The sequence below is a fragment of the Achroia grisella genome, unplaced genomic scaffold, assembly GCF_030625045.1.
Source record: "Achroia grisella isolate CSIRO2021 unplaced genomic scaffold, CSIRO_AGI_Agris_v1 utg241, whole genome shotgun sequence".
NCBI lineage: Eukaryota > Metazoa > Arthropoda > Insecta > Lepidoptera > Pyralidae > Achroia > Achroia grisella.
The window spans coordinates 1,428,264-1,534,055 of NW_026712734.1; the positions used below are offsets into that span (position 1 = coordinate 1,428,264).

At 31.6% G+C, this 105,792-nt stretch overlaps 7 protein-coding genes across 7 annotated transcripts; 3 read left to right on the forward strand and 4 right to left on the reverse strand.

Annotated features, from left to right (window-relative positions):
• Nucleotides 1-421: 421 nt before the first annotated feature.
• On the reverse strand, nucleotides 422-7,694 carry LOC131842598 (uncharacterized). The gene is made up of 7 exons (XM_059191175.1): nucleotides 7,469-7,694; nucleotides 7,232-7,380; nucleotides 6,423-6,576; nucleotides 3,633-4,199; nucleotides 2,182-2,472; nucleotides 1,353-1,458; nucleotides 422-1,045 (listed from the first exon to the last, which is right to left on the reverse strand). The coding sequence occupies exons 1-7, from the start codon at nucleotides 7,515-7,517 to the stop codon at nucleotides 883-885; spliced, it is 1,479 nt and encodes a 492-aa protein (XP_059047158.1). The 5' UTR covers nucleotides 7,518-7,694; the 3' UTR covers nucleotides 422-882.
• Nucleotides 7,695-10,607: 2,913 nt separating this feature from the next.
• Nucleotides 10,608-12,735, forward strand: LOC131842585 (uncharacterized). Its single transcript, XM_059191163.1, has 2 exons — nucleotides 10,608-11,152; nucleotides 12,124-12,735. Exons 1-2 carry the CDS (start codon nucleotides 10,817-10,819, stop codon nucleotides 12,397-12,399), a joined length of 612 nt encoding a protein of 203 aa, XP_059047146.1. The 5' UTR covers nucleotides 10,608-10,816; the 3' UTR covers nucleotides 12,400-12,735.
• A 3,041-nt stretch (nucleotides 12,736-15,776) lies between these two features.
• LOC131842565 (UDP-N-acetylglucosamine transferase subunit ALG14 homolog) lies at nucleotides 15,777-16,511 on the reverse strand. The gene has a single exon (XM_059191137.1). The coding sequence runs from the start codon at nucleotides 16,474-16,476 to the stop codon at nucleotides 15,838-15,840; it is 639 nt and encodes a 212-aa protein (XP_059047120.1). The 5' UTR covers nucleotides 16,477-16,511; the 3' UTR covers nucleotides 15,777-15,837.
• Nucleotides 16,512-17,903: 1,392 nt separating this feature from the next.
• LOC131842486 (GPI inositol-deacylase) lies at nucleotides 17,904-30,817 on the forward strand. Its single transcript, XM_059191024.1, has 17 exons — nucleotides 17,904-18,142; nucleotides 18,215-18,306; nucleotides 18,805-18,935; nucleotides 19,470-19,627; nucleotides 19,817-20,095; nucleotides 20,361-20,531; nucleotides 21,030-21,151; nucleotides 22,392-22,526; nucleotides 23,223-23,379; nucleotides 24,211-24,482; nucleotides 25,469-25,597; nucleotides 25,810-26,031; nucleotides 26,794-26,982; nucleotides 27,569-27,722; nucleotides 28,129-28,589; nucleotides 28,846-28,947; nucleotides 29,351-30,817. Exons 1-17 carry the CDS (start codon nucleotides 17,990-17,992, stop codon nucleotides 29,730-29,732), a joined length of 3,309 nt encoding a protein of 1,102 aa, XP_059047007.1. The 5' UTR covers nucleotides 17,904-17,989; the 3' UTR covers nucleotides 29,733-30,817.
• Nucleotides 30,818-32,114: 1,297 nt separating this feature from the next.
• On the reverse strand, nucleotides 32,115-32,546 carry LOC131842603 (signal peptidase complex subunit 1). The gene has a single exon (XM_059191179.1). It carries the CDS (start codon nucleotides 32,434-32,436, stop codon nucleotides 32,155-32,157), a length of 282 nt encoding a protein of 93 aa, XP_059047162.1. The 5' UTR covers nucleotides 32,437-32,546; the 3' UTR covers nucleotides 32,115-32,154.
• Nucleotides 32,547-33,214: 668 nt separating this feature from the next.
• Nucleotides 33,215-40,003, forward strand: LOC131842520 (serine-threonine kinase receptor-associated protein). Its single transcript, XM_059191079.1, has 8 exons — nucleotides 33,215-33,426; nucleotides 34,945-35,079; nucleotides 35,598-35,756; nucleotides 36,853-36,974; nucleotides 37,358-37,439; nucleotides 37,927-38,094; nucleotides 39,204-39,418; nucleotides 39,718-40,003. Exons 1-7 carry the CDS (start codon nucleotides 33,312-33,314, stop codon nucleotides 39,395-39,397), a joined length of 975 nt encoding a protein of 324 aa, XP_059047062.1. The 5' UTR covers nucleotides 33,215-33,311; the 3' UTR covers nucleotides 39,398-39,418; nucleotides 39,718-40,003.
• A 2,239-nt stretch (nucleotides 40,004-42,242) lies between these two features.
• Nucleotides 42,243-90,178, reverse strand: LOC131842545 (peroxidasin homolog pxn-2). The gene is made up of 24 exons (XM_059191115.1): nucleotides 90,023-90,178; nucleotides 67,002-67,169; nucleotides 66,296-66,453; nucleotides 61,259-61,425; nucleotides 57,913-57,988; nucleotides 56,656-56,785; nucleotides 53,473-53,665; nucleotides 52,604-52,741; nucleotides 51,710-51,945; nucleotides 51,058-51,183; nucleotides 50,762-50,914; nucleotides 50,342-50,517; nucleotides 49,876-50,014; nucleotides 49,389-49,663; nucleotides 48,733-48,906; nucleotides 48,061-48,237; nucleotides 47,578-47,778; nucleotides 46,798-47,040; nucleotides 46,024-46,208; nucleotides 45,274-45,542; nucleotides 44,438-44,587; nucleotides 43,925-44,068; nucleotides 43,150-43,306; nucleotides 42,243-42,740 (listed from the first exon to the last, which is right to left on the reverse strand). Exons 1-24 carry the CDS (start codon nucleotides 90,037-90,039, stop codon nucleotides 42,510-42,512), a joined length of 4,083 nt encoding a protein of 1,360 aa, XP_059047098.1. The 5' UTR covers nucleotides 90,040-90,178; the 3' UTR covers nucleotides 42,243-42,509.
• Nucleotides 90,179-105,792: the final 15,614 nt, after the last annotated feature.

Consider the following 105,792-nt stretch of genomic DNA (forward strand, 5'->3'; position numbering starts at 1 on the left):
CCTAACACTTTTTAACAGCCCCAGTTAGGTGATTCAGGCAGGTCTCTAGTATTTGTATATTTCAATCAACAGAAATTAAGTCGGATGTACCAGCACTAATCATTACAAAACATCCCAACAAATTCAGTATTGGCATATTATTTAATTCCAATTTTGTAACTTCAGAAATTGTATATCAAAAAGTAACTTTAATAATCATATACACAAAGTTAATACAAATAAAAAATACCATAAACAAGTCGATAATGCAAATATTCTTCAGTCTATTGAATAAAACAAAAGCATATACAATATTAAATAAAATCCCTAACATTAAAGCTAAATTAATAACAATGTCACAATCGTCTTCTGATTTGTAATTCTTGTAAAGATTTTATATCAATAGGAAATATATTACAATATCTTACATCTTATTATTTTTGCACGCCTTTTGACAAGGATAATTTTCTCCCTATATATATAAAAAAGTATATGCTATATAATAAACAATAATTGTAATTTTCATTCAGTCATTCATCTCATTCAATAACATTTATATGATTTGGCTTTTGAATAATAAAATAAATATTTAACATATATTTATCATATTAATAATTTCTCGATCGTTTCAATCCTTACATCTAACACGCGTAAATGCTCTAGTGATAAATTGGAATGGCCGTTACAATTTTTAAAGTACTTTATCCACGAACATGATTTTCTTAGTCACAAATATCTAAAAAAATATTAGAAATGGACTACAGTACATGCACGTCTCAACAATTATTATTTGATCAGCATTCTTATTTGATGGCACGATATCACACATATCCAACCGTTCGCGTCTCTATATGACAATGATAAATTTCATTCCCTTCCATTTTTTTACGTTAAATACTGCCTCTACGTCATAGAATCGTACCTAGTATTGGCGGTGAGAGGGTCAGTATCGTCATGCTGTCTGAAGTGGAATGCGTTTCTAAAACTGTCCCTCAGTCTCTCCATAAAAGTCTTGTAATCTAAATGAGCTTGGCCGAAATCAAAGTCTGCCACCTCTACCGTATATCTGAGAACAAACAACATTGTTCAAATGCAAAATAAAAATATTGGTTTTATTACAAAACACACACACATGTGTATATAAATACATATACACATAGTACACTAGTACATTTCACCAGGAATAAATCTTTGACTAAAATATTAGTAGTTATATATTATTATAATTTAATATTTCGATTGAATACCTCGAAGGTATCTATTTCTACCTTCTAGGTATTTCTAAATTCGAAATATTAAATTTAATTTCTAAATAATAGCTAATTAAAGATATAACTTACTTAATTAACTTACTAATTAAAGATATAACTTACCTGGATTTATGTTGATAATATGCTATGCCAAACACCACCAAAATAACAGCAACCAAACAGAACACCACTGGCACCACAATAACTGACAACTGTGCATGAACCACAGCTAGAAAAATAAAAGAAAATCATTATTTATCTGACTTTTTTAAATGTCTAACATGAGTAAGATTGCGTTGTTTCTAGCACTGTTTTATGTACAAATTAGAATTAATCAAATACTAAATATTACAGGAAGCAGTAAAAACTGCATTCAAAATTGCAAAAATTACAGATTCTTTATTAGCGCGCTGTAGTGTTAAACTTAACACTTTGTATAAACAAAGTATACAAATTGTTTTTAGGAATATTAACATGATTTTATTATAAGTATGTTAGATGATGCAACAACTATAGTATTATTTTTCAGCCTATTTATTTAGTCTTTATGCAAAATGACATGTTTACAACTTTTGTCTCAAAGGTTCTACCGCTTCTATCATCTTAAGATTGTGGAAATTCGACATATTTGTGCAATGCCATAGGTATAAAGATCAAAAATATTCCGAGACAATAATAACTTTGACCAAGACAGTACTTATGTATACTGCATGTCTTTTTGTCTTTGACACAAGTACATATATGACACAATAAGTTTATTGTGCCAAGGAGATTAAAATGGGACAGTTGAGAGATTCCATCATAATACCAATTCCCATTTTATATGTATATCTGAAATAATTTATAAACTAATACCATGAAATATAAGAGCACCTGATGGAAAGTGATTACCATCACCTACATAAATTATTTACAATTTTATTTTACAAATAATAATATAAACTACCCATACCTTTATAGATGTTAATTGTTGCTCTAGAAGCAGTCTTTCCAATGTCATTTTCAATCACCACTACAACTGTATGTTGATCACTATCTGAGAAATAATGGACCAAAGGGAAAGTGTTTGATAGTGTCCTAGTTTTCGACATGCAAGTCTCATTGCCTGTAATGTTGTATTGCCCCAATTTGTACAACACACAGTAATCGAAGGGTGGCGACCCCGTGTACATAACCTGCAAATTGAGCAAATCTCCATGTTGGAGCCAATTTTTGCCAGTGATATTGATGACCGATATTGGTGCTGAAAGTAAAAAAAAATACTGTAAATAATCGTTGTAATTTTATGTTCTTGATAGCCTTGATCATTGTAAAGGCCAGGTTATACAATTATAATCTCAAAATTAATATTGGAAGGGTACAAATATCACTTATAATATACGTAAGAATTACAGTTTAGAGAATTATAATTCAGTTGAGATTTATACATATTCTGTTCAACAAAAATAATGACAATTATGGAATCAACATTTGAAGGACTGATAACACAAAAAGTTTTAAGCTAATATTACACATGTTATGTTAACATTAATTATAATATGAATCACAAGGAAAATATTATTTTCAAAAGATTTAATATAATTATTATTATGATATGTTCGTATAAATGGGGTAAATTTACATATGTTACATAAATGAATACTTTTAGGGCATGTCTTAATACTATTGTTAAGGGATGAAGGGGATTAGTGGTATTGTGAACTGTACACCTCATTGCTAGCAATGCACCATGTCAGGTTAGCCACCATGCGGATCCCGCTGGAAACCACCATGTTAAATTTCTGGGAAATTTGTCACGATGGGCTAACTGACCTAACCTGAGATGATCATGAGCATCTTTATCATGGTGTCCCGCCAGCGTAACCCGTTAGCGCAAACGACCACCATGGATGCACCATTCCATTATCATTCAATAGAAATAATACTATTGTGTTTTGTTTTAAATGCTTCTTTACCATGTCGGTAAGATATATTCTAATATTTATGTAAGCTGAGCCCGCTACATCATACCCGTAAAACTATTTTGTTTGTAAACACACCCAATAAAACAAATGACAATTTTTTAAAATGAAATATACCACAACTTATTAATAAAAAAAAAAGATATAAACGTAGAAACGCCAAAATTGACCATGACAAAGTCCCTCAGATATTACTGAGGAATATTTTCTCATACATCAGTCATGTACAGACAGTGTTGTAAAATAATGAATGTCAAATATGTACTTATATAGAAACATACATTATAATTAAATGTACCAGTAATATACTATAATATACAAAACAAAGTAAAGATGGGTAGCAATTTCAGTTGTTCATTAATCATAATAGGTAAATTCATTGATAATCCTCTCCAGTGTTCCAACCTACTTATATATTAAGAAAAAAATTACATTCACTCACCTCTGACACTAATCGTCTCTTGATAATATCCATATGTATAATTTTTACCTATAGGCACTATACTGGTATTATGACAAATGTAATCTTTATATGAATTATTCTTTTTCACTGTCTTATTGGACACTGCTCGTCTTACCAACTTATGAGTAGGCAGTGTTTCATTAGTATTTGATGTGATTATTTCTGTAATTGATTGGGGTGGTATTGTGGGCGTTGGTTTTGGTGTAGTTGTTGTAGTAGTTGTAGTTGTAGTGGTAGTAGTAGTTGTAGTAGTTGTTGTAGTTGTTATAGGTTGAAGAGGCTCATTGTTAGCGACCACCATAGCTTCAATATAATGATCATTCATTAAATCTGTATATGTATAATTCAGGGTAAAATCTGTAGTTTGGTCTACATAGGTACAATCTTTAAACCAATAAGTAACAATAGTTGAAGAATTCTTCTTTAAAAACTCCAATTCCTTTTTCGGTAACTCAATGCGATGGGTAACTGTGCGATTGACCATGACGAAATTGTTTGGTCTATCTTCCTGATTTTGACTCAAAACTAAATTGCCATTAAGAGCATCTGGAAAATAATAATAGTAAACTTATAATAATCCAAAAGCTGTATACATATACATCTCTATATATTAGGGGGACCGGAAAGTAATGTCGTTTTCTTACGCTATATACAACCACATACAGTTTTAATAAGTCTTTATTTTTAATCAAGAATGTACTCTCCATCGTTTTCAATAACCTTTTGCCATATACTAATTATATTTTCAATCCCTGACCGATAAAAATTAATCGGTTTTTCGGCAAAATACGTACATATGGCATTTTAATTATCATTCAAATTTGTAAAGGTTTTGGTACTTAAAAAGTGTTGCAGCGATCGGAATAAATGATAATCCGATGGTGCAATATTGGGCGAATATGGTGGATGAGGCAGCAACTCCCACCCTAATACATAATAAATTTTTTTAGTGTTCGCCTCGCGCATTGCGGTCTTACGTTGTCATGTTGGAGAATGACGCCTTTTCGGTTGACAATCGCTGGCCACTTTTCAATTAAACATTGGCTAACTCGCTGCAACTTCGCTGTAGAGGTCTGCATTAACAGTCTGTCCAGGTTGCAGTAATTCAAAATGAATAATACTGCAGATACTCTGCCAAATACACAAAAGCGCTTTTTTGGGATGTAAACCTGACTTAGCAGTACTCTGGCAGGCGATTCATTTGGAGAGAGCCACTGTCTTTTGCGTTTTGGGTTATCATACAGGACCCATTTCTCATCTCCTGTGATCAAGCGATCAAAAAACGGTTGGGAGTTGTGTCTTTGGAGCAGAAAGTTGCATGTGATTGATCGGTTAGCTTTGTTCTGTTCGGACAGATTATGCGGGACCCAAACACCTGCTCTGTTCACTTTCCCAATCTGCTTCAAATGTTCCTGGATGGTTGACCAAGGTTGGTTTAGACTTATTGACAATTCCTAGATCGTCTAACACGGATTTGCTTCCACTTCCGCCCTTAACACGTCGTTGTCAAACGTTGATGGTCTTCCTGATCATTACGAGACGCAAAGATCAAAATTACCCGAATTGAACTTGGAAAACCACCTTTGGCATTTACGAAAGTCTAATGTATTCGGATAAATATCACAAATGTTTTTGGTAGCAACTGTTTCGTTACTTTCCTTGCGAAACTCAAAAAGCATGCAATTCCGGATGTGTACCTCTTCTGGTATTTGGCTGGCCATTTTACCAAAAATTGCAAAAAAAAAAATTTTATTAAATTTTCCATAAGTCAAGATCTCATTATAACCTCACAATGTCTTTGCACCCCTCTAAACAAAACAATGAGCTGATAAATGACAGTCAAATATTGACATGCGCAGAAACGACATTACTTTCCGGTACCCCTAATATATTTGATTAGCATCTACTATTGCTGCACCACTTTACTTTCAATGGTCAAGGGTTCAATGCTCACATGGAGCAAACATTTGTATTCATGAGTATTATTGTTTGAATCAATCAGATTGTTCTCTATGTTTATTATGTGTGTATTTCAAACAAATATTTCTATCAATTAGAGATAAGCTTGGGCTGTATGAATTATCCTGGGTTATTATTATTAATTCCTTTTAAAAGTACTCAAGTGCTGCAAATCTGATATGACAGTACAAAAGAACTCATCTATAATTTCATTCTACTGTAGGGATGTAAATTTTGTATTAAAAATAGGGTATAACATAATAAAGGTAGTCCATCATAGGTTTAAGTCATTCAATAACAATTTCTTTATTATACCTAAATAACAGATATACACTTAGAATTATCAAATATAATTATCTTACTTAGTGTCAACCAAGTTACTTTGCCATTCCACAGATACTGACAATCATAGAAAATATAATATTAATTAAATTGAAATAAAAATAATTACTCTAATCACCAATAAAATACTGTATTCTATATCTATACATATAAATAAAATTGGAGTGTCTGTTTGTAATACTGAAATAACCATTTTTTACTACATGCATATAAATATAAATATGGTACATACACCAAAATAACATTTTTTACAATTTTTTGTCTGTCTGTTTGTTCCAGCTAATCTCTGAAATGGCTGGACTTAATTTACAGGACTTTTATTGGCAGGTAACTGATGTAATGATGAGTAACTTAGGCTACTTTTATTTTAGAAAAATCAAATTAAATTACATGTGGATGCAGATGAAGTAGACAGCTAGTTATTAATATATATAGATATATATTATTATATATAGTAAAGTTACTTACCGGTTAATTTAAATTCAGTAACAGCACTGGCAGCTGGATACCAAATTCCTACAAAGTTCTTCATCAGCATTACCTTGGTGCTGTATTCCCCAGCTTCATATACAAATCGAGGATATTCTACACTCCAATTTGAAACAGGGGATGACTGTATAAACTAAAAAAAATGTTCAGTATACAAATTCTATTGAAAAAAAATGGTAAGTAAGTCAAAATCAAAACCTTAAACTTTAGAGAAACTATATTCTAGTTTAATGACAAAACATGCTAAATTAATAACACATCCTAATATATATAAATCACTAGTTCCGGTAGCTAGTCCCGTTTTCACACAAATGAAAATTTCTTTTTATAGCCTATAAAAACACACAGCTTATACCTTGTGAGCGCAATTCGAGTCAGAGAAAGCATATATAAGCAAGCATTATAACTAAAAGAAATAACTAATTTGAACATAAGAGCTACAAAGTAAATTGAGTTATCCTAATAGCAAAGTATTATGGGCAAAAATACTGATTAAAATGGTTTAAATCTGTTTCAGTACTTTTTGTGTTTATAAGTTACAAACATACAAATCTTAACTCTTTATAATATTAGCATAATATAGAAACTAGAGTACTACAGGCATCTGTACATACATCAGAGACATACTCAAACAAGTCTGCACCCATCAGGCCTTCTTAGATGCCAGAACAAATCTGATATTCCAAAGAACAACAATAGAAAAACTAGATATAAACATAAATGCTCAAACAATCATAAACCTTAACAATACTGCACATTATGGTAAAAAAGGCATAATATTCACTTACTTCTGCAGAATGCTGTGGTTGGGCATTATCCCAAAAAGAAAATTTAAGACTTTCTCCATCGTAGTTTGCCACAGTTGCAGTAAAAGTTATGTAAGAACCACGAACTCCTGGTCCATCATTAGAAATAGAGACCTCAATCCCCCTTACACCTAAAAGTTATAAGTTATTTAACAAAAGAACCAACAACATGAACGAATAATTTGGCTGAATCAATTGTTTAACAATGTAAAACCATACCTTTCTCAAAAGCCAAAATACAAGAGAATAGTAATATAAAACGGGACATAACGAAGTACAGCCAGGAGCTCAGTTCTCTATATGTATTAATCGAAAAGTAGCATAAAACGACAAGCACTATTGAGTAAATACATTAAATTTTTCAGGATAAGAATGATTTACAAATTGTTATATTGTATTTTTTATGATAACTTTGACGAAATACAAAATGAATGTTTTTATTTTTAATTCGTTCGATTATCCGAATAACAATAGGGACGTGCAATAATGGAATTAACCGTAAAATAACTATAATTTATGTGTAGAGGGCGCCATTGTATAAGAAACCAAATTTGTTTAGTACAGAGGGCTGTAAAAGTTACGACAAACAGACAGAGTAATCGTACGTACTAATTAGCTGTCATTTGCATCACTTTTTCTTACCTTTCTTAAAGTTTTAAGCCGAACTCTATATATTATTGTTTTTAGACCTTAAATATTAGAATTTCTTTTTAGGACGCAACAGTACCTATCTACACTCGCGAGCAACCAAATCGACTCAAGCGCTACCTCTACATTCAAACGTTGTTCTAAATAAAAGGATACAACATTTAAATAAAAATAATATGTTATTAGAAAGCTTGAAACCAAAGTTTTAAAAAAACATCAACACCATAAAATAAAACAAGTACCAACATGTTCATTTGCGTAATAAGGGCGTATGGTACAAATTACTCACTGTGCTACCTGCGAGTTGCGTTACCTTTATAAAAACCCCCGTGACCCTTCAACCCTTATCAGTAGCTTATCAACAGTTGACCGATTCATAGCTCCGCAACCTGCATTCATTGTTTTCAAGAAACCATGGATACCGCACCCCAAGGAGCGGCTCAAGTTATTGCCTTATTGCAATAAAGATTCAGTCAGCGAGTAGTCACTTCCCAGCTTCACTTGAGTCAACAAGTTTTTTTGAGTGACAGAATAAGGAAGAATAGTCCTAGTAACCACTATAACTCTAGTTACTTTATAGTAGTCCTATTTAACTTTAACACTTTCTCTCACTAGTTGTGAAAATGTCTTGCAGTCCCAAGCTAGCTCAGGTCTTCTCGATTCTGGGTCTAGGAACTGCCTTAGTCGAAAGATCAACTAGCTGTTCATCAGTAGAACTCGTCTTCAATATATACTAGACCTTTTTGCATTGTCTCACGAACAAATAAGTGTTTGGTTCGGATATGTTTCGTCCACTTCTGAAACTCGGGATTATTTGCAAGGCTAGTCAGCTATAGCTACAATAGTCAAGCTATAGTCACTTCATAATTGACTTATAGTGTCGTAGTGGTATTCCTTCCAGACTATAAAGAGGCTAGTAAGATGGTCAAATATTCTTCGTAGCCACACTATCTCGCATGCGCCTTTGCTCGCTGCAACAATCTCTGCCTCAGTAGTAGACACGTAACTGATGCGTGTCTTTGACTAAGCCACGAAATAGCATCTCTGGCAAATAAACAGGCGACTCCTGTGGTAGAGCGCCCTGTGAGGTCATCACCTTCATAATCTGCATCACTTTACCTTTGTACTACAACTTTAGCATTTACATGATTTAATGTTGTAGGATGTTCCTTTTAAATACCTAAATATCCGTTTCATTCTTTCCCAATCAGCTTCAGTTGGATTCTTACTTTTCTTGAAACTAGCCTAACTGCATACACTATATCAGGGCGTATGCCTGTGATCAGATATGCATGTACCTACACCTACTGCTTTTCGATATGGGAACTTCAGGGTCTCCAACTTTCCCTGTTTCATAAGTCCTATCGATAGGTGTTGAGATTGGGTGGTATTCAGATATCCGTATCTATCTAAAACTCTTTTTAGCCTAATATTCCTGATTGCTGAATATTGAACTATCTTTTAATCATGCAATTCCAAAGCCAGATAACAGCGTGCTGTTTAGTTTGTTATTTCTAGCGTCTCCATCACTGTTCTAACTCCCTCTAGAACATGTTCGAAATTATCATCTCATTTCCGGGTTCTTGCTCGATAATGTGACTGTTATCTCTTAATAATCCTTCTGAAGAATTAGAGATGAGGTGGATATCCTGAATTCTACATCGGTCTCCAAAGAAATGTCTTTCGACCTTATTGTCTTCTTTGTCAACATATGTACGTCATAGGCATAATGTCCGTCATCATTCTTGTAGCCTATAAAAATGCCCGTAGTAGCTTTTTTATCCTTTCGTTTGCGATCTTTTTTTAGGTCATTTAGTGGACTAGTGGTGTCTATTAACTCAGCCCCCAAATACCGCAGATATTATTATTTACGGCATTTGTTTTCTAGCATACATCAATCTAACTCCAACCAACAGAGGTTAATATCCCCACAGACACATCAATTGAAAGAAATTGACAGATTCAGGTCCCTGGACTCTATAATCTCCAACGATGACACTATAGACCCTGATATTTCTCACCGCATCAACACCGAATGGATGAAATGGCGGCAACTATGAGCGTGTTGTGTGATAAGCGAAAGCCTGTACGCATAAAATGCAAAGTAAAGTCCATTCTACCATTAAACACAGAATCTGAATGTTAGCCTTTGAAAATATACCAGGTCAACAAGATGCACACGACCGAGATGATAATGTTAAAATGGGCAGGCGGAGTCTTCCTGTTAGACAGAGTGAGGAATAACCACATTTTTAGCAGCTCTAAAAACCGCCCTATCAAAGACAAACTCACCAATACAAGGTTAAGGTGGTATGGCCACGTAATGAATGAGAAAGAGACTAGGAAGGCCCCTACTAACATGGCAGTCCGTTATCAATAACGACATAAAGTAAAATGGTAATAAAAGACTCAACGAACCAGGACAGCTGTGCCTGGCAAAGAAGGACTAGAAATAAGTAGACTACAAATAGGTAATATAGAAAGAAAGAAAGAAAATAATAATAATAATAATAATATGGGACAAAACTTGGCAGAGAGAGAGAAAGAGTTCAATACTTTTGCAAAAAACACCTGTATTGATTTTCTTTTTTTTAATCTAATCCAAGGTTTAACTTCCCTGCCCTTACTTCTCTCTGATATTTCTCTTTCGGCTAACCTAATTGAAAAGTATCCATCTCGTCAAAAAATAGAAACCGATTTTCAGCGGTTTTACTATACTCCGGTTTCTTATAACCGGAGCAAAACAGGACACCAACTAAACTTGTTTAAGAATAATTAATCTGTGAAATAATATTTATTTATTTTATTCAATTATTTTTTTCTTTTCAATTTGTAATCAGAGTCCATAATTTGTACCTACTAATGAAGATATTTAACTAAATCATGTTTTCGATGTGATGATTTGTATTGATATTAAACATGGCTACCGTTTTCGACAGTCCTTTCATAAGACAAAGATTACATCGACTCAGGCACCGTGACTACGACTTTGATGAGGATCAACGATTTGGAAGATGTGACTGCACAAGTTATTCATACTTTGTGCTCTCAATGGTTCTATTTTCTGTGGGTACTGTCATTACAGTGCTTGCATTAGGAGATGCAGACGGCTATATTCTTAGCAATTTAGGACACATGTGGCTAGTGGGACCGATATTTATATGTTCTGGAATGATGGTTGCTGTGAAAAGTATGCTGTACCTACGTAGAAAAAGCGTAATACAGATGTTACTTCACCGCCGTGCATTGATTGGGGTAAGCATATTTTCATTCATTTAAATATAGCTGAATGACTTTTACAAAACCACAAGCATTGTAGTATTTTTCAAATAAAAATAGATCAAGTAAGGTAAAATAAATAAATAAACTTGTGCCTCAGTTCTTAGGGATAGTAAAGGAAGAGAACTGTTAATGAATTATGTGATATAGATGATGTTGTTTGTATATGTTATCATCTGCATCACATTTCTCTTTTAATAATGAGTGAATATGGGATGTTGTATATTATAAAACATAAAAATATTCACATCTCATAATAGCTATCGTTTTTTAAATAATCTATTTAACCAAGTCTTCAGTTAGTGTTTCCTGCTATAATACAAAAGAAATTAAAATATATATATTTTGTATGCATTATTAACTGACATTCAAGTATAACAGATAATTAGGATTGAATTTTATCTATACAGCTATACATATAAATAAAATTCGAGTGTCTGTTTGTAATATTGGAATAACCATTTTTTTACTACATGCATATGAATGTAAATACATACACCAAAATAACATTTTTTACAATTTTTGTCTGTCTGTCTGTTTGTTCTGGCTAATCTCTGAAATAGCTGGACCTATTTTGGCAGGTAGCTGATATAATAATGAATGCTACTTTTATTTTAGAAAAATAAAGTTAAATTCCACAGATATGAAATCGTGGGAAGAGCTAGTACAAAATAAAAATTCTTTGTCCTTACATGGATTATGTTGTGATATTAAGAAATAATTACCTATCCTTAAAACATATATCATTTGATTTAAAAATAAATAAACATATTTATAACCAATAATTCTTTTATAGGGAAGGTGAATCTTGTGAAAATTAAATATTGTTATAACTACCACAACTGTGATAATAAACAGAGACTGTAAATAATAAATCATTTAAATATTCAAAATAATTATTTGCTTCATACCAGTTATCTTTGCTATTAACTATACATTATTTTTAGGATATGGTAGCCATTCCAGCAGAACAAGCATATGGTGGGCAAGTACCAAGGACAGCTTCCAGTGCAACTTTGCCTCCCTCTTATGATGTCTTAATATCAAATGCTGCGACCAGCAAACCTCAGCCTTCTAGTTCAGAGCCTCCACCACCTACATATGACGAAGCTATGTATCTAATTAGTGATGAGAAATTGCAATTGGAAAACAAAACTGATGATAGTGTCAAACAAGAAACAAGTTCACAAACACCTGATGTTTCTGATAATAGTAAACCCTAAAAAGCTTTACTATATTACTTGTTTTTGCTAGCTATGTAAGTATAATACTTAAATTCTTCCGTTCGTACTTATAATTCCTACATTATAGTCATTACTGATATTGTATTCTTATGATGTGCCTAAAATAATTGTTAACAATTTTTATATGAGGATTTTTTGATGAATGAGAGTACCATAAAAATAGGTATATTGTTCTTGGATAGAATGAAATATTATAATTTTTCACAATGCTATTTAATTAATCTGTAATGAATATGATATGTAATCCTAAATATTTGGATATACTATTGAAATCTTAACAATAATAATACACATGAAGAATAAAGTTAGAAGTTTTAAGTTTCTATGGAAGAAAAATTCGATAAGTGCCTTTGCTTCTCTAATGGTATTCCTACTATATAGGATGTTGACATCACTTTCTCCATGGTTGTATATATTGAGTCTGGTTCATACTTCTTAACATGAGTTTTATTGCAACTGATCTGATCTACCCCTGCCCCATTTCAGCGGGTATCGATTTTACGACAGCCTGAGCTGAGGTTCAATCCTCTAGTGGCCTTCAATGTAAAGTCGTATCTATCAGGCAGACATAGGACTTCAATCATAACACATGTCCTTGCTTTGGTTAAAATGGTCAATCAAGTTTTGTACAAACAATATCGCCTAAGCAACATATTCTAGGATAGGCACTTACTAAGTCAGAAGTAAACAAGAAAATAACAAACGGCCAAATGTGACAAACATTCTTTACCCCAACGAAACTTGATGTGGGTACTTATTTACCCAAAGCAATGTTCTTTACAACTGCACCAGGGAGGTATAATGTTGTGAATGAAATATATATTTTTCTACTCTGGGTATTATTTACTGTCATGGTTAGAAATGGTTTAGAAAACTATTTCTGAGTTATAGAACTAGAAGACTAGACAATGCCAGTGTTAAACAGAGCTAATACATATCTCAGGGATAAAATTTATTGTGGTAAATTGAGAATATTAATCTAGAACAGAATTGTCCCAAACATAACGTCTGATATTAATGCGGGCTACGGCACGAATTTATGTATTGACGAATTCAGGATTTTTAAAAAAAAAAATTACGGCCAAATAAATTAATCACATCTTTCTTCCTATGTCAATAACTTTTTATGCACTTTTATTTGAAGAATTCCCAACAAGGTTTAGGCCTACAGGTGAAACAACAAAAGTTTCACCTGAAACTGAAAGGTTATTTTGTGGTACTTGTTATGTACAATTTTTAATTTTATATAGTTACAAATGTATGATTTTATTAATATTAACTGTTATTATATATAAGGCTTCATTGGTATACTCTACATATTTATATCAATCAGAAAAATAAACACTTCAAGCACAGGAGCCTTAAATATGCAATAAATAATAAACAATATGTTATACAATACTAATATAGCCTATACCTACTTGTAACCACATGTTTGTGTTGAAAATAAATACTATGAGCTACATAAAAGATATTGTATACATAATGCAATTTTTGTAATAAAATTGTAGTTGGTACTAAGAATTTTATTTAATTATTAATATTAATATTTAGTTTGAAACTTGAAAAAAACTTTTATAAGCATGTAGGACATTAGAAGCAGTTACTTAATTATATATAATATTTGGGATTTATAAGAACATATGTAATGTCAATATCAAACCCATTAAACATTTTACAAAGTTTTTTACTACAATGGTTCTATGTGTGTGAATACTGATGTTTGTGTGAGCCAACATTTTATTTTGTGCTAAATACTGGCATGTTTATATTATAGCATAATGTCTATTGTTATTTTGAGGGAGTAAAAATATGTGTTGAATAGCCTTTAATGTATCTTACATATGCCAAGTTTTCTCCACTGTAGTGATCTTTTATAATGATAAAAGAATTATTCATAAATATTATATAGGTCCCTAGTTATATATTTACGCGTGCCTCCTATAGTCCTTTAAAAAATATATATGGCATGATTTGCAATTAACTGTTGCAAAGACTGATGCATTTACTTTTAAATTATATGTATATAAATTGTTATCCATTACACTGAAATAATAAATTGTTATACTCTGATGATTATTTACATATACATTAATATTGATCTGAGAATCTTAAGTAAGTAATAATAGTTACTAAGAAGTAGAAAGCAGTATATGTGTATCATACTGGTTTCTCTTTTGTAGTAATAAGATTATGGGAAGTAAATAGGTAGATGTCTACATATTTGCCATAAATACTTAAACATAGGAATCTTTATCACAGGAATAATGTTATTATTATAAGAAAGAAGTCTCACTAAATTATTATCACACAACTATAATTATTTTAACAATTATTAATATATACTGTGTCCCTATTACAGGAAAAAGACACACTACATAATATTGTTTAATTATGGATGGTATAAAAACATTGAAAGAATGATTAATTCTATTTTTGACCTAGAATTGATAATGAATAAAGGACAAGTACATATATTTTACTTGCATATATTATAGACTTATAAGTATATTTTATAGTAAATATTGTGGAATAATTGCATTTTGTGGCCTACATTTTCTAATATTATATACTTTTATAAATTGTAAATGCCATAGAACAATTGTAAATAACTAATAGGATTGGAATGTTTCTAGGGAGATAACTAGATGAGTCAGATTTTAAACAAACGATCTGTATTTATTGTATTTATTTTTGTAGCTCACCTCCTTTCTTTAGGTAAAGTTATTGAAAGTCTATATAATATGCCTTTGATAAATCAATAATGTGCCTTTAATTTAAAGTTGCAATTCATATATTTATAGATCTAATCAACACATAATAAATAGGTAAATAAGACAGTACTTAGCAATAAAAGATTTTGCTGATTGTGTAAATACTTAATTTTATTCAAAATAATTTGTTCTTTGCAAGTAGCAATAATTTAGCTATTCTTGAAAAGGAAGATATAGAGACAGTCTTAGTTATGTACTTATATTTTTGTTGTTTTCTAATTTGATGTTATTACAAACATTATTACAAACTCCTATATGTATACCTAGCAAAAAGTGTCTTGATATACTGGAATTCTGTAATTATTAGTACCAAAATGCATTCAGAATCAATGTTATAAAAGTGTGCTTAATTAAGCATTTAAATTTTAATATTGAAAGTTAATATACTACTTACGAAAAAATTGTCAGAACTTAAAGTTCATCAGTAATAAGAGCATTAGTTACTTGATCTCCCGGGCACTCTTACTTTAATTATACAATTTCCTGAATTATTCCATTGTTTTATTTAGAAAGTTTGACAATATACAGTATTTTTTATTTAAATTGAATTACCTTCATGTAAGGTAAACTGAACAAAACACAACAAACAAGAGTAGTGTAAATACAAACAAATCAAAACATATTTTGGTAAATTGTCATGCATTTATGTTAATCTACCAAAATATTTGGCTCTAAAACAAACATCTCTCAGTTGTGGCCATTGAACAACAACAATATCTGCAAAATATTGTAATATTTTACCAGTTAGAGACAGTGTTCTTACTCTGCATATACTTTCAACAAAAACTATTTTACAATCTAAAATGAATACACAACGTAATAAAAAAGCAACAACACAAACTGGCACACAAGTGCCTGGTCCATTACAAAATATTACATTTGGTTTAAAATTATAAACCACAGGTACAGTTAAAAATGTTGAATACAATGTACTTACAACTGATGAATAATAAGATTGGTTTACATTTCTACTTCTAGGTATTCTACTAACAGAGAAGTTAGTGCTTTCAATGTTAAGTATTTTCACTTCACTACTCACATCATTATCAGCAACAATATACAGACGAGGTTGGTATTTCTGAGTACTCAGGTTTTTTACAAGCCGCAATAGTTCAGTAGTGTGGCCTCCAGATCCAATGCAGAATATAGTTCTTAGTTTAGACTCTTGGCTTAGTAATTTGCAGTCACATGTGCAGATTTGAAAAATTAAGTATACAGCTCGAACTAAAAATGCGGTTGGTGCCAATAATGTTAAAAATAATACTATACTGAATCCTTCCATCCTGCTAATTTCTTCTTAATGGTAATCCAACTTCTATAAAAATAAAAGATAATTTAAATAGGTACTTAGTTAATGTAATATATATATATATAATAAAATCGTGATAAAAAGGTGAAAGTTATCTGTTTGTTTCCATTAAATGGCTAGAGGAGTTACGATGAAACTTTCGATGAATTTGTTGAATATGGCAGAGAAGAAGTAGTAGACACAGAATTTGTCTCCTGGTATTTTATTACATTTTCATTGTGTTGACGAAATATTTAGATGATTCTGTAGCTATTAAACATTTTTATTTAATAAAAGTTAATGTTTGGCCATATTCATTACCAGACTTTGAGTGCGTTGTCTTAATGACAAATGTTGATCATTATCACGAGGATTGGTGTAATAAAAACTTTCGGAGGTTTTCATTTTATAAAACGATGCTTACCTAAACAATACTGCAACTGTATCTACACAACATACTGTAGTAACAATAAAAACAAATTCCCGACAGTTTTGAACAACCGGTATAAATTCAAAGAGAAAAAAAGTAAAGCAATCAAATAAATATGTTTGACAAATTGAAAACTTAAATCAAATCATTAATTACAGAATCAAACAATAAATTTAAAACGCTTAGATGAAGAATATAAGTCAATTCTTCAGCCAAGGAAAACGGTAAACAAAGTTTTTTCATAGGTTGTGTTTTTTCATACATTGACGGCTTCGACGTCGGATTTTTTTTTATTAATATGTTTTACGGCTCTAGATACAAGTCGTTTTTAGCCCAATCGGACTTACATTGGTGTTTCCATTACTGTCGTATTATGCAAACGAATATTTTTTTTTGTGGTTTCCGTATATATAGTATTAAGCTACAAACCATCACTTTTTTCATTAAATGATCTAAATATTTTAAATAGGTGCTTGTTTTATGAAATATGACACTATGCTAAGGTCATTTCTTATAAAAAAGGCAAATAGTCTTTGTTTCAGTGAAATATAAAATTTATTTTGATGAAACAATCTTATAGTTATGGAAACCTGTACGTATAAGAGAAATCAAATCAAAGAAACCGAATAAGTATAAAATTTAAAAATATAACAAAAACCGTTACTATTAGTCCCGAGTATAACACAATAATGTATATATACTTCTTAAGTTAAATTGTATTTTATGTCCCTGGGGTTACTTTATTCTTTAAGTAATCTATAAGATGTAATTAAGAGGCTTATCCAGCTACACAGGGATTGTTATCCCCAGAGATTGATGCAAATAAAGAGATTCGCCCCGAGGCCCCAACCTTCACCCCTCTAGATGGGTGCGCATTACTATCATTGTTGTTATCTGTCCATCGCATTTATTTTTCTTGTGTCACTGTCACTGTCACAGACATCGTTCTACTTTCTGATCGGTACAGACGTTTAGACGGTTTAGATTTTATTTCATAATATAAATTCAAGAAAAATATTTGCTTTTCTTATTTATGAATAATTTTTAATGTAAACTATATTATTAATGTGATTGAAAATGAAGTTAATAAAAGTATTTGGTTCTAGTATTTTTCAAATTATCTCAATAGTATTTGTTATTGGATACCTTCTGGGTGCATTAAATTTACATTTCACCGACAAAAGTAATTATTGTCTAATGACTTATATGTTTGAATTTCCTCAATTTGTGGTGAGTTTATAAATTAAATATTTATTCGTTAAAATATTTTAATCTATTCTTATAGAATTTATTTGTCTTCAGGCAATATCTGTGCCTGAAAATAGGATATTCCCACAATATGGACTGTACGCCTACAGCGAGGGGAGGCTTACTGAGAGAGCTAGAAAAATGTGGTATGTATTATTGAAAAGGTACTTTTAATCAATATTGATGTTACATATAAAATAATTTAATATATTCCCTTGCTTTTGTTACATTATTTGGCATATGTTTATGTCCACTTTTTTCTCAGTCCCTATTTGTATATTATTTTTAGAGTTATAAACTAAAAAGGTTATTATAATTGTTATAAAGGTGGTTATTATATTATGATGAGATTTTATTATAATAATTATCCATTATCTAAAATGGTACTATATCACATAATGCCATTTTAGATAGATAGATAATTAAAATCTCGTTAAAAGTGGCATTGGAAATAATTTCTTTTAAAAATAAATTAGGAACTAATGTCTAGCAACTAATTTAATATTATGTTACTTCTTAGTTAAAAAATCTTGTAGCTAAACATATTTAATATATGTGTCTTCATTCTACAGTGAATGTGTGACTGTATTCAATAAACATTACAATATTAATGAATAACTTTAAAACAATCTGTTATGTTTAAGGTTTGATGGTGTTCCAGTTTTATATCTACCTGGTAACTCAGGGAGTCATATGCAAGCTCGCTCATTGGCATCTGTTGCTCTGAGGAAAGCCTTGGATAGTGGAAATGAATATCATTTTGATTATTTTACAAGTAAGTAGGCCTTCAATATTTTTTTCTGTGTCCTTCCTGCAATCACTTGAAGACTATGAATAGATGTAGTAAAAGTTATGTGCGGGTGCAGTGGGTACTAAATTTAAAGCAATTTTAGTTTCTACTATCTTAAAATGTTTGTTTCCTAAATCCACCTGTTACTAATTACATTTAATTGTCAACCTGATATGACAAGAAGTGAATTGTATTTAAATTAAGCAAATTTTTAAGTTTATTGATGCACATTGCTTAAGCACTGTGCATCAAATAAACCTACCATCTTCTACCTAGCAGAAAATCCCGACTAAAAAATAAAAATCATGCTTATGGATGATCTAATAAAAGCTAATTGGCTGATCGCAGATAGATAAAAGAGAAAAAAAAAAAAAATATAGGACATTTGAGTAACTTTTGCATTATCAAGTTTTTAGATTAAATTGAGAAGAATTTATTTCTTAATTTAATAATAGATGTTTACATTGCATTAAATTTTGTTTAACTGTGATACTTATATATTTTTATATTTTCTTTCAGTTAGTTACAATGAAGAACTGTCGGCATTATATGGAGGAGTGTTGCAGGATCAGACAGAGTTTGCATCAGCATGTATATCGAGAATACTCAGCCTCTATAAAAGCAATAGATATACAAAGAATGTACCAACATCTGTTATTTTAATTGGTCATTCCATGGTAAATGTTTACAAATGTATATATTGACATTCATCTTCAGTAGTGTTGTATGAATTGCTTAACAAGAAATAGTGTGGATAGATTGAGCATCTGCACTTTTTTCAATTTTTTTTTAACATTCATGGGTACAAAGTAGTGGGTAGGGGTCTTTATGAAATAATGTAGACTTACAGTTAAATATTTCTATAGGGAGGTCTGATCGTCAAGCGTCTTTTAGCATATCCAAGTACATTAAATACAACATCAATAGGAATAACACTGGCTGCTCCATTGCAAGCACCTGTCATCAACTTTGATATGGCTATGAATGATTATTACAAACTGATTGATATTGAATGGGAGCAAAATGTAAATAGAGAACCTGAAGTTAAACAAAAGAAATTCTTGCTAAGCTTTGGTAGTGGCCCAAAGGACATTTTAGTGCCATCTTGGTTGACATCTTCTAATGAAAGTTTTATATCTGCATTGGTAAGTTATAACATTTTGATTTAATTTGTTGGTATTAATTATATGTATTCTGTGTGGTATTTTTTTACTCTAATGTGTTGAATAAAATTATCAATTGTAAATTTTTATAGCACAAACTGTCCTTGTGTAATATGAATTCAAATCAGCAAATTAAATAAATTTTGCTTTTATCACAACATTAATGGGAATGCTCTAACTACCCCAAATATGATTGCAGCTGTGATGGTGATATATTTATTAATTAAAGATTGCTCATTTGTTTTAGACTTCAGCTGTCCCAGGGGTGTGGGTCACTACTGATCATTTGAGTATAGTGTGGTGTAAGCAGCTTGTTATGGCAATTAATAAATTTCTGTTCTCTATTATTGACCCTTGGACTGCACAGATCAAGGAAGACAACCAAATATTAAGTTCCAAAGCCAAGGAATACTTCCAGGTATAGTAAAATAAGAACTATAATGGCTTATAATATTTGTAATTGTTTTAAGTCTTATAGTGTGTATTAAGTATTCACTGAATTTTTTTATTATCCAAGTTATTGGTATAAATAAATCGAGAATTAAATTAAAAAGTAGTTGTAATAAATATAGAATTTTATTTTTAAAAATATGTACTTGTTTTTATAATGTTGTAGACAGCCTCCGTGGTTTAGCGGTATAGCACACTGCCTTAATTCCGATGGTCGCGCGTTCGATTCCTCGCACAGCACAAACATTTGTATTTCTGAGTATGATTATTTGTATTGGTCTGGGTGTTGTCAATGTTTAATATTTATATATTTACGAAAAAAATATCTGTGATCATAGATAGAGATAGATCATATAATATTGTTTTTAACACATGCTCTTGCTGGCTTAACTTGGGTCTAGATGGCGCTGTGTAACTTGTCCTGGGATTATTATTACTATTAATATATATTTAACACTGTTTTTAGGCCAATCGTTCAATGTTTCTGAGTCCAGATATAAATCGCCCAAATGTAACCATGATAATGGACGCATTTTGGTATGAGGATAACAGACGAATCTATCAAATATCAAGACCAGAAATAAATAAGTAAGTTGTGACTAGGATGACTAATTTGAACTAAATTGTTTTGGAAATTATTGTTTAATATCTATTTAATCAGGAAAAGCTACATATCAATATAGAATATCTTAAGTTTCTGATTCTAAGCACAGACATTTTCATATATGACTATTATGTGAGCATCCACAAAACCTTTAAAAACGCGAGATACAGTACAAGTATATACTTATACCATTCCACGCAATTAGAGTGACGAAATTATCTTCTAAATAGCAGATATGTCAGAAATCATAAATCTTTGCCAACACACTGGCATATTTCCAAACGTGGAAACAGTGATTTTATTTTAAGATTACACCGTTGCGTCATCATTATTTCCTGTTTGTATATTCTGTTCATTGCGAAGGCAAAAGATAAGATTAATTTGGTAGACATACTTAGATCGTTCTTTTTTCAGTACTTGTAGAAGTATAGAATGTAATTAACTTGTCTAAAATATTAAAAGATTGGATTATTTGTAATGCATGTAAGCTAAAAGAATACATGTTGGATATATTTTTTTAATTCCTTCACCTATAAAACCTACATGATGACCAAGTAATATGTGCCAGCATATAGCTGGAATAGCTTGTCTAGTTCTACATATCTATCTTCCGGATATTTAAAAGTACTTTCACAAAGTTTTGAGATTTTGTTAAAAAATATTACAATAAACCGACAGAGAAGCTTATATTTGCTTTAAAAACTTAGTTTCATTATGATGTCTTGTCCTATTATTGATAGTAATGCAATATAGAATGTAGGTTATCAATTAAATCCATTTGACTAACATGATGGTTTTTTTGTTGCCTGATTAGATTAGTTGCTATGAAAATGAATAGTCATGAAGATGATAACATCAATCAATAAAATTAGAGAATGATGGTATTCAAGTCCAAAATGCCAAATGTTATTGTCCTAGTAATAAGTTTATAGTATTCATTGATGTCGGTTCCTATTTTTAGGACATGTAAAATATCCATATTAAGTACAAAAGAGTTTACGCCTCATTTACTAAAAACATTAAATAATTTAGCTTTAGAAACTAAGTTCGCACAAATAATGTTGTTCCAGTAAATAAAAGTATAAGCATTATAATACAAACAAATATGTATTAAGATTATGAATTTTTAACTCTATTCCAGTGTTATAGTTAAAGTAATTTCTATTACATTTATTACTTATTTTTTATGTTCTTCTTAGTTTATTGTTATGTTGTTTTTTTCAGAGCTACATATTTAATGATCAGATTAATAAATTTCCCCCAAAATCGATTTGTGGCTATAGAATCGATTAACATGACTAATAAAGATTGGATATTTGGTTGTAACGCTAAATATACAGCCTCCAATTATAGATATTGGTAAGTGGTTTTTGATTTTATCGTTTAAACTGGCACACATACTATCACGTATATGATTAATATGTAAATCCTTCAGTCTTCATCTTTATCTCATTGATAACTTTATTTGCTCTTGTACAAAATCTTTAAAGTTATCTGTTTTATTATCATTTTACATATTCCATTATTCAAGTAAAATATATCCGGGATGTGTCCAATATTACAAATGAAATATTTTATTATGACTCATTTATTGTTATATTCCGTTATTTTTATTATTATTATATATTTCAATTGTTTAATGCCACTGGATTAAATCCTTACTCTTTTGATGCGGATTAGTTGTCAACACTCAAAAACCGTAGGTTCGAATACTGTCATATTAAACTTTGGAACTTAAATATTTTTAGCATTCCATTACATTACTCATTGGATATATTAGAAAAAATACGAGTTTTATGAGAATAGCGATAATTAAAAAAGAACCGTTAATTGACAATTCAATTCATTACTAGATAAATATATTACAACAGTTTTGTTTCATTTAGTCGACAATACTGACATTATGTTTACTTAATAACATAGTTGTTAGATACAGTAAGTACCGAAGTAAAATTTATGAGAAGCTACATTTGTTAAGATATGCAAGGTCTTGCATCAAAATAAAATTTTGAATGCTCTCGTGCTGTTTTATTATATTGTTATGAAACATTCCAGCAAATATGGTACATCTTTAACCGAATTAAGCCGTTGGACTGGTGCTGCAAATGGCTTTGGTAAACGTAAATTGGCAACTGTGCATCTTCATACTATAAAAAAACAACATCCCGATTGGAGTCACGTGGTAGTCAAAGTATCACCGACCAGGAGACCGGTAAATGTTTACTTTTTTGTTAAGAGGTAGGATTTGTAAGTTTCATTGTCGAGTTTAGTTCCAGAATACGCTAAAGTTATCAATTTAATATCTACTCCTTACATTTCAATAGTCTGTATTATGAGTACGTTGAACTTACTACTTTCACTCACTTATGTATACTTGTATACATCAGTCAGTCAAAGTAGTAAATTTCGCAACTGTGCGTCTAGAGTACTAGTCAATTTATTTTAAACTGATATAGATAATTGAATATCACAAAATTTACTGAATAAAATCTATACTTTCGTATATAGGTGGTTTAGAGTATTGAAAACAGCGTTACAAATTTTATTTTAAGGTGTTATTATATTTATATATTTTACGCAGTTTGATGTTAATAAATAGGTTTTGTACCAACAAAGCATAGAATCTGGATCATAAAAGGCATACAGACAGGGACATACCCCTGTCTGTATGCCTTTTATGATCCAGACATCGAACATTTGCCAATGCCTTTAATTAATGAAACTGGAATTTCAGTCCTGAATGTTTTATCTTCTTGGTACTTCCCTTTATTATAAAAATTATAGTGAAAAGTAAGGAAATGAGCAAAAAATAATTAACTGTATTTATTAAGAATGCAATGTTTTTTTTTATTTTCGAATAATTGTTAGAGACCTTCAATACATTTTATTATATCTTATGTAAATAATACCACTTAATCTTTCTCTATGTCCATTTTGGTATCTCACCAAATATATAGGATGCTGATTATTCCTATCCCATCCCAAATTATGTATTCACTATTGCATGCACAAAGTGTCTGCTAATAATATTTCTATTTTATAGGTAACTTTAAATGTTGATATAAACGACCACGCATCAAGAGAAATTACAGTATCATTGCCTTCCATTTTTTCATTTGGAAAGTCAGTAGTTAAGGCGGAAACTGAACAAGATAGTCTGTATTACGAACTTTTGTTGCCTGATTTCAATACGTTAGATCAAGCGTATTTGCTGTATGTGGAACCTACGCCGAGTTGTAAGGCAATACAATATCACGTGTCTGCTGAGATGCATGTTCCATGGGCGAAGAATCATGAATACTATCACTACTTTACGTACGTATTTTAGATTTACTATTATGTCTTCTTTTTTATTTCGTATAAGTCCCTCTATCGGCTCATTTAAGAAAGGATTAAAATCGCACTACCTCTCTTCCATTGAATATTAAGTTTCATCGTTGTCGTATGTATTCATGTTTATATATGTTTATAATGTATTTCTATAACTTTTAGGTATATATTGTATTAAATATACATATACATATTGTATTGGACTTTAATTAGTTATGTTCTCTTTTCAAACAATTATTATTTGCGCTTTTGTGACCCCCACACTACTTTCTGTGTCACTCTGTTTTAGGTAGACTGGAAGTGATCTCTTTTAGAGATAAGACCTTTGCTAACGAAATTCCTAACATGCACTTTAAAATATTGTCTTCAAATGTGCAATATATAATATATACTCGTAGGTGTAGGTGACCAGATTTAAACTTTATACAAATTCGTTTGCGATTGGCTGAAATGGATGATACAGAGGGATCACGTCTATCTTATCCATTAAGCCCACTACGGTTGGAGCATGATACATGGTAGTGAAATTACAGTGTCTGGAGGCATATATTTAGGTCCTCCGAAATGGCGATGTGCATGGTGTCTTATAATGACGTGACTATGTAACTAAACCAGTTACATATTATTTCTACCTAACACGTATGTAAGTGACCTGATCTTGAGGGAAATAATAGGCATAAAGATATATACAGATAATAACTATGTTATTACTATATTCACTTAATGCAAATGACTTCAACAACACAAGTATTTTATTCTTATTTAAAATTTCAACACTTTATTACTTATTTCACAGCCTCGGTGGTCTAGCGGTTTAGCACGCCGTCATACTGTTTATACATACGGGTTCCATTCATCACACGGTACAAACATTGTATTCATGACAATGATTGTTTGTATCGTTATATCGATTGTTTATATTGTTAGTTCGGGACTAGATGTTATTTATGTAAGTGTTAATTATTTTGCAGACAGTTGAAGCAGACGCCAATGAAATTACGACTCTTCCAAAGTAACCCTAATGTCACAGTTGGATCAGAATCCACACAACACGTTAAAATAACATTGTTGTTGGACCCTCAATGTACTTATACTATAAGGTAAAATGCCTGGAATATATTTTTTTAGTTATATACTCGTTTCTACAGGTATTTTAAAAGTTTAATAACCGTGTTTTTTATTTTAGTCAATCATTATTATTATAGAGCATTACCTTTAGAATAATTACATACCCGTTAAGTACATCACCATAAAAAAAGACATTTTCACTATATTACATAAAAAGTATTATATATATATATTTTTTTTTCAGTATATCATCTTCATGGTACCATCGCCTAGCACAGTTGGCGCGAAATTACACACCTGTGTTGGTGCCATACATTGCTGCTATAGTCTTGTTAGCAGCCAGAAGCAGCATTCTGCATTTACGCGAGCACGGCACGTGCCTGTCAATACACGGAGCGCTTATGAGCGAAGGTGTTAAGCCATATTACGCTTTAGTGTTTGCTAGATTCGGTGCTGTTGCATTGATGTAAGTGATTTTGTTAAAAAAGTAATAGGTTATAGTACAACGGCACAATTGTCTTATACAATTATTTAGTACTATTGTAATTTCGAAGAAGGTTATAATGAATCTAATGGAGAGTAATCACTGCATCATAACAAATATTTACATTCCAGAATAGTCAATAACCTATGTTAGTAGCAAAATATCGAATGTACAGGTATCAAATTATTATATTCAATAATGAAGTCATAGTTATATTTCTTTGAAGTTACTATTTAAAGTAAATAAAGAATAGAAAGTTTTATATGAATGTGGATGGTTATAAGGGCAGAGAAAGGCCGAAAAGAGATGGATGGGCGTGTAAAAGATGATGTGGTAAGAAAAGGAGTAAATAACGGGATGACTGCGAACAGGGATGAATGGAATAGAAAACATATTAAGCGGACCCGAAATAAATGGGGTAAAGAAGAAGCAGATGATGATGATAATAGAAGTAAAACTTTTTTTAACCGAGATGTACCTTTTGAGTAATTAACGAACGGTCAATAATATTAATAATTACTGGTACTCTATTCTATAATAGTATACAGAATATTTTTTATATATTGACCGTTCTTGACACTAATCGATATTATGCTACAATGGTAGCATAAGTATTTCTGATGACTGTGAGGTGTATTCTTTGATTTAAAATATTTATAGCTTGGACCTATCGATTCAATTTAATTAAAATTAAATTTGTGTGAATTGTCTAAGCCTACCATTTTAATTGCTTGCTGTTTGCAGGTCAGTACCATTTCTATCATTTATACTCGAGAATGCAAGTTGGAACAATCAAGAGTTGCAGTACTTCACCCGTTCGCTTATAGTATTACCAGCGTACATGACCGCTTTGGGCGTTCTAAATATAGCGGTGGCGGCAATGATATTGATCATGGTGTTTTCATCTCAATTGGCTCATCGATTGCTATTTAGGTACTTTGTTAAAGTTATGTAATTAAGATTCCAGGTGTAATATTTATGTCCATCAGAGGGCTGCAGTGGGCTGATGGTGATGATGTAATACTCAATCATCATTTTGCGACTATGTGTCCATTCTTCCTGTTCTCACAGCACTATACTTAAATAATATTAATGGAATATTATTTAAGTATAGTGCTGCTGTGAGAACAGGAGGAATGGATTATTTGTCCAGTCTTCATAGTGTGCTTATATATAAATTTAAAATTTTTGATAGTTTTACGAATTGAGTTAGAAGATTTTTTTATTGTCCTGGTGGCTCGAAATTTAAAGCGGAATGTGTTATTATATATTTATTCTTTCTATATTCTACCTCGACAGACAACAACTTAGTCGTTAGTAATGACATTCAATGATATACCACACATATTACAATATATTCTGTATGCTTGTATGTATACAAATAAAGGTCACCGCAGTCTATCAGGTGGACAATTACTAGTTTGTTATTTCAATTACATAAAGTTTTTGCCTAACATTTATTCAGAAGTCGGCAGATATATGTACATATGGAGGCGTCACAGATGTATTTTTAATACAGGATAGTATGGCGGGGCAGTAGTGGGTTTGCAGAACGGGTGGCGTCCGGCCTACAGAAGATACCCATACTGGTAACAGTGACATTGGTAGCAGCGGTGCCCCTCTCATGCGGAGCAGCCGCTCTTGTTGCTGGCGCAGCCTTCTATGCCTTTATGGTAAGAAGTTAATAAGTTAAAGTATTAAGTAAGTTTTTTTACTATTTTAAGGATATAGATTTGAATACGGTATATGCTGTCAATACGTTTAATAATAGACATAAAAATATTTTAAATTCTATTACAAATGTCATAATGTGCTGTTGGTGCTACAAAGAAATAAAAAAATATCGTGTAGTAGATTGGTTATAGAGAATATAAAGATTATTTTTCTACTTATCTGTTAGATAGTTTACGGGAAATAAAAAATAACTTTTGAGTGGTACTTCCGTTCAACAACAAATACAAAAATGATAAGATAACCAATGTTGAATGATCACAATTTTATCCGTGTTTACGTCCCATCTTATTTATTTTATTAAGACTTCTGAAATTGGATTACAAAAAAAATTATGCTTACTTTCAGCTTTCAAAAATGTATGAAGAATATTTGGAAGATTATGTTTACAAATTTATGGCCAAAGTCATGTCCAAGATTTGTCGTATTTTCAAATCAAAAAATAGGGATGATAAAAGCACCTCTAAAATAACAAATTCGACTGAATCTGCCGCACTGTTACCAGCTACGGAGGATGAAAAAGAAAACCCTAATGTAGAAACAGATGGAGAGGAAAATATTAAAAATGAGCCTAAAGAGATTGAGAGTGCAGAACAAAATCATAAAGTTGTCTCAGTACTTGAATCGATAGAAAAGCAAGATGAAGGAAATTCAAGCATCAATACTGATCAAAATATTGATGAAGATGTGATTAACAAAGTTGATGAGGATCTCAATAATATACATTTCCATATGATGCTTTTCTTACTGTGGATATCGGTTACTATGGTCAATGTACCTGCTTTATTGACATGGGCGCGAAATTTCAAGTGAGTTTATTTGCTTCGTTCTGTGCACACTTGTCTCTGTCTTGTCTGTCATCTATTAATAATAATGTTTTATACAGTAAATATTACAATTTTAAATCAATGTATACATACACTATATTATTTATGTTTATGAGTAATGATTCCCTTGTAATTTCAAATGTTTTGCACCAGAAACTGAAGGGACCATGTCTTTTTTTTTCTGACGATCTAACTACTAGATTAGATCTAGCAATTTTATATAATGTTGTTGTTTTAGATACACTATGGTATTGAAACCAGATACTTCATATCATGCGGGCTTAATACTTTCCTTGTGTTCTGGCGTTGTATGGCAGCTAAATGGTCCAAGAAAAAAATTGTGAGTATAAAAGTAGTACTGTTGGATCGTCATAAAATAATTAAAATAACTTGGAAGATTATAGCGTGCCGTGCGGTATTCAACGACCAACTGCCGCCGGCCTCCCGTTGCCCAACCGCTACCAGGGTATCCGTTGCTTAGCAACGAGCCAACAGCGCGAGGCTACCGGCGGGTGCGCCGCTATATATATATCTACTTACGTAGTGTATTACAGTACTTGTTAAAAAATCAGTTACCAAAACTGGGCGCATATCCATTATATTTGGATCCACGAAGATATTTGAATCCAATTTGAAATTAGCAGTTAGGACAAATCTTTTTATACAAAAACTTATGTTTGTCTTCACGGCTATATATTAAGAACTGTATATAATATCCTTATTCAATATTTTTATTTTTTCAGGAAATACTATGATGCTGTTTCTGCATTATTATTCACGATGGCAGTATGTGTATTAGCCTTAGGGCCTTTGTCTTTAATGGTAGTCAACTACGGTGTAACATTTATGTTTGTGGTTATCACAATACAGCAATTATTTGACAAGGAAGAACCAGTAGATAGTGCATCCTTAACAAATGAATTTGAAAAACAAACGAACGAAACTGCCAATGAAATTCCTAGTGAATCCAATACGCAAAGTGATGGTAACGCAGAACATAGTTCCTCAAGTGAGACTCCAAACACCGATACTCCTGGTGAAGATTGTGACATATGCAGTGAAAGTAGAATATACAATGTTTTTAAAAATCTCCGAGAGAAAATAACGTTGAATGAAGATTTATAATATTTATTGAAATGGAAAGATCACCCATAGGTTAAATAAAAATTAATGGTTTTCATAGACCCCTTGTGTCTTCATAAATGTTTGTTGAAAACTGCAGGTGACTGCAACTAGTCTTTAATTTTCTTAGTCTTAATGATTAATTATTTATTGCATATCTTTGTGCAACTCGGGTGTTACTATTACGCTTATATAAGCTGGTGGCCGAAACTGGTGAAAACTAACTAACTGGTAAAAAGCATGAAAGTTATTTAGCGGGACTACTAAATTTAATATTGTACAGTCTTTGGGTCATATAAGACTCTTTACCAGATTAATATTTATTCAAATGTATTTTTATATGTTGAAAGATAGATTAAAATTGTTATAAATCTATTTTAACAACTAGAAGTGTAGAGTGTGAAGGCAAATGTTATTGTTTTTGTTTGTTAACAGCTAAATATTGTATGGATAGTTACTACGATGACCATTTATCATGACATAACAAAATCAATAGAATAGTTTCATAAAGAAATAATTGATAAGGTCTATCATATCTTTTTATTAATTATATATATAGTATGCTAGCTTGAGAAAGAATATCTGAGTAGAAACTTTCTTGTTGAGTGGTGAATGAGAGTTGCACAACTAGAAACATTTTATGTAATTAATGACAAAATAACCCGAATGAATTGTGAAAGTGTGATATCCCACTTTGTCTTGGGGGAAGAGGCTATTATAAAAGTTTGTTGTTGTAGTTAATATGGTCATTAATTAAATTAATATTTATTTATTGATATATAGATAAAATTTGGTGCTAAATATACAACAGAGAAATAAGTTCATTGAATACTTCACAAATTTAGTAAAAAACATATTAAATATAATAAAGATAAAAAAAAACCAAGCCTATAATTATCATGTATGTGACTTTGGTTCTGATTTGACTACTCTTTTGAATGAGTGTAAATAAGAATATTAATGTTTATGTTATGTATCTACTAGTTATGGATAAATTTTGATTGTTTTTTATTTTGAACCTATCTATGGAATGTTTTAAAATGTCTAACCATGTGTCAGTAAGTAATTTAGTGTTTATTACATGTATTATTATTGGTATTATAATTCTCATACAGGGATGCATTTTAAAATATTTCAAAGATGGTTTTCTCCAAAACGTATATTACTACTGAAATGTAAATATAGCAGTAGTATAGCCATGAAAACAGAGTTATAAAGCTGTTGTTACAGTTTTAATGGTGTTCAAATATGTATGAGAACACCATCTAAAAATATTTTTGTAAGATGAAAATAACATGTTTCTAATAAGAATAAATAAAGTGTATTCATTTTATGATGAAATTGGTAATCATTTCTTCTTGGATGACTAGAGAGGTATAGGTTCCACTGAATCTTAATTATATGGTATGATATATTAAATAATTTATAGTCAGACTGGTGCCTTGTTCCAAAATCCTCTCAATTTCTCCACAATTAATTTCTATCATCCATAAAAGAGACATGTTGAAATATCATAAAGAAGATTGATATTTATATGTACAGTAAGTACTAACAGACCATAAACAAATTCAAATCAATAACATCTGAAATAAAATTGTGAATGAACATAAAATATGGAATTCAATCTTATTCCTACTTTTTATTATTTATATTTACTCCTCTTGACCATTTAACAAAGATAAAAATTCTTATTAATCTCAATTTACATATCCAATATTTTGGATCAGTAATATTATATTGTTGCTATACATTTACTGTAGCAGAGCAACCAAGCTTCTCATGATCAACCTCATCATTATTTGGTACTGAACATGCTTGTTCAGAACCACAACAACATATTAATTCTGATAGCTACATATAATTTTTGACAAATTTTACATGAGCTATTTTTAATTTAATTTTATATTATTCTATTATATATATATATATTACAAACACAGATACATTTTGGAATAAAAGTAACTAATAGGCTAATTTAACTGATATTTTTATTTACAAGTAAGATAAAACTGTATACAGTTGGCGTAAATCAGAAATGGGGGCACATAGGAAGAACATGAAAAAAATATTGAAGATTTTCCAGATATAAAATTATTTTATTTTATTATACACACAAGACTGCATGGTAAGACTATTAAACTTACAACTGAGTCACAAGTCTCGGAATGTACTTCAAGTTTCTCTCTCTCTGTAAAACAAAATGTAGCACTGTAACACACAGTCAATTTGTCTGAGATAGAAAAATAGGAGAACAAGGAAGAATAATAGATAGATGTGTGTAGAATATAAAATTTTAATTAAAGAAATGCTTCAGTTTCAACTAAATGAACTCTATTTGTTAGTTAAATTTTTTGGCAATTACCTTAATGAATAAAAACAATGTAGTATAAATTAAATTTTAATTCCAAATAACAACACAAATGTTTTATTTCTTCCCTTTCTTTCCTGTTGGTTTTTCATCAGTATTTCTTGGATTTTGCCAATTTAAAGCATTCCGACGGTACATTGGCCATGGTGGTAGGGTTAAAATTGCTGCTAAAAGAAATCCAGCGCCAAGAATGTAGACAGATTGAGAAAATTGTTGAACAATATAGCCCCAAATGAAGCCGACGATACTAAATAATGTAATGATGGCTCTGTACAATTTTTCCGCCTTAGCTTGACCCACGTAGTCAATGTGAGTTGGAATAGATGTAAAAAAATCCATTATATTAATTGTATTTTACTTATTTAATTAAAAAACAACAAAAGGTGTATATGCAAATAAAGCAGTATGATTATTTATTGAATCTGTCGACGTGACACTGTGACACCGAAGCAGTGTTGCCAGTGTGAAGCAGCATATAAGCTTCTTGCTGGTTTTCGTGAAATTTTGTGGCTGGCTGGCGCCATCACCCAAAATTACTTTTAAAACCCCTCAAAAAAATTTATACCTATTTTAAAGAAAACAACATTGTTCGCCTTTTTTAGGTAGCTTATTTTACAAGTGTTATTGTTTTTATTTCTAATTGTATTTTATCCTGCGTGCTTTTTTTACGTTTTACTTCTTACATCCACGAGTCCTCTCAACAGACTAATATTACAATTTTTTTGTCCTGTTTATGATTTGACAGAAAGGCAAAGCTAAACGTGCCCATGCACATATGTCTGCATGTATTTAATGTTCTTAGTTTATTTTATTTCTTGAATTGTTGAGAAATATGTAGTAGTACAGTGCAAAAAATGTCCTTTAGTTTCTTAACAGCGCATCTAGCAGCCAAAGATACAGACTGAGACAGAAGATATACAAGTGTCTCTTACTTCTATATAGTTTGTGGTTTCTTTCAAAGAAACTGCTTTTTCTTTAAATTTTTGCTTCATGTGGGATGCATAATAAAATGTAGTTGTAAAAGATTTCTAAGCGATTATTTTGTACAATTTGTTATGTAGCAACACTAAATTGTCCTCTTCCGTCAACCATCAGTGTCAGTCAGTCGATTGTCAACATTCAGTACGATCAGACTCATTAGGTTAATTTTAGTTATTTACAAAGGTATTAGTTTTATTTTCTAAAAGTACAATACACAAAATTACGTGAACAAAATGACTACGTTAAAACAAGTTCCTCTCACATGTGGTGGCCATACAAGACCAGTCGTGCATTTGGATTTTAGTGACGTTACAAAAGATGGATTTTATTTGATTTCAGCTTGCAAGGGTGAGTTTTTACGTTTAATATATGACTGGCAGCATCTTTTTGTATTGAATTATAAGGTACAACGAAGCTTGCAAATGGTTTTGGGAGTATTGTGTAAGTTTCTCGTGACAGATGTTAGTCATCGAAATCGTATGTAAGGCCTTCACTTTTCTCATTTGTGTGAACCGAATAACAAACCGGCTTGCATTCTATGCATGTTATGACCTTCTCTTTCCGGACATGCAGGAAGCACCTTGAAAGTCCGCTCGTGAGTTTCCTCGTGGCTGCTGCTTGCCTTGTAGATATATGTCGTGCTTTTAATGCATGTCGCAGCGACATAAGTTCCGTGTCTTTGTGTGTGAACAAAATTGTACTAGACTCAATGATTGTTTCTTTATTACATGTTGACATTTCTCCCATTCTGGGTCACCTTGGCCACCCTCAAGGTTTGACAGAGTACTTGACATTAATGTTAAGTTATGGAGGGTAAAAAATGTACTTAATTGCTTTTGTTGTATTAAGGCTATAAGGAAAATGTATTAGGTATGTACTAATATGATAATGCTATAATTACTATAGTATTGACTATCTATTGTTTATTGGATTAAGGATTTAAATACAAAAGACTGAATTCATATATCCTATTTTGATATAAGTACTATATTACTGTTACTTCTTTATTTATTGTGTATTTTTACTGCCATTGTTTTTCTTCAGTTGTCTTATAGAATACTATATATGTAGTTGTTTGCACACCTAATTGAACAAGATTAAGCAAAGTTTAAGTGAATTTAAGTGGCAATCAATAATACTTTTTAAAATAATATGTGTTCCTATGGTCATAAGATAATTGTGTATATTTTATTATAGTAATAATGTGGTATTATTATTGAAACTACAAAAGAGTAATTTTATACCACCATTTTAAATAATCTTAATAATATTATAAAGTAAGAATGGATGTTTGTTACTCTTTCATGTAAAAACTATTGAACAGATTTTGATGAAACTTTGCAGTAATATAGCTTATGCATCAGAGTAACACAGAGGCTATATTTTATATTGAAATTTAATGCAGGTGATGCCGTTGGCATAGCTAGTATAATGTATTTTGTATGTTAAACTATGAAATGTATAAACTTCTTATTTTTTAAAGAGCTATGTTAATTTTACATCTGTTTATACATAAATTGCATCTACAACTAAACAATAAAATAATTTATTTAGAAAATTTCAACTAACATAAGATTTCAATCTATCTTTAAAAATCCTGATTAGAATCCAGAGGCCAACTATGATATAAGAAAATAAAAGAAAAAACATGCAGGTAGTAATCGTAATGTAGTTTTTTAGTGTACACTGAGTACAAACACTGTAAATATAAAAGAATAATTGTATATAAATGTGTTTAATAAAAAGTGCCCTAGTAATATAAAAATAAACCTATAACATAAGTAAATGTTAAAAAACGAATAAACATAGGTAAAGTTAATCCAGTTTTAAAAAATTATACATTAACATTTATTTATATATTAATAGATGGAAAACCCATGCTGCGACAAGGTGAGACTGGTGACTGGATTGGGACCTTTGAGGGTCATAAAGGAGCAGTATGGGGAGTAGCTTTGACACAGAATGCTAATTTAGCTGCCAGTGGTGCAGCTGATTTTTCCGGTGAGTGTAGCTAATGAACTCAGTAATTTAAAATAGACTTAATTTTTAATTTGCTTATGGTAAGGTTTTTTCTTTCCGAAAACCCCATTATATCAATATTATTATTTATTTTTGTTTATTTTTATCTATATCTAATATCTACTGGGAATGTTTGTTATACACAAACATTACCAGTCCTATTATTTCATTGAACTAACTAAATTGTTCATAGAGTGGTATGCACTCGGCTTATAATACACTTTATTAGTATCACACATAATATAAACTAGTATAGTATCTTTTTATAATTTCTTATAAGATTATAAGAAATTATAATGAATGCCAAAAATGATGCATGAAATGAATGCCATGAATGAATATTCAAACTGCAATCAAAAAGGAACATAATAATGTTATACAAATACTTATTTTAATTATCACTTGGCATTGTTATTTTAATCAAAATTGAGAGTTGTATGTAATTGTTACCACTTATTATTTAAAATGTCAATTTAATGTGTTCACTCTTTTATTTTCAGCAAAACTATGGGATGCGCGCTATGGTGAAGTTGTTCACACGTTTGACCATGAGCACATAGTAAAGAGTGTGAATTTCAATTCTGATGACACATTGTTGCTGACTGCCAGTAATGAAAAGCTGATACGAGTGTATGACCTGAACAAGCCGGAAGCTGGACGTGAGTTGCCATACCTCAATCCCTGTTATTAGTTTGAAACATGGAAAGTTGGTAGGTTTATAGGTGTTTTGTTTATATTAACATATATAAAATTTCTCTTATTTATTATTATATTTTATTTATTATGAGACAATATGTATGACTATTTGCCTGGACTGATAACCCAGTCTAGAGTGTTGCATGTCATAGGTACTGTTATGCAATAAATGTTAATACTAAAAACAACACAAATAAGGAAAAGTTATATACAACAAACTAGTTACGATTGATAGAATAAACTGACAAACAGGGTCCAGTAATTATGATGTCAATAAAAATCTTCATAACAAATAATTGTTTATTAGGTTAGTAAATGACAAATATTCTCCTATACTTATAATTTTAACAAGTTTCATCTTTATAAACATTACTGTGAAATCTTCTATGTTCTGCCATTGAAACAAATATATAATCAGAATCACATATAGTGTAGTGTATACACACAAGCATTTCCCATCCACTTAAAGTTCTATCAGTTAAAAATCAGGCATATAAATTTGTAAATTACATTAATTATTCGTACATACCGTATTACAAGAGAGCATCGTTATCTGGTCATTTTGCTTACAACCAAAACAGTAGTTAGTTCAAATCTACCAGTATAAAAAAATATAATTCTGGATTCCTCTCTGGTGGAGGAAACACCAATAACAAAACTAATATTAATCCAAGACAGCTGTAGGTCCGGCACTAGCCATGTTAGATTTAAAATACCCAGCGAAATGTGAATTGTTGCTTCATCTTGGCTTCCGAAATTGACAATTTCTCTCTGAATTAACAGTATGTTTTTATTGGTATAGTCAAGCGTATAAACAATAATAAAAAAACTTACATGCATGATGTCGTGTCTGATAATGGTATTTTATAATTTTCTCTATGATTTTATTGTGAAGCTTAAAATAACTGATCGAGTTTATTAAGATATCGTCTGGCTGACGAATTTAATAACAAATATAGTAAATACAATCAGAGTACGTTCTAATCTGTTATATATATATATATATATATATATATATATATATATATATATATATAAATGAATATATTTTATTTTCAGCATTGGAAAAAATAAATGCACACTCGGGTAGCATCAGGCACGCTGTATTTTTACACAATTCGCGGATCGTCAGTGTCAGCGATGATCTCACAATGCGTGTTTGGGATAGAACTAGTGGACAGGTAACATAAAATGACAAGTAAAAAGTTAAAATTACACATTAAAGATAGGGTTGTCAGATCACTATTAGTGGTATTAAATTTTAGTGGTACGATATTATATTATTAAATATAATTTACCAAATTTTTGTGAATAATATTACTGGTGTATATAAATTTTCTGAACGTACTTCCTTTATTAAATTGTGTCAGACCTATTACAGATTTATTAAGTGGTACATTTAAAAGGGCCTATACTTCCGTCACGATCTGACCTTCCTTACTGCATACGGATATCAAATTAGTTACTGTGTATAATAATTTCTGCATATATTTCATATTCTTATCTTTTTACTTACAAAGTGATCTTGAATTTACTATAAAGTGTATTATTCATTTGGTTGCAGGAGGTGCATAAAATCGAGTTTGCGAACACTCCGAACAGTTTAGAATTATCGAGAGATGGAGCTATTTTGACAGTGGCACATGGTATGTTCCTTATAGTAATGTTAATCGTAATTGTGACAGTTTACATAAGTCTTTACACACTTGCTCAAGACACTAAAATTTACTCTTTCACTATATTGCACATCAAGACGAAATACTATGTTGACAATTGATAATGCATCATGCTACCTCATTATATGCCAGGAATAGACATATTGTATAAGATTGTATAAGATCATCTTCGTGAGTACCTCTGTCTCGCCTATTTCAGCCTCAATGTAGTTAGCTCTGTAAGCTGTGTTTTGATTGGAGCGTCAGATATGGCAGTGAAATTACAGGGAATGCATAACATCTTAGTCCTGGAGTGGTTCACGGTCGTCATATTATATTCTAATCATTTAAAAAAATGGTTTATGACACATTGCTATACTGTATTGTATTTTATATACAGGAAGTTTTATTTGGTACCTATCGACTTTGTATATGATAATCTAGTAGGTCTGCTAATTACTTACTTTCATAATTCCAGGAACCGACGTATCATTTTATTCGTCTGACACAATGCGTAAGATGCGCGAATTCCCTGTGCCTACCAAGTGTTATTCTGCGTCGCTGTCCCCAAGCCGGGCCTCCTTCGTATGTGGCGGGGAAGATCTCAAAGTCTACAAGTATGACTACAATACAGGAACTGAACTTGGTAAGCTATATTGTATATATTGTAAGCTATTCATATTTTTAACAAAGAGAACCTTGTGATAGTTAATATAGATAGAATTAAATATGAAAAAAACATCAACTCAATTTTTGTACATTTCTATGTTTAAATTGTTTGATTTTGGCCTTTTTTTCTCATATTAATTATTATTTAACGGTTACTTCTAAACTAATATTTTATATTTGATTGACGGAACTAAATGCTTACGCTCATGCTTGCTCAGCTGTACTACGTATAAATAATATTGGAGTGCCTGTACGTAATATTGAAATAACAGTTTTTACTGCATGTATATAAATATGGTACATACACCAAAATAAATATTTGTACAATTTTTGTATTGTTCCTGCTAGTGTCTGAAATGGCTGGATCGATTTTGACGGGAGTTTTATTGGCACGTACTTTTATATTTAAATATATTTATATTTTTTGAAAATTTAACTTTATTCTTCAAAATAAAAAACTTCTATATATTCCACGCGGACGAAGTCGCGGATACAGCTAGTAGCAAAATAAAATTTGTCTCGAGTCAATGATATATGGTATTTATAGTATACCATATATCATTGACTCAGACATCAGACAGTCGTAAATATGTTTAATTTTGTATGTACAAAACTATTACTAAACTCGTGTTAGTTTCAAAAGTTAGTATTGTTAGTATAAAATAAGACGACATTCCAATACTTTTAGATTAGGTGTATTTATTATGTGAAAATGTACCAATTTAAATGATTTTTATATTACCGGATCATGGCAGTACCTGTAACTCAATTAGTACAAGGTAACGTTTATTACACACAGTGCCATGTAGTCCCAAGTTCATCAGAGCTTGTGTCATGTCATTGTGTGTGTACTAGACAATTGATATAAATAGCTTAATATATATACGTACATAATATACTTAGATAATACCTCACCAATACAAATATATCTCAATAATGTTTATAAGGTTGCTATGGACGTCACAGTAAGTGTATCTATAGTAGTTATGGCGTTTTTCCTACTTATCGAACAGGATTACTAATTTCTCTTCAGGCTGTTCTCTTCTTAACTTTACTGTGTCCAGTAATAATTTAATACAATTTTAGAATCGAATAAAGGACACTTCGGTCCAGTACACTGTGTGCGGTGGTCGCCGGACGGCGAGTTGTACGCAACAGGTTCTGAAGATGGTACCGTGCGTCTGTGGCAAGCCGTGCCCGGACGTGTTTACGGACTGTGGCGTCGATCTACTGACCACCCGCCCATTACCAACGGGTTTAAGGAGGTCGCCGCCAACTGACACGCCGCCTTGGACGAAGAGGTACGTACTTTACTGTTTAGGAGCCATTCATAAATTATGTCATACGAATTAAATATATAAAAAATTGTTAATGTGAATACAAATTTTTGCATTGAGCTAGGAATCGAATCCGCAGCCACCGGAAGTAAGGCGATGTATATTTATTATGCCAATAAAAACTATGTGATTTCTAATCTATGTAATAAATAACACACTCGTTTAAATAATGTATTTACAACTAAACGATAGGTCCTTATATCTTAATCTGTTGCAGATGTTGTCGCCTTTTATAACTAACAGTGAATATGTTAATGTTACAGGAAAATGCAGAGCAGTGAGAGTGCAATCAAAATTTAACGCATCGTGGTAAACAACCATTGCTGCGGCTATCGTAACTGTGAAATGTGTCTAAAGAAGTTTTTACAAAGGAGTAACCAAAATCAAGACTAAGTATTCAACATAATAATGTCAAACTGTGTTTGTGTTGTTTTTTTTTGCAACACTAATTTTATACTCAAATGCAATGTATTTATTGTAAAAAGAAACTAAATAGACTTAATATGCAACAAACAAAGTGATTTGTAAATATTATAGTTTACCATTTTATTGCTTGTTTTATTTACTATCTTCATATGTTGGTTTCCTTGTCAGATTAACAGAGAAAACCGTGTTGTAAAAATATTTATTTATTTTCATTTTTAGGTTAAATATTTATTTTCATTTTTAGGTATCTTGTCTACAAGGTAGGTTCATCTTGTCTACAACGGACTCGTACATTCATCATAGTTCCGGAGATTTCCTGTAATAGTCACGATATTCAGTGGCCATTTTCTTCATTAGTTTCGTAGATATAAATCAAACAACATGTCGATAAAAATAGTTTTATACAAATTGTCACTGGGTGAGATACTTCACATATAAAATAATATATATTTGACATATACAGATAATCTGCGAAATATTTTACAGATCGCCGCTATACAAGTCATATTTCCAGATCTTTCCAGATACTTAATATTTATTACCATATTTTTTTATAGATACATGTAATAGTAAACAAAAAGACGGAAATGATCCAACCCTTTGCTAATGCAGTTATATAGCAGGATTATGCAGCTTGTCTGTATATGCCACAATGTCAATTTATGTTAAAATAATTTATACAGCTTTCTAGATACAAAACGAGGCAGTGAGACACAAGTAGTTTTTGCAAAGTAATGAGATAAAAACTTATTTGGATTATTATGATATAATGGTAACATTTTATAATCTACTCACGGTCAATACTTTACATCCATGCCATCAAACGCTCAGTATTGTTTAAACAGCAAATCTATTATTTATTTTGTGATATAAACAATATTTCAATTGTTGTATTCTTATTTTATATACTCGTCAATTAAAGCTAAAGATGGCCATAAATGCTTATATAAAAATTAAATTTAAAGAGTATAAAATTATACATACTAAAACACTATTGTATTCATAGTGAAATAATTATTTAACCTAAATTATAATTTGGGTGTGACGTACAGGAAATCAAGTTTTGTACATACATTGTATCCTTAAAAAACCTTAATGACAAATTTTATGTCCAAAATATTCATTTTCTTCGTTATTAATTCACATTCATAAATTTTTGGAAAACAACATAATGATACGCTAAAAAGCTGATATATAGACGACTAGAAGAACGAAATCATCTATTGTTAAAAAAAACACATTATGTGATGTTATAATTTTTTACGTCTTTAATGTTGTTCTCATTATAGAAAAGTTCTTTTCACAAGTTTTTATTTAACTTGCAATGTATGTATGTAATTTACTATTCCTACGCCTTATATAATTAACTTATGCAAAAGAGTGTCACTCACAAATATTTTTACTATATCATATTTGGACATATTTGTTAATATTCAATATATTAAATAGGTAAGTACTACATTGGAGATTATAGGCAGATCGAATGCAGTTATAATTTTTGGTAACCGGGTCATTTTTATAAATAAAACATTTCTTTTTCACTTACATACAATAATAATCTCTTAATTAACCAACTAAAAATTGTATTAATTGATGACTAAAAAACTATATTTATGACTGTACATTATGATGTTATAATATTAAAAGATCTTAGAAATCAGATGAAAAACAATGACCTTAATTCCGTTGCGATTGGTGTAGTAGGTACCTATATATTTTAGCACCATAACCTAACGCACAATTAGGACTAGTTTTATCTGTTTTAGTGATTTGTACATGATATATTTAGTATATATTCACAATCTCGGTGTTAATCTAAATTCGTTGACGCTCGACCTAATATTAATATAAATAATACTAAGATTTAATTTTGCGTATGAATATTTTTCCATTGTATCTAATGAGTTGCACTCATTAGATACATTGGAAAAATATTCATGAAAATATTCAAGAATGGTACTTTATCACACGATTCTTTTGCAGTTGACAGGGTGTATACGATATAATAATTTAATTGTTATTGGATTCACACAAGATACAGGTCAATTTTAATTATTTTTGAAAATTAGAAATTAAAAAAAAAAAATTTAAGTGACTATACCTATACTATTTGTATTTTTACGAAAATATTTGTATTTAAAATTAGGTATATCGGTCACTTGTCAACGATCATCTATTAGGTACTATAGTGTTACCATATACAATAATTGCCTATATGTTTATTTGAACACTATTTTACATTAATACAGTACAATTTGTATATGATGCTATATGAAAGTGGTACATACGAAACTGATATTAATTATCTAATAACGTTTCACTAGTTTTGCCATTTTATGATTATGTGTATTATATTTGTTGCTTGGATTAACACATTCATTTAAATAAAAAAAATCGTTTCTTACTAACAATTACAATATGAGTAAAATATACAATTTTGTAATTATAATATAATAATAATAATAATAATCACCTTCCTACTGCAACTCGGAGATTGTTCATATAAAATGTTATACCTCGATTTTAGTCTTACAATTGAGAATTGTCACTACGTAATTAAGCCTCGGCTTATATTATAATCCGGTAACCGTAACTTCACAAGGGTTCACCAAGTGCTGGCGGTCGGGGTTCACTTGGCGACGAAGGGGGTGAGGTCGGGGAACTTGAAGTTGAGTGAGGGGCGGCGGGGGGCGCGCGCGTGGGCGGGCGGCGGGGGCGGGGGCGGCGCGTGCAGGTGCGGGGCGCGCGCGGCCGCCGCGCCGCACTGCGCCGCGCACACGTCGTCGCGCACCACCGCTTCTCGCGGCCACTCACGCAGCAGCTGCGCGCAGTCCGTTATACGCAGAGACGCGCACTGCGCCTAATGGACATTTACAGGTTTTTCATCAGTTTGTAGGCAACATTGTCAGACTCTTATAAATATATTGTACGGTATATTTGATTTAGGTATGTACTTTATGCATATTTATATCTATAGCTTTATATATATTGTATGTATTTGTATATGTATGTTTACATGTACTTACTTTTAATAAATATATATATTATTTATGACATAGGTATTATTTTTCTTATTGATTACATTTGCACCGCCTACAGTTTCTCTGCTCAACCTGGGGTTGAGTGGTAGAAAATGCCGTAAGGCATTAAGTCCGCCATATGTACTTTTACCTTGGTATTTTGTGCATTGAAGTTATATAAATAAATAAATAAACATCCTCTTTCTATATCAATTAATAAAAAATACTCTAATTTGCATTATAACTTACTCCTTCTACGGTGCATATGCAGGAGGTACAAGGCGAGGGGAAGGCGGAGTCCCCAACGGCGACAGATCGACCTGCGATAAGGCAGCCTTGTGCAGAACTCTCACGCCACGCCGACAGATCCAACTTCGGTAGAGATGCGCACGGTACGCGGGGATTGCTACAATTTTATCGGTATTAATTTATTATACCTATCTTTATTTCAGATCCATTGCATGCTAAGGAGAGAGATATATTGTGACTTTATAATATTGTGTTTGGCTTGGCTTATTGCGTGATCTCATACTGCTACATAATTAAAGCATCTCCACTGTTTTTAGTTAACATAAAGGTAAGCAAATAACGGGGAATATTATTATTATTAATCTTTATTCATAAATGTACAGTACAATTCAATACTGTTAGCCATGGCTTTCGATATAGGTGAACCTGTGCTACGAAAGCCAGGTAATGCCAGCCACAATAAGATAATGCAATTGTTAGGCGACATAAGAAGAATGTTTATGAATGGCATTTCTTCTCCATGATAAGGAAGTGTTGCAGGAATTATGATGTCTTCAATTATACTTTGTGGCGTCAAAGCAACTTGAGTTAGGTCGTCAACCTACTGCATAAACTAAAGTATTGTGCGTGTGATTGTATTAATATGTATCACTTTTTAGCTCTAGTTGTAGTAAGAGTAATAAGGAGAATATAAAGAATATTGAATCATATAACAGTGAACAACGCTGTTTCGTTATTCTATTTTAAAATAAATATTTAAATGCTCGGTACTAACAAGTCACTGGGTAAGTCGAAGGAGGCCCGTTGTATATCACTTTCTTCATCGAAATTGTCACAGATTAACTTAGAGAGGGTAGTTTTTCTGATTTCGGCCAATTGGTGTTCTGTGAATCTTGCTGCCGGATTGTCATTTTCATACCTGTAAAATATTTGTAGTTTATTTAATTAATTATTTTAAGAGATAAAATGATCGAAATTAAGAGTGGAATAATCTCAAAAAGTTAAATCTGATCAGGGTTCCCAGTAGTAGTCCTACGTTTAAACTGTATTGTTTGTTTTAGCATAGGTTAATGTTGACGTATAATTTATATGACGAGACAGAAATCGTAATATTGACTACTACGATTTGAATTCGAAATGAAAATTTCATCTACCTACATATGTACATATAACTTCGTAGCTGTTTATTTTCTGTCAGTACCTAATCGTTTCATTATGAACTGCCTGCGATGTCGATGCTCTTTCGCTACATAAATAGTAGAAAATATCCATACGGAGTACATCTTACCAAAATCTGTCGCATTTCCTCAGCTGCCTGAATTGTATGGCGATGATGCAAGCAAAGGTTGGTCCTACTAAACCGCCCTGCAGTGGCCGCTCGCTCATTCCGCCGGGGAACAGGTCAATATCATCCACAGTGGGATATATCCTCTTAAGTCTGGAATTGTTAAAGTCGATAAATTTGCTATAGCCGCTATACAGTATATTCATTATTTATTACACGATCACCTATTTTTGGTTCTCCATTTATTTTCATTTAGTATAAATTAAGAATCCTTTGAGTAGTATTAAGGAAAGGCTTAACAAAATTGTAAAAGACCATCAAGACGGATCGTTTCTATTGAAATGGTTCTACTTATATCACGTATTATGGCTGAATTCTGTGACTTAGCCTCCTTTAAAAAAAAGACAGTCTAAGAGTATCTAATTTCATGTCAAATTTAATTGGGACTAGACCCGCCATTTCACCTGCATGGAATTAAAATAAACAAACATTCTAAAGTAAAAGTAGCCTAAGTTGCTACTTATAACATTAGCTATCTGCGAGTGAAAATCCCGTCAATATCGTTCCAGCCGTTTAAGAGATTAGCAAGAACAAATAGACAGGCAAAGATCTTAATTTTTTTTAAAATTGTATATTACACATGTTTTATATTTATTTAGTAAGTAGCTGTTAATTTGAATTTACAAACAGGCACCTCTTTTGTTATTCATTTCTATAGATGTGTTGAGCTGTTTAGTCATGAAAAGATACAGACAGACATACAAATTTTCACATTTACAACAAAATATTAATATTAGGCCGTCCCTAATTATTGAAGAAAATAACAATAATTTACTGACCTTGCGATTACTTCATCAGGAATTTCTCTAGATAAGTCTTCAAACGTGGCTGCCCTCTTGAGATTACAAAGCGCTCTGTAGTTGTTATAGCTCGGTATACCGTGATCTCTAGCTCTTTGGACATTCAATGCAATCAGGTCGATGCCTGAGAATGGAATGCGGCGGTCTTCGAAGAGATGGTTGGTGACTTCACCAGTGATGAATTGGTCGAGTGTTTCCATGGGCGTTGATGATAGACCGCGGGTTAGTTCATCGACCATTGCTGGATGCTACAAAAATATCAGAATCCGTTTTTGGAAAATGTAAAAGAATTAGATCCTGTAGAGAATCCGTGTCAAATCGCCATTTGGCCCTAGAGTATTAGTTGATTAATTTCATCGAATTTTGACAAATTGTTTAAATTCATAACAAGTGATCTGCTTTGTATATTTATATCTCTTTGGTAAACTATGCTGTATAAATATGATCTTAGATTCTTAAAATTATAATGATCAATCCAAATTTAATTTGCCAGAGATCTAAGATTAAGAAGCAAACTCCAACTCCTCTCACAGGGTATTGTCTAGGACGTAGCATTTGGATTCCACTAATGGATTCTGCCTGGGCGAATAAGATGGATACAATATATCAATGTATTCTGTAAATTTTGTAACTGGGTAAACTGTTCATGTTTGCTTGAATAATAAATATTTTTAGAAAATAATAGTGGAAGTAAATGGAAATATTGATACCTTAGCAAGAGCTACTTACCGCCATAAATATGTCAGTTTTGAAGAATCCATCCCTGAGTAATATCGGTGGGTCGACTGGTTGGTATGTGGGCGAGAGACGAGGCAGGTGCGGCCTTAGTAACGAATGGCCAATCCTGAAAGCGGCCGATGCGAATTCCGTGACGATGGCTGGGTTGCAGGTCGGTGAGTACTCTTTGTAATAACCTTTAGGACAAAATAGACTTACAGGTACTAATTTCTGTGAAGTTCTAGAAACAGATTTGTGTAAATTTTAGATTTTCTTTCCTTTTACTTTAACTTATTTTTTTCTCTTATTTACACTGAATAAAAGCAAGGTTAACGATTTTCAAGTTGTGTTTGAATTTTTATACCACTTGTCGGTCTAATACGGCATTGATAGATTTTAATGGTTTGATAGATTTTTTTATTTTAATGGCATGCATGCATCATACATGCTCGATTTTAAAAGTTTAACTACAAGCCACATAACGGAAGTTCGTCTCTTAGTCCTGTTGTTTTGCTTTATTATGTGTAATTTATTTAAATTTTATTGACATCTGATAAACCTAAAATTTTGACGAGAATTATGCATGTATATATACGATATAACTCTATAATAAAGCCTATAATTTTGGTTCTCTTAAGTTTATAATTTTTTTTGTTGATAAGCGGCTACGTTGTTTCACATCTGAAGATCTATGCAATTTCAGAATATACTATGCATTGTCTTCCATAATTATTCCTATTTTTCCTATGTCAGTACGAAAATATTAAAAATATAGTTGCAGCTCACCTGAAGGCAACAGTTTCAGTCCATACAAATTGACGGCGTTCCATGAGAGCAGCCTGGGCAAGAACTCATTGTAGATGATATGCGTAAACTCTGCGGCGAGGATGCGACGAGCGTGCTCGAACAGTAGTTCCGCGTCCCAATGAGGGTTGACGCCACGAAGTCCTTCTACGAGACGGTTGTGTTCGCGCATGAACACTGTCTGTATGGCAGTGAGACCTGGCTGCTCGGAAGCCCGTCCATCACCTGAAGGTGGAAATACATTAGAGACATAAAGCAACTACTTAGTACTGCTACAACTCTCGTTTCATTTTGCCATTTCCTTGAGCTGTTTTGCTATTATGCAGGTTGTAATATAAGTTCATTTATTTGGTCAGATTATTCCGTCCAGCACCACGATATCATTGCACTGTAACTGTACTTGTCGCCCGTACTTTTACCTTTCTAGGGAGTACACGAATTTAAAGAGCAAATAGCAATGAAGTATGTATCTAGCGATTCTGCCTTCAAGGGAAGTAGCTTGTTGTGAATTTGTCACGATGGGCTAATTGACTTGCACTAACTGACTTAAATCTCACATTGTCACTTGACGTGCCCCACTAGATAATATCGTTAGTGCAGGCGGGGTCATTATTTCATTTCATCCATTAAAAATATCCTATGTTACGCGCATGTATTGCGTCTTTCTACAGGTGAAAAAAATATTAATTAATTTAATATAAATAGATACAAGAAATGAAATCTTTCCTCCTAATAATATTAGCAGCACCTAATAAAATTTACCAGCAATGAAACATAGTCCACTATTCGACTTGCACTCGGGATGGTTCGACCTGGGCAGCAGGTGCTTTCCGTTGAGTGGGTGTTCGGTGGCGTTCATGCGGCCATTAAATCCACGCAGGGTCCGCACGATGCATGGGTTCTCGCCATACACTACCGACGCATCGATGAAGGCTGTATTCTGGTTCACTTGCTCGCGGGGACCTGATGATATTTATTTATTTGTTTGATTCGCAAACAACTACTACAATATTACTTTCTAGTATAAGCACATATATTTTATTACAATTGATCACTGTATAGTTGCTTAAAGTTAAACAGTTATATATGTTATTTTATTAAAATATAGAATAGCATTTGTTGAAAAAAATTAACAATTGAAATTGGCGGCTGAAATAGGCTAGACAGAGGTATCCACATACGTCTAAAAATATGTCTCAACAAATTGATTTCAATAAGTTTATGAAGTAATGAGTTTTGACTGACCTAGTTGTTGTTGTCCAGGCAAACTCCTCATGAAGGGGAAGCAGAGTCTCTCCCCAGAAGTCACATTGACCTCGGGGTAGTAATGGTCTCCTCTCGGCACCGGGAATGGATTACACTCCGGGTGAACTGTCCGTGGTGAGTCGCACGAGCGACAGTCTGGGATCGACTCGTGAAAACCTGGTATAGAAAACAATTATATTTAATAAAACAATTTAGATGAAGACAATAAAACATTTGTTGTTTCAAAATAAACGCCTGTGGTCGCTATAAATATATACAGAAGTAGAAGTTCGATGTTATGGACTTATATACAATGAAGATCTTGACCTCGATTCTGCTCACTCTGCTACCGAAAATTCTAATTCGAATCAATTTGAAGACTATAATTTTGTGATAAAGTAAACTGTGATAGTTTTTTGGTTACATAAACACCAACTTAAACTGCCAAATGACTCGCACATAATTTTTAAATGACCAAATTGAATCTGGTCTATATGATATTAGTAGCAAAATAACTACATCAATCAATCACTGGCATATCTCAGATTTAAAAATATGGTCTATGGCGTCGTACCCTAAATTGTTTGGAAACTTTGGACAAAGACGTATTCTGAAAAGTTGTGTATCTGAAAATACGTCGTCTATAATAAGCCAAATATAAATAGAAATTACCTTTGTGAATGGGGGTCATGGTGAGTTCGTGGTCCACGAACTGCGCAAACTGCATCACCATCAGTGTATACCGAGTGTGCAGATTAGAGATGTCCGGGTGGATCACCGTAGATACTACACGTGGTGATGGCAGTGGTGTACCCGTGACAGAGTTAATACGAGGCCGGCTGACACCTGAGTAGATTTACATATACAGTAATTATTACAGGAATTTTTGTTACTACAACAAAATGTATTAAAAGTGAATAATTTTTTCTCTATGCCAAATATATCTAGTATTCAAATTATAATACACCTGTAAATTTATATTTCTTAATACTGACCGTATACATTCATCCCAAATTTGCGAACTTGCAGTAAAAGCTATAGACGCATACACGATTGGAAACCGAATGCATTAATTACCAAGTGTCGCCTCAAATTGTTCGGAAGGTCAGATCTAACATTTTTTGATGATAATATAATTATTTGGGAGCATACTAGGATAGGATTATCTCCATTGTCCGTAAGCAACTAATGATTGCATAATACTAAACAAGTCCAAGTCCTCGGTTGATAGGACTTTCTCGAGTTTCATCATAGACCAACATAATAAAGAAAACAATTAGTTCATTATTCATTATCCCAAATATATTGTAAAGTTTTAGCAGTCTTACCATCTTCATAAACAGGAGGCAGCAATCTAGCAAAGGTAGTTAAACTCTTCCCCAAGTTTGGGTTTCTGAGATTATTACAGTGTCCAGTATATGTTCTGAAAGGACTGTCAGGATTGCAGGGTCCTTGGTCGTCACAGCCTGGCTCGATGCTCGGTCCTAACTGGTCCTTCCCAATAAATCCACTGACATCCACGGATTGCAATGAGTCTGCGAAATCATTTGCACTAGCGAAACTGAGGGAGTCGTCAAAGATTTGACGTTTACGACGGCGATTCCTGAAACATCATATATTTTTTTGTAGCAGACCGCTATTGGATATCTTTGCGATCGTTATTATCAATGAGGTGGGCAGAGCATTATGATATGTGGAATCAAAGTAAATGCAGTACTTGACAATACTACAATTAAGATAAAAATTAAAGAACTTTTCTCTTACGTTGTAATCTTAAATTGTTGTGTTGATAATATTAACTGTTAACCTACTTACCCACTATGAATAGTGTTGAGTAGTTCGTTGGTTGCAAATTCAAAGAAAAGTGATGTATTAGCTAATTTCAAGGCATATTTGTTAGCCTTCGAGAAAGAGGCTGCTGTGCCTACGGGGGACTTAGGGTCAGCACCACCACCTAGAAAAAATATTTATGATCGTTAAGCAAAAATAATGTTGTGCGGCATTTTGTACTGCATTATTCTGTTTGATTCACCACAGCGTATCACAGTTTATAGATCACATTCGATATGGTAGTGTTGAATGGCCTCGGTGGTCTAGCAGTTGAGCACACCGACTTACTTTTGGTGATCACGGGTTCGATTCCTAGCACATTTGTATTCATGAGCATGATTGTTGGTATTGGTCTGGAGATTAAGTATGTATAAATACATATAAAACATAATTAAGTATATCTATGGGTTCTCCTGACTGACTGACCTGGGTTATATTTATAATTACTTACGAGATTCCCAAAGCATATATTCAAGTCGTTTTCTGTCAGCCATCTCCTGCTTGGCCTTCTGCAACGCAGCGGCGACCATATCCTGCGAGAGTTGTTCGGCGGCCCGAGCACCGCTTTCATCACGCCATGCTGCCATTTCCAAACGGCTGTGTTGTGAGCACTGCTGTCCGGCATTTCTAGAATTATTCCATAGTTATGTGTCGAGATTTCATTTGAGTAAAAAATATTTCCCGAAAAATACACACTATCTAATTATGGAGATATTTTATATATGCATAAAATATAATTTATATCCCTTCAATCGTTTATGCATGCCTATTTGAAATTTTGCATAATATAGGGAGCCTGGTGACATTTATGGTAATATTGCATCGTGTCGGGAGATTAGTCGATTTTTTTTATGTTATTGGTATTACTTACAAGTAAGGATCTTCTTTGATGAACACCTTAGGTTGAATGTTTGCTATAGTATCATCAGCAGAGCAGAGTAATCCAGCCAGTGAAACTTTTCTAATGGCGCCCAATTGTTCTGGCAGGAATGAAGATGGCGGAATGTCGTTTTCATACCAGAACCTGTTCATGAAAAAAGACGAAAATAATTTAATCAGCTCATAGAACTTTATAGTTTTTATTTCAATAAACTTAATGTTAATTTCATGCTTCGTATTATTATCAGATATCATACTACTATCAAATAGCTAATGTATTATACAAACCTATCACTTTTCTTCAAATTAGCGAATTGGAGTGCAAGAACACAAGCTAGCGTTGATCCAATAACAGCCCCAGTTGCTGGCTTTTCCATAGCACCACCAATCGCCAATTCTACATCTTCAATATTTCTGGAATTTAGGAGAAATTATAAGAAATTAATAATAATTTATATGTTAGCTATAAATTTTGCTCACATTGTAAAAGTTTTATAATTTGTAATGATTTTTGATTACATGTTTAATTTAAATTTAAGATTTGATGTAATTTTTACTAATTTTCAATTTTTTCCTATTTAAAATTGCAGTAAGTATAATTTCTGAAGAATTACTATAAATAGAATCGTCATTGTGGAAACTCTCCTGTGTAAGAAATCTGAGGTGTAATAACGCGGAGCATAATAATATTGATTTTATATTCAGAGTGTAATAAACCTTTTCATTCAGCACATAGGATTGCATGATTAATGAAGAGGTTTGTCTGCGTGTGTGTAGTAGATATATATGTGTGTGTGTGTGTGTGTGTGCTCTTTAGTACTACGCGCACACACACAGTGTGTGCGCGTAGTACTAAAGAACTATCGTATTTCAAGGGGGACTACACAAGCCAAGTATTATGATTTGAGTAAACCACTAGTTTTAAATATCAAATAGATACCTGTACATATCAGCCAACATTTCGACGTGTGCTCTATCGAAGCCCAGCCGAGCCATGTCTCCGAAGCCAGTGAGGGTAGCGCTAGAGGTGGGCTCACAGAGACGTAGCGTTCGAACATAAGACGGTACGCCGTGGTCGCGAGATCGTCGCACGTGCCAGCGAGCACGCGTTGGTAATCGCGCGGGACGGTGTGCCGCTGTTGCAATCAGCTGCTCCACGGTAGCACTCGAGTTCGTCTGGTATTGACCATACATATTTATATCTACGGTGCTATTTGCTTATCCTCTGATTGCATGGAATATAGTCTGTGTAATTTGATTTATAATTAAGCTTTTTCTCGGAAAGTGTTTTTAAAATCGGTTAAATATTTTTTCCAAATATAGTACTTATATGCTAATCAGTGATAATATAGCTTTTTCTAGCCGAGTTTATAAAATCGGTTAAAATAAAATTATCAATATATAAAATCATCTTTTTAAATATTAGTCTAAATTAAGTGCAATTATTGCAGATAACACTATTTTTTTTAATTATGTAATATTAGTCTAGATTTTGAAGTCATAGTCTCTACTACTTAACTAGTCTTACTTGAGTCGTTAATTAGCCTCAATCTTTAAACTTAGTCTCGTACGAAGAAATAAAAAAAATAAAAATCTCGTATATTTGGTATTTTGATCGATTTATGTAGGAGAATTTCGTTTCCAGTGCTTAAAATTTAGTAATGATACAAGGATCCTCGTACGGATGGCTACCTCGATAAGCCTTGTGCCCATAAATCAGTGGCTGACTAGTATCAGAATACTGTGTAATAACTTAATACTATGATCTGTGGTGCCACTCCAATAGATATATAAATAAAATAGCATAGGACAAATAATACATAAAACAACTTACAAGTTTCTCATTCATCATAGCTAAAAAGATCGGCGCAACTGCGATCAACTCTGTATAAGTGCCGGCTCTGTTGGCGCTCGAGTATCCACGCCAGAAACCAAGCGATTGCAATTTCAATTCAGCTTTAGCCATCCCCACCTGTTTAAAATATATAAAAAAACAACTAGGTTAATACTACTAATAATATCTACCTATAGAAGATAAATAAGTCTAAAGGAAGTACTAATAACTTTTAGGGTGTGATGTTGATGGTGATTACTTAATGGATTTATATTCTTTAGATCAGACTGTGATCATGCGCTGAACAGACAACATTAGGCTTCCAAGCTATATTCAATCTCAACTATTGGGTGATATTTCGTAGTCAATATACAATCCATATCCAAATAATACAAATCCATATGAACTTCCGCAAAATACCAACACCTAATTTAATACAGTATTGATGTCTGTTAGAATAATACCATATTACGTTGAAACATATTAATTAGTTACTAATTACACAAAATAATAGAATGATATATATCAAGATAAGTTGTACGATTGTAACTTGAGATGGGATAGTTAAGAGAGAGGAGAGATTGTCGACTGTTGACGTCACTCGTAGTGAACGCAATACATAACATACTCACATTTTGCTGAGTACTTTTTCATCCATGCAGGAGGAGATCTTACCGCCATGTCGCATTTTAACAATAGTTGCTATTGCTATTTTCATCACCAGAGAGTCAGAAATATAAATTTACACTACATTTTCTACTGGACAGTCCTATTCCCTTTTAAATTTTCTAAGGTGTAAAGACGGAATAATAAGCCACAACGCTTTAGAAACTTTTATAGAGAAAATAAAGGGAGCAATATTTACTTACCTCGCCTAGTAGGACGGGCAAGAATTCGTTGTACGTTATGTGCTGGATGATGGCTGCCATTGCTCTCCTAGTTTCCAGATATAAAGTGGTATCGTCCCAGAACGGGTTCAGTGAGTATAGTTCTCCGGCTATGCGATTGTGTTCTGCTAGAAGTGCCTTATATAGAGGTGCAGTGGGACTAGCGTCGTTGCATCTGGAGGGAAATAAGGTAGGTAGGTATCCATTAATATTAATATTTTTTTAAAGATTAGGTATTCGTTAATAAGACTTCTTTTATGTAATGTAATTAGAGTGAAAAGCTAACGGGTCACGTGATGGTAAGAGGAAATGGTCGCCTATAAACATGATCAACACTACAGATATCACGTTATCACGTGCCGTGTCGCAATTCCAGATGAATTAAGATTTAAGAATTTTTTAATTAAGATCTCATGTCTCCTTTTCTATAAGTATATTATTTTAAAAATATTTTACCCTACAAAAAGCTTTTTAAAATTAAACTAAGTTAAAACGTATATTATATGGGTGTTTATGATGTTTCTGTGTAACTGTAATCTAAATACATAGTATATTACTAACGTGACATTATCTACGTAATGTAAGATTTTTATCTTACTTTATTTGCATATAGTTAATTAATACAGAATATGAACCATGTCTGCTAAACATGCAGCCAACTTCTAAATATAAAAAATGTCTGTATAGTTTTACACATTTTAAATAATATTAGCAGATTTAAACACCTACCAGACATGAATAGCCTTTCGGTTAAACAATATTGTTTACATCCTGTATTGCCTATTTTGTTTCATTTGATATAATGAATTCAAAATTCAGTAATGGAAATTCAATGACAGAATTAAGTGCTGTATTAGGCTACTCGCCATCATAATGTGTGTTTGTGTATTAATTATGTCCACAAGGATAATAGTGACTCCGCTTCCATCTTTTGTTTTCATAAAAATTAATTTGCCTCACACTAGAAGTCACAAAGTCATATTCGCACGTTCATGGAAATACATAATTTAAAATGTTAAAGTTCAAGAAAAAATAATGATCGTGCTAAAAAATTCTTGTATATTACGGTTTGTACTCACTACCACCACGTACAATTAGTACTAGTAATATAGGTAACTTAAATATAATAATAACAAGTAAATATAATATATTTTACACTACTAGTGTTTATTTAACAATTGTAAAATACAGATCGTTACAAATAACAACGTTTCTTTTACATCTAAAAGTGGTATATTATCACATCTTATCAATTTTTTAAATTAAACTAATAATAAATCTATGCATAGAAATAAAATTGGAGTGTCTGTTTTATGATATAGAAATAGGCGTTTTTTACTATATGCATATGAATATAAATACATATGAATATAAGTACATACACCAAAATAACATTTTTTACAATTTTTGTCTGTCTGTCTGTCTGTTTGTTCGGGCTAATCTTTAAAATGGCTGGACCAATTGTGACGGGACTCTTTTTGGTAGGTAGCTGATGTAATAAGGAGTAACTTAGGCTATTTTTAGTTTAAAAGTTAAAATCCACGCTGGCGATGTCGCGGGAACAGCTAGTATATAATATAAACTAAATACATAATTAAATTGCTTTCAAATCAAGTATCTCGAAATTTAGTCTCTGAGAATTACGAGTTATTTTCTTGCTTCTTTATTTTGAATATTATGCATATGGTAGTTACTATTTATTATAATAGGTATTCCATATTAAATAAATAGCTTTATTAAACGATGACACTGATTTATCAAATAGGAAGTAGTTTATTATACCATTAGCAGTTTGCTTGTAACCACCTATGTTAATATGGTAGATATTGAAATCTTTACGAGGGAAGGTACGTAATCTCAAGGTTTACATCTCAGATACATTTGCATACAATCCATTTCTGTGACCACATCTAGGAATTCCATCTCTGTGTCATCGTTTATAAATTAACGTTGCGTCGTGTTCATATGTTTATATCGTTTGATGTATCTAACTCTTATAATATTGAACTTATATCTTATAGGTTAGGCAGAGACAATAGAATGCGAATGGTCTACAATTTGGTAGTATTTATGTAGAATAGATCTTTCTCACTTACTTCAAAAAAGCATGTGATTCTATGTTTCTTATTTATTCATATTATGAATAATGAAAATAGGTATTTCGTAATAATCGTTACAATAATTATTATGGAGGTAGTAAGTATATAAGTTAAAGTTGTAGAAAATTCAAGTGACTTTGTCATTTCAACCTTGGCGAAGATGTGACTATACTGTTTCTAAAATGCGTATATGGTCGTATGTCAGTTGTATGCATATAGGTATATAACTATACTAATCTTGTCTCTAATAATAATAAAGGTAATCTTGTCTCTACCAGGTAATAAAACATTTTTCTTACAATTAGATATTTATAGGTAGCTTATTAATTGCGTTACATTGGCGTGCGTGAAGATAAACTTGTTTGTTCTTATACAATGTTCATTTTGTTTACTTCCTCTTTATTATCCATTTAAACGCATCTATTGGCACGATATTGCATATGAATTATTACACTTTATTAATTATTACTTATAACTGAATAATATGTTGTAACTAGATATTTATTATTTTTGTTATATTCATTGACCTTATTGTATTCAATAATAAGTATAATTATCTTAAATACTTGCTTGAAGAATACTAATTATACATGAGAGTATTTTTACATAATTGTTTAATTATTGTTAAAGATTTGCTGATTATATTTTTAGACTGAAGCTCAGGTGTTGAATTAAAATTTATCATATACGTTATGGTTTACGGTTTAAATTTTATTTTAATTTTTAGGTTGTTATTGTAAACAGTCGTCTGCGTGGGTACCTCCGTCTACCTATTTTAGTTGCCAAGCAGCGTGCTTTGTAAACCATAGTAAAATAAGGCAGTAAAATAATTGGATAAGAGACAAGACATCATATTCCACTGGAATGGTAATGAATGAGTCGTATAGCGAGCGTCACATGATAACGTGATGTACGTAATGCTGTTTACACTGTTGAAAAGCACTGAATAAATATTTTTCTTTCTTTCTATTATGTATATGTTAGCGATTACCACTTGCCATAAGGCAGATCGTCAGTTAGATTTTTTTTAAATATCCTTGATAAAATACTTATAATAAATACTTACTTTCGACATGAAGCCATGTCGAGTTTGCCAGCATCGTAGAGTCGAAGTGAGCGCAGTTCCTTCTCAGAACTGCCGTAAAGAGCAGAGCCATCGAGCACAGAAGTAGCCAGGTTCATCTGCTCACGGTATTCTGAGGAACAAGTAAAATTTGGCCAGGTCATTGAATAAACAGTTTAAAGATGAAATACGAACGTAAGTAAGAACAAGTAAAAGATTTTTCCTAATATTCTTATTTTGGCACAATAAATTAATAATACCTATATATGACAGTTGTTCGTTATATTATATGCGCAATATCTTTCATTGTTATGTATTAAATTAGAGTTCGATAGTACAGACAGAGTATTATTCAAAATAATATTAAATGTCACAATTGATACAAATTAATGTACAATTCTGTGACAACCGAACCAAACAGTAATGTAGTTGAGTTAGTAAACATTGTTGTTGAATTAATTTTAAATATTCGAGTATCTCCGCATTACCTAAGGTTGGCTGCTAGAGAATGCTATTAGCTTTAAGCCATTCAATAAAGTTTTAAATAAATATCTGCTGAGAATAAATATGAATTAAATTATTTTAGTATTCAATATATTTTATATACGCATAACGCTTTCAAACAATACTATACTTGTACCTATAAAGTAACTAGTGTTACTGAATAAATTCTTTCTTGAGGAATATAGGTATAAATAGTTATGGTAGGTACTTTATTAGTAATCAAAGTTTATTAAATTGAGGTTAAAAATATTCGTCATAACATTTATAATGTAATTATATATAAATACGTTTTATATAATATTGCATGGTGCTATTATCATGGAAGTCGTTGCGAAATATAACTGAGCATGCTTTGTGAAACCAGTTGCCTACCTACTGTTTAAGCATTTTCAACTAGGTACGCGTAGGATACTTTAGAAATAACTTAGTGCTTAATATCTATTCACAGTAAAATAATCTTACAAATATCTCTCATGCTTATACATCAGTAAGACTATAATAAAGTTATGTTTATAATGCCTTTTTAAGGTAAATGATATTTCTGTCCTCGTTATTATATACCTATGTAATATTGTACACTCAAACTATGGAAAAAATACAGGTCTATTTTTCGAGATATCTATAATGTATTCTGATACAAACAAGTAAGAAGGTGTTATGACTATACATTCATCTGATATTTAATTGTTTTTATTACTGTTAAATGCAAGGTTATTTTATTTTCTATTGGTTAAAGAGAGTCAAATTCATACATACCGAAACCACAAGAATCTATGTCTCTTGCAGGCGCTGAGCGTTCGTAATCACAACTCGATTCTGATCCTTTGCATTCCTGTGCATATAAATAAATAAAGTAAGTTTACGTCGATGTACCTTATAAATATACATAATGTTTTGTATTGCAATGTTTTTTCTATGTATTGCAAGTATACATTTAAAAAACGTTTTTAATACTTTTATACATATTTTTCAGATAACATATACTCTTATAATATTATTAACTTAAGAATGAGCTTTAATGTCCGGTTTATAGATGCTACCAGGCGTTCCTAATGTTATATGGAGAGCCACTTTTTTTATAAACTGTATTTCGGTTTAAAAGTGATACATTGTAGTAAAATTGCAGGGTGCGGAAGAGTATGTTAGCTTCTTTGTCATTCATATTATGCTTATAAAAAAATGTCCACCCTATTGCAGTACGTTGAAAGTACAAATAACTTTCACATTACGTGTTCGGATTACGATACGCCTGCAATTTTAAAAATCAATATTCCTTAATTTCGTAAGGTTAAATACTATCCTACAATAGAATTAAATAGTTTTTCTTGACTTCATCATAAATAAAAATGAAGAGTGGATTTCACTTATAGTCTTTTTTTGTGTATTAGAAAACATCACTAAAAAAACCAAGACATGTTTTAATTTCAGGACTAATGAGAAATCAGTGCGAGTGCATATTGCAAATGGAGATAAAATGATATACGAATGAATCCATAATATATAGTTATTAGGTATGTGTTTATGATACACGTATATTGAAAATAATAATACGTAATATGGATTGGAAAACATTCTGTTATGCTGACTAAACACTTCATAATGAATTAAATAACTTTGTCACATACACTGTGCACCTGCTGATTTATCACACATAGAAGAATCTACGTTAATGATAATCAAATAACAATCAAAACATACAAAGAGAGAAAAAAAGATTGAGAAAGTGTATTATAAATTGTGAGTATTTAAAAATAAGTAGTACCATGTTCTTTGTGGTATTCATTAATTTAATATATTACGGTGCCATAAACTGGAAAATTACGGATATAAACTAGCAAATAAACTAAAGATACAAATAAAAAGGAACAAAAAAACTAGACCATTCAGCATTGACAAGTTTATATCCATTATGTTTATGGTACTATCATATATCATACCGTTAAAACGATACTAACCATTAATTAAACGACAAACTATTAATTAAAGTTACACGTTTCGGCGTCACGATACGCCAAAAATATGGATTAAATAGTCGAAAAAAAATTACCCTCTCATCTTTGGCAATCCAGTAATGTATTTTCAGTACAATGTAATTTTCACACGATAACTTCTCGTATAAGTTTAAAATATAAATAATAATACCAAATATAAGTTTAAAATTAGAACGCACCGTGTAACAATTAGATTGTAGAGGCAAGCCCATAAGTATCAACCATAAGGAACGGAATATACCTGTTACTCCATTGCTTTCACTATTATAAAAGTGTACATGCAACCTTTCTTCTATCGACCTCGCGAACTATCACGTAATGTTATGTAACTATCAGACTTTACATGCTTCTATAACCCGATAGGGCTTTTAACTTCTAAAAAAGAGGTAAGAACTAATTAAATATATAGTATTTTTTTTTCATAATTTAGACAATTTATAAATGCAGTTCGTGACCTTAAATACTCGATTTATCCCTTAAGGATTCTGGCGAAAGAACAAACCGCATTTTTTACACTGAAATGATGTATAATATGTATTGTATTGTAACATGCAGTATCTAATGTTCAATAACAATATTATTAGGTAACGGTGAATTATTACATACTATAAAACAAAGTCGCTGTCACTGTCTGTTCCTATGTATGCTTAAATCTTTAAAACTACGCAACGGATTTTGAAGCGGTTTTTTTTATAGAGTGATTCTGTAGGAAGGTTTATATGTATAATACATGTACACCCGGGCAAAGCCGGGGTGAGTAGCTAGTAAAAAATAAAAGCATTTTAAAATATAAATAACAATTGTCAATTGACAAAAATTCAGTAAATCAGATCAATATGCGTACCTAAAGACAAGTATGTGTGAAGAATGAATAGTAATGTACAATAATTGTTTACAACTCAATTTGCATGAATAGAAGAGAGAAAACAGTTCACTGTTCACTGCAATAATCTATAGAACATTGTAGTATTTGATATATATTCATAAATTTTTGTCCAACCCCCTTTCAATTTCTGTTACTTGTACATAAAATATATAAATTAGTTTTAGTGTATGTCCACTTATTTCTGTGAAAAAAAAAGTAACAAATATCAACAATCCACCCAGTCCAAGTAACAAATTTCTATTTTTTAAATTAATGTTACTATTATTATTTCTGTGTAAATATGATTTATGATTTAGAAAACAAAGTAACCAATAAACCAAAATAAAAGTATGTTGTATTATTAAAAAAATAAAAATTATTGTAATAAATTTCAAGATCAGATTTTAAAATATTTCATTTTAAGAAATTGCTAATAAAGCAATTGAAATTTATACATAGATGCGTCATCGGGTTAGTTATTAACATTGTAATCATTCATAATTGATCTCAGTCGGGCTTCGGCCAAGTTCAAGTTACTATACTTGAAAAAATCGAGTTGATCGCATCATTAGATGGATGATTACGTCGTATGAATGCGTGCGTTGCGACACCATCCGTTCCTTTTAACAAAAAGCTTGCATCCGGCGGCCTTCGTATTGGAATATTACGTGCGATTCGATGAGGTATAAACACGTAATCTATGCACTTTGATTTTTGTGCAGCTATACTTATAGCTGTTGTGGTTATTATAGCCGTGAGCAGGCCTAATTGACTTGTCCAAAATTTGTTTGCTAGTCACAAGTTCTAGAGTATCATAAGAATCGTCTCATGAGGAAAATTTTCGTGAAATAAATCGTGGTATTTTTTAATAGAGTGTGTGCAATAATAATAATAGCGTAATTGTCGAATTAGTAAAAAACAAATTTAGTATGATGACGAGAGATGCAGATATATCTATCGGATCGTATTCTGGAAGATTAATATTTTCAAGCGAAAAATGAATTTATTTAAGAGTCCCTAGAAAATGTTACATTATATTACAACTTTTATTTTTTTTTGTATTACGTTGACCATAGGTAAGAAATTTAAGTATGAAATTTTGAACTGCTGTAATGATCTCTAGATAGCGATATGAATTTTTATTTACTTTCAAAATTCTTTAAGAATATCTCACGTTCAATAGTAGTAGTAGTTGTACAATCATTTTGGTTCATAAGAATGCAAAGTATAATAACCATTCAAGTACCTTGTTCCCATTGGCAGTAGCAACGAGGTCATCTATCAGTAGTTGTCCCCAAGCTGCCAGCATGCTGGTCACGTAGTCGTGATCTGGTGGCTGTGTCAGCTGAGCCATGGCATGTACAACCAGCGCCGCATCCGGCACTTGAGGTGGTGATAACGGTTGGGCAACTCCTAGAATTAGACAATGTAATAACTATTTCAAATTTTATTTATACATACTAATATTACAAATGTGTCTGACTGTTTATTTCTCGTCTTTCATTACCCTACGACTGGAAATTTGATATGAACAACACGTTACTGTAATCGAGATAGGCTAGACCGCGATCTCGTCTGCTTTTAAAGATAAAAAAAACTTTAAAAAGCAGATGAGATTGCGGTCTTTACCTAGTTATCCTATCCTCGGTATCCTAAAAAGTATGTAAATAAAGTGGTATCCACGTAATTACATTTGTTACTCATTTTTTTAGATAATTGATAAAGCCAGTCCTCGTGATACAATCCATATTCATGTAATTTTATTAAGATCCGTTTAGTTGTTTACCTGCGAAAAGCTAAGAAATAGAGTGACAAACAGACATACTTTCGCATTTGTAATTATAATATTCGTTTTATTAATAATATGAATTAGTCTTTCTGACAAAAGTTTTGCTACATGATCCATGATCAGTCTTGGACATAATTTATCTGTGTACCAAATTACATACGAATTCGTCTAGTTATTTTGGTGCAAAAGAGTAACAGATTTGAATCCTACCATCTTAATGAACTTTCATTTTTCAATATTAGTAGTAATTATTGTTATTATTATGATTTCTGCATAAATTTGTAAAATGTGTGTTTGTCACGTAATTGATAAAACTTGGGAAACAACCTTGCCCTGTGTTAATGTACGACCTACATAAAACTTTTATATCTTAATACTCACGCAGACTCTATCTGATTTATTGTTTAACAGCTTTGATCATCAAAACAGTAATGTCCATAAAATACGTATAACAATTTGAATTATTATTTTTACCTGTCAATATAAATTTTGTAAAGGCATTTAATAAGGCAAAAATAAATCGGCTGGGATCCGGCTTATATATATTTTTGTAATGTAATAAATTATTTCTACAATCTTGATAAAACTATAATATTGCTTTAACATTTTTACATGTGTATATTTAGATGTCTATCGTTTCCTAATTATTTTATTTAATGGAGAATTGCAAATAATCTTTTGGATCAGCTGATGGAAAGAAAAAGAAACATGGTCACTATGGAATCATAGAACCTGGCGACTATGTAATGTGTGCCGGATTGTATTGCTGTTGATTGTTAGGGTTGTAAACATGCGGCAGCGTGCATTCCCAATCAATATTAAGTTTAATTGCGTAAATGGCGGGGAGAGACGGGAAGATCGCATCAAATTAACCGCGCTCCTTTTACCAGATCACAGTTCAGTTAAGAAATAGGAAGAGTGAACCAATAATTTTCCGATAGAGCCATTATTCTCATCCACTGTAGTTATGATATATCCACAGTTAATTTCTAAATGATTAGACTTTAATCTTACGATCATTTTATTGTCTATAGTTACAGCTATGTCTAATACTTCAATAATAGTTATCAATAGAAAATATTAAATCAATAAATATGTATAATGTACTCTTATCTATATATCTATAATGATCAGATAAGTTCTTTTTTTAAACAAATTAGCCGGATCTATTTGCTTTTATAGTTTTTTACAACGCACTTAATTAGACACAATTTTAAAGGCGTATTCAATTAGAATAAATATTGAAACATGAGGTAATTAAAATTAAACATAAGTAACATATTCTCGTTTTTGTGCATCATAGGTATAAGTTATCAGTTTTTTTAATATTATTAAACATTTATAAATAACTGAATAACGCAAGACGCAAAACGAACCATGGAATCAATTTTGCAACTATTCCATAGTTATTTGTGATATTAGTACCTATATAATAACTTTGAATTTAATTTTTGAAAATTATATTAAATATTTTATTGAAAGATTTTTCAATTTGTAAGTGAATATGCTTAATAATGTATTATTATTTTTTATCTTTTCTTCCATACCTGCATTACTGATTTTACTTGCATAGGTCAAGTTGATAATTCGTTTTATTGAACTGAAGATTAATGTGTCAGTAGTAAATATAGGTATGTGGCAGTCCATTTCATACCCAAAAGCAAAACATTAAAATAAGAATTTTATAGAACATTTTTAGGTATTTTTTGGCACGAAACATTAAAAATGGTATAATTGTAATAATTTTACGATAAACATACCTATTATAGTCGTCTATTTAAACATTACAATGACATATGAAATGTCAAAATATGTTTGTTTCCCGCCAAAACATTTTTCCTCATTTACGTACGGCTATATTTTCAGAGCGCAGTAATTGGAATTCGATTTATAAAATTTTCAAAATTGGAACACTCTAACTTAAGATAATTATATTAGTATGATTTAAAAACACTTAATAAATAATAAATAATTTAAATCATGGGATTTCGCATAAAATTATTTCATCGACTAGGAATATTGTATAAAAAAATATTTTTGTAGATAATACTACAAAATTATTCTTAATATGCAGATCTACAATGCGAAAGTGGCTGCTTACAAGGATCGGGGAAGGCTCAGTTTATCATGATCTGATTAATCGTGTGTTGTCTGATGGGGGAGTCAGGAGACTCCGAAACCGGCGTGCATACATGACTAGTGTTATATGAATATAAATGAAACAAGAATTGTATGTACGGTCAAAAGTACAGGCTGTGAGGTACAGATATACTAATTTTAATTTATCAAAAATACCAAATCTGTTCCAATATTATTAATAAGTTATAAAAGGTATTAAAGTTACATGTAGCAAACATGTAAATACCCTATAAATTTAAATATGTGTTGTTTATATAGAAAGATAAAAATTTGGTTATTTAAAGTAGCCTACAAAAGGTAATGGAATTATGTTGCTCTTCACTAGAGGTACAGAAAGTTCAATTACACTTTTCAATTTATATATTAACTAACACAGAAATTGACTAATCGAGTATGCACTAGTATTTGTCTCTCATAAATTTATATCACTATCTTTGCCTACCATCCAATCTTATTCCTTCCTTTGTTAGCTATCAATTCATAAACGGGTCTTATGAATTGATAGCTAACAATATAATTAATTACGTTAGGAGGGACCAATAGTAATAGAGAAACCTGAAGCAATAGCGAATGATAGTTATAGTCACAGTTATTTATATTCGTACAAAAAATCGAACGACATGGCTTCACTGGAGTCAATGTTTAATAACAGGATAGGAGGCTAAATATTATTACTTTGATTAAGTAGATGCCTATTACGAGCATTGACCCCAATGCTACGCTACTTTGACATTTTTTAGTCCATGTTCAACTGTAGCAAAAAAAAATCCGAAATAGGCGGTAATTTACAGTAAGAAAAATAAGTATCTACTTAAACCAATCAAGATAGGTTTATGTTCATTCGATTATAGGACTTAATTCGAATATTTTCTCATATATTAGATAATATATTAGGATATTTTATTTATTGTTAATATCATTAAATTAATAAGCTAAGGTATCTTATTTAATTTCGAACATTTAGAAAATAGAATGCATGAATTGATTAATAATAACAATAATTTATTTATTTATTCCATCAATAATGACATCGAAGTACTTCTGCATTTCGAACTCTATATATTATTATGTCCCTACGCAGCCTATTTTTATCCTTAGTATTTATTTATTTATCAACTTACTGTACCATTATTGATCAATAAAACAGATAAATATGTATATTGTGAATAATACAAAAAGTGGCTTTGTTAATAATTAAATATTTTTATTTTAAAGAAAAATTAAAAATAGGTTATTTGAAAATTAAATTAAAAATAAGCTATCTATTTTTAATTTTTAAAAGCACAAGTAATTATAATATCGTACATAAAAGAGTTCGAAATTTTTAAATAATTACGTAGACAAAGGAGAATGAAATTTAACACAATTAAAGTTTATATTTATAGGTATATGGTGAGAAAGTGCACTGAACTATATTTTTTAGAATAATTCTTAAAATATAATATATTATATTAAATAATAAACAAATATACACACACTTCCATGTGTTTGCACACTAACATGTACAAAATATACAATGTTGACAATAAAACTTAAATAACATCGAAACTTATTATTAAAGTGTTCGAATTTGACCTTTAGGTGACCATTAGTTGATATTATTATGTAATAATATTAGAATCTGTGATTAGAATTAAATGTGCTAAAAAGGATTAAGGTCTTTTAGTTTTGCACGACCTTCAATCACAGTTCGATGTCGCGTCTTGTGTACTATGACTGTTGACTTTAATTGCTTAACATAGATAGCGTGAACACAGACGATTTGTACAATGATGATGATGGACATTAAACATGTCTATTATACGAATTAAAGAAACTGTGCTTACAAATCTTATGTCAAACCAATGACAGCGTGTAATAGGCATCATCACGTGATTTAATAGATGTTTTTGTATTTTTTCATAGTGACATCATTGACACTTAAATTTTTTACGAGTCTATAAGGTAAGGTACGAGTATATACTATTACTACATTTAAATATACACCATGTTACTTAAACATACTTGATTAAATACACTTGTTTATAATTATATAATTAATTCAGGTTTAAAAGAGGAATACAAAACCACTGTATGTTCCTAAATAATTGTATTGTATGTTAGCGTTAGAGTGTAGTAGCATATTTTTTAATGGTCTTGGTGCTGTTCATGTTTATAGCTGATTGTTACCACTTTCTATCAAATGGACTGTCAGCTTGTATGGCAGTATATAGAATAAAATAAAGTTTAATGTAGTTTGATAAAATCATAACGGACGCAACTTTTAGTGGTACCTATTTATTTATTAATTATATATCTACTTTACTAAATCATGATTATGAACTAAAACATATCTAGGAGTTTTCAAGAACTTACCATCGGCATATTTGGGTGGCATTAGCCTCAAGAAGATATCTCCCCGTCTGCCCCAAGGGCGGTGTCTCACATTGTTACATTCTCCGCTGGCGCTACGGTACTTGCTCGGTGGGCATGGAATATTGCTCGCTGCAGTATCGTCCGTTGAGCAGTTCTGTCTGCAATAAGGTTTTAATAATTTAATGCAATCCATCCTTAAGATTGTCTTGGAAGGATAGAGAAAACATTGATATAATATAACAACAATAGTAACTTACATAGAGTCTGATGTTTCATTCTAAAAGTCAAGGTCAATGTTTCATTCTAAAAGTCTACGATCACAGAATATATGTTCCCTATTCTGAGCATATTGGAAAAAGTGCTCAAATAAGCATAAATTTAATTTGAAGCAGAGCTTAATGCTATAAGCCCATATGTTGATAGGAATATGTAATAAAAAGTTAATTCATACAACAGTAAACGAAGTAAATAATTTCAGAAAGTATCTTGTGACTGCCACTAATTGTAATTACCAAAATAGTAAATTAAAATAATTTACTATTGCAATAAGTTGTAGTGGAACTGAAGTACAGTGAATCCGTTAAGCAGTTTTTGCTATTAGCGCGTACAAACAATAAAAATCTAATTTAATATATATTTTATGAACAGGTGATGTAGCAACAGTTAGAAATAAAAATTACGAGTAATAATATAATGTACTACTTACGTTACACTGCTACCAGCAATGAATCTTCTTTCTAAGGTCAATGCTTCGCTAACTACTCGTCTTAGATCACTTGGAACTCCCTGTATACTGCTGTCATCTGATTTTATTTTTTGTGTGTATGTTTGTACAGCTAACAGGGTCGTTAAAAATAATAAACTTCGCCTCAATCTGAAACAAGTAGAAAAAAAGTATTTACTATTCTATCTACGAAACAATATAACGAAGATTTATTTATGAAGTAGGTAGGTATAAATATACCTATATACAATGCATATAATTGTGTACATGCATACATTATTTTGCAATAAAAATAAAAGTTATGTTTAGGTTGCCTTTTAATAATAAAACAGATCGTAAATCATTACCGTTTTTGCCTATCATAATAACGGATATATACTACTATAATATTCTAAGAATGAGAATAAATAATTATTAGTTAATACTCTTCAGATGATGTAATATATTATTATAAGATAAGCATGCAACAGTCATGAATATATTACTAAGAAATATTTTTTTAGTAAGTCATCACTCTTTTTTCTATCCAAGTATACAGGTCAATTCATCAAAGTAGAAGGTATGTCTTCGTTATACTTACATTTAAATGAGTCTATAAGTAAGTGAGATGTAGTATACGAGCATATATCTGTCACATACAATCGTGTAACGAGATTGATCACTTTGAGCACCCATGCAACTGGTCACCGGTCAGAATCAGGAAGTGATAGTAAAGCAATGACCATACTGTAAAATGTACCCAAATGCATCTAGGTGTTCTTATGTCGATTATTAATTTAATTTTTAATTTATCGAGGTGGAGTTTGGACAATATAATCTGAGTCAAAGCTATGCTGCTCTGACTTGCCTATTGCTGCCGCCCTGCAGTTGGATTTGGAAGCTGTATTTTGGTTGAAGTGTTAGATATGCCAGTGTAATTAATGGATATGAAGGTATAATTTTAATCTGTCGGAATGACGACGAATGAGCGTACTGGACTCGTTACATGACATTTATAGCGCTGCTCTGGTATATGTACGTACAAATAACGTAGTAAATAGTAAAATACAAAGATTCTCCATTGACAGTACAGTTCAGTTTGCTAACAATCAAATCTCATATAAAAGAAACATTTGAAATTACTTAAACAATTCTTATATTTTAGATCACTGGGTAAAATTGAGACATTTAACATTTTAATGTTGAATAATATTCATTAATAATATAGGAAACCGAATTTCTTTCGCACAAACTACAAGGTGATAAAATATGTGTAGTAGGAAGCAAACGAGACTTAAGTACCTACCATCAAGAGACCACTGCCAACCACAAATTTATAAACGACCGCAATGCTTTCGTTTATATCGCAGATCTCTTATGACAGTCGTTGGCACACACAGTACGTAGGTACTTACTTTCTAGGCTTATGTCATTGACATTGTATTAAGAAGTTAATCAATCGGAATACACGTATCTGCATTGGGATCGTTTTTATCTTTTGAGATCATTCGGTTGTTTGTAGGTAATAGTAGTAGGGAGGTAGATAATAAGGTTTTGGTAACTGGTCAGAATTATAAAATATCAGGGGCAAAACATTCTTGTATGAAATATAATTCTCTTATTATTTTTACTATTACAATGGTGAACATGTTCACCTGTTGTAGATTTCTCAAATTTATATTCTTTGCGTTTTTTAATCTATAATTATTTTCTAGTTATAATTTTGTCCTCAATTTTTTTACCAAACTGCATTTTAATTTTTTTTCTAATATTAAATATATTATACACTTATTATGCAGATACAATAATATTTTTACGTTATAGAAAAGAAAAATGACAATTTATTGGTTTTAATATGAGTTATAATGGGATTAGAACGGACCTAACTCTATTGAAATTCCTATATATCTATTTTACACGTAAATCAAAACCAAGTCATGGTCAGCTGAGTAAATTTAGAGAAGGCGCCAGTCAGCAGTCATTAGACACGAAGAAAGTAAAGCTTCCTGGGAAAATATCTAATTTGCACAACAATTCTTTGGTTTTAAGTATGGTTTCACTACTTATGTTTAAGCCAAAATTGTCAGCAAAATAGTGGGCTAGTAGATAATGTTATTGTACTCCTAATGACAAGTCATTAAGAGTATATTAATATTATCTACAAAATAAATGTAATCGTAACAAAGGATAAATAATCCACTAAATCTATAGAATGCCAATTCATTTCCTTTAAAGAAAGGACTAATTTCTTCTAAACTAAATTCTCAATACTAAAGGATTTCCTAACTTGCTATTTTAATATGTAAAATGAATAATTCTTGTAGGTATAGACAAGTATATACAAGATTATAATTAATTAGATAATACATATTATATCGGTAATTATTTGGATGATCCGTACATTTGTACTACCGTTACCGTTTTGCTTTTTAAGTTTATCTATACAGATATCATCCTAGGAAAAAGTCTACAAAAGGCAGTGTTTGTCAAAATATTGCATGGTGTTTTGAGGATATATTCGTATAGTCTTGGTTTACTTCTATGTATTTGGTTCAATTTGATTACTTGGTAATGTGCAAAAGACCTGTAATCCTGGATAATTTCAAACAGTACGTAATGTTTATGGTTTAGTTCATTGGTAGATTAATCCAACGCAAGGTGGTGGTTACACAATCGTATTACAAGGCTAAATTTTAGAGCTAGATGCTCTTGAAGCTCTTGAATGAATTTTATTATTTAGAGTAGCATTATTATCATAGCCTTCTTTTTTAGACTAGTCTAATGCTGTTCGCCATAGTTGGCATTTGCGGCCTAAACGGATAGGGGGCCAGTGCAGATGACACTTCAAAGCTGCGGAAGGTATTATGGAGCGACTGAATGCCAATTCCTGCATGACGGATACGACTATAGCCTGAGGGCACCGTTAGGGGTCCGAACCTCGGGTCGCCTAGGCGGCAAAGTTTGAATTGTACGGGGGATGGATCAGAGAGGTATTGTTATTTGGCTTTTTGACTATTATAGATAGAGTGCGAACTGATTATTATCATTTCATATATGTGGTATTAGTTTTTCCGAATGTCACAAATCATATTTGTTCTTTTGAATTATATCCTGAAACCGACAGATATTCATCCCTTCAACTATTATATATACGACGGTTATGCATTTAAATATATTTTTTTCGTATTAATTAAGTTTCAAAATAGTAGTCTTTAAATTCTCCATAACTAATTGAATTTGTATGATATAACTTCCAATAAATTGCGTAATATAAGTTTGAAATAAAACTTGTTTTTGTCTAAATATATTGACATTTTAAAATAACTGATTCATATTCAAATAGGACGCTAACAAAATATATATTCAACTTGTTTGAAATATGGATACCCAAAATTAGTTCAAATGCTTAACTTATTTATGGATGCAATTTAAAATCAATGCTTTAAATCTGGTATTTATTAGGTATATATTTCACTACGCGAGCTGCTTAGCGCCTACTATATTTAAAACTCAAGAAATAATAAAACATGTAAAATATAAATGTCACATTTCTGCGACTTTAATACAGGATGCTTAATTGTATGAATAATCAGGAACAATATGGCCTATCATATACTGTTCCAGATTAATTGGTCGTGATCATTAACAAGACCAATCGATTTTGACATTGACATTAGTTTTGTCATTTGTTCTCGATATTTTTGTTTATTTCTATTCGAATATTATTATGTATTCTAAAATATCTTTCTTTTTGACACTTGTACTTTTATATTGTTTATGTTACTATCCGGAGCGGAGACGAACAGAAATTATTGAAATTGATCTAGGCGAAAAATATATCAATGTAAATAGTATTTACTTTGTTTTATATATACAGACAGACTAACTAAATTACACCTCGTCTGAATATTATTAAATAGAATGCAGCTAATGATTAACATATTATTTATGAGTCAAAAAGGAGGGCATTCACTTTACCATGAATGTATGCAAATTTAATGTAGGTAATAACGTCTGATTATAATTTGATTCGCATCAGACTGAGTGATATTTAGAATTATTTGACAATTAATAAAACTAGAGTTACAGAAAAGAAACAGTAAACAAAGTTTCCTAAAGAGTGTTATAGTGCTATCGGCATTTATTTTATTAATTACCGATTTTTATAGGTTAGTCAGAAATATTATGTCAGTATCTTTTAATACACATTAAATAAAATATAAAGTACAGGTATTCATAAATATAACGATTTTGTATGAAACTAATATTCTTTTAATTTACATATTATTCACTAAAGAATAATATGTCAATTAAAACAATACTATTACAAATGTACACTCGATTTAAAACATGTGTATATAAAATGTATTAATTATAATTATAGGTATTATACATGTAGTATTTAAAAAAATTACGTCACTTCACACTTGATATTTAAATTAACCTAGTGTGCATATACGGTGGTTTACGTGCAAGTAATAAAACTGCGTGTAACAACTGGTCAGATTGCTTTCAATGTCAAAAACGCGATGGAATTGCTATCAGCCTCGATAATTTTGACATTAGTGAAATGAAAGTGCGTTCGATTCGCCAACAATACGTGACCACTAGGTAAAGTGTCAATGGATGTTGCTACTCATAGTTAAAGTTGGACAAGGTTAAGTGGCGAAACTTAAAAAAAATAGCTCACTGGATGAGGCACGTGTGTATAGACATGTCAACGTTTTTTTGTTTCTAGTTTCTACGATGGTTATACCCGAAACAATGGATACCTTGCGCAGCATAAACTTATAACAAAATACTATGGCATAACTTAAATAATAAAATGTAAGCAGAAAGTTGTATGTAACCTCTATGGCTAGTAATTGCTAGTTAGTATTAATCACATGGCGAAAATTTTATTAGTATTTTGGTAAAAAAATCTGGGTATTGTAGTATGTCTATGACAACACTTTGAGAAAATAATATAGCTACCTCCAACTCTGTATTTTTCTCTGAGATATTTAACGTTTATTCGAACACCTATTGTTTCATTCGGAAGGTTACGAAAACGTGTCGTGATTAGCACAGAATAGTGCAAGAAATGAAAAATACTGCTATAACTACGTTTCGTTTTTGGTTATTTATTTTACTTACGCATAAATACATTAAGAAACGATTCTATTAAACTTGCAAATTATCTTAAATCAGAACAAAAAGTACAATGATTGGAACGTAGCTGTGACCTCAGTAGCCGGACACTAGTCGACCTTACGCCGATAACATCCTGAACATCTCCACATGTTTGCTAGGCTACCATCCACTCATATTGTTGGATATTAAAAATACTTCTCAATTCTTGCAATTGATACGAGTATAAAATGTTCCCGGAGGGCATTTACAACTTTATGTGCAGTTTATTTATTACAAGAATTGTTAAATATGACGTAACATAATGTCTTCTGAAATAGTAGAGACAGTCGATCTTATAGAAAGTAGTAACAATTAGTTGTATATTCATAAATTGGTATCAACATCATAGAATAGATATAGACAACGGCAATTGCATGGCCCATGCGTGGCCATACGTGGCTTCTTATATATTAAAATTCTATATAAAAGATCAAAGTTTCATAAACAAGTTCCAGTAAAAGTAAATAATACTCAGATGTTTTCTCTAGTGAACGAAATATTATATTTAGTAATAAAACTCTATTTAAAAAAACAGTTACAGCTCTGAGTATATATGAGGGATTTTTTACAACTTTTTGCCTGTAAACACAATTTTATCTGATTACTTATAAAGTAACTTTTTAATCATAAATTAAAAAGAAATTTTGAATGTATGAATCTAGACACGCGGCAGCGTGTCAAGCCGAGTTTCAAGTAAACTGGCTTGCAGCACCGTGTGTATATTTACACGAACCATTTGGAGCCACTTTTGACCCCCTCATAACTCAAAAACTCTTTCACACAAACCTGTCAAATTTGGTTCATATATTGAGACTTGCGAGATAAATATGTGTTCCAAATTTCATAAACATATCTCAAACGGTTATTTAGATATTAATGTCCAAAAATCGTCATTTTTATCACTGATCAACTATAGATCAAAATTATAACCCACTTCCAGATGACCTAGGAAGTTCAAATTTGGTATGCAGATAGGTAATTAGGTGAATATAAAGGAAAAAATCTGAAACTGGTAAATTGTTATCATTTTACTACAATTTTTCACTTTAATTGATTCTATTTCAACTTATACTGGACGAATACTAAAATTCTATGAAAACGTCGATAGCCACCAATTGACATTGATCCCTGGCGAAAAATCTCATCTTGTACTGGACCGAAAGTAATATTGTATGAAAACGTCGATAGCCACCAATTTACGTTGACCCCTTCACATCAGTGTCGATAACTAGCAAACTTCAAATATTGCATTGAGCGGTAAACACTAGTTGCTATAATTTAGATTCTGTCTAAAATATACTCGTACTTATAACTAGGAGTATAGTCGAATTTCGAATTTATTATGTTATTAACTGAGATTTGGTATTAATTATTGTTTCAATATTTAGCGCACATCGATAGTGTAAAATCATTATTTTTATAAATAATTATTAAATAATAGGCATTTCGGTATAGGGCGCCGCGGCGGCGCCGTGTGGGAGCGGTGCGATAAAACTCAATGTTTTGTTTCTGGATATCTAACCTATAAGGTTGCGATTTATGCTACGAAATTTATAGCTTTCTTAAATTATACTTATATATTTGTGATTATATTATTATTACATTATTTTAGTAAATACGTATGGTATAGACAATAGTTTAAACCAAAAATTAATAACAATTTTAGTATAGTTATAAGTAGGAATGTACAGTTAACTCGAGAATGAGAACTTATTGGTAACAAATTGTTTTCTTGAGAATTCAATAGATAACAGTCAATTTGTTACATAATCGTCTTTACGAACTATAACGTGTCAATACCAAGTTTCAGATATTAAATAATGTACCTGTTGATAGAGAACAATTCCGTATTTGCTTAACATATGCTATTACTATCCACAAATCACAAGGCCTTAGTTTTGGCAGTCCTCTTCTCAACATAGCCTCCTCTATATTTAATAAAGGGCAGGTTTACGTTGGACTCTTCAGAGTTAAAACCTTAGATGGAGTACGTCTTAACAATTTTGATCCAAGTCACGAGAGCTCTATTGTAGAGTACAACCATCTGTGGACGTTATACCGCCCCGATTTGCCCAAAAATTCCTGATACTGAATTGGCAATGCACTTGAACATTTAAAAGTTACAAGAAAATATAGAAAATAACACAAAAAAAGACAATTATACCCCGTAAATATACGAAAATACAGTAATTTATCAAAAATAATTTGGTATTAATTTAGTTATAAATAAGTACCTCGTATAATTTATGTACAAAAAGTAAGATCTCATCTCTTTTGTCGTAGAAGTCAACAATCAAGGTATATATCATAATATTAAACTCGGCTATCATTTCACATTTATGTTTTTGATGGGATATAATCTATCTGTATCAATCCTAGTAAAATAAGTTTACGCAACTGCGTTTTTATCTTGCAGTAGTTAGTCACTTACTGAATACCAAGAATACGGAAAAAGTTGCAACAAAGGTATTGTAAGGAGTATTAATGCATTCCTTGGAACGCTATTAGCGAGATGAGAATAAAGTATAAAAACAATCTTCTTGAAGATATATATGTTTGTATTTGTAAATAATGTTATCTTTGTCTATTATGTCTTTGGAAAGAATAAAGGTACAATAATGGATTGTGATTATCTGAAATGAAGCGTTAAATAAAATTTATGTTTTTAATGGTTTGGTGTTGTAAGTGTAATAAATGAAAAGAAAAATAATAAACATTAAAGTCACATGCTTGAGAAATGGAAGTAGGTCACATAATGTTTTTTTACACTAGCTATAGGGATTTTTAAGGTAAGATAAAAAGTACCTCATCAATATTTAAAGCGTTTTAACTTTATGAGTAATTTTCTGTGATAAACAGTAAAATACTTCCGCGTGTATTTAGTATTTTATATTAAATGCTTTATGTCAGCAATAAAGCGTTTTTGTACTTATTAAATATTAATTAACCGTCTATTTTTATTACCAGTTTGCTAAAACTATGTAAATAACAACGATATTTTTTATTAAATTTTTTCGTGAGTATAAATGAAGTGCAATTTGCAATGCCAAAGTCGAAGTAAACTATTTTACAAATAATGTTTTGTTGTAGCATTTACAATGATATATACAAATATGCATTGTTATTTTTATACGTTTGTATATATTAATGTAACTTTAGTTACGAATACTATTTATAATAACTGTGTATACTAAATAAGATTCTTAGGATTTCTTCTTAACAATTAATTTATGAGCGGACATAAATCGGTATGGTTTATGTTGGCTCTTCACAATTCACATGATTATATTTACAGTAATTATAATCATGCTGAGTATAATTCATAATAATATCATATCTTTTTCATTTCTATATAAAGAATATTATACAGTGCCAAAAATAGTCCGATCCGGTGGCTGAAAGTGGCGCATGATGTAAATCCCGTAGATTCTATTTAGCGGCAACGCTAATTTCAACAAAGAGCTGTCATTGGGCAAAGTAAGTTTGTGAAACTGTACATGAGGTGATTAGTTAGTGACACTACCTATACTGAGTGTTATTATTCAATATTTAAAAATCTTAATTAGGTACGACATTTTTGTTTGCATATGGAAGAGGTTTCGCACGGTAACGTTTCCGCGTGCGTTCGCGCCACTGACGTAACTGTGTGTGCCTAGACCCGCATAACTCTTGGGCAATATTACTACGATAGAAATCACGTGAGTCCCTATTATCTTTACGTATACATACATAAAATAATGAATGTCTATATGTAAATGTAGTTAAACAACGTGGGAAAACATAAAGAATATTGTTTTAAAATCGCTCTTTTTTGTACATGTGTAAATACGAATGTTATACGGCTTGATGTTGCACTATTTCATAATGTATTTACTAATTTAAATTTTAGTAATATAATTATGTAAATAAGACAAGTAAGATTGGAGGAAATATTCTCAACTAAAAAAAGTAATCATCATAAATTGAAATAGGGATAAATATTGGAACATACGTGAAAGATGTACCTACACTCGAATTTGTTATTCTTATCCTTTTTGTAGAAGTTTGCAATCGTATGAAATTTACCCTGATCTAATAATATTAAACACTGATTGCTTGCATAAAAATGGTTCCATTGTTTATTAAAAATTCGAGAGTGTATTATCTTCATTATCTAGACATAAGTCGATTTTCCCATAACTATTATATAAAAAATGTAAGAGTGAGTGCTTTTTTATTGTGAAGATTAATAAATTCGTAGTTATTGATCCAATTACAAGGTATATCTTAGTAGTGTATTTACTTTACTTAATGGATACAGGTAATCAATAACATCTATTACCAGTATCATTACACGAATACAATAAAATAATATACTAAAATTATGAAAACATCGGCACGTAGAAATAAATATCATGTTTACTTAATTGTAAAGCGGAAATTCACTTCAATCATCAATAGGTCACGGTTGATTGAACCGTTTGGTGGCTACGACCAACAAAAATATCATCACGTGATGACAATGCATAACCCCATAAAATTGCATTTGATATCGGTCCATTGGCGTGAATATTGGATAAAAGTCCTCACGGCAATTAAGTGGGGATTCTTGGTGTGGCAACGAGGCTTGCGAAAACTTACCCGAGCGAGGGGAATAACGATTACCTAATCACTTACAATACCGCCCATGCCGGTTAGTTAAATGTGTGATAGTAGTACCAGCTACCTAGAACTAAGAACTAGAACTTATATTAGATATTTCAGATTTGCATACCGACTGTAACCATTTCTAGAACATACTTTAAATATTTGTTGACCTCAGTGGTTTTAAGACACTGCATAACCGTGTCATGGTTTGTTTCTCTCACAATACAAATATTAGATATGTGTACTCTATATATATTATTATACATTAAGAAATAATATTAATTTATAAGTTCTGTTTAGATTTAGACTCGTTGGTGCTGTACGAATTGTTGAGTTATATTTATTTATTTAAAAAATATACTGCACATTATGTTTAAATATTTCTACGAAAGAAACAAATTATTTTAATTTAACAATTTTGTTTAATGGTCGCAGTTTGCGAGCATTTTCTGTGGGTAGGGAGGAAGCCTGACCTTGTTTACGAAGTGTTTTTTTGTTGAGAGTCATTAAACCCACTACCTGCGATTATGGCTGAATTAAAGTTGAAGTCGTTATCGGTCAAACGCAGCCATCTCATCATTAAAGTGCGATGAAGAGGAAATAACGCTCCGAAGGAAATAAAAGACCAATCATCGGTTGCTATGTAAGGTATAATTTGATTGTGAAGTTGTTACCTATGTGTAAATATTTATCATTAATAACAAATATGTAATTCGTAGAGGTTTGGTGCTATCGTATTTTTGGGATTACTGGTCATAATCGATCAACATACATGCCACTGACACATAGTTACGAAAAATAAATAAAATAGAATTAATACGAACCTGTAATGTATATTTTACTATATATATATTTATTTATAAATTTGCGTTTAGTTTTGCAGTATCAAATTTTTCAGCTATGAGAAATCTGTAATATAGCCTAGAATCCAACCATATTTGTTTTAATTGCATTTGTTTATTGCAACTAAAATAACAATAAAGTATATGAATATGTATATACCACAAATATCATGAGAAAATACTCGGTTAATATAAAAAGAAGGCTATTGTGTTCTTAACTATAAATAGTTATATCAAATTTGAGATTGGTTTAGTATGTACTGTAATTATAAATATACTGACGTATACAAGCCGGTTTTTTTCACAATACTATCCTTAATCGACTCGACGTTAAAACGTAATGGGCTTTGTATATAATACTTTCTCACGGCTACAATGACCAAACGTTAATAGCAGACATGACACTTAACTATAGAAGTTGTTTCGATGACACGCCTATCTTCTTAATCGAAGTGTCAACAGTAATTACATAACGCGACACGCTGTATGGCGGCGATTGCTTTAAATTTACATTGACGACACGTCAGCCACGTTTACATAGCGACAGATTGGAACTTAGTTTTGAGCGTTAAAATAAATTACTTTGATAATTTATTCAAATATTATATTATTAAATTAATAAATAAGCTGTGGGGTGTCAGTTACATTTAATACTACGTTGTTATTGATATAAATAACTAAGAAATATAAAGATTAATTATAGAAAAATTAGTTTGGGACGGCGGTTTTATGTTTAGTAGAGAAATACACATATTGATACATCATAACAATATATTAGCGTTCTATGAATGGAAACGTATGATAAGGAATGAGTTCATTAAAAAAATATATTGCAGACTAGGTGACTTCGTCCGCTTTTATTATGCATTTTCTTCTTTTACATAAAAGTACTTGTGCTCTCTTGAATAGTATATTCTTTGCTTGTGCCTTAGTCGTCTCTTATTATATTCGAGTGATGAAAAGGAGTGATAACATGTATGTATGTAAATATGGTGTATAAATGATAGAGGATTTACTAAATAGGATTACGTTAAAGAAATTGGATCACAATACAACAATTTATTTAACCGTAAATTGAAGTTTCTTCTTTTTGAAATAATTAAATTACGTATACTTTTTGTAATTAAATTATTAATTATTTTAGTTAATAGAATTGTACTGATATTTCACTTTGTAGACAATAGATGGAATAATGTATATATTTTTGTACTGAGTCGTCATTAACCTTTGGGGTTGAAGTTGGCTAGGGTTTAGAAAAATATTCTATTTTCTTCCTTCAAAAGTGTCCATTATATACTTAGAACTTATGTATGAAATTGCTTAAACACATTTTTCTCAAATTTGGTCATGATCTCAGTTTGAGCTGCTCTAGGTAGAAATTTAGTCAGAGCGCTAACATATTTTATTATTTATCGAAAATTATCGGAATTTACAAAAGTAGCACAATATATCTAAATAACAAAAAAAAATATGTTCATCTCTAGCGTTTAAAAAATAACAAAACTAAAGAATTTTATAAATTGTAGCATGTCATAAATGTATACCGTACTTAAAGAAAGAAAGATGATACGAAAATATAGTGTTGTGTACTATTGTGTTATATTAACAAATTATATGCTAGTTGTTTGTACTTTTATTTAAAGGGTTTTATAGATATAAGATTTCCTGTTATAGGAGTATATCTATCGGCTTCAAGATTTTAAACTTCATAATTTTATCCTTCTATACTGTCCTATCTTTGCGTATTTTAGTTTATTAGTTTTATTTATATATTTAGTATTTGTGCTCAATTTTATAGGTCCCTTCTGACATCCTGGGGATGAAAGCGTACTACATTTTATATACAAGAACACAATGAGGTTTGACTTCATCACTTCATTACATAGAAATTTATAAGAGTGTCAATTCCGCTCCGAAATCAGAATTTCAGTTCCGTCTTTTGTTCGTTTTTTACAACTTTTATTGCTACATAGTTCTTAATTACCTGTCGATAATAGTTTAAGATAGGTTGATTGGCCTTTAATTACTTCCTAACATGTGTATCGTAGTCATGACCTCTGGTGAGCTGCATGACGGCACGTAATATGGGCTGAATTCTGCATCCGGATTTGTAATGTACATATTTCTATTAGTTCGCCAAATATGTTTGCTTTTAAACAATATTAAATATATATGTAATAAAAATGCATTATAGTTTTTGAATTGAATTAAAGGTAGGAAGAAAATAAATTATTAAAAAACTTTGAGTCTGAGTTATATTCTTTTATAGGGAAAATGTCTTTATGTCACTAGTCTCTTATCTGGCATACGTGAGATATCTTCTTCTTTTTTAATTAATATTTATGATTATATTTAGAAATATACTGAATAAAATATATAAATTAGAAACTTCGTGTCAATGTTTCAATGTTGTTAAGTTAACAATATCTAAAACTGTCCTAAATTTCAAATAAAAACTAATCAGAAACATGTAGGTAAATCATAAGGATCGATGATGTATACACACAGCGTAAGTATGAGTCAATATTGTGTAATATTAAAGGAAGGAAGAAAATTCTATTGCTCGGTTATTATGCTGTAATGATGCGCATGCGCTCTTACCTAATGACCAGCAGGGTAACCGTTATACCTAATTTATTTTCTGAAATTTTGAAAATAGTAATATAGTATAGAAATATTTATTTACATACCAACAATTAACAATAATAAATAATTGAACCTGAGAGAACCCTTAGAAGAACAGCTTCTTTGGGAAAACTTTATTATACTCGTAATAACAGTAACATTGATAACATATAGCATTAAACATAGATTATTAAAAATATTAAATTCTAAAAAAAAGCAGTATATTTTGCTAAATACAAATAATGAAAAACCAATCCGATGCGCAAGTAGTATATTTATGTAATCTATACTTAATTATAAAAAGGCTTAACGTCTTGCAATATCAGAATACAGTAAACAAATAAGACACGTACGTAGATACTAATTCACTAATATCGTGTCGAGATAAAATTAGAAGATACATCTATATCTGAGCTGTCTCCGTATTATTTTAGATGTTCTATAATGACTAGAATAGATAAAGGGTGTTACATAACAAATAAGTCTTTTTTTATCGTTAGTAAAATTTCTAACTCCATTCGAGCTTATTAGATCACTCATTCTACTGTTTCCACGTGAATACTTATTTGTCTATAGCTGATTAACAAAATGTAGTCGATTTGTCGAACGAAAGTGAATCCGCCGGCGGCGGCTGGAAGAAATCGAAAACACGATTACGCAAGCAGAAGTTGAAGGCTGGGGGTCCCCAGTTGCGTAAAGTTGCGTTGTCCGCGAACGGGACCATCGTACACACTCGTGTTGTACATACATACTCATGTCACTTATGTAATATTTGAATAAACATATGCCAGTATATTTTGCCTGAAATTTTAGTTAATAAGATGTCTCATTGTATATGTTATGTAACATCCGGTAGCCGTATACTTAATGAACGTAACATGCCACCGATTTTTTACTACTGTGGCCTATTAGATTCCTATCCTAATTTTGTGTGTCAGCGTAAATTTTTAACCAATTCTCCGTAATGGAAAAAATATGATAAATAAAATACGTGAGTCAGAGTCTACCGCATTGTCCTTGTACGTTGGATGTGATGTGCTTAGTGAAATGTAATAATATTTAGAGTAACGTTTACCATGACTTCGACAGTAAGACAAGGCCTCTATCTACTGCATGTGGAGTTCATCATCATCGCAGCCCACTGCTGGACATAGGCCTCCCCCAAAGATCTCCACGACGATCGGTCCTGCGCTGCTCGCATCCAATGCCTTCCAGCGATCTTGACCAGATCGTCGGTCCACCTTGCTGAAGGCCTCCCCACGCTGCGTCTTCCGGTCCGTGGTCGCCACTCGAGGACTTTACTGCCCCAACGGCCATCTGTCCTACGAGCTATGTGCCCCGCCCATTGCCACTTCAGAGTCGCAATTCTTCGGGCTATGTCGGTCACTTTGCCCTCTGAGTGACTCTGAGCTTGTTCATGGGGCCCATCGTTAGCGACCACGTCTCTGTGCCGTAAGTCATCACTGGCAACACACATTGGTCGTAAACTTTCGTCTTGAGACACTGCGGAAATTTGGACGAAAAGATATATCGGAGCTTCCCGAACGCTGCCCATCCGAGTTGAATTCGACGATTGACCTCTTTCTCGAAATTGGATCTACCTAGCTGGATAGTTTGCCCTAAGTATACGTACTGATCGACAATTTCGAGTGTAGAATCTCCGATTTTTACGGGAGCAGGTACGACATGGGCGTTTGATATAATTTTCGTCTTGTCCATGTTCATCTTAAGACCTACTCCTTGTGAGACTCTACTGAGGTCTTCGAGCATTTTGCTAAGGTCTTCCAGGGTCTCAGCCATGACCACGATATCGTCGGCAAATCGAAGGTGATTGATGTACTCGCCGTTAATGTTGATGCCCAGCCCGCTCCAGTCCAGAAGCTTGAAGACATCTTCCAACGCAGCAGTAAACAGCTTTGGCGATATAACATCGCCTTGCCTGACACCTCGCTGCAGTTGGATAGGCTTCGAATTCTGGTCGTGGAAGCGAACTGACATAGTGGCGTTTTCATACAAACATTTCAACGCTTCGATATACCGATAGTCAATTTGGCACCGCTGGAGAGACCGGCTAGTTCGGGAGGCTGGAAGTCGTCAAACCTGCGCGCGAGACGATTCGTGATGACTCTCGAAAACAACTTATAAACATGGCTCAGCAGTGTTACGGGTCTGAAATTCTTCAGAAGCGATTTGTCTCCCTTCCTGAAGAACAGAACCACCACACCCCTTTGCCATGCTTGATGCGTTCTGCCCTCGAGGATGACGGAGTTAAATAGCTTCTGGAGGATTCGTAAAACAGGTCTACCTCCAGCCCTCAGAAGCTCAGCAGTAACTCCATCATCGTCCGGCGCCTTGTTGTTTTTAAGTTGTTTAAGAGCCATACCAATCTCGTACAGGCTGACGTCCGGGATATCTTCGGTATAGTGTCGGGTTAATTTGGCTCTAGGGTCTTTCGCCGTGTTGTTAACAGGTGCCCATGTTGTCGTGTATAACTGTCCATAGAACTTCTCAATTTCCCTCAAAAGTTCGGGTTTAGACGATACGATCCTGCCATCATCCGTCTTAAGTCGCGTCAGCTGGCTCTGTCCGGCAGCCAGATCCCTGTTAAAGACTTTTGAACCCTTGTTTTTCTCAATAGTCTCCTTTACACAATTTGTGTTAAAGTGGCGTAAGTGACGAGTCAAGGACTTAGAGATCTGCCTGCTAAGTTGCCGATACTGGGAAGCATCAGTCGGAGACTGCAGGACCATACTCCGCCTTTCATCCATCAGTTTGAGGGTAGAGATAGATATTTTTCCGGTTCTTTCTGCGCGGCGGATTTTGAAGTGTTTAGACCCAGCCGCATGAACCTGTTGTTGTAATCGTCCACGTCAACGCAGTCACCAAGGCATTCGAAACGGTTTTGCAATTCTAGCTGAAAGCTTTCGGGGTTTTGTATCTGTATAGGTGTAGGGCGGAGCGTGGATTTCATCAGTCGGGATCGTTCGAATTTCAGATTCAGATTCAATGTGCCTCTTACCATCCGGTGATCGCTTCCAATTTTGACGGCATTGATTACAGAGACATCATTGAAAATCTGTCTTCTCGTTGACAAGATGAAATCTATCTCGTTTTTTGTGGCACCATCGGGACTAATCCACGGCCATTTTCGGTGTTCCGGCTTCCTGAAGAAGGAGTTCATCATAAAGAGGCTCTCCTTCTCCATGAAGTCGGCCAGCATTTGACCTCGGAAGTTCCGATCACCAAATTGCCCCACTCTCAGCTCATCACCGCTTCGTTTGCCCAATTTTGCGTTAAAGTCCCCCATGATAACGTTATAATGAGTCTTTGTACTATGTATGGCTCCAGAGCCATACATATGTATGAGGATATCTCCAGAGATATCCTCATATATAGCCTCAACCTCATCGTCGGAGTGCGTCGAAGTTGGAGCGTACACTTGGATGACCTTCAACGAATACCGTTTAATAATTCTGAGTATCAGGTACGCTACCCTAGTCGACACGCTCTCGACCTTGATAACATTATTCACAAGGGACTTGTGGACGAGGAACCCGACACCGCCTTGGGACAGTTGATCGTCCTCCCGGAAGTAAAGCAGATTGCCGGATTTCAGGACTATCGAGTCCTCCCCCTTTCTTCGGACTTCAGATAATCCCACGACATGCCATTGTAATCTGCTCAACTCTTGCTCCAGTTCAGTTAGCATTTCGTCGGTCCGCAGTGTTTGAACGTTGTATGTTGCCAGGGCCAGTGGTCGTCGTTTCTGGTAGCCTAGTCTTACCCGGAGATTCTTCGCACCCCCTGCCCCGCCGTTTCCATGACCGCTACCATGGTCAAGACTAGCGGGGCCGCCGGGGACTGGGGGCCGGGGCCTTGGGTGTAAATCCATTTGGGGGGATGTTGCCATAATCGCCACGCTTGGCATGCGGGTTGGCGATCGCAGTGTGATGGTATTTACTCAGTAGAACGCTACTGCTCGTCCACTGGTCGATGTATCCCTTAGTCGCATTTTACGACATCCACGGGAAGAGAGGGGGTGGTGCTATTCTTACGGCGACACCACACGCATGTGGAGTTCAGTCAAGAATAATATCTATATAAGTACATACCCGTTCCCCTAAAACTATCCTGCTTTTTAGATTTACTGATACTCACTAATCAACTGCTATAAATATATTAATATCTAAATCCTAATGACTAAGGTTAGAATATTTATATGAATATTGAATATTCTAACCTTAGTCCAAATAAACCTGCAGGTAGATAGTTAACAGTTAATAATCATATCGAATGTCAGACGTATGACATTGTGACATATTTTGTAACAACATACCTTCATAATCTCTTTAACTTGTGTAGATACTGAACAATAATGGATTCATGGCTTTCTAATCTTATTAAACCGCTTAAATTGAAGTCACGCATAATCCTATACAACAGTGGCATATAAATATTACGTAACAAACAAATTGACGCATAGACAATAGTGCCTCCGTGCTTTACGTTTCAATTGTGACCCGCATTCTTTGTCGGGGCAAAGTTACATCACCCTTGCATTTGAACATGTGAGCATCTCGATGTAAGGTACAGGTTATATTGAACACGAATTATTTTTCGTGTTCAATATAACCTGTACCAATATCTTAGTTATATTTTTTGACGATTAGCACTTGTAGAGTAGTTTTAAACGCATTATATTTTTACAATGTTAGTATTGTTTTATATTCTAAGTAACTGAGATATGTGTTTGGAATAAAAGTAGCAAAAATATTTGTTGAAAATTAAATTATTCTATTATAATTAATTGCTCAATATTCCTATTATTTATTTTCTGATCGATCTTCAACATAAGTTTGACGCATAAACGAATAAGGAACAAACCGCAGCATATTGTTATATATTTTTTAAATTAGTACATTCCATATGTATATGACAAACTAAAACCTATATATAGCAGTATCTCTATTATAGATAAGGGTAAATTGATTTTATGTAGAATTCTTCTGTGTGGATGGAGTCATTATAGAACAAATACGGAAGTAGTACTCAAAAAATCATAACCAGCACAGTAACACTATTATAAATGTTGAAGTCTTTCAGTCTGTTGGCTTTTCACAACTAAACAGGTATTAATGAAATTTGGTACGAAGAGAGATTGTATCACGTGGACGGATATTGCCTATATTTTATTCTAAAAAATAATCCGGGAGGAAGTGACATACAGAACAAAATTTTATGCAATATTTGATATAAAACAAAAACAAAAACATGCAACTAAATTGTGAACATCCTATTTGAAATGTGATTGATTTAAAAGGTGAAATAAAATAGTAATCCATTCTTAGTTTCTATTGAAAAACTGTGTGAATGATCAAGGAAAATAAAATAAGTTGAGTATTTAAATTCTAATTATTCTCTTCATTTAGTTTTGTAACTGTTCACTAGCAAGATTGAAACTAGCTCTAATTCAACAATTAACAAAAATAAATAATTTATAACTGTCATTCATTTTGGACACTTCTCATTTTATAAAATGTAAATGGAATCCCATATAAGCTACTGATCGACCTGGTGGTATATGGTAACTGTTGCTTATATATGTAAACGGACATAAACGGACCCGGAGGGAGATCTCGAGAAAACAAAGACGTATTATATGTATTGCCAGTAATGATTTAACAATATTCATATTATACTACCTACTCGCTCCGGCTTCGCACGGGTGTACATAAACTTCTTAGTTATTTTGTCTATTGCTGATAACTACGTCAAAATCTGTTGCGTGGTTAAAAGATTGAAGCGTACAGAGGCGTGGGAGACTTTGGTTTATACTTTGTTAAGGTCAATCATTATTATAATTCAAATAAGTGATCCGCACCGGCGTTTCTCGAATGGTACAAAACTGTATTATATATTATTTTCATTACTTACTGTGTTGATGGATGAAAACAGCATGAATACCAGTTTAGTTGTTTTTGGAACTATCGCGAATATACAAACAGATAGACTTTGTCTGCTAATGTGTATATTAATGAACAATAAGGTATTAATTAAATCTTGTAATTATAAGAATAATTTTAAGAAATTACTAAGCATTTTCCTGCTATGTAAATTTATATTTAAATACGATGTTTTCTAAAGAATACATTTATACAAAAAATGCTAATGCCTTTACAATTATTGTTGTTGCTAATCTTCGAAGAGGATAATATCTAACATCAATTACCTGGATACCTTAGGTATCTAGATCTATTATAAGACTATTACTACTATTACTATAGTAAGAATATATAACATACTTCGAGTAAATTGTGGAAAAATTAGTTAGGTGATTTATTGTATTAATAATTATCCACTATTACGCAACACAAAGAAAATACATTGCTTATTTTCAACAAAAACAGGAATTGGAAAATAGATAGAAATAAATCATAGATTATATATAAGTATAGAGAACAAGAAACTAGTGTTGTACAAAGTACGGTATTTATGTTTGTTTATAAAAACAGCGTAATGTTATAACATATTTGACCTAATAATGAGCTAGCACTAAACAACCATGGTTAACAAATGTAGCCAGTGAATCTTTAGATAAGTATATAAGTATATACATATATCCGTCTGTTTTCAAAATATTATATTTTGTTTAAGCTTGGCTTATAAAGAAAGAAAGGCTTGGCTCGTTGATGTCTTTTAGCTAATAGTGTCTAGGCGATTCATTTAGTTAAGATTTTAGAGACCTTGTGTAACATAATTAAAACTACCCACCTTCAACCCTTACTATAAATAATTCTAGTAATGTTTACTTTAAAAGTATTGTTATTTTTATTATTTTGTTTTCTTGTATGGAAGTTCGTTTCATTGAAGACTGTCTATTTTGTGTGTTGTACTCCAATTTAAATAATAAAAAATAATATATATTTATATATATATATATATATATATATATATATATATAAACATTTTCATCTCCTCAGTGTGACCACAAAATAGTATCTACTAATATCTACTATAATTTTATTTTAAACGTTTAGGACACGTAACCGACGATATTACCGCCGAATACTTTTTTTAGCAAATAACTTCCGCGTATTAAATTACTACGAGTATAGTCAACAAAGAATATTTGTATTTATTGTAATATAAAACTAATCGACTACCTTGTTTTCCGGTCTGAGGTCATGTATAATAATAACGTAAAAATGTGTAAAATGCAGCTTTTATCGTAAAATCAGGTAATTATGAAAATAGTTTACTTATATTACAGGTTTTGATTTACTGAGTAGTAAAAATATTATAACCATATTAATATAATTTATAAATATATTAGCATATGTTAAATTTGTACTATACAGCGTTAGACTATTACTATGATTCATCTAGGTACTCGTAGGTTGATACATAAAAATATTACCACGTATTTTTGGTTTCTTGACATCAGTAATAACAGTTCAGTAGAATATAGTTAACAGTTTTATTACTCATTGAGGTATCTCAACCACAAATGTTACTCTGTCATAGCAATAGGGTGCTACCGAATTATCTGTATTTATTTCTACATAGCATAGTATTATAAAATTTCATGTTTAATTAAAAATAGTCGTTGCTGCCTCAGTCACTTCGGTAAATGCTTGACTTGGTGCAAAAGGCTTTGTTTAGGTAATAAATAAGCTAGAGTATTGAAATTTGTCTTATCTAAATAAAGGACTTTGAAAAATTTTTTATAAAATATATATATATATTTATTAATTTAGCGTAAAATGTATAAAATTGGCGCCTATAAGTCAAACTCTACCAAATGATGTGCATGGCCACATAATTTTATTAGTTAATATCTTACCTATATTTGCTGTGAAGCAGCGATGCGTGCGTTATAGTGTTACGGTCTGAAGAGTAAAACATTCAATGTAATCTCTGTTACAATTGGCGTAACACCTTAGACCTCAGAAGTGGCAATGCATAGGAAATGACCTGACAACAATGTACTTATTCTATATATATATTTATGTCATCGGTCATTCTCGTGAACGGGTGCTGGTGTTCGAGTTACGAACACTGATTTACTTTTGCAATAGCATATGTTAGTGCTCACTCTATTCTCCCAAATGTGAAGATTCTAAACTTGATGAAGTTTTCAACTTGTTTGTGAAAAGGACTGCATTTAATCTGATCTGAAGATTTTCGGATGAAGTTAAAATGATTGTCGGGAGCAATATATATATAGCAAGTTTATAAGATATCGTTTTATTAGAAATATATAACAACATTATTCTGATTTTATAACACGACAATAAGTTCTAAGTATTTAGTCAATATTTATATTGCTTTATGGCCATAACAAAATAAAACCAATCAACAATTGCCTGATTGAATAGTTGATTGGCTATGTGTACTCGTAAATATGAATGCGAATAAAATATTTGTACTCCAATAGCTTCCTGTATGCTATTCGACGGTTTTGCCAAAGTCAATTACTAATTATTTATATTGTAACAATTTATTCTTCAAGTAAATAAGTCAATCTTTACTCTGAGTTTGTTACATAGGATATCTGTATTTCATACGAAATACCGAATTATTTCTAAATGTTATGTAAATATATTAAGGTTGATTTTCAAATAACCGCTTTACAATTTGTGTCCTTAGCAGAATTACGAACATACATATATTATGAGTATTTATTGAACTGATTAAATCTGTGAATGATCCATTAGTTTAATAAATAAAAATAAAGATTGCACGGAAAAGCTCTAATCAACCTCGACATAGTTATCGTTTACGACTATAATATTTGTATTTCAGTTAACGCAACTTTTGCCTTGGAGGAACAACTGGGGTCACAAGTTAAACTGTCAAACGAATATTGGAACAATGGCCATGAGGTGCGAAAGTTGACACGGGACAACGTGCGAGCCCATTCAATTATCTTTTTGTCGGTTCGTGAATGTATTTAGTAAAAAACATTGTAGTTGGCTAGTTGGCTATAACTTATGACAAACGTCTAGTACTCAACAACAAGATTGCATGTTTAGTTACGTATTTAGATATTACTAAATAAATAAAAAAATTAAGAAAAAAATAACAACCTCTATTATTATGTGATTATTCTAACAATTGTTTTCTGTCTGGTTATTGTTCCCGTCACAGAAGTTTTGATGATTCTCGAGAATTTGTTTTTCTTTAGTGTTTGTACATTAGTGTTAGATGTCACTGAAAAATTTTAGAGTTAGTAGGTATTATTTTTGTGTGTTATAGCATGACGAGTTTAACAGGAAGTGTTGTCTAACAAGACGAGATTGTATCTAGTGCCTTCTGATGTTTTTTTTGCGAAATCATATAAGACTCTTATAAATAAATTCTAAAGTTTATTAGTAACTAAAATTTATATCATTAATTAAACTTTCATATTTATTTTATATATAATAAGATATAAGATAAAGAGATAAATATAATAAATATATAAGAGATAAATTATACATCCTTACAAAAATGTAACATCTTTATAAATCTTAATTTGAATAAAGATCAAGGAGTTGAAGTTGAAACCTATATTAGAATTGTTCTATATTTGTGATCGAAAGAATTTCTGTTATTGAATCCTAAAAAACTAGCCACAAGAATAAGAGACAAATATTACGAATTTAATTTTATTATTTTCGAGACGTATAAATAATACAATGACGTCATAAGTAAGGGCATGTGCATATGAGTGAAATAATTTAAATATAAGTACTCTAGGAATATTCTAGGACTTACGGTCTTCTGGTTCCCATTTTGGCACCGGTGGATAACAGAAAACAAAACAATATCACTATATTTCCAATCAAACGTTCGAATGTCCATACGTATTCAAAAGCCGCGTTCGAAATCGAGCCGTGTGGCTGACGCGCGTCCGTCGCCTCGAACGGCCTGCTTCTGCTGCAACGACCGCCGCTGGGAGGCTGCGACTTGCCACCGATTCAACAACCGACCCGTCAGCGCTCGCGAGAGAGAAAGTTACCAAGTTATCAAACTTCGTGGTTACGTTCGATGATGACGCTATCTTCCCCGCCGACGACGATTGCGTATTCGATGACAAAATTTAATTCGCGCGTCCCCGCGACAATTTACGCGCTACTGACACGGTGAACACACTACCTACTTTTGCCAGTTTGTTGTTTATTTGTTTTGTTTTTAGTAGTATGAATGTTGACAAAATAAGCACAGTTAAGCGAAGAACTGATTCGAGATGAATGTCGTTCAGACACAGTTTGATTTTTATTTATAAGCCTTATGGCATATAAATTAAATGAGTGAATTGATAATGGGCTAGCGGTATTTAGGAGGCTGTACGTAGTGGATTGCAATTAGTACATATCTATAAAGCTACATTTTAAAAACTAGCTATCACATTTAAGAACACTTTAATGAAGGCTGAAATACTTAATGATGAAAAAAATCTGTATAGATTATATATATTTTATATTGAATAGGTATAAATTATTTTTGCATAAATTTAAAGAATACATCAGTTAAAACAGGAATATTTAATATATTAATTATTTACACGTATTCTCTCACATTAAACGATCTTTATCCACGATCGGTGCGGTGGCTGTAGAATAAGAAGGCTGGACTAAAGGTCTGTTGAAAGTATATTTTTAGATACACGTGATGATTATAGTCGCTGATTGTCGTTTTAGATCACGTTGATTGTTTATTTGTTCATATGTTATAATAATATTAAATGATTTAAAAGTAAGAAATATAAACAGAAAATCTGCATTCCCACCCGTATAGATAATGTTTTATATTATTATATCGTGCGTGCAACTAGCAATCAAGTTTCTTTATAGAGCCAATACACTTGACCTTCAATAGTTCAAGTGTAATTTTTAACAATTCATTTCAGAATACTCTTGTAGTTTGGTGGTCAATGATACTGGAATTGATTGGACGTTTGATTGACGGTCATATCTGACGTGTCTTATTTGATTTTTCTATCTGTTATTTTGCTACAGTATCGTGTTACAACTTAAGGTGTAATGTAAAAACTCATGGATTATTTAGTAACTCATTTAAATCAAAAGCAATGATATAAATTAATAAACTTACATTTGTCTAAATAATGCGTATAATTTTCTATACTCTTACATAAGATATGAAATTAATTACCTTAAGAATGTAAGACCTAATTAATTAACTAATTTAACAGAGTTCAATTAGTTTACCAAGTATGACATACAATAAATTAGGACAGGTGTATACTTACATACAGATGTAGACGAGAACTATGATTGATTCGTTTCATGCCAAGTTGAAAGTCGGGTGAAAGGTTGCGAGTGCTTTTACATAGAGATTTGGACCAGTAAAAACGCTAATGAATTCATAACAAAGGTTAGTTGAATTTTGGAAAAAAAAAAAAAACAAATCAAATATTGTTTGAACTAAGTAAAAATATTAAATTATTTCCATTATTATTCGATTAAGTTCGATAGTAGATTTAGTAGGTACAATAACAAAATGCTTTACATATAACCTCTTACATACACTATAACTACAATTAAAAATTGATACATGTTACTAAACTAGCATTCACAAATTGAAAAATGTGAGAAAACTTTGTTAATGGCTTTTATTGAGACGGCACGATTGTATGTTATACAGTAATATATGTACATATAATAACAGGTATATTAATAGAACCAAAATTTAATTTTAATTATAGGTATTTTAGAATAGCTCTCTTTTAAAATTATTTATAGAATTCAAATATTGCCACTCAAAATAACTTGAAACAGATTCGTTATTAAATAATTCTATAATAATAGGATGATTAACAATAATATAGGTTAAGTCACTTCAAAGAATAAATATGTGACAATTGTTAAGGACTTTGTAATAGCTCAAGTGTGTAAAAGTTAAGTAACAAAAACAACGTGAGAGTGTAAACGTCAATGCACAAGTAAGTGAGGTTATTATATTGATCGTATGTTGCATAATACGCGGGTTAATATTTATTCGATTGTACGCGGTTACGTTGCTTTCACTTTTGCGAATGGTGGATAAGAAAAGTCGAGTGACAAAACTATACGAAGTACATGTGGCCGCGAGGCTGTGAGAATTTTTCATCTATTTAGGCCGATTGCAAATATGTACACCTACTTTATAAAAGTTAGTTACGAATTTTAATTGCGGATTGTTCTATACATTTGCACTGAGAAGGTCAAGGGGATGTAACAATTGAGTGTTTTATTGCCAACAGCTGTTTTGATGGAGGGAAAATGTATTTTTGTCTGTGTGCATGTAGTAAATTCACATGGGCATGTAATTTATAAATTGATCAATGTATATTAGTGCTACCTTGAAATTTATGTTTACAGACAGGCCCTTCCTAAACACATATTTAGCATTCATGTACATATGATAAACAAAATAATATTAGGTAATGATTGGATATTTCATTTTAAATTAATTATATAGGCAAAACAAAAAGAGAATTAGTGACTTCACTTATATGTATATTTTCATATTTTTTATGAAAATATTCATGGTATAATTAAGAAATTTAAGATCTCCTGTAAACAGCACTACTGATGTGACGTTATCTTGTTACATCCGTAAGGTGTTGCCATTCCAGAAAACTAAGATGTCATGCCCCTTATTCTGTAATTTTAGTCATTTGTAATTTTAAATTTTATTTAATAGTGTTAGCTATTGAGCTAACACTACTATAACACTACTTATAAAGTTAGCTGTTAGGGGGTTAGGCTAGATTGAGCAATCTACTTTTGGTAAATTTTTATAAAGAAGTTTAGCTCCATTCCCTACTATATTAATTAGTTGTTTCACGCGTACTCGAGTCCATGTCGTTTTAATATTGTAGCATATTGCATTTGGATGCTGGAAATTTCTTCATGAAACTAACAAAATAAACAATATTCCTAATATTACTTACTTTACGTATATGGAAATTGAATCAGAGACTATTATTAAAGGAGGATATAATAAGTGTGATGTAATACTGCAGTGTCAATACGAAATTATTAAGTGAAAGTGGCAAAGGAAGTTCCGAACTTGGCTTATGACATCACGGCATGAGTAGGTCATTACCTCAATATTAACTTTAAGCATAATATCCCTATACATAGAGTTTAATACAAATTCGTTTTTATAAGATAAGTAAGTTTATGTACCTGTCGAAATGGAAAACTAATAAAACAAAATGTATGCGGAACGTACTTAGTTACGTTTAATTAAAACTTATACTTGTGGAAGTATTTTGACATAAAAATATTAACATATTTTATGGTTAATAACAATTTAGAAAGAGTAAAGAATAATTTAACAATCATTATTTTTTAGGGTTATGGCAAATAAAAATAATGGATTTTTCAATTTGATTAACGATTTTGAATACACGTATATAAGATTACAAGGCGATATTACCAAAAATTTCACTTTCAACAAGCACGTGATGTTAAAGTAATGCAAACATATTTAACAGATTCGTTCAGCTTTCCTGATATAGCTGTACAAAAGCATTCCTTATTCGGTTTCAGCTGTTCAGACATTTAAAAGAATAGTCGAACTAGGACGACTCTGTAGTCGGTGTATAGGCAAGAATACTAATTGTTATTGTTTTATATTTTAGTGGCTGAGTTATGTAACATTTTATTTCGAAAATAGTAGTTGCCAAAATGTTATTTGTACTTATATTTCGCATATATGTTTAGTGGATATTTGAGTCAATTTAATAAATATCATATTAGCATACAATAAAATTTTATTCTTAGTATTTAATTTTATATTTTTGTCTGTTATATGTATATTAGGGAATATGATTTTAATATTACGTTATTAATCCATTAAATTATTAAGATGGATATAATAGTATTAGAATAATATTTAATATTGTTATAATTATAATTGGCACTTCTTTACAAATATAAGAAGTGATGAATTCGTAACGATACAGTGTAGGCATTAAAATATCCTACATTGTACTTATTCTAATGTGAATCTACCTTAAAATTGTATTAATCTGTAATGAGTTTTATGCCCATAAATGTTGCTTAACTCACATTAAAACAACCAATCATTAGAGTAACGTACCATTTTCTTAATAATAGAGCAGATTTGATTTTAAATTCTGAATTGGCTATAAATAAAACTGACCGTCGAATATGTTGGAGTAATGTGTCGAGTTAAACGAGATTAAATTTTATATGATTAATCTGCTCTGTTTAGAAATTATTCTGGAATTTTGAATCAGTGTTATGAATTGGAGATGCTGTGGGCGATAGCTAAGTGGATTGTACGTGTGAGATTATTTAAACGACGGATAAAAAACTGAAAATTAGTACAATGTAGATACGAACATTAACAATAAAAAGTATACATACGTAACAATAATTTATACGACAATTTTAAAATTGTAAAAAAGACATTTCAAACTGATTTAAATATAAATGTCATAAAATTCCGCAGAGTTTGCGACAGATGCCTTTATTTTATACTAGCTACCCACCCCGGCTTCATACAGGTGTACATGTATTATACATATAAATCTTCCTCTTGAATTATTATAAATCTATTAAAAAAACGCTTCAAAATTTGTTGCGTAGTTTTAGAGATTAGGCATACTCGTACATAGGGACAGACAGTGACAGCTACTTTGTTTTATACTATGTAATGATAGTGATTGAGAATATATCATTACTTTTTATATTTATACATATATGAAGCGATGTAATTTATGATTCCATTACTTATCCTCGAATATTGCACACTTTTGTGGTATCTAATATACCACAAAAGTGTGCAATTGTAGATATACAGTATACTTTTTATATTTTTTTATTTTATAATATTTATTCAATTAACTTTAGTATATACAAAAGGTAAAAGTTCATATGGAGGACTTTACACCTTGCGGCGATATCTACCAATGTATGGTGTAGAAAAATAATAGTGCAGTTTCAGAAGAGTTTCTTTACACGCATCTGTTGATTTTTAACAGAAGTTCAAAAAGCCGTATTAGCCCCTTGATTGCCACCACTGTGGTATAAAAAAAGATTTCTGCATTCGAGAAAACAGATGAGTATGATAAAATGTCCTTACTTAAATTTTACTTCAATTGTTTTTGGCACCAGAAGCCCTACTCAATACAATTCTATTATAGTAAAAGTACTTTAGTAAGTTGACACTCTCATTAAGATGCAATGCGCGGCGTGTAATAAGATATTTAAACACTCTACAATCTCTTTGTCTATGTATTTTGTTTCATGCTGTGTATTATACTTAAAAAGACATTGATTAAAAGTGAATTAATGTATAGTAGAAGCGGATATTGTCATTGAGAATAAATCCGTAAGTAAATTATTATGGAAAAGCCAATTAGTGTTTAAATTGTTTCTGTGATTATGGCGACGTCATTTCGTATGTTGAAAATAAACGGATGTCGTTTAATGAACATGTACTAGGGATAATGCTTGTGATGTGATTAAGCTCGTGGTATAGATAAATATTAATTTTTAGGATTCCGTTAGATCCTAAAATTGTGATATAGATAGTTTTGTATATCACAACAATAGGATGATGAGATAAATAGTTGATATTCATACTACATCATTCTATTTATACAGACGTTAATATGAAGACTTCATATTCCTGCAGAGGCGTACCGTGTCGTTTATGTTATGTACCTATTAGGTCAAATTATATGTAACCATCACCATAACCACAATCGTCATGTCTTCGAGATGAATCATCTGGTGGGGCTGTAGCTACCTCAACAGAAATTATATGTTGAGAGGAGTGCTGGATATATTACATATACTTTTTTTCTCCTGGATAATTCACTTAGCGCATTCCAGTCTTAAGCTAAACAGAGCCTGTGTTATGGGTACTAAATAATTTATAAAAATATTTTGATATATTTTTGAAATAAATATATGATATATGCATTACAAAGAATCATACTCATGAATACAAAATGGTTGTACCGTGCGAGAAATCGACCCTGCAACCATCGAAAGTAGGACTGTCTGCTAAACCGCTAGATCACCGAGGCCATCAATAAATGCATGCATTCATTTAATAAGTGTCAGGAACTTTTTCTATATATCTGTAATAAATTATAATATTTAGCTTCTATTACTCATACATCATCTATAATGCAAATAGTAACAAGCACATGTTAGCTGTAGCTCTACTGCTGATACGCAATACGCATGAGATCTATAAATCTCGAAACGTGCAGGGGTTGCGTTAGAGGACGAGTTTATATTGCACCAAGGATCGTGAGGTAGCAGGGATCGTTGTTATCAAAGCAGTTGATTGCGGAGTGAGCTAACTGGCTAAAAAACTCATCCACCTTGTGGATTCCTTGCGATCACTGACTATTTCTAGACTTAGATGGCCTCGGTGGTCCAGCGGTAGAGGTCACCGCTTTTCTTCCGATGGTCGCAGGTTTGATTCCTCGCACGGCACAAATATTTGTATTCATGGTTACGTTTGTTTGTGTCGGTCTGGGTATTTTCTATGTATAATATGTATGTATTTACGAAAAAAAGTCTGTGTATTTGTATCAGCCTAACTTGGGTCTAGATGGCGTTGTGTGAATTGCCCAGGGTTATTTATTTGTTCTTGTATTTTCGGATATATATACCTACCATACGACGTCTCCTTCAGATATGGGTTGAAGTTCTGTTTGCAGTCTCTATGAGTCAGAGGTTAATATTCCGTTAAAACATCCATACATTTCATATTACAGATGAAAATTTTGCTTATAGCATATAGTTTTAGACTAGCAGATCTCACGATTTGTATCCTTATAAATCTTTTGTTTTTAAATGGATTGACATAAAACAAGTACTAAATTTTAATTAACGCTTACCAAAGCTTACAAGTCAGTAATGTACCTGACAGACTAATTTTCAAGCAACTCCAATTAGTTGTTCCCTTTGTTTCTCATATGTCTTCCGAGTATGTGATCAGTTAAATTTTTGTTATATGTACATATAGTGCGTTCATGACCACCTTTTTATATATCCCAAATAAAACATAATTATCAAAAATTGATAATAATTAAACGACCTTCTGTAGTTATTAATTTTAGTATTATATGGTACTATTATGAATTTTATTGTATACAGAGTATATCTCAGGGTCGGTAACCTAAGAATAGGAGAAGGGACAATTATTCGCGTACCAAGGATGCGCGTGAGCACAGCTCGTGAGCGTGCGCGATCATTGTTACACTCCAAATGGTGATTTACTGATATTTGATACGTGCATATTAGAGATAACACTGTATGTAGTTAGGAGCCCCTTCCGATATGAACGGCGATTATGATGGTTTGTGGTTTTTTATAATTATTGTATGTACATAACCGCACTTCAAAATGTGACTAAGACTTACAGACATTAAGATATAATATTACACTGTACGAAACTTTAGCACAAATAAATAATACATGTATTGAATTAACTTAAAATTAAAGGAATTAGAAAATCTATCTGTCTGTTTGTGCAATCTTCTATTCTTATATCTATCAAAAAAATTGCATATTTTGTTAACATACAATGGTTTATACTTAATTTATCATATTATCCACAACTCTTTTATACATACGGAGTATGAGAATGAGAGTGCTGTGGATATCAATTCATGAACAATTCATATGCGTGGAGATCTTTAGACATATCTAATCCATTATTATACACCAATACTCATGGTAAGATTTAGATCTTTTTGGTGAGGCTATAAATAAAACAAACTAATAAGACTACCTGTAGGTAGTCTTATTAATTTATTTTATTTATACTGAGGATTACCTACGTTTTCTATTAAATAATGTATTATTTAACAGATAACGTAGGTAATCCTCAATACTAACAGGAAAATAATAAGAGACTTAATGATAACCTAGATCCTGTGTGTTTGTTTAAATGCAAGGTCATATCAATCAAAGATCTAAGAATGTACTTCTTTGAAAAATAAGTATTTAAATTTTGATTGACATTTTTGATGTGGTCCTAAGAAATTTTGATATAACTCGAGAATTGAGTCTTTATATTAGTTCTGTCCGGGTTCGTCGACCCGGACATTTGAGGTCTTAGGGTCCTTTGACCTTTTAGATTACTAGTCGCGTTATCTGTTCCAAGAGCTATATATACTGCAATATATAAAAAAAAAGTTACGAACACTGTCAAAATTTTAATCGGACTATAAAATTTATGGATATAATATTCATTCATCGTAAACAAAGAGAAAAAATGGATTGCAATTTACTTGAATTGCTATTTATTTGTGAATGTCTTATGGCTTATTAAACCCAGACTTGTATAACTAACGACTCATGCGTAGTAATAAATGATGAATAGTTTAATATAATGATGATGATGTATTTGGAAAGTAATATATTTTTAGAATTACTATCATAACGTTGTTGTATGTATTATTTTGTTAAGAATGTTTGGTATAATATTATGAGTGATTTGATATTTAATGAAGCCGTTTGAAAACCTTTTATTTATTTTACTTTATTATTTAAGTTTACATGTACAATATATATTGTCTACTGTTACAAAATCAGTCCAGTGCTTGTAATAATCTAATTAATCCATAAGATGACCTCGGTGGTTTAGCGGTTAAGCACACCGCCTTGTTTCCGATGATATCTGGTTCATTTCCTCGCGCGGTAAAAATATTTTAGGTCCAGCTGTCCTATATGTATAATATGTATGTTGTATATACGAAAATATTTATTTAAGTCTTTGTATCAGTTGTTCTAGTACCCATAACACAAACTCTGCTTAATGAAGGACTGACGTCATGTAATTTCATTTCGACTGTAAATTCTCTTCGGTTATTATTATTATTTCGAGTATTTCATTGTAATAATAAGGTGTTAATATTTAATAATAGTTTCCAGGAAGTAGTACATGGTAGCAATGGGTCACAGTACCTATTACTAATAATTCCTCATAATTATGTTATACATATATCTAACATGTTTTTATTCCTACTTCTCTTTTTATATTCTCAACTTTATCCGCCTGTCAGAAAAGTAGCAAAATATCTATTAATTAGATTTCAGAGTAACGTTATACAGTATCAATACATTTAATTACTTAGATTCTATTATTTATTTTTATGCAATAGATACCCACATAAATAAATAAAGAACTCTGGATATATTACACAGCTCTAATAAAGAGTGCCATAACCCCATTAATTTCTGCATGTTAGAATGGCTTGTTGTTCCCCGAAATGTGCAGCCTTACGTTATGGCACGTACACATAATTCAACCGGTTCGAGATAATGATATCTTTCTTTAAATAAGTGACTCTACTTTTAGAATCTACAGCAAATGACATCAAATTTCATGTACCATTTATTTTGACTAATGTTTGCAACAAAGTATTTAGTTTCTAATAAATATAAGGGTTTGTTTACAAATGATTTATTAAACATATTAAATGCAATGGAACACATACATGTATACAAAATTGGGAAAAAGCAAACCGATTTCTGAAAATGGGAAATGTTGAAAAATCGGTTTGCATTTTCCCTTTAACATATGGGGCAATTTATTCCAATTAGAGAAATAAATTCGATTTACATATATCTTTACATATGAAATCAATAAGTAAAGAAATATTGAAATCGAATTATGCTGTAAAAAATGCATATGTAGTAGTAGATTTGATTATTCAGTAATTACATCAGGATAAGTTACTAACGTAATTAATGATAATTATAAACGATTAAGATTTTAGTATAATGTATATTTAATACAGTATACTATTCTTATCTAATGATATTATGTCTCCTACATAATATTATTGGATACTAATAAATTTGGTTTCCGCAATTCAATATGCTATTCAGTAACAGGTGTAGATTGTGCAACAATTTACAGGAAAATCAAGTCAAGATGTACTCAACACAAGCTATCTTATGGAATTTTGTGATTGGTCAAGAAATTAGTTTCTATTTATAAAATTGTTTGACTACAATTTATATTTATTATTTTATCTTTTATTTTGTTGAAGTATTCTTATAAACGTCCTGATAATTAGCATTTACATATGATTATTACAATTATGAATAAACATATGTGAACGGCAATTTAATTCTCAATTAAATAATGTTAATTATTTATGTTATATGAAAATCCATTATCCTGTCGTGAGGAACACAGTAGGTATTTTTATGTAATTTTTTTATATGCATATTAATTTATGAAGTGTTGACTTAATAATAATTAGTAATAGATATTTCTCATTCATGAAAAGGCTCGCTATGCATTGTTTAGTGTAAATATGTATGTCGTTGGTGAAGCAATAATGTTTAATTTCTAGTTTTATACTTCGAGTTATGACAAATGTCATTACATCTGTAGCTACATCCGTGCATTTCGTCGATATTTGTATATAATATGCTGTTGAATAAAAATATGCTTAATTTTTATATATTTATACTTTTCGAGTACTTTAGTAAGATCAGGTGAATAATGCCTCTTATACAGACAAATAATTCAGCCAATGGCGCAAAAATAAAGAAAATATGTTATATATAGGATATTATGTACTATATTACAAATAGTTCTTGCATTAATGACTTTTGAGTCAATTAGTTTAGATACATTTTGGTTACTGGTGTAGATAATTAACATTAAAAGGTCAAAGGTGATTACATATATAACTATAATGTATATAACGTAAAGTGCATTATATGATGTTTGACTGTGATGTAAACAATGAGATGAGTCCCTTTAAGGCAAACTGGTGGGAGGTACGCAAACATCTCAACTGGGAGAAAGTGGTAACATTCTTCCGCAATGCAACATCAACAAGCGGGTCGGCCGCATGTGATTGCCACTCAGTCATGTGACTATCACGGGCAGATTGTGAACGCGTACATATTGCGTAAACTGACTGCACCAACTTGATCTGGATTTTTGTCCTACTCTATTCTATTTGACAAAAGAATACTAGGAGAATATTTATTAACAAGCAGGAGTTTAGTATATATTTTTCTACGATCCTACTATGTCAGCCAATAAAAGTGCCATGTATTTTTGCATGCTATGATATATTTTTTTTTAAGTTTTATTCTTTAAAGTTTTATTTTCTGAATGTAATCGTCCGACAACACAGATAGTATAAAATATAAAAACCAAAATAACTAAAAAAATATGTATTTTTAGAATCATCATATTTACTTGCTACTTGGCTCGGAAACCAAATTGTCATAAGTGATCCGTAAGCCTTTAATTGCTGCAATTGCTGTACCTACATACTAAAAAAAGTGAATGTTGTATATAATATTGCATACACGTTTTAAAGTAATTATACAAACAATGTAATTAAAATAACAACATAACCAGCTGGATCAATTATGTTTACAAAAGCACGTCAATTTAAGTGCAAAAAATCCTATTTCCTATGCGAACTTGTTCTGTTAAACGTTCAGTTGATAGACTTTAGAAGCGTGTGGCCAATTATCGTCGGTGTCCGTGATGCTTGATCAAATTAAGTCGACTTTGTTTGTGGGATTTCGTCTATGTGAACTGCGCGCGAGTACTGTATAAAACTTGGGCACACGATAGAATTATACTGTCATAATTTTATTATTAAAAATTTTGTACATATTACTGTAGATAACTTCGTTGATATAGCTTGATGTCGTGACTGTTGGAAGATAATCTTATAGTATACATTTTGTAGGTATATATCTGTATAATTTAAAAATAATACAACGTTTCATATGGAGACCTGATGTTCTAAATGGACATCTGGAACAACAACTTAAGTCCTCCATCAAATTCTCCTCCCTCCTGTCTAAACCCATCCTAGTCCTTTCCTCAGCCCATCCCTTCTTAAAAGGCTGGCAACTCACCTGCAATTCCCCTGGTATTGCAGGTGTTTATGGGCGGCGGTATTCATTTACCTTCAGGTCTGATTGATATATATATATTCTATAAATGTATAACTTATATATAAAATTCTCGTGTCACAGTTTTCGTTCCCATACTCCTCCGAAACGACTTGACCGATTCTCATGAAATTTTGTGAGCGGAGGATTGAGTAGGTCTGAGAATCGGCCAACATCTATTTTTCATCCCCCTAAATGTTAGGGGTAGTCCACCCCTTAAATCTTTTTTTTTATTTTAAGGCAAAACAACGTTTGCCGGGACTGTTAGTATGCTATAAAAATGTCATGAGACTAAAAATAGTACCGTGCTTGATTAGGATCTAGGTAGTGCTGTTGGGTATCCAGGGTATTTTTTATTACATTTTATTTTAAATATAACCGGTATTGATGATTAGCGTATATTTAAACTGCAAATATTGTATGCATAATCCATATAATAATGTAGTAATTATATACTTCGTCATTAGTATACATGTAACTAATTTCTGGAGACTATACAATTATATATATTAAATTGATATAAAAGTACATTATCCAATTCTTGTTTATAGTTTTACCTAGTTTGTTTATTTATTATATTTTTTATTTCAAAGTATAACTTAATCGTGTACTTAAGCTCGGCCGGGCGCGTCTCGTCCTCATCAAAATGTCAAGGCTGGCATTGTGCTCAGCTGGGGCCGTCACATGACTCGTCTTGATCACATGATGCCGATGTTTCGCTAATATTTATATGTAGTATCGATTATGAACATCCGCGGCCGCGACATTCCTCATAATGTGCTCGTTTTATAACAAACTAGCGACTTGCACTGACTTCTGATGGGTACAATAACAGTAGCAATCTATCTCTGTTTTATTTTAAATAAAATAGATGTCATGATATTATAGCCCGTAATGTATCTCTTTTTAGGTAGAAAACTCTTTAAAGTCACATACATACAATATCTTATCTTTTCAAATTATACCTAATATTAGATTAAGCTAACAAATTCATAATTTTATTCAAAATTGGAATGTAACATAAAAAACATAGAAGCTCTATTCTGTTGGAAATATATTTTTATTACAGCTTTTACTGACATTTATTAAAAATTAAAGTATTTCTAATGTTATATTATGTAGGTATATTATAAGGAATATACTATTAATTATATAATAATATTTTAATTGTTATGCTTGATTATAAACACTTGCGGCTTGGTAGCCGCAAGTGTTCATTCCGCATTTTTTTAATAAACTAGTAAATCTATAAATTACTTCTATATGGAGAGAACAAATATGAAGAAGTTATGTAGGTGTATATAAGCTTGATCAGCAAGTAAAACTATTTTTATTTAATTTTCCAAGGAGATATATATTTTATTAAATTTAAAATATGATATGTTTTATTTATCATAAAATAGAATATGTGTTGTAATGTTGTTGTTGTTGTATGTAATGTTTAAAACATTGCAATATCTTAGTTTATTAGTTCACTTAATAAAATACTAGGTAAATTAGAGGTTATTTATAGTTTAAAATTAACCTATTTACTTATCGTTTCTATAATCGGCATTATCTATATATCTATATTTATATATTACAATATAATTATTAATTTGCATACGTTGAAATAAATTATTATGAATTGTTAATGTAATTAGTAGTAAATAATATCTTATCTGTGGTAGTAACAATATTATCAACTGTGGTAATGATATGCACCATAGGTACGCCATCTATCAGGTTTATTTGACATCACAATTCAAGTTATTTCAATAAGTAAAGGTACAAACTTCTACTTATACGTGACTTATCGATGGAAGTTTCGCCTCTTGTTCGGTAGATGTCAGTGAAAATACAATCTAGTGAAATAACAATATGTTGTTATATGTGTAAATAAAAAATATTAAATTTTTGTTTCTGTATACAAAAACTTATTTGACATACTCCTAAAAAATATATATAGAATAAAAAAAAGTTTTTAAAGTAAAATCAAGATAACGAGTGAGCGTAGTTTATGTCATTTGTTATTTAAAAAAAAATTGTATAATACTAGTATTTGTAATTGTTATGTACTAGTATATTGCAATAACCCGCACCAAATCCATTACTTCCATTTCTGTAGGATATTAAAAAAAATCTTGCAATTCTTAGGGAAGGATTGCGTTATGTGTCAATCTAATAGTTGTAATTTTAAGCTGATTTTTTATGGATGATAATGGAATGGTGCACCCGCCTGCGCTAACGGTTTACGCTGGCGGGGCACCAGTGGAGGATGATAAGATGAGCATGAGGTTAGGTCAGTTAGCCCATCGTGATAAATTCACCATGAATTTATCAGGTTTCCAGGGGGAACCGCGTGGAGGTCAACCTGACATGGTACATTGCTAGCAATAAGATCAGCAGTCCACATTACTAACAATCCCCTTCCCCCCTCAAGCTGAATTCTCCACAGTGAGTATAACCTGCATTAATTCCCATCCTTTCATTATTCATGAGCGTCTCATGAGCATTTATCATTAACAAGGACAAGTGCATCATCATATCAAAATCAATATAATATATCAGCTTCGTAAGTAAGTTTGTTAGATTTCGTGATAAGCGAATGAAACGTACCGATTCTTTTGAATGCAGAAGTTGTATTACATTGTATCACGTTGATGTCTTTTATATGCACTTGATCATATACTCAAATAATTGTTTTTTTTGTATGACTAACCGGATATTCGTATCCTATTTTATAGCATTTAACTGTTCGTTATATTGGCAATTTGACATTAAGAAATCAATAATTCCGGTTACGGCGAAAGTGATGATGCGCATAACAGGCACACGTAACTCTTTCCTTTTAGGCATTGTGTAGGTACATAGTAATACCACCGATAAGATGTAACATCATTATATACTACAAAAAACCCTTTTTCTTCTTATCTATTTTAAATGGCTGTCACCAATTATGATCGGTGATTTTGCCAACGTCATGGTTTGAGAGATACATTGGAATTTTGTAGCTGTGGCTTATTTTAGTTACAAATCCAATTTAAAAATTCGAAATCAATTTAACAATTAAGGACACTTTCGGTCGCTTATGGTTGTCATATTTTTAATTGCTGTACGGCATTTCATTTTGGTCACTTGTGTTGAGAAAAACTGGCGAGAAACTCAACTTTTATGTAAATGAAATTGCAAGCACGCTGACGACAGATAAGTAATACCCGTCACCTATATATATTTGATGTTATCATATAATGCCCATAATAACGCTGATGCGTTCTAATTTTCAAGAACTAAGAAATAATGAATACACCTGTGATTTAACTGCCTTATATCAACTAAATCATGGCTTAAAAAGAAAGGTTTTTAGCGGCCGAAATAGAGGAAAATGAGTAGTATGTATATCATACTCGTAACTACTGTATCAAATCAAAGGTTAATAGTTTTCTTACTAATTATGTATTTAATAAGTAGACTTGTACCAGTATCTATTTCTAGTAAGTCGAAATAGTCTGAAATGCTATGATATTGGACAAAACTATCTGAACAATAGTAAACTTACTACTAAAATCAAGTAAACTTTTGAAATGCATAGTGAATTTTAATACTAAAAATATAATT

Excerpts from the sequence above, each read along its gene's own strand:
- LOC131842565 (XM_059191137.1), bottom strand. The coding sequence starts at position 16,476 with ATGGAAGGATTCAGTATAGTATTATTTTTAACATTATTGGCACCAACC.
- LOC131842585 (XM_059191163.1), top strand. The coding sequence starts at position 10,817 with ATGGCTACCGTTTTCGACAGTCCTTTCATAAGACAAAGATTACATCGA. Across the intron at positions 11,153-12,123 it reads ACCGCCGTGCATTGATTGGG|GATATGGTAGCCATTCCAGC; the intron begins GTAAGCATATTT and ends CATTATTTTTAG.
- LOC131842520 (XM_059191079.1), top strand. The coding sequence starts at position 33,312 with ATGACTACGTTAAAACAAGTTCCTCTCACATGTGGTGGCCATACAAGA. Across the intron at positions 35,080-35,597 it reads TGGTGCAGCTGATTTTTCCG|CAAAACTATGGGATGCGCGC; the intron begins GTGAGTGTAGCT and ends TTTTATTTTCAG. Across the intron at positions 38,095-39,203 it reads CAATACAGGAACTGAACTTG|AATCGAATAAAGGACACTTC; the intron begins GTAAGCTATATT and ends ATACAATTTTAG.
- LOC131842598 (XM_059191175.1), bottom strand. The coding sequence starts at position 7,517 with ATGTCCCGTTTTATATTACTATTCTCTTGTATTTTGGCTTTTGAGAAA. Across the intron at positions 1,459-2,181 it reads AACAATTAACATCTATAAAG|CTGTGGTTCATGCACAGTTG; the intron begins GTATGGGTAGTT and ends TTATTTTTCTAG. Across the intron at positions 1,046-1,352 it reads TATTATCAACATAAATCCAG|ATATACGGTAGAGGTGGCAG; the intron begins GTAAGTTATATC and ends GTTTGTTCTCAG.
- LOC131842486 (XM_059191024.1), top strand. The coding sequence starts at position 17,990 with ATGAAGTTAATAAAAGTATTTGGTTCTAGTATTTTTCAAATTATCTCA. Across the intron at positions 20,532-21,029 it reads AAGCCAAGGAATACTTCCAG|GCCAATCGTTCAATGTTTCT; the intron begins GTATAGTAAAAT and ends CACTGTTTTTAG. Across the intron at positions 23,380-24,210 it reads TATCACCGACCAGGAGACCG|GTAACTTTAAATGTTGATAT; the intron begins GTAAATGTTTAC and ends TCTATTTTATAG.
- LOC131842545 (XM_059191115.1), bottom strand. Across the intron at positions 56,786-57,912 it reads CATAGATTCTTGTGGTTTCG|AATACCGTGAGCAGATGAAC; the intron begins GTATGTATGAAT and ends CTTGTTCCTCAG. Across the intron at positions 49,664-49,875 it reads CTCAACACTATTCATAGTGG|GAATCGCCGTCGTAAACGTC; the intron begins GTAAGTAGGTTA and ends ATGATGTTTCAG.
- LOC131842603 (XM_059191179.1), bottom strand. The coding sequence starts at position 32,436 with ATGGATTTTTTTACATCTATTCCAACTCACATTGACTACGTGGGTCAA.